General features: G+C 49.2%; 2 protein-coding genes across 3 annotated transcripts; both read right to left on the bottom strand.

Moving 5' to 3' along the window:
• Window positions 1-17,259: 17,259 nt before the first annotated feature.
• On the bottom strand, window positions 17,260-32,353 carry LOC142498096 (uncharacterized). Its single transcript, XM_075606601.1, has 7 exons — window positions 32,321-32,353; window positions 30,237-30,313; window positions 29,430-30,112; window positions 20,431-20,472; window positions 19,004-19,078; window positions 17,670-17,706; window positions 17,260-17,565 (listed from the first exon to the last, which is right to left on the bottom strand). Exons 1-7 carry the CDS (start codon window positions 32,351-32,353, stop codon window positions 17,544-17,546), a joined length of 969 nt encoding a protein of 322 aa, XP_075462716.1. The 3' UTR covers window positions 17,260-17,543.
• A 32,269-nt stretch (window positions 32,354-64,622) lies between these two features.
• FXYD6 (FXYD domain containing ion transport regulator 6) lies at window positions 64,623-120,546 on the bottom strand. Of its 2 annotated transcripts, none has more exons than XM_075604229.1 (8): window positions 120,023-120,546; window positions 75,988-76,040; window positions 69,501-69,542; window positions 68,316-68,390; window positions 67,929-67,968; window positions 67,352-67,401; window positions 67,227-67,268; window positions 64,623-66,564 (listed from the first exon to the last, which is right to left on the bottom strand). In XM_075604229.1, exons 2-7 carry the CDS (start codon window positions 76,034-76,036, stop codon window positions 67,240-67,242), a joined length of 285 nt encoding a protein of 94 aa, XP_075460344.1. In that variant the 5' UTR covers window positions 76,037-76,040; window positions 120,023-120,546; the 3' UTR covers window positions 64,623-66,564; window positions 67,227-67,239. The 2 variants fall into 2 exon arrangements, with proteins under 2 accessions (XP_075460344.1, XP_075460343.1); XM_075604228.1 differs by lacking the exon at window positions 120,023-120,546 and adding an exon at window positions 103,663-104,027.
• Between the last annotated feature and the right edge of the window lie 23,633 nt (window positions 120,547-144,179).

Below are 144,179 nucleotides of genomic sequence, written 5' to 3'. Positions count from 1 at the left end.
TGTATATATCATATGCAGAGCGCTGTATATATATCATATGCAGAGCACTGCGTGTATATGTCATATGCAGAGCGCTGTGTATATATCATATGCAGAGCGCTGTGTGTATATATCATATGCAGAGCACTGCGTGTATATATCATATGCAGAGCACTGCGTGTATATATCATGCAGAGCGCTGTGTATATATCATATGCAGAGCACTGCATGTATATATCATATGCAGAGCGCTGTGTATATATCATATGCAGAGCACTGCGTGTATATATCATATGCAGAGCAGTGCATGTATATATCATATGCAGAGCACTGTATATATCATATGCAGAGCACTGTGTATATATCACATTCAGAGCACTGTGTATATATTACATGCAAAGCACTGTGTATATATCACACGCAATTTACTGTGTATATATCACACGCAGATCACTGTGTATATATATCATACGCAGAGCACTGTCTATATATGATATGCAGAGCACTGTGTTTATATCATATGCAGAGCACGGTGTATACTGTGTATATGTCATATGCAGAGCACTGTGTATATAAGATATGCAGAGCACTGTGTTTATATCATATGCAGAGCACGGTGTATACTGTGTATATGTCATATGCAGAGCACTGTGTTTATCACACGCAGAGCACTGTGTTTATCACACGGAGAGCACTGTGTTTATCACACGCAGAGCACTGTGTTTATATCAAATGCAGATGACTGTTTATATATCACATGCAGAGCAATGTGTATATATATATATATTATATATCACATGCAGAGCACCGTGTGTATATATATCATATGCAGAGCAGTGTGTGTGTAATATATATATATATTTATATATATATATATATATATATATATAATTTGCAGAGCAATGTGTATAGATCATATGCAGAGCAATGTGTATAGATCATATGCAGAGCAATGTGTATAGATCATATGCAGAGCACAGGTCTCCTGTACATTTCCCCTCCCAGGTATTGAAGACGACAAGACGGCACAAGACGTGTCCCACGTGTGCGTGTCCCACGTGTGCAGACACGTGTCTGCTCCCTGCCGAGGGAAAGTAAAAGTCATTATCTGAATATATATATATGGCGGAGGCTGATCATCACGCAGCGGCTCTTGTCACAGCGAGCTCTGCACACTAAGGGCCTCATGCAGAGAGCAGCGCTAAAGTAAATCTCGCCATTTTTTTTAGAAATTCGCGCAGAAAACAGCAGAAAATGGCGAGATACGAAAAACGCGCCATTTTTTTTTTCTATTTCTGAATCTCGCTGCGCGGCTGGCGAGAACCTACATCTCGCCAGTCTGAAAAGTATCCGAATTCAGAAAGGCGCGCTCGCCATCTAGCGGCTGTTTTTGGCGCGATTTTCTTCAATTTTCTCCACCAACTAAATTTGGCAAGAAGCAGGAGCTCGCCGGCTATAGGGGAAAAAAAAAATGCGCGATTTTTTTTCCCCCTTTCAGCTGCGCGCATCTCCTCATTTACAATTGTCCACATGCAGTAATGCTAAAAATAGCGTATTTCGCCCATTTCTGCATATGGAGAATAAAACTCTCCATTAAACCTACTTTTTATTCCCCTCTCCAATTTTAAAAAGCGCTGCTCTCTGCATAGGCCCCTATCTCACTTACATATATAGTTGCAGGGGTGACTGTTTGCGATTGTGGCTCGTGGTTCCGAACACCACATAGACTTATACCCAATCAACTGAGAGGAGCTCGACCTAGCAGGACAACTTACAGAGCCTGCAGCTGATACACTGATTGGATGCATTTGTAACCACTGCCTGATCATGCAAATGGTATGTGGTTCTGGTGCATTATTGATCAAATATCCTGATATTAATCTAGGATTTTTTAAACAGTGTTTAGCCTAAAGTTACCAGGGGTATATTTGGCTTATCTGCTAGAGTAGAATCACCTCGTAATAGTGAAGATTATACCATTAGATAGCACATGATGTGGTTGCTTTTTTCTGCAGCAAACTGACAATTGATTTAACTAATTCAGCTGCAATTAGGAGGAGGGAACAAATCCCTTCAATTTTGACAATAGTCCTCCAAGATTGTAAGAAGGAGGCATTACCTAGTGCTAACATACCACCATATATATACATTATATGGTGGTACAGGTTTGGGTGCTAAGCCTTCTAACTACACAGTTATATAGCACATACCTTACCATACCCTGGTTATAGCAGGCTTATGACTGGGATATACCATCATTTTTATCCTCATTTATGTACACTCCTTTATTTGACATACATACTAATAAAGTTATTTTAACTCTTATCAATTATCACTTCTATTGCCATTCACTTTAGAGTTACAGAGTGCTACTAGCTGAGTCCTTTTTCTTTTGGATATTATATATATATATATATATATATCTTATATACTATATAATTGAAAGCACTGTATGCCTGCCTGCATGCTGGCTGGCTGTTGCCTGGATGTCCGGTGTCCCTAGGGGAAATCTCATTGGTCCCTTGGGCCGCCCCCGCACACCTCTCATTGGCCTGAGGCGGAGTGACGGCCCAAAGGACAGACAGTGTGTCACACACACACACACACACACACACACACACACACACACACACACACACACACACACACACACACACACACACACACACACACACACACACACACACACACACACACACACCCCCTCCCCCAAGCTCACCCCCCCCCCCAAGCTCACCCCTCCCCTCAAGCTCACACCCCCCCCCCAAGCTCACACCCCGGCGCCGCGCGTGACAGGCCGCGTGAGATGGGAGGGGGGATGCCCCTCCGGTCCCGGCTCCCCCCTGTCCCAAGATGTCATCTCCCGCTCTCTTCCCCACCGGTCCCGGAGGCTCCGCCTCTCCCTGTTTCCCGCGCATTCACCCCCCCCCCTCCACGTGCGAGCTGCCGGACGGGTGAGGGAGCTGCCAGACGGGTAAGGGAGCTGCCGGACGGGTGAGGGAGCTGCCAGACGGGTGAGGGAGCTGCCGGACGGGTGAGGGAGCTGCCGGACGGGTGAGTGAGCGGCCTTCACCTCCCCTCACCCCCCTTCACCTCCCCTCACTCACTTCCCCTCAGTGAGTTTACACATGTGCACCCCCTTAACCCCTCTCCCTGCTCACACCAGGGCCCTGTAACCCTTCCACTGCCGGGGAGCTCCGCAGTGCGATCTATATACATCGGCAGGACACATTCTATATATACACAGCAAATTGCATCTGTATGCAGAGAAATAGATCTGTATATAGAGTATGCCTCTGTGTATACAGTATGATGTGCCTGTATACAAAATAGCATATTTTATGTGTTATATACAGGACTTTTTATAGTGCAGAGCTCTGTGTATAGTGCATGTGCACAGCGCTGTGTATAGTGCATGTGCAGAGCGCTGTGTATAGTGCATGTGCAGAGCGCTGTGTATAGTGCATGTGCAGAGCGCTGTGTATAGTGCATGTGTAGTGCGCTGTGTACATCTAAATGTGTATCTTACACGTAGGCAAACTAAAACATCCCGGGCAACGCCGGGTCTCTCAGCTAGTATATATATATATATATATATATATATATATATATATATATATATATATATATATATATATATATATATAACTAAGACATGCAGATGAGCATACAGCTATATTTGCATATATATTTATATATATACATATACAGTGGTCGACAAATCACCAAAAAATCTACTCGCCAAACAAAAAAATCTACTCGCCACCTAGTACCACACGTGTGCTGCTTGAGCCAATAGGAGCTCGCCACGATGTTAAATCCACTCGCCCGGGGCGTGCAAATGTATAGGTTTGTCGAACACTGTATATGTATATATATATATACACACAAACATACACACATATACATATACACACACACACGTACACAAACAAACATAAACACATACACACAAACACACACACAAATATAAACACATACATACACACAAACAAACACATACATACATACATAAATTAAAAAGAAAGAGAAAATTCGCGCCAAAAAAGTTCGCGCCAAAGAACGTCACTGAGGAAGCATTGGCGAAACGCGTCTGACGTTTTTTGGTCCTTCCAAGCCACCGTAGCGAGGAGTTTTCTTTCCCTGTATCCTGGCCCAGCATCTAGCCGTCTGCGCATGCACACGCGCAACGGAGTAACGAAGCTGAAGACTACATCTGTGGAGGAGATAGGCGGCTGGAGGAGAACATAGCCTGTGCACGGGCCTTAAGTATCCATACTGCAGCCAGAATTATCCCCATATACAGATACAAAGACCTTCTGCCAGCAGGGATCAGCCGAGAAGCAACACTGCAACCCAGAGAGGGATATACTGTGGAGCCCGGCGACATCTCCTTTCTATGCTTGAAAATATCGGTCGCTTGTAAGTTTTAAATCTCATGCACCCATTGTCTAATTAAATTGTATTACACTATTTTGTTTTTCCCTTTTATTTTTTGTCAAGGAAGATACCAGAGGGCACTTCCTCATCTACAACCTATGTCATTACATGCTGAGGCGAGAATACCAGCTCATGATATTAGAAATTCCATGTGAGTGTGTCTCTACCCTAAAAGTGTGTTCAATATCATTCTTCCCCTGTTTTCCCATACCACCCCTCCCTTCCCACTCTAAAAATAAGAAGTGTGTATAACTTGGAGTTGTTTTTTATTGTGGCCCTCCCCTTTCTCTTCTATTTTTCACGTAACATACGTCGTGGAGCTGGGAGCAGAGTGACGCGCCCGAGGACATTTCCCCTTTTCTACCCATACATACATACAAATATAAGCAAACACACACACACACACACAAATATAAACACATACATACATACACACAAATATAAACACATACATACACACAAACAAACATATACATACATACAAATATAAATACATACATACATACACACAAATATAAACACATACATACATACACACAAATATAAACACACACATACATACACAAACATAAACACATACATGCATACAATGTTTCTTGTGGGAGAGGGGGTGGGTGAATGGGGTACTTGTCCCAGGGTGGGGGGGTTAGGCCAACTGGATGGGTAGTGGGAGGGCTTAACCCCTTCATTACAATAGCGGTTAACTCCTCCCACAACCTTCCGGTAGGCCCAACCACCCACCCTGGGCCAACTACTGCGTTCACCCACCCCCAAGAAACCAGGTACTCTGATTTAACCCCTTCATTGCCTTCGCTGTTTATTTTTGTAGCAAGGGGTCTCCTGAGCAGCACGGCATTAATTTTAGGTCCGGGGACCCCCTGCTTCCCGAGTTGCAGGCCCCGATATCTCCTGCGCGTTTAAATATCCCGCGTCACGTGACCGGGGCATTTAAACACGTAGGAGATTCTGGCACCCCATACCGGAGCATGTAACTCAGGAAGCAGGGGGTCCCCGGGGCAGAAATCAATGCGGTTCTACTCCGGAGATCCCCTGCTACAATACTCTGTTATTAAAATGTAAATAAAAACAGTGTGATCGCCTGCAAGAGCTGTGCAGGGAGGTACAGCTTCTCTCTGTGCAGGGAGATCGCCTGCAAGAGCTGTGCAGGGAGGTACAGCTTCTCTCTGTGCAGGGAGATCGCCTGCAAGAGCTGTGCAGGGAGGTACAGCTTCTCTCTGTGCAGGGAGATCGCCTGTAAGAGCTGTGCAGGGAGGTACAGCTTCTCTCTGTGCAGGGAGATCGCCTGTAAGAGCTGTGCAGGGAGATGCAGCTTCTCTCTGTGCAGGGAGATCGCCTGTAAGAGCTGTGCAGGGAAATCGCCTGTAAGAGCTGTGCAGGGAGATCGCCTGTAAGAGCTGTGCAGGGAGATGCAGCTCTCTCTGTGCAGGGAGATCGCCTGTAATAGCTGAGCAGGGAGAGATGCAGCTCTCTCTGTGCAGGGAGATCGCCTGTAAGAGCTGTGCAGGGAGATGCAGCTCTCTCTGTGCAGGGAGATGCAGCTCTCTCTGTGCAGGGAGATCGCCTGTAATAGCTGAGCAGGGAGATACAGCTCTCTCTGTGCAGGGAGATCGCCTGTAAGAGCTGTGCAGGGAGATGCGGCTCTCTCTGTGCAGGGAGATCGCCTGTAAGAGCTGTGCAGGGAGATGCGGCTCTCTCTGTGCAGGGAGATCGCCTGTAAGAGCTGAGCAGGGAGATGCGGCTCTCTCTGTGCAGGAAGATCGCCTGTTAGAATTGACCAGTAGGATGTGGTGCTCAGATAGTCCGATGTGGTTTATGTACATACATGAATGAAGTGATAAATGTCCAGATACTCATGCGACGTCCACCAATGATTGTAGTAAATGAGTGAAATGGGTATGCACCTAGCGATGTCCACCTGACAACCACAACCGATGATGCACAAATATGAACCCAGACAGTATAATATGAAGAAGAATGTCCGGTATAGACAGGATAAATAACAGGGCACTATGGCCTATTACCTGTATACCTTGAAGGGACGTCCACTGTATCCGCGGCGTGCATCCATAGATAGGGAATCCGCAGGCGTAGTAGGTGAACAGAGCACAGCCCAATGGCATCCAGGGCAAGAAAAAGATGAGGAAAAATCCCAGGCACACTCCAACATAGACAGGTCCATTTATTTGCAAGCTAATGCCATAACAAGGGCTCCACGGACGCACCTACGCGTTTCGTGCAAAGGACACTTTATCAAGGTGTTCACACATTGGGCTGTGCTCTGTTCACCTACTACGACTGCAGATTGCCTGTTAGGGCTGTAATATACAGCATGCGGCGTGCCTATGCGAACGCGCGTGCACGTGCTGCATGCTTTTCCTGTATATAGCGCCGGGAGCTGCAGGTAATGTATATATGTGTGTGTGTGTGTGTATGTACAGTATGTGTGTGTGTATGGGTTGTGTGAGTGAAAGGAAGTCCTAGATAAGATTTTTTACTTGTGCAATCCTTGACACACACACACATAGCCATACAAACACGCATCCACGCATCCACGCATACATACATACATACATACAAACACACATACATACATACATACATACAAACACACATCCATACATACATACATACATACAAACACACATCCACGCATACATACATACATACATACATACATACATACATACATACATACACACATCCATACATACATACATACAAACACACATCCACGCATACATACATACATACATGCATGCATGCATACATACATACATACATACAAACACACATCCACGCATACATACATACATACATACAAACACACATCCACGCATACATACATACATACATACATACATACATACATACAAACACACATCCACGTACAAACACACAGCCACGCATACATACATACATACAAACACATATCCACGCATACATACATACATGCATACATACATACAAACACACATCCACGCATACATACATACATACATACAAACACACATCCACGCATACATACATACATACATACATACATACAAACACACATCCACGCATACATACATACATACATACAAACACACATCCACGCATACATACATACATACATACATACATGCATACATACATACAAACACACATCCACGCATACATACATACATACATGAATGCATGCATACATACATACATACAAACACACATCCACGCATACATACATACATACAAACACACATCCACGCATACATACATACATACATACAAACACACATCCACGCATACATACATACATACATACATACATGCATACATACATACATACAAACACACATCCACGCATACATACATACATACATGAATGCATGCATACATACATACATACATACATACAAACACACATCCACGCATACATGCATACATACATACATACAAACACATCCACGCATACATGCATACATACATACATACAAGCACACATCCACGCATACATACATACATACATACATACATACATCCACGCATACATACATACATACATACATACAAACACACATCCACGCATACATACATACATACATGCATACATACATACAAACACACATCCACGCATACATACATACATGAATGCATGCATACATACATACATACATACATACAAACACACATCCACGCATACATACATACATACATACATACAAACACACATCCACGCATACATACATACATACATACATACATACAAACACACATCCACGCATACATACATACATACATACATATAAACACACATCCACGCATACATACATACATACATACAAACACACATCCACGCATACATACATACATATATACATACAAACACATATCCACGCATACATACATACATGCATACATACATACAAACACACATCCACGCATACATACATACATACATACATACATACAAACACACATCCACGCATACATACATACATACATACATACAAACACACATCCACGCATACATACATACATACATACAAACACACATCCACGCATACATACATACATACATACATACATGCATACATACAAACACACATCCACGCATACATACATACATACATGAATGCATGCATACATACATACATACAAACACACATCCACGCATACATACTGTACATACATACATACAAACACACATCCACGCATACATACATACATACATACATACAAACACACATCCACGCATACATACATACATACATGCATACATACATACAAACACACATCCACGCATACATACATACATACATACTGTGACAAACGGCTTACTCCGGGGCTCCGTCGTTTGTCCGGGACTGTTTAGAACACGGTCTTTTAGGGTAGGTTAAATGATGAGGCGTCACGTACTGTTCCTTTAAACAGGCTATGCCTGGTTTATTCAGTCCCAGGCACTGAGACTGCCACAGTGCATACAACAGAAAACAGATCAAAACAAAAGCTGCTCACCTGAGCGATAACTTAACTTAGATATCCCTGACTCAGGGTTGGAAGTGGCTTTTCCACTTCCAACATCAAAACATGGTACTTTTGCAGTCTTACACAAATGAACAGAAAGATTGAACCTGTTTGGGGAAGAGGCTTCTCCCCTCTGTAGTTCAGCAGCCTTCCAGCCTCCTGGCTCTTGTGGGGAGACCAGAGCAAACAGGAAATCAGTCTTTCATACCTGATTCCTAATTAGCATGACAGGTGACAGAAATCAGGCAGCAGACAAACTCTGGTTTGGATCTCTCATCCCTCAGTTCCAGCGCTTGCCAAACTGTGGGATGGAGTGTATGTATTATAAGGCTGCACTCCCAGGCCAAACAGGATAGAAACTGTCTAGTATCCTGGGAGCCCTATATACGGAATTTATTACCATCCCCTGGTTTCTGTCACATATCCTCCCCCCCAGCTCAGACCTCGAGGGATGAGCGACCATGGATATTAGGGAGTGCATCCTTGACAACCCGTCAGCATTGCCATGTTTGTGCCCTGACCTGTGTTCCACAGAAAATTTAAAGGGTTGTAGGCTTAGGAACCACCTGGTCACTCTAGCATTCTTTTCCCTGTTTTGACACATCCAGGTAAGGGGTGCATGATCTGTGACCAACCGGAATTTTCTCCCCAACAGGTAGTATTTGAGCGTCTCTACAGCCCACTTTATTGCGAGACACTCTTTCTCTACTATGGAGTAATTTTTCTCCTGGGGATTTAGTTTCCTACTTAAATAAAGGATGGGGTGCTCCTCACCTTGAGACTCCTGGGAGAGTACCGCCCCCAGCCCTACCTCAGATGCGTCGGTTTGGACTACGAACTCTTTGGAGAAGTCAGGTGTGACCAACACTGGTTGGGCACAGAGAGCTTCTTTCAGGCTTCTAAAGGCCTGTTCGGTTTCGGGGGACCACTTTACCATTAGCGGTCCTCTTGCTTTTGTGAGGTCAGTTAGTGGGGTTGCCTTAGTTGCAAAATTGGGAATAAACCTTCTATAGTACCCAATTAAGCCCAAAAAGGTCCTTACTTGTTTTTTTGTAACTGGCCTTGGCCAATTTTGTATCGCCTCCACTTTGAGTGTTTGGGGTTTGAGTAAACCTCTGCCAATAGAATATCCCAGATACTTGGCCTCCTCCAGACCAATAGTGCATTTAGCGGGGTTAGCAGTTAGTCCAGCAGACCGGACTGCGTCAAGCACAGCTTGGACCTTTGGAAGGTGGGATTGCCAATCTTCACTATGGATTACCACATCATCCAGGTAGGCGGCAGCATACCGAGCATGTGGTTTTAAAATTTTATCCATCATTCTTTGGAATGTGGCGGGAGCTCCATGTAAGCCAAAAGGCAGCACCCTATACTGAAAGAGGCCGTCTGGGGTTGAGAAGGCTGTCTTTTCTTTTGCCCTTTCTGTGAGGGGAACCTGCCAGTACCCTTTTGTTAGGTCTAGGGTTGTGAGATATCGGGCTTTGCCCAGTCTCTCTACAAGTTCATCTACCCTGGGCATAGGATAAGTATCAAATTTTGACACCGCGTTTAGTTTCCGGTAGTCATTACAAAACCTTGTTGTACCATCTGGCTTTGGGACTAAGACTATAGGGCTGTTCCACCCACTTTGGGATTCCTCAATTACACCTAGTTTTAGCATTTTTTTAACCTCTAAACTTATAGCCTTTCTTTTGGCCTCTGGGATTCGGTACGGTTTAAGGTTAACTCGGACCCCCGGTTCAGAGACTAAGTCATGTTCAATTACGCTAGTTCTACCTGGCCGTATAGAGAAGATTTCTTTGTTTCTTTTCACTAAATTCTGAACCTCTCGTTTCTGATGAACAGACAGTGTTTCAGCTATGCTAACCTCTGGGTCAGTTTCTTGATTCTCTGACGGACCTGGGGGTACTAGGGTTAACAAGACTTCTCTATCTTTCCAGGGCTTGAGTAGGTTTATATGGTAAATTTGCTCAGGTTTCCTCCTACCTGGCTGTCTTACCTTATAATTTACTTCTCCCACTCTTTCCAAGACCTCATATGGCCCATGCCATTTAGCAAGGAATTTACTCTCCACGGTGGGAACCAGAACTAGTACCCTATCACCTGGAGAAAAAATTCTGACCCTAGCACCCTTATTATATGTATTCCTCTGTGCTTCTTGAGCTTTCTCCATGTGTTCCCTCACTATGGGTAGGACTGCAGCAATGCGGTCCTGCATCTGGGCAACATGCTCTATTACACTTCTGTAAGGGGTAACCTCGTGTTCCCAAGTCTCTTTGGCTATATCCAGTAAGCCCCTTGGGTGTCGGCCATACAATAGTTCAAACGGGGAGAAGCCTGTGGATGATTGGGGAACTTCCCTAATGGCAAATAACAGGTACGGTAACAAACAATCCCAGTTTTTCCCATCTTTATCAACCGCCCGCCGTAACATACTCTTTAAGGTTTTATTGAACCTTTCCACTAAACCATCTGTTTGTGGATGATAGACTGAGGTTCTGAGATGCTTGATTTTTAGGAGTTTACATAGCTCTTTCGTTACTTGGGACATAAATGGTGTTCCCTGGTCAGATAGAATCTCTTTAGGAATCCCGACCCGGGAAAACAGAACTACTAACTCTTTTGCTATGTTTTTAGCTGAGGTGCTACGTAGGGGAACTGCCTCCGGATATCGGGTGGCATAATCTAATATTACCAATATATGCTGATGTCCCCTAGCAGACTTTATTAGGGGTCCTACTAGATCCATAGCAATCCGGTCAAATGGTACCTCTATTATGGGAAGGGGTACCAATGGGCTGCGGTACGCCTTGAACGGGGCGGTGATCTGACATTCTGGGCATGAGGAACAATAATTCGTAATTTCTGCCAGAACCCCAGGCCAATAGAAGCTTCGGAGAACCTTTTCTTTTGTCTTTTCCACCCCTAGGTGTCCCCCCAATGGATGACTATGTGCGAGGTGTAATACTACGTTACGGAATGTCCGTGGTACCAACAATTGTTTAGTTGTAACTGATTTCCTTTTATCAACCCGATATACTAGGTCGTTCTCTACCTCGAAGTAGGGGTAAGCAAGTGACCTATCTGGTTGGCCAGGAGTACTATTCTGGTCCCGTATATTTCCCCTTGCTACCGCTAATGTGGGGTCCTCCCACTGGGCCTTCTTAAAACTCCCAGGACTGACCTCTAGGTCAGCGAGGGTCTTATCCGGTTCTGGGGTGGTAAGTGTCTGCTCAACATCTTGATTTGGGGTATTCCCTACCAAAGTAGTGATGGGGAAGGGAATTTTACAGCACTCCTCCTTTTCCCCCTTCTTATTTGGGCCCTCGTCAACCTCCATTTCTGAAAAAGGGAAAGGATTTGTTTCTTCTAATACTTCGTTATGGTCCGCTATTGAACTCTGGGCGCTATTCTGAGCGGGGGACCACATTTTTAGAAAATGGGGAAAGTCGGTCCCTATTAACACATCATGTGCCAGTTTGGGTACAATACCCACCTTGAAATCTAAAGAACCAAACTCTGTTTCAAAAAAAAGATCAACAGTGGAATATTCATGATTATCCCCATGTATACAACAAATTGCCACTCTTTGTGAACTGTTTCCCTGTTTCTTCTTAATGGGCAAGAGGTATTCGGACACTAGTGTGACCATGCTCCCAGAGTCAAGAAGTGCCCGAACCCTCTTACCATTAACCTTTACAAATGCCCACAGATGGTTATTCAAGGGGTCCTCTGGGCTAGGGCCCATACATTGGGACAACAGCGAATAAGGTTCCACGCTGTTGCATTGCATGGGCTCATAATTTAGTGGGCAGATTTTTGCTGTGTGGCCCCTCTCATGACAATTTACACATTTAGGTACATAGTCTGTGTCCCACTTAGAGCCTTTTCCCGGCTCCCCATGTTGGCTATTGCCCTTAGTGTGCGAACCACTGTTGCTGGTGCTGCGTGAAGGTGGTCGCCGCTCTTCAGCGCCCCTTAACCCCGGTACCCTTTTACCGTCTCTGGAAGAGTCCTGGAACCTCGGGTAGTGGGGTTGCTCCACGACTGTGGGTTGCGGGTGCTCTTCTGCTGCATTGTACCTTTCTACGAGGGCCACAAGCTCATCCGCATTGTGGGGGTCACTCCGACTGACCCAACGGCGTAAGGCAGAGGGAAGTTTCCTCAAGAACTGGTCCATGACCAACCGTTCCACGATGTGGCTGGCTGAGTTGATCTCGGGTTGTAGCCACTTCCGGGCGAGGTGGATGAGGTCATACATCTGGCTTCGGGTGGCTTTATCCATCGTGAAGGACCATGCGTGAAACCTTTGGGCGCGAACAGCCGTGGTTACGCCGAGGCGGGCGAGGATCTCGAACTTCAATTTTGCATAGACGTTAGCTTCGGCTGGCTCTAGATCAAAGTAAGCCTTCTGGGGTTCGCCGCTTAGGAAGGGTGCGATTAGACCAGCCCACTCAGCTTCTGGCCATCCCTCTCTCTGTGCCGTGCGTTCAAACGTGAGAAGATAGGCTTCCACATCATCCGAGGGTCCCATCTTCTGAAGGTAGTGGCTTGCCCTGGTCATTTTCGGAACTGGGGCTGCCGCTGCCAGTGGAAGGTTACTGATAGTCCCCCTCAGGATCTCGAGTTCCTGCTGTAAGCCCTGAGCGAACCGCTGTTGCTCCTCTCTCAGCAAGCGGTTTGTCTCTTGCTGGTTTGCATTCGCGTTTTGCAGGGCTTCATTCGTCTGTTGCTGGTTTGCATTCGCCTGTTGCTGGTTGGCATTCGCCTGTTGCTGGTTGGCATTAATCTCTTGCTGGGCTATTAGCAGCTGTTGATGGGCTGCATTCGTCTGCTGCTGGTTTGCATTAGTTTCTTGCTGGGCTATTAACAGCTGTTGCTGGGTTTCATTCGCGTCTTTCTGGGCAGCGACATTGCGTACCAGCGCACCCACCACGTCTTCCATCTTGTTTGCAGAGGATGAAAAAAACTTTTTTTTTTTTTTTCAAAGTTCTTCAACCCGCAGACCCCCTAGTGCTCTGCCCGCATTCTCCACCATATGTGACAAACGGCTTACTCCGGGGCTCCGTCGTTTGTCCGGGACTGTTTAGAACACGGTCTGTTAGGGTAGGTTAAATGATGAGGCGTCACGTACTGTTCCTTTAAACAGGCTATGCCTGGTTTATTCAGTCCCAGGCACTGAGACTGCCACAGTGCATACAACAGAAAACAGATCAAAACAAAAGCTGCTCACCTGAGCGATAACTTAACTTAGATATCCCTGACTCAGGGTTGGAAGTGGCTTTTCCACTTCCAACATCAAAACATGGTACTTTTGCAGTCTTACACAAATGAACAGAAAGATTGAACCTGTTTGGGGAAGAGGCTTCTCCCCTCTGTAGTTCAGCAGCCTTCCAGCCTCCTGGCTCTTGTGGGGAGACCAGAGCAAACAGGAAATCAGTCTTTCATACCTGATTCCTAATTAGCATGACAGGTGACAGAAATCAGGCAGCAGACAAACTCTGGTTTGGATCTCTCATCCCTCAGTTCCAGCGCTTGCCAAACTGTGGGATGGAGTGTATGTATTATAAGGCTGCACTCCCAGGCCAAACAGGATAGAAACTGTCTAGTATCCTGGGAGCCCTATATACGGAATTTATTACCATCCCCTGGTTTCTGTCACAATACATACAAACACACATCCACGCATACATACATACATACATACAAACACACATCCACGCATACATACATACATACATACATACAAACACATCCACGCATACATGCATACATACATACATACATACAAACACACATCCACGCATACATACATACATACATACAAACACACATCCACGCATACATACATACATACATACATACATACATACATACATACATACAAACACACATCCACGCATACATACATACATACATACATACATACATACATACAAACACACATCCACGCATACATACATACATACATACATACATACATACATACATACATACATACAAACACACATCCACGCATACTGCACCGACACACTTTATTCGAGCAAATACCCAGTATGTACCTGGCAGATACCTGGAATGCGCCGCTCCTCACCTCTGACAAGCCCCGTTGCGTTTGCCTTCCCAGCCTGGGTTCATGCCTGGCTGACGGGCGGCTGATCTGTTAAATGATAATGATTAGGATTTAATAGGCTGCAATGCTTCGCGTGTCTACCAGATGGCATAAATTCATGAATTGTAATGCAGTATATATATATATACTGTGCAGTATTGCAGCCAGCGGGAATAAAATGCTTCAATCCCTGCCTGGAAAATACCTCAATGCACTCGGGCAGAAAACAGTCACAAACCTCAATACACCCGGGTATACCCGAATTCGTGGGACTAGCCGAGCTCGAATAAAGTGTGTCGCCAGTGTACATACATACATACAAACACACATCCACGCATACATACATACATACATACATACATACATACATGCATACATACATACAAACACACATCCACGCATACATACATACATACATGAATGCATGCATACATACATACATACATACATACATACAAACACACATCCACGCATACATACATACATACATACATACAAACACACATCCACGCATACATACATACATGCATACATACATGCATACATACATACAAACACACATCCACGCATACATACATACATACATGAATGCATGCATACATACATACATACATACAAACACACATCCACGCATACATACATACATACATACATACATACATACAAACACACATCCACGCATACATACATACATGCATACATACATGCATACATACATACAAACACACATCCACGCATACATACATACATACATACATACAAACACACATCCACGCATACATACATACATACATACATACATACAAACACATCCACGCATACATGCATACATACATACATACAAACACACATCCACGCATACATACATACATACATACATACATCCACGCATACATACATACATACATACAAACACACATCCACGCATACATACATACATACATACATACATGCATACATACATACAAACACACATCCACGCATACATACATACATGAATGCATGCATACATACATACATACATACATACAAACACACATCCACGCATACATACATACATACATACAAACACACATCCACGCATACATACATACATACATCCACGCATACATACATACATACATACATATAAACACACATCCACGCATACATACATACATACATACATACAAACACACATCCACGCATACATACATACATATATACATACAAACACATATCCACGCATACATACATACATGCATACATACATACAAACACACATCCACGCATACATACATACATACATACATACAAACACACATCCACGCATACATACATACATACATACATACAAACACACATCCACGCATACATACATACATACATACATACATACAAACACACATCCACGCATACATACATACATACATACATACATACATACATACATGCATACATACAAACACACATCCACGCATACATACATACATACATGAATGCATGCATGCATACATACATACATACATACAAACACACATCCACGCATACATACATACATACATACATACAAACACACATCCACGCATACATACATACATACATACATACATACATACATACATGCATACATACATACAAACACACATCCACGCATACATACATACATACATACATACATACATACAAACACACATCCACGCATACATACATACATACATACAAACACACATCCACGCATACATACATACATACATACATACATACAAACACATCCACGCATACATGCATACATACATACATATATACAAACACACATCCACGCATACATACATACATACATACATACAAACACACATCCACGCATACATACATACATACATACATACAAACACACATCCACGCATACATACATACATACATACATACATACATACAAACACACATCCACGCATACATACATGCATACATACATACAAACACACATCCACGCATACATACATACATACATACATACATACATACATACAAACACACATCCACGCATACATACATACATACATACATACAAACACACATCCACGCATACATACATACATGCATACATACATACATACATACATACATACATACATACATGCATACATACATACATACATTTGAGCGCAGGCAGCGGCGCGAAAAGATGAATTTCCTCATCTTCGCCGCTGTCTGTCGGCTCCCCTCTCCCTGCCGTGCGCACGCGCGTCTCTTGTATAGAAAGGCTGACTAACGTCAGCCAACTAAAAATCCGCGCGCACGGCGCAGCACGCGCCCGGCACTATAGAACGTGCCTAAGAGCTGTGCGATAACACAAACGTCAGACCGTGAGGTGGGGTCATGCTAGACTGTTCGATATGGCAGCGATAACATCGAAGCTGCTAGAATAGGCCCCTGAGATGGGATAGAGTGAGCCGGACAAGGGAGAGATATCCTGAAGTTCTCCCAGCTGATGATACTTGCCTATCCATCACATGTCATCGCTGAGAGCTCTGCAGGGAGAGGAGAGAGAGATAAGATTGATGCGGGGGGGGGGGGGTGATATCGTCAGACGTGTGGTGTGTGTACTGCGCTCTGGTATATGCAGAGGACTCACCTCAGCTGCTTTTTCCTCCCGCAGCGGAATCTGCCACCTAGGGACAAGCAGAAACACCCCGAGATTATCGCATGCTGGTGTGGGGGGAGGGGGGTGTGGGAGGAGGGGGGCAGCGATATACAGACAGATATATATGTGTGTAACAGTCAAAGTGTGAGCCAGGGTATCACTTCGTATTATTTACAGACCCAAAGTACTAATACTTATTACTTACAGACCCAGAGTACTAATACTTATTACTTACAGACCCACAGTACTGATACTTATTATTTACAGACCCAGAGTACTGATACTTATTATTTGCAGATCCAGAGTACTGATACTTATTAGACCCAGAGTACTAATACTTATTATTTACAGACCCAGAGTACTAATACTTATTATTTACAGACCCAGAGTACTAATTCTTATTATTTACAGACCCAGAGTACTAATTCTTATCACTTACAGACCCAGAGTACTAATTCTTATCACTTACAGACCCAGAGTACTGATACGTATTACTTACAGACCCAGAGTACTGATACGTATTACTTACAGACCCAGAGTACTGATACTTATTATTTACAAAGAAAGAGGAATGAGGTAGAGAACGAGCGGCACAGACATTTCTAGATACGCAAAAGTATAGAAGCACAGGTGGATGGCCAGACAGGTGTACAGACAGACAGGTGGATGGCCAGACAGGTGTACAGACAGACAGGTGGATGGCCAGACAGGTGTACAGACAGACAGGTGGATGGCCAGACAGGTGGATGGCCAGACAGGTGGATGGCCAGACAGGTGGATGGCCAGACAGGTGGATGGCCAGACAGGTGTACAGACAGACAGGTGGATGGCCAGACAGGTGTATGGCCAGACAGGTGTATGGCCAGACAGGTGTACAGACAGACAGGTGTACAGACAGACAGGGGGATGGCCAGACAGGTGTACAGACAGACAGGTGGATGGCCAGACAGGTGTACAGACAGACAGGTGGATGGCCAGACAGGTGGATGGCCAGACAGGTGGATGGCAAGACAGGTGGATGGCCAGACAGGTGTACAGACAGGCAGGTTGATGGACAGACAGGTGTACAGACAGACAGTTGGACAGACAGACAGACAGACAGACAGACAGGTGAATAGCCAGACAGGTGTACAGACAGACAGGTGGATGGCCAGACAGGTGTGCAGACAGGCAGGTTGATGGACAGACAGGTGTATAGACAGACAGTTGGACAGACAGGTCGATGGACAGACAAACAGGTGGATGGACAGACAGATGGATGGACAGACAGACAGACACATATATGGACAGACGGTTTCACAGATATCGGGTATTTTAATACTCACTGAAAATCACCAGCATCCCGACCACAAAAGCCACAGCCGCAAATATGAGCCCACCCCTCCTGATACTCTCATAGTCTGAGGGAAGGGGGGGAGAGAGTATTATAGAGAGAAGAGTAGAGGATGGAGAGAATGAGAGAGGAAGGAGCGGGTAGAGGAGAGAGAATTAGGGCGGAGAGAGGTTATTTCAGGCACAAAGATTAACTCTCTCACTGCTGGGGACAAAGCATTTAAAGGGCTGTATCCCACCGCTGCCACCACAATGTCACAGTATCTGGTTAAATATCAGGGACCTAGTACTTTGTGTCACATAATATCCTGGGCTCGGAGGTCTCACAGTCAGAGGGGGCCACAGTGCGGTTATTTTATGGCTGCGTCGTCCGACTTGTGTTACTGTTAATGTTTTAACACCAAGCAATCCAATCACACAGGTAGTCACTAACACTGTGTGACACTGTGTGACAATGTATTTCATTGTGTGATATTGTGTGACACTGTATGACATTGTTTGATATTGTGTGACACAATGTGACTTTGTGGCCCTGTGTGACATTGTGTGACACTGTGACATTGTGTGATGTTGTGTGACACTGTGTGATGTTGTGTGACACTGTGTGACTGCGTGACATTATGTGACACTGCGTGACATTGTGTGACACTGTGACTACATGACACTGCGTAATATTGTGTGACTGCATGTCACAGCGTGACATTGTGTGATATTGTGTGACTGCATGACACTGCGTGACATTGTGTGACTGCATGTCACAGCGTAACATTGAGTGATATTGTGTGACTGCATGATACTGCGTGACATTGTGTGATATTGTGTGACATTGTGTGACTGCATGTCACAGCGTGACATTGTATGATATTGTGTGACTACATGACACTGCGTGACATTGTGTGATATTGTGTGACTGCGTGACATTGTGTGATATTGTGTGACACTGTGATATTGTGTGACACTGTGATATTGTGTGATATTGTGTGACTGCATGACACTGCGTGACTTCATGACACTGTGTGACACTGAGTGACTGCATGACACTGTGTGACATTGTGTAATATTGTGTGACTGCATGACATGGTGTGACACTGCGTGACATTGTGTGTCACTGTGTGACTGCATGACACTTCGTGACATTGTGTAATATTGTGTGACTGCATGACACTGTGATATTGTGTGACTGCATGACACTGTGTGACATTGCATGACATTGTGTGATATTGTGTGACACTGCGTGACATTGTGTAATATTGTGTGACTGCATGACACTGTGTGACACTGCGTGACACTGACATACCCCTCCAGAATTGGATTGATTGATATGACACTAAATTCTGTCTCTCGTACAGTAGCTGTATTAATACTTTGTTACCCGGGATGATACTCTGATAAGTACCTCTCTGTTACGCCTGCATCTTACCATAGAAAAACGGCTCCTGCAGCTGCTGCTTCAGATCCTGCGCTGATAAGGGAGAGCAGAGTTAGATGGGAGCATGGCACTGCAGGAGTTACACATCCTAATGTATATGTAGGTATCTGTGTGTGCACCTGTGTGATGGATGGATGTGCTGATCTGTCCCTTAGTTACATGCACACACCAACATATTTTTTTTACATTTGCAATGTAAATGGCATAAGTTATTGAGATGTGCCTGCTGACCAGGGTCAGAAATGTGTATACGTGTGATATTTTTTATTTATTTTTCTTCCAACAGGTATCTCTCTGAGTTGAATTCTTCCATCAATGTAACCCCAATTGCCACAGAACGTATATCTAATTAACGACTCCTTGGTAGTCAAGTGAATGTGTTTAGAGTATTTAAGTCAGACTATCTTGGCTGTGAGCCATATATCTGTGTGTAACATCTTAAAGTGTCACATATAAAGTGTCTGTGGAGTTAGAATTGGAGGTGAAGAATACAGGAAGATCTGGACTCTGCAGCTGTGAGAACTAAATGCTCTGATTATTTGTACTCTTCCCATCCTCCTATACCTGGGACCTATCTCCTCCTGCATCTCACTGCTCCTATACCCGGGACCTATCTCCTCCTGCATCTCTCTACTCCTATACCCGGGACCTCTCTCCTCCTGCATCTCACTGCTCCTATACCTGGGACGTCTCTCCTCCTGCATCTCGCTACTCCTATACCTGGGACCTCTCTCCTCCTGCATCTCACTACTCCTATACCTGGGACCTCTCTCCTCCTGCATCTCACTACTCCTATACCTGGGACCTCTCTCCTCCTGCATCTCACTGCTCCTATACCTGGGACCTCTCTCCTCCTGCATCTCACTACTCCTATACCTGGGACCTCTCTCCTCCTGCATCTCGCTACTCCTGCATCTCGCTACTCCTATACCTGGGACCTCTCTCCTCCTGCATCTCACTACTCCTATACCTGGGACCTCTCTCCTCCTGCATCTCACTACTCCTATACCTGGGACCTCTCTCCTCCTGCATCTCTCTACTCCTATACCCGGGACCTCTCTCCTCCTGCATCTCACTGCTCCTATACCTGGGACCTCTCTCCTCCTGCATCTCGCTACTCGTATACTGTACCTGGGACCTCTCCCCTCCTGCATCTCACTATTCCTATACCTGGGACCTCTCTCCTCCTGCATCTCACTATTCCTATACCTGGGACCTCTCTCCTCCTGCATCTCACTGCTCCTATACCTGGGACCTCTCTCCTCCTGCATCTCGCTACTCCTATACCTGGGACCTCTCTCCTCCTGCATCCCGCTACTCCTATACCTGGGACCTCTCTCCTCCTGCATCTCACTACTCCTATACCTGGGACCTCTCTCCTCCTGCATATCGCTACTCCTATACCCAGGACCTCTCTCCTCCTGCATCTCACTGCTCCTATACCTGGGACCTCTCTCCTCCTGCATCTCACTACTCCTATACCTGGGACCTCTCTCCTCCTGCAGCTCGCTACTCCTATACCTGGGATCTCTCTCCTCCTGCATCTCGCTACTCCTATACCCGGGACCTCTCTCCTCCTGCATCTCACTTCTCCTATACCTGGGACCTCTCTCCTCCTGCATCTCACTACTCCTATACCTGGGACCTCTCCTCCTGCATCTCATTACTCCAATACCTGGGATCTCTCTCCTCCTGCATCTCGCTACTCCTATACCCGGGACCTCCCTCCTCCTGCATCTCACTACTCCTATACCTGGGACCTCTCTCCTCCTGCATCTCACTACTCCTATACCCGGGACCTCTCTCCTCCTGCATCTCGCTACTCCTATACTTGGGACATCTCTCCTCCTGCATCTCGCTACTCCTATACCCGGGACCTCTCTCCTCCTGCATCTCACTACTCCTATACCTGGGACCTCTCTCCTCCTGCATCTCACTACTCCTATACCTGGGACCTCTCTCCTCCTGCATCTCGCTACTCCTATACCTGGGACCTCTCTCCTCCTGCATCTCTCTACTCCTATACCCGGGACCTCTCTCCTCCTGCATCTCACTGCTCCTATACCTGGGACCTCTCTCCTCCTGCATCTCACTGCTCCTATACCTGGGACCTCTCTCCTCCTGCATCTCGCTACTCCTATACCTGGGACCTCTCTCCTCCTGCATCTCACTGCTCCTATACCTGGGACTTCTCTCCTCCTGCATGTCACTGCTCCTATACCTGGGACTTCTCTCCTCCTGCATCTCGCTGCTCCTATACCTGGGACCTCTCTCCTCCTGCATCTCACTGCTCCTATACCTGGGACCTCTCTCCTCCTGCATCTCGCTACTCCTATACCTGGGACCTCTCTCCTCCTGCATCTCACTGCTCCTATACCTGGGACCTCTCTCCTCCTGCATGTCACTGCTCCTATACCTGGGACTTCTCTCCTCCTGCATCTCGCTGCTCCTATACCTGGGACCTCTCTCCTCCTGCATCTCGCTACTCCTATACCCGGGACCTCTCTCCTCCTGCATCTCGCTACTCCTATACCTGGGACCTCTCTCCTCCTGCATCTCACTATTCCTATACCTGGGACTTCTCTCCTCCTGCATCTCACTGCTCCTATACCTGGGACCTCTCTCCTCCCGCATCTCACTACTCCTACACCTGGGACCTCTCTCCTCCTGCATCTCGCTACTCCTATACCTGGGACCTCTCTCCTCCTGCATGTCACTACAACTGTACCTGGGACCTCTCCTCCTGCATCTCACTATTCCTATACCTGGGACTTCTCTCCTCCTGCATCTCACTGCTCCTATACCTGGGACCTCTCTCCTCCTGCATCTCGCTACTCCTATACCTGGGACCTCTCTCCTCCTGCATCTCACTGCTCCTATACCTGGGACCTCTCTCCTCCTGCATCTCACTACTCCTATACCTGGGACCTCTCTCCTCCTGCATCCTGCTACTCCTATACCTGGGACCTCTCTCCTCCTGCATCTCGCTACTCCTATACCTGGGACCTCTCTCCTCCTGCATCTCACTACTATACCTGGGACCTCTCTCCTCCTGCAGCTCGCTACTCCTATACCTGGCACCTCTCTCCTCCTGCATCTCGCTACTCCTATACCCGGGACCTCTCTCCTCCTGCATCTCACTACTCCTATACCTGGCACCTCTCTCCTCCTGCATCTCGCTACTCCTATACCCGGGACCTCTCTCCTCCTGCATCTCACTACTCCTATACCTGGGACTTCTCTCCTCCTGCATCTCACTACTCCTATACCTGGGACCTCTCTCCTCCTGCATCTCACTGCTCCTATACCTGGGACCTATCTCCTCCTGCATCTCACTACTATACCTGGGACCTCTCTCCTCCTGCATCTCACTATTCCTATACCTGGGACCTCTCTCCTCCTGCATCTCACTACTCCTATACCTGGGACCTCTCTCCTCCTGCATCTCGCTATGCCCTCCCTATTGCTTTTTCTGTTTACTCTCTCCTCACTCCTTTGTAAACTTTTCTGTTCCCTCCAACAACTTCCCCACTCCCCTCCTATCCACATCTTTTCCCCTCTCCTTCCCTCCGCATGTGCCTGTGCCCATACACGTCACCTCTCTCCCAATAACTTCTTTACCCCTCAATAAAAAGCACCCACAGATCCTCTATTCACACCCTCTATCTGCTCTTTCTTCCTGCTGCTGGGGATATCTCTCCTAATCCTGCACACAGCCATATACACACCCGCTCTCACCCATGCCTCCCTGCCACCCGCTCTCACCCACGCCTCCTGCCACCTGCTCTCACCCACACCTCCCTGCCACCCGCTCTCACCCATGCCTCCCTGCCACCCGCTCTCACCCACGCCTCCTGCCACCTGCTCTCACCCACACCTCCCTGCCACCCGCTCTCACCCACGCCTCCCTGCCACCCGCTCTCACCCACGCCTCCTGCCACCTGCTCTCACCCACACCTCCCTGCCACCCGCTCTCACCCACGCCTCCCTGCCACCCGCTCTCACCCACGCCTCCTGCCACCTGCTCTCACCCACACCTCCCTGCCACCCGCTCTCACCCACGCCTCCCTGCCACCCGCTCTCACCCACGCCTCCCTGCCACCCACTCTCACACTCGCCTCCCTGCCACCCGCTTTCACACGCCTCCCTGCCACCCGCTCTCACCCACACCTCCCTGCCTCCCGCTCTCACCCACGCCTCCCTGCCACCCGCTCTCACCCACGCCGCCCTGCCACCCACTCTCACACTTGCCTCCCTGCCACCCGCTCTCACACGCCTCCCTGCCACCCGCTCTCTCACACGCCTCCCTGCCACCCGCTCTCACACACGCCTCCCTGCCTCCCGCTCTCACCCACGCCTCCCTGCCACCTGCTCTCACCCACGCCTCCCTGCCACCTGCTCTCACCCACGCCTCCCTGCCACCCGCTCTCACACACGCCTCCCTGCCACCCGCTCTCACACACGCCTCCCTGCCACCTGCTCTCACCCACAGCTCCCTGCCACCCGCTCTCACACACGCCTCCCTGCCACCCGCTCTCACACACGCCTCCCTGCCACCCGCTCTCACACACGCCTCCTTGCCACCCGCTCTCACACACGCCTCCCTGCCACCCACTCTCACACACGCCTCCCTGCCACCCGCTCTCACACACGCCTCCCTGCCACCCGCTCTCACACACGCCTCCCTGCCACCCGCTCTCACCCACGCCTCCCTGCCACCCGCTCTCACACACGCCTCCCTGCCACCCGCTCACACACGCCTCCCTGCCACCCGCTCTCACACACGCCTCCCTGCCACCCGCTTTCACACTCGCTTCCCTGTCACCCGCTCTCACACACGCCTCCCTGCCACCCGCTCTCACACACGCCTCCCTGCCACCCGCTCTCACACACGCCTCCCTGCCACCCGCTCTCACCCACGCCTCCCTGCCACCCGCTCTCACCCACGCCTCCCTGCCACCCGCTCTCACCCACGCCTCCCTGCCACCTCTTCCCCTGCTAATGGTGTTAACCTTCTGATTTAATACTGACTAACCTTAAACTCGCCCCACAAATCAAGCATCCCAACAGCCTGCACTCATGGCCACTGTCCCACACCCACGTCACTCCTACCCACCCACTGTGGCCAAGCACTGCCATCTACAGCACTTATTCCCTCACATGCTGTCTCTGTAACTCTCCCATCATACTGCTTAGATTGTAAGCTCTTCGGGGCAGGGATTTCCTTTCCGATTGTGTGACTTTGCTGCGCTTATTGTATTGTTATAATTCCCTGTACGGTATTCTTTGTGAAGCACTGAGTATACTTTTGGCGCTATATAAATAAAGACATACATACATACGTGACCTGTGTATATATTATGTATGTATGTATGTATGTACGCCAGTCCCGGTGTTGGCGCCTTTGCACACTGCATGTTAATTCCTTGTACAAGAGCTGCCAATCTAATAGCCGTACTTGGAAGATAAAGGACTTTGCCCAGAGGTCAGTCACACAGATGTGGTCACGGGGTTAATTAGTGCTCCCAGCTCATCACAGGCTAACCATGCAGAACATCTCCACTAGCAAATTAACCCCTCACTGTGTCTCATATTACAGGGACCCTCACTCACAGGTTACAGGGAGCCTCACTCACAGGTTACAGGGACCCTCGCTCACAGTGACCCTCACTCACAGGTTACAGGGACCCTCGCTCACAGGTTACAGGGAGCCTCACTCACAGGTTACAGGGAGCCTCACTCACAGGTTACAGGGACCCTCGCTCACAGTGACCCTCACTCACAGGTTACAGGGACCCTCGCTCACAGGTTACAGGGACCCTCACTCACAGGTTACAGGGACCCTCACTCACAGGTTACAGGGACCCTCACTCACAGGTTACAGGGACCCTCACTCACAGGTTACAGGGACACTCACTCACAGGTTACAGGGACCCTCACTCACAGGTTACAGGGACCCTCGCTCATAGGTTACAGGAACCCTCACTCACAGGTTACAGGAACCCTCACTCACAGGTTACAGGGACCCTCGCTCACAGGTTACAGGAACCCTCACTCACAGGTTACAGGGACCCTCACTCACAGGTTACAGGGAGCCTCACTCACAGGTTACAGGGACCCTCGCTCACAGTGACCCTCACTCACAGGTTACAGGGACCCTCGCTCACAGGTTACAGGGAGCCTCACTCACAGGTTACAGGGAGCCTCACTCACAGGTTACAGGGACCCTCGCTCACAGTGACCCTCACTCACAGGTTACAGGGACCCTCGCTCATAGGTTACAGGGACCCTCACTCACAGGTTACAGGGACCCTCACTCACAGGTTACAGGGACCCTCACTCACAGGTTACAGGGACCCTCACTCACAGGTTACAGGGACACTCACTCACAGGTTACAGGGACCCTCACTCACAGGTTACAGGGACCCTCGCTCATAGGTTACAGGAACCCTCACTCACAGGTTACAGGAACCCTCACTCACAGGTTACAGGGACCCTCACTCACAGATTACAGGGACCCTCACTCACAGGTTACAGGGACCCTCGCTCACAGGTTACAGGGACCCTCGCTCACAGGTTACAGGATTATTTATTAATACAGTATATACACAGAGACACACGGGGTGAGCGCAGCTCCGTATAATGGGGTCACTGTACGGGGTGAGCACAGGTCCGGATAATGCAGTCACTGTATGGGGTGAGCGCAGCTCTGGATAATTGGGTCAATGTACAGGGTGAGCGCAAGTCCAGATAACGGGGTCACTGTACGGGGTGAGTACAGGTCCGGATAACGCAGTCACTGTACGGGGTGAGCACAGCTCTGTATAATGGGGTCACTGTACGGGGTGAGCTCAGCTCTGTATAATTGGGTCACTTTACGGGGTGAACACAGCTCCGGATAACGGGGTCACTGTATGGGGTGAGGTCAGCTCAGGATAACGGGGTCACTTTATGGGGTGATTGCAGCTCCGGATAACGGGGTCACTGTACGGGGTGAGACCGCTCCGGATAACGGGGTCACTGTATGGGGTGAGGTTGCACCGGATAACGGGGTCACTACGGGGTGAGTGCAGCTTCGGATAACGGGGTCACTGTATAGGATGAGCGCAGCTCAGGATAACGGGGTCACTGTATGGATTGAGTGCAGCTCCGGATAACGGGGTCACTGTATGGGGTGAGGTTGCACCGGATAACGGGGTCACTACGGGGTGAGCGCAGCTCAGGATAACGGGGTCACTGTATAGGGTGAGTGCAGCTCAGGATAACGGGGTCACTATGGGGTGAGCGCAGCTCAGGATAACGGGGTCACTGTATGGGGTGAGGTTGCACCGGATAACGGGGTCACTACGGGGTGAGTGCAGCTCCGGATAACAGGGTGAGTGCAGCTCAGGATAACGGGGTCATTGTATGGGGTGAGGTTGCACCGGATAACGGGGTCACTACGGGGTGAGTGCAGCTCCGGATAACGGAGTCACTGTATGGGGTGAGGTTGCACCGGATAACAGGGTCACTACGGGGTGAGTGCAGCTCAGGATAACGGGGTCACTGTATGGGGTGAGGTTGCACCAGATAACAGGGTCACTACGGGGTGAGCGCAGCTCAGTATAACGGGGTCACTGTATGGGGTGAGGTTGCACCGGATAACGGGGTCACTACGGGGTGAGTGCAGCTCCGGATAACAGGGTGAGTGCAGCTCCGGATAACGGGGTCACTACGGGGTGAGCGCAGCTCAGGATAACGGGGTCACTGTATAGGGTGAGTGCAGCTCAGGATAACGGGGTCACTATGGGGTGAGCGCAGCTCAGGATAACGGGGTCACTGTATGGGGTGAGGTTGCACCGGATAACGGGGTCACTACGGGGTGAGTGCAGCTCCGGATAACAGGGTGAGTGCAGCTCAGGATAACGGGGTCATTGTATGGGGTGAGGTTGCACCGGATAACGGGGTCACTACGGGGTGAGTGCAGCTCCGGATAACGGAGTCACTGTATGGGGTGAGGTTGCACCGGATAACAGGGTCACTACGGGGTGAGTGCAGCTCAGGATAACGGGGTCACTGTATGGGGTGAGGTTGCACCAGATAACAGGGTCACTACGGGGTGAGCGCAGCTCAGTATAACGGGGTCACTGTATGGGGTGAGGTTGCACCGGATAACGGGGTCACTACGGGGTGAGTGCAGCTCCGGATAACAGGGTGAGTGCAGCTCCGGATAACGGGGTCACTACGGGGTGAGTGCAGCTGCGGATAACGGGGTCACTACGGGGTGAGTGCAGCTGCGGATAACGGGGTCACTTTACGGGCTGAGCGCAGGTCCAGATAACGGAGTCACTGTCACACCCCGCTGCTTATGGTTTTACAAGTTAATAAGGGGGTTATAAAATGCGGGTGTTAGACATACATAATAAAGGATTACAGCCAGAAACCCGCAGGGTCGGAACATTTTGTAGCCAGACGTAAAACTGGGATCATATCAGGGGTAAAAATACCACTACTTTTTTATTTACAAACCTGGAGTAACATTACTATCTCTCCCCCCTCATCTCTCCATCCTCTCTCCCTCCCCCCTCTCCATCCCCAGCCTCACTCCCTCCCCCCTCTCCATCCATTCTCTCTCCCTCTCTCCTTCCCCACTCTCTCCCCCCATCTCTATCTCTCCCCCCTCACTCCCTCACTGCATTTCTCTCTCCCTCTCTCACCTTTCTTTCCCTCTCTCCCTCCTCCTCTCTCCTCTCTCCTTTTCTCTCCCTCCTCTCTCTTTTTCTTTCCCTCCTCCTATCTCTTTTTCTTTCCCTTCCCTCTCTTTTTCTCTCCCTCCCTCCCCACCTCTCTCTTTTTCTCCCCCTCCCTACCTATCTCCCCTTCACTCATTTTGGGGAATAAACCGGCAGAGCCTGGAAGACCAAATGAAGTATTCGGTCCTTCCCACACGGTGAGTAAGCCAAGTCATGTAATAAAGTGAATAGTTCTTATCTACAACTCCATCCTCTTACCATCAGCCATCACTTCAATACGACTGCTCCTCTTCTCAACACGACTGCTGCTCTTCTCGTCCTGCTTCTCTCCTTCTCCTGCTCTGATTGTGCTGCTCCTGCTCTGAGTGTGCTGCTCCTCTCCTTGTCCTGCTCTGAGTGTGCTGCTCCTCTCCTTGCCCTGCTCTGAGTGTGCTGCTCCTCTCCTTGTCCTGCTCTGAGTGTGCTGCTCCTCTCCTTGCCCTGCTCTGAGTGTGCTGCTCCTGCTCTGAGTGTGCTGCTCCTCTCCTTGTCCTGCTCTGAGTGTGCTGCTCCTCTCCTTGCCCTGCTCTGAGTGTGCTGCTCCTGCTCTGAGTGTGCTGCTCCTCTCCTTGTCCTGCTCTGAGTGTGCTGCTCCTCTCCTTGCCCTGCTCTGAGTGTGCTGCTCCTCTCCTTGCCCTGCTCTGAGTGTGCTGCTCCTCTCCTTGCCCTGCTCTGAGTGTGCTGCTCCTGCTCTGAGTGTGCTGCTCCTCTCCTTGTCCTGCTCTGAGTGTGCTGCTCCTCTCCTTGCCCTGCTCTGAGTGTGCTTCTCCTCTCCTTGCCCTGCTCTGAGTGTGCTGCTCCTCTTCTTGCCCTGCTCTGGGTGTGCTGCTCCTCTCCTTGTCCTACTCTGAGTGTTCTCTGCTCGCGCCCGCTCGGATAGGACACGGTTTTCGGAGACAGCCCTGGTTACACATTAACCGACCCTGGGGTAATATTTCTCCCAGTCACGAGGGACGCAGGTTTCAGGTGGAGGGGGTCTGGGAAGAAAGGAGCCACTGCCCAAATATCCCAAACTCCTTCACGCACCACAACACGTCTTTGTGGGGACATAGCGCTGCGTTAACCCATTCCTGATCTCTGCGCAACTCCTCGTCATTAAAAACCTTCCCGGAGAAACCGTCAGATTCTGTGTAAATATTCACGTAAAAACACGGGCGGGGGGAGGGGGGTCCAGGGCCGCTTACAAATGATAATCACCTTTATATTTATCAGTAGGGCGAAGGCACAAAATTCCCGCCCCGCAGAACTTGCAATCTAACACAACCGGATGCCTGAGGGTCAAGTGACTTGCGCAAGGTCACACGGAGCGGTCGCCCACTTCAAAGGCCAGTATGTTACATGCAGAGTTGTGACACGAGGACGCCCCAGGATGTCCGCGGGTTACAGAATTCTGGCGCGATCTTCGTGCGGTTTAATCACAGATCCCGCGGTCTCTCGCGCTTCCGTCTGTGAAACCGACGGCGTTTCTTTTATTTTCTTTCGCTCATTCGCCGAAAGTTTCACAGACCATCACTTTTCTCCGGCGAACGCACAAAGTCGTCGCAGACACAATATTTGTGCAGAAGTCTACAACTTTCTCCAAAATAACCCAAAATGCCCCCTTCAGGGAACCTCGGGCCTGGCTGGTAGACGTTGTAGATTTTTCTGTTGATTTTCTAATGCGCATCGATAATAATTTGCCGCTGTCCGGGCGAACTGCGACGTCGCAAAATGACGCCGAAAATCCCAAAATTGTCAGTTTTGCCCACCTGTTTAAACAAGAACGCGCAGAACCGACAAGTCTCCTTAAACATCACAAGATCCTGTAATCCGTTCAAAAAGGGATCCTCAAGACCCCCCAACAGGTCAGGTTTTCAGGATATCCCTGCTTCAGCAAAGTTGGCTCAGTCTTTGACTGGACTTGAGAACCCCTAAGTTAAACTGCACACAAACGGCCCAAATACGCAGACACCTGTGAGCACAGTTACCCGCGGAGATGGCAGCGCGGGAAAACATCTCTGCAAACATTTCCATTCTCGTGACTTTTTTTTCCTTCTCAAGTCGTGAATGTGAAGAATTCCCCAGTCTCACTAATATTTAACAATGTTCCTCTCGCCTCCTGTTACAGCTCAGTCCTCGCCGCCGTGTTTAACCCTTGCTGCACTGGCGCTGTGCTCATACCGCGGGTTTGGCGAGCGGTCTCATCGTTGCTGCTGATCATGATTCTGAGATTTAAGGGGTTTGAATTTTGAAATTACATTTGTAATGTCACTATAGCCACGGTTATAACGGTGGCGAAGCTGTGCAGCGATACATGTTCGCATCGTATTTTTCTCCTGCAGGTAACTTACTCTCACCCCAAACCTATGAAATCTGCCAGCGCTAACACCACCCTAACTCCTGTTACTAGATTTAAATATCTGGGCATATGGTTTGACTCCCACTTAACATTCGGGATGCACATTGATACCCTGACATTTAAAACCTATGCCAAACTAGGTGCACTTTATAGCAGGGGTGCGCAAACTGTGGGGGCACTCTCCCACCTTAAACCTTTCTCACTGACTGCCCCACACCTCTGGAATGCCTTCCCCTCAATACCCGACTAGCACCCTCTCTATCCACCTTTAAGTCCCACCTTAATACACACTTGGTTAAAGAAGCTTACTGTATGAGTAGCACCGCGGCTAATATTATACACCTGATACATGAAGCTTGGCCCCCTGCAGATGCACTTACCAGAACTCCCTCCTACTGTCTCCGTTTGTTCTCCCTACCAATTAGATTGTAAGCTCTTTGGAGCAGGGACTCTTCTTCCTTAATGTTACTTTTATGTCTGATGCACTTATTCCCATTATGTGTTATCTGTATTATTTGTTATTTATGATTGTCACAAGTATTACACCTGTGACGCGCTTTGTACATTAACAGCGCTATAAAAATAATGACACACATACATACATAAATGGGCACCCTACTATCCACCCCCTCTAACCCCAACAACCCCCTCCCCCCCAACTCATACAGTACAGTAATGGGCAAAACCCTCTTATCTAGATCTGGATAATAGCTCATTTTCCCATCGAAAATAAAACATTAATCAGCATAAAACAATTTAAAGTTGTACTTACCCCTGGCAGGATGAAAGCCGCCCTCATCCTCATCTCAATCCTCCTCGTCTTCCTCATCTCCGTCCTCCTCATCTCTGTCCTCCTCCTCATCTCCATCCTCCTTGTCTTCCTCATCTCCGTCCTTCTCATCCTCATCTCCGTCCTCTTCGTCTTCCTCTTCCCTGTCGTCCTCATTCTCATCTCCATCCTCCTCGTCTTCCTCCATCTCATCTCCATCCTCATCCTCCTCTCTGTCCTCCTCGTCATCTCTGTCCTCCTCATCTCCTTCCTCCTTGTCTTCCTCATCTCTGTCCTCTTCGTCTAACTGATCTCTGTCCTCCTCGTCATCCTCATCTCTGTCCTCCTCTTCATCCTCATCTCCATCCTCCTCGTCTTCCTCATCTCCATCCTCCTCATCCTCATCTCCGTCCTCCTCATCCTCATCTCCGTCCTCCTCGTCTTCCTCATCCTCATCTCCGTCCTCCTCGTCTTCCTCATCCTCATCTCCGTCCTCCTTGTCTTCCCCATCTCTGTCCTCTTCGTCTACCTCATCCTCATCTCCGTCCTCCTTGTCTTCCTCATCTCCGTCCTCCTTGTCTTCCTCATCTCCATCCTCCTCATCTTCATCTCCGTCCTCCTCATCTTCCTCATCCTCAACTCCGTCCTCCTTGTCTTCCTCATCCTCATCTCTGTCTTCCTCATCCTCATCTCTGTCCTCTTCTTCTACCTCATCTCCATCCTTCTCATCCTCATCTCTGTCCTTCTCATCCTCATCTCTGTCCTCCTCATCTTCATCTCCGTCCTCCTCGTCATCCTCATCCTCATCTCCGTCCTCCTCCGTGGGCACAACATTAAAATAAAAAAACTAACTACTAGCCACTAACCCCATAATTACCGTAGCACTTAATAACCACTAAAGTAATTAAGGGGTTAACCCCCCCCCCCCCCCGATACTCGCCCAGGACGCCTAACTACCCTCTCTGAGGCAACTACCCCATCACCACACATACAAATGAACAAAGTGTAAGGCTCGGGGAGCCACGCCGCCCTCGGCGCGCTCCCCAGTCACCTGTGTCGGCTCCCTGCACTGCCTCCATCCCCGCTCCTGTCTCTGCGGGTCCCGTCGCTTCCCCTGGCACTCGGCACGCCTCTCGCTTGCGCCCGTGCACCCGCTCCAGCCTCTTAAAGGCACAAAGTCCCGGACGGCGGGCACGCACAAATCAGGTGCGCACAGGCGCTAACTCTGCCCTCAAACTCCACCCCTGGGAGCTCACCTGGAATCTGCCTCCTATAACAACCTCACGCTGATACACACCTCCACACTGCTGCTCTGCTATTGGACCCTTGCACCTACATATGCTCAGCTGTGCCACTGGCACCTTGGCTGAGCATAGAACCTGTTGCTGTTCTCATCACTCTCTGCCTCCCTAGTCCTGTCTTGTCTTTCAGTCCTGGCCCTGTGTACCAAACCGGCTTCCTCCTCGACTACTCCGAACCTCTGGCATCCGATCTTGGCTTACGGCAATACGACTACTCCGCTCTCTCCGCACCCGACCTTGGCTTACGGTAATACGACTACGTTCTTCTCTCTAACCCCGGACTTGGCTAACAGTACCTTCTACTACCCGTACCTCTCCTGCCCCGGCCCGGATATCCAGACTATTCTACACTCAAGACGTACCCTCGTGGCTGTGGGTGGCGTAATATTCATTCCCACCGCAGCACCATGGTCCCGTCTCGTTTGGGGTGAGCACAGCGTGACATTATGCTCAGCCCCACAAACATGGACCCCGCTGAGGTGAAGCGGACCTTGACCTCGCATACCAATCTTTTCTCCAGGCTTGAAACTTATCTGGAGCAATGTGACAGGGTGAATGAACGTCACCAGCCATATACCTGGCAAACCTATGCTTAGGCTTGCAGTCCAGCAGTGACGAGGTTAAGTTTCAGTTGAGAAGGGCTGCTTAATTAGTCTGACCCCAGCTGCATAATGAAGGTGTTTTAAAACCCCCAGGCTGTACACACATGCAAGCTAGCTGGTCAGGAGACAGGACTGAAATACTGAAGAGATTACTGCTATAAGGTCTGTTTTTCAAAGTACATGTGTGATAACTGTCTGTGTCCTGCATGTTGAAGAGAAGCTGCCTTGTTTTCTATGCTGATGGGAAGCTGCCTTGGTTTCGTCTGCTGAAGAGAAGCTATTTTGTTTTTGTATGCTGAAGAGAAGCTATTTTGTTTTGTGTGCTGTATGTTTTTAAGGCTCAATAAATAAGCCTTATCAAGAGAACCCGCTTGTGTGGTTGCATGTACCCTGCAACAAGCAAAACGATAGGTGGATGGATCTGCTTCAGCAGAGTCTTCACTCCCTTACTGTCCAAGCCCGGGCTTCCACGCCAGAACCCTCGCCAACGGCCTCTGCTCCTTCGGCGTCAGTCCTCACATCCCCTCTGTCTACAGTGGAACCCCAAATTCTGACCCCCAACCGCTACGCTGGGGACCCTTTAGGATGTAGGGGCTTCCTTAACCAATGTTTTATTCAATTTGAGCTCTCACCGTCTCGTTTTGTCTCTTCAAGGTCCAGGTTCGCTTATATCTTTGCTCTCCCGCCTTGGGCATTCCCCCAATACATATAAAAAATACCCCCACTCCCCCAATACATATAAAAAACACCCCCAATACATATAAAAAATACCCCTACCCCCAATACATATAAAAAATACCCCTACCCCCAATACATATAAAAAACACCCCCAATACATATAAAAAATACCCCTACCCCCAATACATATAAAAAATACCCCTACCCCCCAATACATATAAAAAAATACCCCCACTCCCCCAATACATATAAAAAACACCCCCACCTCAATACATACATATATATATAGACTTACTGTGTGGATGGTGAGGCCGGGGCCCGGTGTCGGCGGGGGGGCCCGGCCGGTGCTGGAAGTTGTGCCCAACCTCTGGCCAGGCCCAGCTGCGGTCGGACCCGGCTCTCCCTGCGGACCTCTTCCTCACTCTGACCCATGTGCTTCCAACGTTAGCGTGCGCTGGTCCTCCCTTTCTTGCCGGCGTGCGGGAAGCTGAGCCAAGCTTACTTCCGGCGCACTGATGTCACAGAGGCCCATCGCGCGCCAGCATTGGAAGCTCGGCGTGGGACAGAGTGAGGAAGAGGCCTGCAGCTGAGGGAGAGCCGGGCAGCTGGGCCTGGCCAGGGGTCAGGTATAACTTGCAGTGCCGGCCGGGCCCCCGCAGGCACCTGCTCCAGCTGCCCCCCCGTGTCGGCGGCCCTGTCTCATAGTCGATAATTGGCATTAGCATCTGCTGTGCGATACGCTTTCTGACCAGGAGACTTAGGGAGGATTTGTTCCTGTAAAGTACACCTCGTTTGGCATAGGTCTTGGTTGTCAGGGTATCAATGTGCATCCCGAATGTTAAATGGGAGTCAAACCATAACCCCAGGTATTTAAAACTAGTGACAGGAGTTAGGGTGGTGTTAGCGCTGGTTCTGATCTGGAGCTCCGTCATTGGAAGCTTTTAGCCTTTGTCCCAAATACCATTGTTACTGTCTTGTCAGGGTTTATAAACAGTTTGTTTTGTGTAATCCAATTTGTACGTTTCAAAGTCAGACTGAAGTATGTGTTGAAGGTCGGAGAGGCTATGGCTGTGTGCATATAGGATTGTGTCATCTGCATACATGTGTATTGAGGCTTCCTTACAAGCGGTGGGAAGATCATTGATGAACACTGAGAAGAGTAGGGGCCCCAGAACAGAGTAACAAAAAAAAAAACAAAGCGCACAACACTCATCGTGAAAAATGTAATAAACTATGTTTATATATAAGGTGTTTCAAGGTTATGCGTACATCAAGGTAGATTAATCAAGCATAGAGCCACAGAGTGGCAGTTACCAGCGTCTGCAACCAGGAACCACCAGAGCTTCACTCTCCTTTCCACCTACAGGTAGGTGAAATGCCAGATAATTGATGACTCTGCCACAGTCTCAATGTCCTGTAAATAGCGTCAATGCGCTTAGTGGATCCTGGGGAGTGGTTGTCCTTTGCTCGCAAGTAGTACACAGGTTCCTCTGCAGACCTCACTGTGTTTCCCGATCAGTCAGGCAGCGTGACGGCGTGGTCCCGCGGGCCCTTCTGTAATGTCAGAGCGCCCGCTCTGCTTTGAGTAACAGCGTCTGCCAGTAATGATTCAGACCTCACTTGGCAGGCAACAGCGCGGCACATGCGCAGAAGAGGAAATCAACTCGGTGTTCAGCAAACCGTTTGACAACAATAAAATACACCTTGGAATATGAATAATAAAAGTATATAGGTTGAATGGTATCTCTCCTATATAGGATGAATGGTATCTCTCCCTTATATAGGTTGAATGGTATCTCACCATTATATAGGTTGAATGGTATCTCTCCTATTTACAGGACATTGAGACTGTGGCAGAGTCATCAATTATCTGGCATTTCACCTACCTGTAGGTGGAAAGGAGAGTGAAGCTCTGGTGGTTCCTGGTTGCAGATGCTGGTAACTGCCACTCTGTGGCTCTATGCTTGATTAATCTACCTTGATGTACGCATAACCTTGAAACACCTTTTATATAAACATAGTTTATTACATTTTTCACGATGAGTGTTGTGCGCTTTGTTTGTTTTTTTTGTTACTAGATTCTAGGGTCTTGGGCTACCCTTTACACAGCAGCAGACACTCATCTACATTGGTATTTATTTATTTACCTTTTCCACATGGTGGGGTGTGTTTTTTTGATTTAAATTGACATCACAATTAACACTTTGTATTAAGTATATATTTTAGTGCGCACTTATTTGTTTTTTCTATTTGCCCCAGAACAGAGCCTTGCGGGACACCACAGGTGATATCCAGGGGGTTGGAGTTAGAGCCTGAGATGGACACATGTTGGGATCTACCTGATAGGTAGGACTGAAACCAGTTTAAAGCATGTTTCCCTATTCCAGAGCTCTGGAGTTTGTTAAGCAGGATAACATGATCAACAGTGTCAAAAGCCTTTGCAAAATCTAGGAATATTGCACCGGTGAGTTGTCCCTGTTCCATTCCACACTGCGGAAGGAGGTAGTGGGGCCACCTGCTGTACAGACCAAAGTTTCTGAATGTGTCTCCGCTATATCACCCTGGACGGCCCTCCGCCGACTTAAACTCAACATGGCAAAAACAGAGCTCCTCATCCTTCCTCCCAAACATGAGGAGCTCTGTTTTTGCCATGTTGAGTAAGGCGGCGGAGGGCCGTCCAGGATGATATAGAGGAGACACATTCAGAAACATTGGTCTGTACAGCAGGTGTAAGGTTCATTGCTACTGTGGTTATCTTTGCTCCCACTGAGGGCATAGGTAACCACACTGGTAATGAATGGGTGTATTGGCTAGTATTGGTGTTTGTATTGTATTTTAATGTTTATTGGGGGAAGATCTTAAACCGTAATTCTTTCTAATACCGTGAGAACACAAAGGTCAGACCGTGAGGTGGGGTCATGCCAAGCCGTTATATATGGCAGTGATAACATCGCAGCTACCTGAATAGGCCCCATTGTGTTTCACACACAATGTTCTGCCCGGCCGGTGTAGGTGACACAGGTATTTTCCTCTGTGTGTCTCTTACATTACACACTGAGCTTGTGATTGAGGTTCCTGAGCTTTTAAGCTGTTCCTTGTAATCATTTTTCCTTTGTTCTCAATAAATTGTGTTCTTATTTTTTGGCAACCAGAGAGCTGGTGTTGGGATTCATTTTCTCTTTTTGTCTCCTATCCTATCATACTGTACATGCACACATACATACATACATACCGGCATACATACAGGCACACATACATACAGGAATACATACATGCACACATACATACAGGCACACATGCACACATACATACATGCACACATACATGCACACATACATACATACAGGCACACATACATACAGGAATACATACATGCACACATACATACAGGCACACATACATACAGGCATACATGCACACATACATACATAGAGGCACCCATACATACATGCACACCTACATACAGGCACACATACATACAGGAATACATACAGGCACACATACATACAGGCACACATACATACATACAGGCACCCATACATACATGCACACCTACATACATGCATACATACAGGCACACATACATACAGGTACCCCTTGATAAAGTCTACTGAGACGAAACGCGTAGGGCTATGGTAGTCCTGTTGTTGAATTTTATTAACCTACTCCTGCTGCAAGCTGCAAGCCTTTATTAAGGCAACTAGAACTGTTGGTAACATCTGCCACTCCGATTACACCGAAGGGGGTACTTCTGGACATCCACGTCACGATCCGGTAATACCGTACCAACCATCGCGAGATTCGAAGGAGGGAGTCTGAAGCACAAGCACAAGCACACTTGTGTCCATCAGTTTGCGCCGCTGCTTATCCCTGCGTGTGTTTCTATACACTTGTGTCCATCAGTTTGCGCCGCTGCTTATCCCTGCGTGTGTTTCTATACACTTGTGTACATCAGTTTGCGCCGCTGCTTATCCCTGCGTGTGTTTCTATACACTTGTGTCCATCAGTTTGCGCCGCTGCTTATCCCTGCGTGTGTTTCTATACACGTGTGTACATCAGTTTGCGCCGCTGCTTATCCCTGCGTGTGTTTCTATACACTTGTGTACATCAGTTTGTGCCGCTGCTTATCCCTGCGTGTGTTTCTATACACTTGTGTACATCAGTTTGCGCCGCTGCTTATCCCTGCGTGTGTTTCTATACACGTGTGTACATCAGTTTGCGCCGCTGCTTATCCCTGCATGTGTTTCTATACACTTGTGTACATCAGTTTGCGCCGCTGCTTATCCCTGCGTGTGTTTCTATACACTTGTGTACATCAGTTTGCGCCGCTGCTTATCCCTGCGTGTGTTTCTATACACGTGTGTACATCAGTTTGCGCCGCTGCTTATCCCTGCGTGTGTTTCTATACACTTGTGTCCATCAGTTTGTGCCGCTGCTTATCCCTGCGTGTGTTTCTATACACTTGTGTACATCAGTTTGCGCCGCTGCTTATCCCTGCGTGTGTTTCTATACACTTGTGTACATCAGTTTGCGCCGCTGCTTATCCCTGCGTGTGTTTCTATACACTTGTGTCCATCAGTTTGCGCCGCTGCTTATCCCTGCGTGTGTTTCTATACACTTGTGTACATCAGTTTGCGCCGCTGCTTATCCCTGCGTGTGTTTCTATACACTTGTGTACATCAGTTTGCGCCGCTGCTTATCCCTGCGTGTGTTTCTATACACTTGTGTACATCAGTTAGCGCCGCTGCTTATCCCTGCGTGTGTTTCTATACACTTGTGTACATCAGTTTGCGCCGCTGCTTATCCCTGCGTGTGTTTCTATACACTTGTGTACATCAGTTTGCGCCGCCGCTTATCCCTGCGTGTGTTTCTATACACTTGTGTCCATCAGTTTGCGCCGCTGCTTATCCCTGCGTGTGTTTCTATACACTTGTGTACATCAGTTTGCGCCGCTGCTTATCCCTGCGTGTGTTTCTATACACTTGTGTACATCAGTTAGCGCCGCTGCTTATCCCTGCGTGTGTTTCTATACACTTGTGTCCATCAGTTAGCGCCGCTGCTTATCCCTGCGTGTGTTTCTATACACTTGTGTACATCAGTTAGCGCCGCTGCTTATCCCTGCGTGTGTTTCTATACACTTGTGTACATCAGTTTGCGCCGCTGCTTATCCCTGCGTGTGTTTCTATACACTTGTGTACATCAGTTTGCGCCGTGCTTATCCCTGCATGTGTTTCTATACACTTGTGTACATCAGTTTGCGCCGTGCTTATCCCTGCGTGTGTTTCTATACACTTGTGTACATCAGTTTGCGCCGCCGCTTATCCCTGCGTGTGTTTCTATACACTTGTGTACATCAGTTAGCGCCGCTGCTTATCCCTGCGTGTGTTTCTATACACTTGTGTACATCAGTTTGCGCCGCTGCTTATCCCTGCGTGTGTTTCTATACACTTGTGTACATCAGTTTGCGCCGCTGCTTATCCCTGCGTGTGTTTCTATACACTTGTGTCCATTAGTTTGCGCCGCTGCTTATCCCTGCGTGTGTTTCTATACACTTGTGTACATCAGTTTGCGCCGCTGCTTATCCCTGCGTGTGTTTCTATACACTTGTGTACATCAGTTTGCGCCGCTGCTTATCCCTGCGTGTGTTTCTATACACTTGTGTACATCAGTTTGCGCCGCTGCTTATCCCTGCGTGTGTTTCTATACACTTGTGTCCATTAGTTTGCGCCGCTGCTTATCCCTGCGTGTGTTTCTATACACTTGTGTACATCAGTTTGCGCCGCTGCTTATCCCTGCGTGTGTTTCTATACACGTGTGTACATCAGTTTGCGCCGCTGCTTATCCCTGCGTGTGTTTCTATACACTTGTGTCCATCAGTTTGCGCCGCTGCTTATCCCTGCGTGTGTTTCTATACACTTGTGTACATCAGTTTGCGCCGCCGCTTATCCCTGCGTGTGTTTCTATACACTTGTGTACATCAGTTTGCGCCGCTGCTTATCCCTGCGTGTGTTTCTATACACTTGTGTACATCAGTTAGCGCCGCTGCTTATCCCTGCGTGTGTTTCTATACACTTGTGTCCATCAGTTTGCGCCGCTGCTTATCCCTGCGTGTGTTTCTATACACTTGTGTCCATCAGTTTGCGCCGCTGCTTATCCCTGCGTGTGTTTCTATACACTTGTGTCCATCAGTTTGCGCCGCTGCTTATCCCTGCGTGTGTTTCTATACACGTGTGTACATCAGTTTGCGCCGCTGCTTATTCCTGCGTGTGTTTCTATACACTTGTGTCCATCAGTTTGCGCCGCTGCTTATCCCTGCGTGTGTTTCTATACACTTGTGTACATCAGTTTGCGCCGCTGCTTATCCCTGCGTGTGTTTCTATACACGTGTGTACATCAGTTTGCGCCGCTGCTTATTCCTGCGTGTGTTTCTATACACTTGTGTCCATCAGTTTGCGCCGCTGCTTATCCCTGCGTGTGTTTCTATACACTTGTGTCCATCAGTTTGCGCCGCTGCTTATCCCTGCGTGTGTTTCTATACACTTGTGTCCATCAGTTTGCGCCGCTGCTTATCCCTGCGTGTGTTTCTATACACTTGTGTACATCAGTTAGCGCCGCTGCTTATCCCTGCGTGTGTTTCTATACACTTGTGTACATCAGTTAGCGCCGCTGCTTATCCCTGCGTGTGTTTCTATACACTTGTGTCCATCAGTTTGCGCCGCTGCTTATCCCTGCGTGTGTTTCTATACACTTGTGTCCATCAGTTTGCGCCGCTGCTTATCCCTGCATGTGTTTCTATACACTTGTGTCCATCAGTTTGCGCCGCTGCTTATCCCTGCGTGTGTTTCTATACACTTGTGTCCATCAGTTTGCGCCGTGCTTATCCCTGCGTGTGTTTCTATACACTTGTGTACATCAGTTTGCGCCGCTGCTTATCCCTGCGTGTGTTTCTATACACTTGTGTACATCAGTTTGCGCCGCTGCTTATCCCTGCGTGTGTTTCTATACACTTGTGTCCATCAGTTTGCGCCGCTGCTTATCCCTGCGTGTGTTTCTATACACTTGTGTCCATCAGTTTGCGCCGTGCTTATCCCTGCGTGTGTTTCTATACACTTGTGTACATCAGTTTGCGCCGCTGCTTATCCCTGCGTGTGTTTCTATACACTTGTGTACATCAGTTTGCGCCGCTGCTTATCCCTGCGTGTGTTTCTATACACTTGTGTACATCAGTTTGCGCCGCTGCTTATCCCTGCGTGTGTTTCTATACACTTGTGTACATCAGTTAGCGCCGCCGCTTATCCCTGCGTGTGTTTCTATACACTTGTGTACATCAGTTTGCGCCGCTGCTTATCCCTGCGTGTGTTTCTATACACTTGTGTACATCAGTTTGTGCCGCTGCTTATCCCTGCGTGTGTTTCTATACACTTGTGTACATCAGTTTGCGCCGCTGCTTATCCCTGCGTGTGTTTCTATACACTTGTGTCCATCAGTTTGCGCCGCTGCTTATCCCTGCGTGTGTTTCTATACACGTGTGTACATTAGTTTGCGCCGCTGCTTATCCCTGCGTGTGTTTCTATACACTTGTGTCCATCAGTTTGCGCCGCTGCTTATCCCTGCGTGTGTTTCTATACACTTGTGTCCATCAGTTTGCGCCGCTGCTTATCCCTGCGTGTGTTTCTATACACTTGTGTACATCAGTTTGCGCCGCTGCTTATCCCTGCGTGTGTTTCTATACACTTGTGTCCATCAGTTTGCGCCGCTGCTTATCCCTGCGTGTGTTTCTATACACTTGTGTACATCAGTTAGCGCCGCTGCTTATCCCTGCGTGTGTTTCTATACACTTGTGTCCATCAGTTTGCGCCGCTGCTTATCCCTGCGTGTGTTTCTATACACGTGTGTACATCAGTTTGCGCCGCTGCTTATCCCTGCGTGTGTTTCTATACACTTGTGTCCATCAGTTTGCGCCGCTGCTTATCCCTGCGTGTGTTTCTATACACTTGTGTACATCAGTTTGCGCCGCTGCTTATCCCTGCGTGTGTTTCTATACACGTGTGTACATCAGTTTGCGCCGCTGCTTATCCCTGCGTGTGTTTCTATACACTTGTGTCCATCAGTTTGCGCCGCTGCTTATCCCTGCGTGTGTTTCTATACACTTGTGTCCATCAGTTTGCGCCGCTGCTTATCCCTGCGTGTGTTTCTATACACTTGTGTACATCAGTTTGTGCCGCTGCTTATCCCTGCGTGTGTTTCTATACACTTGTGTCCATCAGTTTGCGCCGCTGCTTATCCCTGCGTGTGTTTCTATACACTTGTGTCCATCAGTTTGCGCCGCTGCTTATCCCTGCGTGTGTTTCTATACACTTGTGTACATCAGTTAGCGCCGCTGCTTATCCCTGCGTGTGTTTCTATACACTTGTGTACATCAGTTTGCGCCGCTGCTTATCCCTGCGTGTGTTTCTATACACTTGTGTACATCAGTTTGCGCCGCTGCTTATCCCTGCGTGTGTTTCTATACACTTGTGTACATCAGTTAGCGCCGCTGCTTATCCCTGCGTGTGTTTCTATACACTTGTGTACATCAGTTTGCGCCGCTGCTTATCCCTGCGTGTGTTTCTATACACTTGTGTACATCAGTTTGCGCCGCTGCTTATCCCTGCGTGTGTTTCTATACACTTGTGTACATCAGTTAGCGCCGCTGCTTATCCCTGCGTGTGTTTCTATACACTTGTGTACATCAGTTTGCGCCGCTGCTTATCCCTGCGTGTGTTTCTATACACTTGTGTACATCAGTTTGCGCCGCTGCTTATCCCTGCGTGTGTTTCTATACACTTGTGTACATCAGTTTGCGCCGCTGCTTATCCCTGCGTGTGTTTCTATACACTTGTGTACATCAGTTAGCGCCGCTGCTTATCCCTGCGTGTGTTTCTATACACTTGTGTACATCAGTTTGCGCCGCTGCTTATCCCTGCGTGTGTTTCTATACACTTGTGTACATCAGTTTGCGCCGCTGCTTATCCCTGCGTGTGTTTCTATACACTTGTGTACATCAGTTTGCGCCGCTGCTTATCCCTGCGTGTGTTTCTATACACTTGTGTACATCAGTTTTGCGCCCTTATTTTTTTCTCCTTCTATATATCTGGTGTTGTGTACTGTACACACTGTGGCAGCATTCATTGATTGTATTTATATTGTTTGAATATACATCAGCGCACCTCATCATCTCTCGCACACATACATACGTGCACACATACATACGTGCACACATACATACGTGCACACATACATACGTGCACACATACATACGTGCACACAGACATACGTGCACACAGATACACACGTGCATACTGGCACACATACATGCATACATGCGCACACAAACATACATGCATACAGGCACACATGCATACATGCTTGCACACAGGCATACATACTCAGGCACACATACATACAGGCAAACATACATACATGCATACAGGCATACACATGCATACTGGCACACATACATGCATACATGCAGGAACACATACATGCATACATGCAGGAACACATACATGCACACACATACATGCACACAGGCATGCATACATACATGCACATACATACATGCATGCATACAGGCACACATACATACAGGCGCACACACCTGTGACCTTCAGGATCTGCTCACAATGTCAGGTAACAGATTAAGCTTTGTTATGTTTTCTAATAACTAACTAACTTACAATTAAACAGTTTCATAATTCTAAAAGTAAACTCCGCAGCTGTCCCCGGTGTGTGCCTCAGGGTGTGAAAAGCATGTTCTAGGTTTGGGGAGAGGTGAGAGGAGCAGTTACCTACAGTAGCCTGTTATACTGTCTGATCCTGTCCCTGATACTCTACATTACATATACACCCAGGACTGTGTGAGCCTGTCCCTGATACTCTGCAGTCAGGTCACCCTACATTACATATACACCCAGGACTGTGTGAGCCTGTCCCTGATACTCTGTAGTCAGGAGGTCACGCTACATTACATATACACCCAGGACTGTGTGAGCCTGTCCCTGATACTCTGCAGTCAGGTCACTCTACATTACATATACACCCAGGACTGTGTGATCCTGTCCATGATACTCTGCAGTCAGGTCACCCTACATTACATATACACCCAGGACTGTGTGAGCCTGTCCCTGATACTCTGTAGTCAGGAGGTCACGCTACATTACATATACACCCAGGACTGTGTGATCCTGTCCATGATACTCTGCAGTCAGGGGTCACCCTACATTATATATACACCCAGGACTCTGTGAGCCTGTCCCTGATACTCTGGAGATAGGGGGTCACCGTTTATGTTACTCTGACAGTGAGAGTGTTAATAAGTGCAGCATAGTGTTACTTACCCTGTGTGATGATTAAGGGGTAACAACGCTTCCTGCTCACCCAACTGCTTCCTCTGCTGAGGTTAGCTGTCCTTACCATGAGGTCTGATCACCTAGTCCCTCTTATACCCCCTTCACCTCCTCCTGCTATAAGAATGTGTACCTGCAGGGGCTACCTGTCTTAGGAATGTGAGGGTCAGTGATGCATGGAGGTTCTTAAGGTGGGAATGGCAGCAGCAGAGTTTGATACCTGCAGTGGGTTTGATACCTGGTTTAATACCTGCAGTATGTTTGATACCTGCAGTATGTTTGATACCTGCAGTAGGTTTGATACCTGGTTTGATACCTGCAGTAGGTTTGATACCTGGTTTGATACCTGCAGTAGGTTTGATACCTGGTTTGATACCTGCAGTAAACTAGGACCAAGAAGTGGCCGTGAGCCTGTGGCAGGCGTGTCATGGGGGGAGGACCACGGATTTCTAGCACTGCTCACACTAAGGGTTTCACACCCTGCAATCCGCCCGCGCGTGAGCCTGTGGCAGGCGTGTCATGGGGGGAGGACCACGGATTTCTATCACGGCTCACACTAAGGGTTTCTCTCCCTGCAATCTGTCCGCCCACGTGTGAGCCTAATTCAAGCCCTATAAACCCACAGCCACTTCCAACTGGATTCTACTGGTTCAGGTGACACGTGACACGCCCGCTGCTGCATGGGGGGGGGGGTGTGTCCCACCCTTCTCCTGCACCTGGCTCAGCAACCGGTGTAACCCCGTCACTGCCAGACGGGCGGCAACGCAGTGAGATAACACAGAGCCACGCAGAGCGTATTTTAGCTAAAGGAAAAAGTAGACATTCACGTTTTGATGATATTGTGTTTAATTGTTTCCAGGAACACGCCAAGTCCTACTGTTTATAGGGTTTAGGGAGGGGTTATATGGGGTAATAGGAGCAGTTATAGGGAGCAGGTATATGGGGTAGTAGGAGTTATAGGGAGCGGTTATATGGGGTAATGGGAGGAGTTATAGGGAGAGGGTATATGGGGTAATAGGATGAGTTATAGGGAGTGGTTATATGGGGTAATGGAGGAGTTATAGGGAGCGGGTATATGGGGTAATGGAGGAGTTGTAGGGAGCGGTTATATGGGGTAATGGAGGAGTTATAGGGAGCGGGTATATGGGGTAATGGAGGAGTTGTAGGGAGCGGTTATATGGGGTAATAAGATGAGTTATAGGGAGTGGTTATATGGGGTAAGAGGAGGAGTTATAGGGAGCGGGTATATGGGGTAATGGGAGGAGTTATAGGGAGCAGGTATATGGGGTAATGGGAGGAGTTATAGGGAGAGGTTATATGGGGTAATAGGATGAGTTATAGGGAGCGGTTATATGGGGTAAGAGGAGGAGTTATAGGGAGCGGGTATATGGGGTAATGGGAGGAGTTATAGGGAGAGGGTATATGGGGTAATAGGATGAGTTATAGGGAGCGGTTATATGGGGCAATAGGAGGATTTATAGGAAGTGGTTATATGGGGTAATGGGAGGAGTTATAGGGAGCGGGTATATGGGGTAATAGGAGGAGTTATAGGGAGCGGTTATATGGGGTAATAGGAGGAGTTATAGGGAGAGGTTATACGGGGTAATAGAAGGAGTTATAGGGAGGGGTTATATGGGTAAATATGGGGTAATAGGAGGAGTTATAGGGAGGGGTTATATGGGGTAATAGGAGGAGTTATACAAAGAGGTTATATGGGGTAATAGGAGGAGTTATAGTGAGGGGTTATATGGGGCTATAGGGGGGTTATATGGGTAAATATGGGGTAATAGGAGGAGTTATAGGGAGAGGTTATATGGGATAATAGGAGGAACTCTTTTTATTGAAAAAAAATTCCAACATTACATTTCACAAATCACTTTACAAACCAAAAACTGCACAATATGGACGGACTTACATTATACAAATATTAACCCAGCATTTGTTCCAAACTTTCTTTTCTAAAAGCAATTTCTCATTTTCCTTAACTCTTCTTACAGCTTTTATAATGTCCTCAAAAACTTTATCCTCAGAAAAGTACACATTCTTGATTGAAACCTGGCACCAGCCATCCACAAATTATACTTAACAATTGCTATTATCAGGAAAATTGTACCTTCATTATACTTATGTTTATTCTTAAATATTCCATAGATACATTCTGAATATGTAAGTTTCCCCAAAATTGGCGTCTTAAAAAAACAAGCCGTTCTTTCCCAAATCGCTTTGCTAAAGGGACACTGTAACACAAAATGATCCATTGTTTCTACCTCATTATTACATGAATTTCTAGGACACATTCTGTCTGATACATTCCTATGTTTAATATTACTTCGTACATATAATTTGCCATGAAAGGCCAACCAGGTAATATCCTTATATTTTGGTGGAATTCTCATGCTATTGAAATTTTTTAATGCTTTACTCAAATCTTCCCCCGCACAATCTCTCAGGATTAATGGGGAAGAAAAGCATTTCTCAATAATGTTCTCATAAATGTGTTTCCTAGAACACATTTCTATCTCCCTACTGCTTATTTTCCACCTTCTTAAAAGTCTGACACTTTGGGCCACATACTCCGGGGTATAGCCAGATTTCACTCCCATAGTTTTAACTTGTCTCCCACACTCCCACGCCAATACATAAGGACTAACCCATTTCCAAAAGCACATTGGCCAGACCAGGTCATTTTTCTGCATAATATGGACAAAATTATATTTCAGAAAAATAACATTAAAAAACACCACAGGGTTTAACATTTTTAAACCTCCCTTCTTCTGATCTAAGTATGTTGTATTCCTTTTGATCAAATTTAGTCGATTTCCCCATAACATCTGGAAAAACAGACTAAAAATTCTAGTATTCAGATTTTCTGGTATTGGAAAAATATAACTGATATAAACAAAAATTGGTACTAAGAAAGTTTTAATTATTGCCAGTCTTTCCCCTAAAGACAGCTTCCAATTCTTCCATTTCTTAATTTTCTCCTCACCTATTTCTATCTTCTCTTTCCAATTTAGCCTTTCTGACTGTTCCTTCCCAAACTTTACACCCAGAATTTTTATTGGACCGTCACTTATTGGAATCGTTCCTGGAAGTGTAAAACCCGGTGTTTCCTGACTTAGCCAAATCGCGCTACTCTTTTCTACGTTAACTTTAGAATTGGAAGTACTTGAAAAATCTCTAATATTTTTAAAAGTCTCTTCCGCAGCTTCTTTTCCCGACACGACAATGGAAATATCATCTGCATAAGCAATACATTTCAGGTTCCGATTTTTTGCTATTTCAACCCCATCAATAAGATTATTTGATTCCAATTTCCTTAAAAATGGATCTACTGCATAAACGTACAGAAGAGGACTCAAAGGACATCCTTGACGTACCCCTGACTTAACGCTAAATTCTTTCCCTATCCAGCCATTTATTTGTGGACATCCCACTGCATCTTTATATAACAAGGATATCCATCCTATGAAGGAATTGGGAATACCATACGTGGATAAGACTTCCCAGAGATACACGTGGTTTACTCTGTCAAATGCCTTAGTTTGATCTAAGCACAAAACATATTTCTCTAATTTATGAGCTTTACAAACCTCAAAAATCTCTCTTACGTGTATGACTGCGTTTGTGATATTACGCCCTTTAATGCCACAATACTGAGCCTTACAGATGAGTTTCCCAGATACCTCTCTCAATCTATTAAACAAAATTCTGGCTAAGATTTTCCTATCTGTGTTCAATAAAGAAATTGGTCTCCAGTTCTTTATATCTGCTGGATCATTCTTTTTATGTAACAGAATCAGAAGAGACTTGCACATGGACCCGGGTATCTTACCTTCCTGCAACATTATGTTAAAGACTTTAGTCAAATCAGGAACTAACAAATCACTAAACAATTAAAAAAATTCTGCTGTTAAGCCGTCTGTCCCTGGGGTTTTATTCTTCTGTAACCCATTTATTACATCCCTGACCTCACTATCTAGGACTTCCATTGTCAGGTTTGTTTCTTCTACCTTTGTTAATTTAGGAATAACCAATGTATTAATATAACTATCAATTTCCTTTTTCTCCCTATTGCTGTCCTTAAATAAATCTGCATAGAAATTACTAACTATATCCAAAATGTCCTTACTCTTGGTTCTATAATTACCACAAGAGTCATAAAGCCCATAGATTACTTTTTTTCCCACCGCTCCTTTACAGCTAAGAAAGGGATCTGGTGAAATATAAGATTTCTGTGAGCCAAAATCTCGCTCCTTTATTAGTGATACATATCTATCATATTGAAGTTGTTTCATTTTATCTTTAACAACCTTTATGTCTCCCTGATCTATTAATTTACCCTCATTCAACTGCGAATAAAGCCGGCATAATTTACCTCTTAAGAGTTGATATTTTTTATAATTATTTTGACTTTTCCTGTTTGCTAGTTTCCTTACAAACGAGACTATATTCCGTTGTGTTCCCTCCCACCAATCTGCCAAATCTTCATAAAGTCCTTGTAATGACCTCTGGTCCTCATAAAATATTCTAAATAGGTCTTGTGTCTCACTATGTTCAAAAGTAGAGATGTTTAATTTCCAACTGCCCTTACCCATCCTCAAGGTATCATTGATATTCAGGGTGAATGATAACATTAAATGGTCTGAAAATTCAACCGGAATTAAATTAATTCCTGAAGATACCATATTTTTTTTAATATATACACGGTCAATTCTGTTCTTACTTTGGCCCTTATGCTTCAGTATTATGTTTAATATGAATATCTTCTAAATCCGCTTGCCTGCACAGGTTATTTAGGAAATTACTATCATAATTTAGACTATCATAGATTTTACCTCGATCTTTCAGTCTGGAGATATTATTAAAATCACCACAAAAAATGACCATTTTGGAAGTAAACAGAAATGGTCTTATCTTGCTAAATAATTCCTTACGGTCCTTCATTGTTTGTGGTCCATAGATGTTAATCAAACGGAAGTCTGGGGGACTTCCGGTGACGTCACCCGGTATGGACGGGTAGAAGAGGAGCTCCATAGACCCGCGCATTAAAAAACGCAAAAACCCTCATTCTTCCCCAAAATTGCCGGATAACATTTACACCCCCAGATAGCTAAACAGTTGGGCGATGTCAAAAGCCAAAAAAAGAGCAATCAAGGAGTTGCCAGATACTTTTCTCCGCCGCAACGGACCAAAGACAGCACGATGGAGCTCCAAGATGGCGGCGGACCGCATGGTGCCACGGCGCAATCAGGGAAAAAAACCCAGACAAGAGATCGCCCCCCAGCAAGCCCTGAGCAACCCATCACCAGGGCATACTTAGAAGAACTGCTAGCGGGGATATCAACTACGCTCCAATCCTCCTTTCAAACTGAGCTCAGAACCGCAGTGAGCGACATAAGGAGGGAGATTTCAGGGCTGACAGAGAAAACAGCTACCCTGGAGAAAAAACTCACCGAGTCCCAACAAAGACAGAACGAAGCCGACGAGGAGATAGGCCGTCTAGGAGAGGAGATAACCCTCCTTAAAGAAAATATGGAAGAGCAAGAAAATCGTGACCGGCGCCAAAACATCCGCGTCCGGAACGTGCCGGAGTCGGTCACACAAGATCAACTCCGACCATACCTCATGGAGCTATTTAACTCGGTATGTAGAGAGCTGGAGGAGAAAGAGCTCGAAATGGATAGGGCTCATCGTGCCCTTGGACCTAAATCAGATGACCCGAGGCGGCGTAGGGATATCATAATAAAGATGCATAAATATACATCAAAAGAAAAAATAATTGCGGCCTGCCGGGACATGGGTGAAATAACTTTCCAGAATGAAACCCTCCAAGTCTATAACGACTTGTCAAAAGCAACGAGAGACCGCAGACGCGAATTAAAACCCCTAACTAATCTTCTCCGCGAGAAAGGAATCCAATACAGATGGGGATTCCCTTTCAGGCTTACAGTCAACAGGAATGGGAAATTCCTGTTCATGAAATACCCTGTGGACATGGCCCCCTTCGCAAAAGCGCTAGGTCTAACCCCACCGCAAGCGTGGCTGGAGACCAACTCAGCCGCTGAAGATACACCAGGAGACCCTCCCCGAACATCGGAGAGGATTGCGGCCCAGCACCCTAAAGAAAAATGACAATCGCCGCGGCATTCAGATGGACCCCCCCGGACAAGACCCGGGGGGGTGGGGGCGCCCCCGTTTACCTTGTCGGTCCGGAGCCACACTGGGGGGCGGGCCGCGGACCTGCCTGGTGGGCCGTCACCAGCCACCACTCCCGATGTGAGGTCGCGGGGCGCCTGCTCCCGCGTGGCTCTGGGGGGACCTGGGGGGGGGGGCGCCTCTACTCACCTGTAAATACATCCCACCGGACCGGAACCGTTCCAAGAAGTGAACCGCCAACCTCCACGGTGAGCTGACACAGAACACCGCCCTTCACATCGGATCGCGAGCCGTCTACTCCCGCGATGACTCCGGAGAGGATCTCATCCGCCGCTAAGAAGACCAGGAAACCGACCGACCCAACGAGGAGCAACGGGATCGCTGATCTTCTAACTCCGGAGCATGTGGGGAATTTGGATCACGTTTTTGCTCCCACCAGCCTCAATCCCCAGCTTTTCGGTCCCGCTTTAAGCGTGACCTCCCTCACCCCCTCTTTTTGCCGGCCTTCCCAGCCCCGTAGAGCGGAGCTCCGGATCCGGGGGGGGGGGGAGGGGTCGCTGTCGGCGTCCAGCCCTTCCGCCAACGAGACACGGACCCCGGGACCGTAGAGGACCCCTCAATCTGCGAGACCAGGGGCGATTAGGGCGCCGGGAAGACGGACCACCCAGACTGAGCCCAAAAACTTAAATCTATAAGTTAATAGTGATGTTCTGGAGGCCGTGAGTAGATTGATATAATATAACTGCTATATCTCACTTAATACCTTGCCTCCCCCCCCCTCCCCTTACCCCCTCCCCCCCTCTTCCTTTTTCCCCTTCCCCCCCATCCCCCTCCCTCACGCATATCCCCACACCCCATCCCCCACACATACTTTTTCCTCCCTCCCCCCCCCCCGACCCTACCTCGCATTCCCCCACCTCCCACGGGTTAGGACCAGAGCGCAAGAAATTGACATGGCAGCGCCCTCTGATCCTGAACTATATAAAAGCCTAGATGGGCGAAAGTGCCTGAGATAGGACCGGGTCTCCCTCTTAAAGTCGTATTTAACGCATCTAGTCCCAAAACTGTTTACAATATAGTTGCTGCACAGAGGTGAAACATAGCTGTGATATAAAAAATGTGAAATGTCTGAAATGTTTGAAATGTTTGAATTGCGCCTAGGCCCCCCCCTCCTTCCGCCTTCCCCCTCTCTCCCCCCCCCGACAACCGCCCCCCCTTTCCCACAACTGTCCCCCCCCTCCCTCCCCCCCCTCCCCACCTCCCCCCACCCTTGTTAGCAAACCTACTAAATACTTCGCCTAAATGTAAAGGTAATTGAAGGAGAAAAACACTAAAGGAAAACAAACATGCTGCGCAGAGTTGCATAATAGTTGTGTCAAACAAAAAGTGTGAAGTGAAATGTTGGAAATGTTTGAACTGCACCTGGACCCTCTCCCCCCCCCTCCCCCTCCCCCCCCCCTCCCCTCCCCTCCCCTCCCCCCCCTCCCCCCTCCCCCTCCCCCCCCCTCCTCCCCCCCCCTCCCCCTCCCCTCCCCCTCCCCTCCCCCCTCCTCCCCCTCCCCCCTCCCCCTCCCCCCCTCCCCCTCCCCCCCCTCCTCCCCCCCCCTCCCCCTCCCCTCCCCCTCCCCTCCCCCCTCCTCCCCCCATTCCCCCCCCTCCCCTCCCCCCATTCCTCCCCCTCCCCTCCCCCCATTCCCACCCCCTCCCCCCATTCCCACCCCCTCCCCCCATTCCCACCCCCTCCCCTCCCCCCATTCCCACCCCCTCCTCTCCCCCCCCTCCTCTCCCCCCCCCTCCCCTCCCCCCTCTCCCCCTCCCCCCTCCCGCCTTATGGTACTATCCAAAAAAGAACCCAAATGGCTAACCAAACCACAATTAAATTAACCTCACTCAACGTAAAAGGCCTCCAAAATAATCGAAAAAGGAGATTAGCACTCCAAGATATGAAAAGATCTGGGGGAGACATCATATTCCTACAGGAGACCCACTTCACATCACAAGACCCCCCAAATTTATTCAAAAAAGTGTTCCCAATGTGTTTTTTCGCATCATTTACTAGTAAAAAAAGAGGTGTAGCTGTCCTGATCAGACAGGGCACCCCATTCAATCATATCAAAACAACTGTGGACCCAGAGGGTAGATTTCTAGTGGTATATGGCTCCCTAGCGGGCTCAGCGATCGCTCTGATCAATGTATATGCCCCGAACGAGAACCAAGCAGAATTTTTAAAGAATGTCCTCGAGGGCATAGACCCGGGATATCTGTCATCGATGATAGTGGGAGGAGACCTAAACATGGTCCTTAACCCTACCGAGGACAGATCAACCACAATGGGTCCCCCCCGTACAACCCCCTCCCAGATCATAGGGAAAAGGTTTAGGGGAATCCTGAGCGAGTTCTCATTGGTGGACATATGGAGGGCCCAACATCAGGGCCAGAGAGACTATACCTTTTTCTCAGCACCTCACCAGACCTACTCTCGAATAGACCACTTCCTGGCCACAAAAAATGTGGTGGCGGCAGCATCCGACTCCGACATAGGACCAATCACATGGTCTGATCATGCCCCGATTACCCTAACCCTGACAACCCCTTTTGAAAAAACAATAAATTACTCATGGAGACTAAATGACTCATTACTCAATCATCCTGAGATAGAAAGAGAGATTAGAGCCGCTATTCAAGACTACTTTTTTTTTAACTCAGGATCCGTCTCCTCGCCAGCAATCCTGTGGGAAGCCCATAAGGCAACCATTAGAGGAAAATTCATTTCTATCGCATCCCACAGGAAAAAAGCCCGCCAAAAATTAATAAAGGAGCTTACGGATAATATCAAAATAATAGAACAATCTCATAAAGCCAACCCCTCAAAAAAAATATATAAAACATTGACAACAGCCAGAGTAAAACTTAGACAAATCCAGCTGGAGGATGTTGAGAAGGCCCTCAAATGGACTAACCAACAATATTATGACAAAGGAAACAAGGCAGACAGACTTTTAGCGACAAAATTAAGAGGGGTGCATAAACGGTCCCAAATTACGGCGATCAAGAGCAGGTCTGGTGAGATACAACATAGTGATAGAAAAATAGCAGCCGAATTTACAAAATTCTACACTGAACTGTATAATCTAAGATCAAAAAATGGCCGCCCTGAACCAATAGCATCTGAATTAATAGCGCAATACTTAGATAAATGTAAGCTCCCCACACTAACGGAGGAGGAAAATACAGTCCTCAACGCTGAGATCTCAAAAGAGGAACTGGAAGAGGCGGTCAAATCACTAAAGATTACAAAGTCTCCTGGCCCCGACGGGTTCACTAATGTCTACTATAAGAGATTCTTGCCAGTACTATCCACGCATCTGTTAACAATATTTAACGACTTCATGGAAGGAAATCAAATCCCCACGTCAATGTCCCTGGCCACCCTGGCCATAATACATAAAGAAGGCAGGGACCCGATGCAATGTGGAAGCTATCGTCCAATCTCCCTGCTTAACTGTGATCTCAAACTATATAGCAAAATACTCGCAAATAGATTGAACCCAATCTTACCGAGATTAATAGACAACGATCAAGTAGGATTTGTAGCAGGTAGACAGGCCTCAGACAATACTCGGAAGATAATAGATATTATTGAACATGTCCATCTCACAGAGACCAAAGCACTACTCCTAAGCCTCGATGCAGAGAAGGCGTTCGATAGAATAGACTGGCTATTCATGGACCAAGTTATGCGTAAATTCGGATTTAAAGACGCATACCTAGAAGGAGTCCGTAGATTGTATCAAAACCCATCTGCAACAGTAAAACTACCAGGGGGCAGTAACCAGAGATTTGAGATCACTAATGGAACTCGACAGGGATGCCCCCTATCTCCTCTCCTCTTTGCATTAACCATAGAACCTCTAGCATCGGCAATAAGAGCCAATAGAGACATCAAAGGAATAGAAATTGGACACAGGCAGCACAAAATATCACTATTCGCAGATGATGTCATCCTAACCCTTACACAACCTCAAATATCCCTACCTAACCTCCAAAAAGAGTTACGGGACTTTGGAGACATATCAGGCTATAAAATCAATAATGACAAATCGGAAGTACTAAATTTAAGCCTGCCAAAGCCAGAGGTGAAACTCCTCAAATTAAACTTTAACTATCATTGGAGCTCCTCGAGTATCAAATATCTGGGAGTTAAGATAGCGAGGAACTACCAATCCCTATATCAACAAAATTACCCGGCCCTGTTCCGGAAAATCAAACAGGATCTAGAAAAATGGGGAGGATATCAGATATCATGGATCGGGAGGATGATATCAGTTAAAATGAACATATTCCCTAGATTATTATATTACTTCCAGACTCTTCCGGTCCACATCCCTGGCTCAGAATTAAAGAACATTCAAAAACTAATCTTCCACTTTATTTGGCAGGGTAAGAAACCCAGAATCACCAGGACAGTTCTTCTGGCATCAAGGGGGAGAGGAGGACTTGGTGTTCCAGACATCACAAAATACTACCAAGCCGCCCAATTGCGACAGGCAGTAGTCTGGAATGCCAACCCAAATCAATACTGTTGGTTAGATATAGAATCATATTACGCCGGGACGCCTTCACTGCCGGCTTGCCTCTGGTCCCTGAGTAGGGAAGACATGCAGAATAGTAAATTCAAGTTAGGCCCAATGAGACACACATGGGAGACTTGGACGAAATGCAAATTTAAATTTAAGCTCACCACACCCCAATCTCAATTTATACCAATTCATAAAAATCCGAAATTCCCTCCTGGCTGTGAGCCCAGACAATTGGACCAATTCAAAGCAAAAAATATTAGAGCGGTCGCTGACCTCCTGAGTATTGGAGAGTTCCTGAGTTATCAAAACCTACAAACCAAATATGAAATAGTAAGGTTGGATGTGTTCAAGTATCTACAAATTCGACACTTTATTCGAACCTTATCCCCAACGTTGAAATTTCCCCCTCTCACAGTTTTTGAGCGGCTCTGTAGAGAAACAGGCCACCAGAAAGGTCTTATAACACAAATTTACGCAGTATTGGAAAGGGCTATAGAAGCCCCCACACACGACTATATGCTGCATTGGGCAGCAGAATTGGGAATAGTTATAGACCGAGAGGACTGGGAAAGAATTTGGGAGAATGCCTCAGGAACTTCCATATGTACCACAATCAAAGAAAACATATATAAAATACTGTTTCGCTGGTATCTTACCCCAGTTAGAATAAATCAAATTTACCCCCAGGCGTCCGATTTATGCTGGAGAGGTTGCGGTCAGAAGGGGGACATGGCCCATATTTGGTGGACATGTCCGGAAATTCAAAAATATTGGGGAACAATACAAAAATTCATAGAGGAGGTCACAGACCTCAAAATCCCTATTGACCCGTTGACCTACCTGTTGGCCAGGCCCTTAGAAAATTTGGACCGACCAACAAGTAAATTAATCTCCTTCATTCTTACAGCGGCTAGATGTGCGGTGGCGGCCGGCTGGAAGAAGGTGTCTCCCCCCTCAAAACAAACGGTAAAAAATAGGGTGCAAGAAGTGATGAATATGGAGAAACTATCTGCCTTTCTGAAAAGGTCCACTGACTCTTTCAACAAAACAAGGGATCCGTGGCTAACCCATATGGCACCCCCACGCCACTAAACCAGATATGAAAAGTAAAAAAGGGGAAGGAAAACCAGATCAGGGGTTTCAAAGAAAATAGACTGAGGACACGGGAAGCAATGGGTATCCCTCCACCCCCCCCCCCCCTCCCCACCCACCCTCCTCTCCCTTTTCCCACTCTTACTCTCTGTTTCCATCCTCGCGCTCCCCACCTAGCCCCTGGAGGGTTAGGGGAGCGGTGAGCTTTCCTCTTTCTATCCGGTTTCTTTAACCAACAAAAGGAGAAAAATTGTATTAGGCTGCATTATTGTTTATTTTCTGTATAATGTGAAATATTTAAATGCCTAATAAAAAAGTTTTGGAAAAAAAAAAATCAAACGGAAGTCTAATTTATTCACAGTAAACATCTAGAAGTAAGCATTGCCCTTCCTGAATTTCTAACAGTTTATGGCATCTCATCTCAACCTCTTTAAATAAAATCGCTACGCCTTCATAAGGTGTAACTCCCATGGACCAAAATGATAGCCCTGCCTGCCAGTCTTGCTTGGCTTTGTAAATATCATTTTTTGTATTTAATCTTGTTTCCTGTAAGAAAATGATATTTGCATCACAATGTTTTAATACGTTGTAAGCTAAAGTTCGGGCTTTCCATGATTTTATACTTGCCACATTAACAGTTATTACCTTTAAGGGATCACTTATGGAAACATATATTTTTTACCAAAAAAAAAAGGTGCAACATGACTTTTTTTTTCTTTTTTTTCTTTTTCCCCACATTATCCCCCATTGACCCAAACCTCTTAATGGTCACTGAAGGTGGGGTCATGCCCGAGTCTGTCTCTCTGGAAACGTCCATATTATGTTCCTCTTCTGATAAGGAAAGTTCCTGTACATCGTTAGAGTCCTCAGCTCTTGACCCCCAATCCTTCCGAAGAGCAGAAAAACGGTTCTTTGTAGTTACCTGAGGAACTTTACCAGTGGGACCTGCAGAATGTCGAAGAGTCCCTCCAAGTCTTTTTACCGTGCTCTTCTTCATTTTCTTTTTTTCATGTGCCCTCACTTGGGTTTCCATCATAGTAGAATCCTCTGATTCCCCAGATTGTTCCCCTGCTGGGTGTAAATTTGAGGAGGTTCCCTCTAAGGGTTCTTCTGGCATTCCTTGGGTCCCGTTTACACTCTCAATAATTGTTCCTTCTGTAAGTGTATCTGGGCAAACTGCATCCACAGGCGGTTCAGGACAAGCTCTGTCCCCAGGAGGATCAAGGCAGGCGCCATCCCTAGGCCGAACCGGAACAACCCCGTCTGCAGGAGGATCTGAACACATTCTGTTTGCAACTTTCAAGGCACGGTCATAAAGTTCTTCATTATCTTCAAAGTCCACTTCCTGCTCCCATACTTTTGAAATATTATGCCATGCTTCTGTGTAATTTGTATAGGAATGTCCAAATTTATCGCATAAGTTACATTTGATCATTGTACAGCTTGCCCTCTCGTGGCCCAAGGACTGGCACAAGTTACATTTTAGAACATCACAAGACATGCTTAGATGTCTGTTTGAACCACATCTATGGCACAAGGTTGGCTGACCAAAGTAAAAGCAGTTTCCTCTCTCTCTCCCAATAAAGAAAGAATTGGGCAGATGCCTTGTGACATTGCCATGTCGCCAAAGTCTGACTTGTATCTTCCAACCTCCAATCCAAATTTCTTCTGCGTCCATAATTCTTGTACACTGGCGACACACTTTATTCGAGCTCGGCTAGTCCCACGAATTCGGGTATACCCGGGTGTATTGAGGTTTGTGACTGTTTTCTGCCCGAGTGCATTGGGTTATTTTTCAGGAAGGGATTGAAGCATTTTATTCCCACTGGCTGCAATACTGCACAGTATATCTATATATACTGCATTACAATTCATGAATTTATGCCATCTGGTAGACACGCGAAGCATTGCAGCCTATTAAATCCTAATCATTATCATTTAACAGATCAGCCGCCCGTCAGCCAGGCATGAACCCAGGCTGGGAAGGCAAACACAACGGGGCTTGTCAGAGGTGAGGAGCGGCGCATTCCAGGTATCTGCCAGGTACATACTGGGTATTTGCTCGAATAAAGTGTATCGGTGCAGTAGGTGGAGCCAGTATGTCACATTGTCTGCCAAGCCATACCAGAATATCTGATATTGGGACTGATTCATGTCTGAAGAGAATTGTTACAGACTTTGTTTCCGGTTTAGTCACAGGAATGGCCGCAAAGGGCTTCCACAATTCCGTGTCTTTAAGACTCTCATATCTTATCCAGAAATTATCCAAAGCCTGATGTCTCTTAAAACTAACATCGTACTCACGGGAACCAGGAATATGGATAAGTGCATAAATTTCTTCTGCATGGAAGCCCAAGGATTCTTTTAATAGGTGTCTCCCTACAAAAATCCTGTCAGGCTTCATCTCCTCTGCGCCCTTATATCTCAACATGACCACATTCCTCCTTTTCAAAGGTTGTGCATTTCTGGTCACAGCGCTCGCAAAGGATCTCCCACTCCAGGCTGAAGGGGGTGCTGTGTGAACTGGGGTTACCTTAATGCCATTCCTTTGCATTACCCCATCTTCCGTTTGGGCCACTCTATCAGGAACTGTTTGAATAGGAGCAGCACTTTCAGTCTCCACAACCTTAATTTCACTCCCAGGCACTACAGGGTTAATGCTGTCTCCATTGCTGCTAATTACCACCTGCTGTTCTCCCTTCTCAGAGTTCTGAATCCCAGGACCAGCTAATAAGCAGGGGGATGGTTCTGTAAGTCCAGATGAGCATGGGTTCTCTGGCTCACTGCTCTCAGCAGCAGCAAACTCCATTTCCAGCTGCTCCTGATCACCACTCAGGCATTCAAGGTTTTTACTTTGCTGGTCTCCATTCCCTGTAATCTCTGCAACTTCTCTCAGGGTGGGAGTCTGAGGTAACCTAACCTCACAGGTGTCTGCTGCTTTCTTTCCATGTAATGGACTTTTTACCACATCTTCTGTTGCTTCTGCCATTAACCCCTGGGATGCTGGAAGCTCTAGAACAGATCCATGCTCACAGCCTGATACACCCTGAGGTGAGTCCCCTTCTCTGAACCCTGTTTCAGGGCTGTTACCTTCACCTGTAGAAAGCTCTGCACCCTGCTCTGCGCCTTGCTCTGCGCCCTGCTCAGCACTGTGGGTTAGCATTTCAATTATCTTTGAAAGGGAACGTTTCTGTTTGACTGAAACCCCTGCAATTTTAGCAATCTCACCCCCCAGTTGGGTTACTTCAACATGCAGACGCAGTATTTGCTTCTTGTGCACATCTCTCTCAGAACCACGACATTTCCTTAACGCAATGTTTTCTTCCTCTAACTCAGCCTTCTTACTGTTATACCTCTGCAATAAAGCTTGGTTCTTTTCTTTCTTAAGCAGGTTCTGTTCTGCTCTTTTCCTTTTCTCCAAACTCTCCTGTACCTTGCAATCAGCCTCACCAAGGCCTACACCACTGCTGCAGCCTGCGGCCTCTCCTACTTCCATCTCCAACACACAGCCACCAACCCCTGGGTCTAAGGCCATCCTGGCTCCCCTGCAGGAGCTCACCTGCAGCCCATCCTGGAGGAGTTATAGGGAGGGGGTATATGGGGCCATAAGAGGAGTTATAGGGAGAGGTTATATAGGGTAATAGAAGTTATAATCAGCGGTTAAATGGGGTAATAGGAGGAGTTATAGGGAGGGGTATTATGGGGTAATAGGAGGAGTTATGGGGAGTTTTATATGGGGTAATAGGAGTTATAGGGAGCAATTATATGGGGTAATAGGAGGAACTCTTTTTTTATGGAATTTTTTTTCCCAGCGTTACATTTCATAGAACAATTTACAAACAAACTGCACATTATGTACGAACTCACATTATACAAATATTAGCCCAGCATTTGTTCCAACCTTTCTCCTCTAAAAAGCCATTTCACATTTCCATTATACACATTTTGAGTTGAAACCAAATAAGAGCCCCAACTGCCAGTCCTTGCCACATTAATAAGTATATTCATGCGCGGTGCTATAGACTGTTAACAGAACAATATGTGTGGATAATGAAGATTATTCCTGTGTGATGCCTGGATTATATATCTTGAAGTGAGGTAGGGTACTGGGTGTGATATCCTGGTTGCTAAACCAGCAGAAGCGGCACTCAATAAGTCCAGGAACCAAAATGCTGTATGTCACCCCAATTGAGTACCCACATTCCTTATAATAACAATAAACGTGTAGCAAGCAAAAACTCACTGGTCTGCTGCAGCACCCATGTTGATCCAAGCTCCAGGCGATCTTGGTGTGACTCCGTCCGTGTAGATAGAGATGCAAATAGGGGGAAAAAAAAGTGGCAGAGCACAACTGGAAATGTCCAAAAAATTAGGAGGAAAGTGCGTTATCCATAAAAAGACTTAATGGTCATGGTTAGAAAAATGGCAAGGCATTACCCTGCCACCATGTTTCGTGCTGCACAGAGCACTTTATCAAGGCCTACACATCCCATCACCACCAACATATTTATAAGAGGGTAATGAATTAACTTACCAATCATACAGCGTAACTGGGATCCTCCCCATGTCATACTGATCAGGTGTGGGGCTGGTGCGCGCACCACGACTGCAAGCCCCGCCCCCTACACGCAATCCTGGGCCGACAGAGTAGACGCCAGACTGACACACTCTCGCGCAGTGTCAACTGTTGGCAACGCCGCCATGGAAGCCGTGGAGCGTGCCAGTAGAGCGGGGGGGGGGGGGTCGTGCCGCACATGCGCGCGTCTGTGCATATCGTTGGTGCAAGCGCGTGTCACTCTGGCGTCTACTCTATGTCAGCCCAGGATTTCGTGTAGGGGGCGGGGCTTGCGGTCATGGTGCGTGCACCAGCCCCACACCTGATCAGTATGACGCGGGGAGGATCCCAGTTACGCTGTATGATTGGTAAGCTAATTCATTACCCTCTTATAAATATGTTGGTGGTGATGGGATGTGTAGGCCTTGATAAAGTGCTCAGTGCAGCACGAAACATGGTGGCAGGGTAATGCCTTGCCAGTTTTCTAACCATGACCATTAAGTCTTTTTATGGATAACGCACTTTCCTCCTAATTTTTTGGATATTTCCGGTTGTGCTCTGCCACTTCTTCTTCTTCTTACATGCCACATTAATAGCTGCTACCTATAAAGGGTCACTTATTATTCTGGAAGCCAGAGGGTCACGTGGTGATGACTTAGCTCAGATAGTGTCAACTCGCCCTCTTTTCCAAGCACGACAAGGTCTGTTTCTTTTCTTACTTTATTTTGGGGAAAGCAGGTAAATACAGTTGCTTGTGTAGAGGTGTAGGTCTAAATCTCTGTGTGTGCTCAGTAGTAAAGGGAGGCGAAAAGATAATCCTGCAGCACCATTACAGGGGTTACAGAGAGGTACTCACGAGTCCAGAGCAATGGTAGAAAAGGAAAAAGCAATGTATGCTGGGCAGTAAGATAGTCTGGGGACAGACCATCTGTGGGCAGAACAGAGGGGGAGAAAGCAGACTAGCCCATTAGAGAGAAAGGCTGGGGCTGCCATGACAACTCACAGGAGTGTCTGGGGGATCTACAACATGTATCAATAATGTTGCATCTTAAATACAGCAAGCTGCTGGGTGAGGGGAAATGGCACTGTATTTGTGTGCAGAGCCAAACACATACAGCTGGCACTAAAAAGCTGACAAGTAGGGCTGCGAGGAAACAGGGGGGGGGTGAAACAGAAGTGTAGATAGGGGTATACCTGTTCCATGACACTTATAGAAACAAACGTTTTTAGCCACACAAAAAAGCAATATTACTTCTTTTTCCCCCCATTATCCTCCAATGATCCAAACCTCTTAGTGGCCACCGAAGGTGGAATCATGTCCAAGTCAGTCACTATGGAAACGTCCATATTATGCTCCTCTTCGAGTAAGGAAAGTTCCTCTACGTCATCAGGGTCTTCAGCTCTTGAACCCCAATCCTTCCTAAGAGCAGAAAAATGGTTCTTTACAGGCACCTGAAGAACCTTAGAAGCACGACCTGGTGGAAGATGAAGAGTCCCTCTAAGTCTTTTTACCGTAACATTCTTCCTTCTTTTAGGCTGTATCCAATTCTGCCTTGTTCTTTATTTCCCACCAGGATTACAGTCTTGGTAAGTTCAACCATTGTTTTCCCAGACTGTTCTCCTTCTGGAAGTGAGTTTGAGGAGGCTCCCTCTAAGGGATCTTCTAATATTCCTTGGGCCATGTCTACGCAATCTGTAAATTCTTCGTCCACCAGTAGATCTGGGCAAACTTCGTCCGCAGGTTGATCTGGGCAAACTTCGTCCGCAGGTGGATCTGGGCAAACTCCTTTCCCAGGCTGATCTGGACAAATTCTGTCAGCAACTTTCAAGGCACGATCATAAAGTGCTTCATTTTCTTCAAAATCCACTTCCTGTTCCCATATTCCTGAAATATTGTGCCATGCTTCTGCACAACTCCGATAGGAATGTCCAAATTGACCACATAAATTTAATTTAATCTTTGTACAACTTGCCCTCTCATGGTCCACAGACTGGCACAAGTTGCATTTTAGAACATCACAGGAAATACTTAAGTGCCTGGTTGAACCACATCTATGGCACAAGGTTGGCTGACCATAGTAAAAACAGTTTCCTTTTTCTCTTCCAATGAATAAAGAGTGGGGCAGATGTTTTGTAACATTGCCATGTCGCCAAAGTCTGACTTGTACTTTCCAGCCTCCTATCCAGATGTCCTCTTCATCCATAATTCTCGTAGGTGGAGCCAGTACTTCACATTGTCTGCCAAGCCATATCAGAATATCTGATATTGGGACTGACTCGTGTCTGAAGAGAATTGTTACAGACTTTATTTCCGGTTTAGACACAGGAATAGCTACAAAGGACTTCCATAATTCAGTGTTTTTACTACGCTCATATCTTGTCCAGAAATAGTTCAAAGCTTGAGGTCTCGAAAAGCTGTCATCATACTCACAAGAGCGCGGAACATGGATAAGTAAATACATTTAATCTGCTCTGAAGCAGATGAAATGTATGCATGTTATCTATGTTCCAGGCTCCTGTGAGTATGTACTAGGAGGAGTTATAGGGAGCGGTTATATGGGATAATAGGAGGAGTTATAGAGAGATTATATGGGGTAATAGGTGGCGTTATATGGGGTAATAGGAGGATACTGACATTTGGTTTCCAGTTCTCCCACTTCAGCGGCTATGAGTTACACCAGGCATGCGCAAAGTTTTTTGCAGCACCCCCCTCCCCCCCCCCGTGTGTGCCGGTCCCAGCGCTCGCGCCCCCCTCTCCAGTGTTCCGGCGTCAAATGATGCTTAGGGTCACGTGACGTCATGACGACGCGACGACGTGACCAGAAGCCGGCTGAACCCCGGTAAGTTGAGGTTTCAGAGGCTTCGCGCGGCCCCCCAGTTTGCGCACCTCTGAGTTACAGTATAACCGCAGCTCCTGCGAGACATCGAACAGAACGTACAGAGCAGACGGTGAGGTTAGAAATACGAGTTTATTTTACGCTGGTTAGACGTCACTATATATATTATATATATATATATATATACACACACGCAGACAATAAAAAAACATCAGCTGTCACGTTAGATGAGTAAAGTCGTGCGGCCGGACGCCCGGCTGGTCACAGCGAGATCGGTATATACTCCGGAGCTGGGGTTCCTACGGGGTCTGGGTACATGTGTGTGTCCAAGTAAGAACATGCCACGTCTGTACAGGGGACAAACTGACAGAACACGGACAGGGGGGGGGGGGGGGGACACGCAGCTTCCTGGACAAAAAACAGCACCAGGATTATCCAAGAACATCTTTATTATGGGATTCGCTGTGTCCCGAGTCTGGACCCTACTGACAGGCTTGTGCATGCGGGACACGCGTTAACAAACCCTGCAAATGAACCTGCTGCACTGTATAGCAGTGAGGAGTATTTCACTATATATTTCCAAACCTTCTTCTCCTTAACGAAAACAGAAGTTAACGCCAAAAACCAACTGTGGGGCCGTTACCTCAGCGATAGACACAGATAACGGTGTGTGAGTGTGTGTGTATATATATATATATATATATACACACACACACACACACACACACACATAACCTTATTTATGCACCAGCATTGAAGGGGTTATAAACAGAAGATTTAAAAGGGACAAACACAATAATTTTTTATATAACCCAAACATAAAAGCAACGTATTGGAACCAAGCGAAACCTCCTAAAATATAGAAATAAACACTATTTTCCACCCCCCTGAAAGCCCAGAATGGACCCCGAGGGTTACAGTATTAAGAAGGAAATAATAACTGTAGAAAGCATTCAAATGATCTGATGGACTCCGTGATCTCAGTACTCAGTACTGCTTTACAATGCAGCATGTTCAATTGCTGAGAAAGGTGCCCGACTCCTGACGAGACATCCCCCCCCCCCCCCATATAAGTGCTAACACTGAACGAGTGAACAGGATTCACACGACGGCCACAGGACACAGGACCTAGTACTACGACAATGACAGTATCACGCGTGGCAGGGACACGGGAGGTGGGAGGTAGGAGTGGGGACATGTGGGGCGGGGATACGTGAGGCAGGGGGCGGGGACACGTTAGCCAGGGACGGGGACATGTGAGGCAGGGGCGAGGACACGTGAGGCAGGGGCGAGGACACGTGAGGCAAGGGGTGAGGACACGTGAGGCAGGGGCGAGGACACGTGAGGCAGGGGCGAGGACACGTGAGGCAAGGGGTGAGGACACGTGAGGCAGGGGCGAGGACACGTGAGGCAGAAGCGGTGACACATGAGGCAGGGGCGGGGACAGGTGAGGCAGGGGCGGGGACACGAGGGGCGGGGGTGGGGACACGTGGGGCAGGGGTGGGGACACGTGGGGCAGGGGCGGGGACACGTGGGGCAGGGGCGGGGAAACGTGGGCCGGGGACACGTGGGGCAGGGGTGGGGAAACGTGGGGCGGGGGCGGGGACACGTGGGGCAGGGGCGGGGACACGTGGGGCAGGGGCGGGGACACGTGGGGCAGGAGCGGGGAAATGTGGGGCAGGGGCAGGGGCGGGGACACGTGAGGCAGGGGTCAGGAACACGGGAGGCTGGGGCAGGGACACAGAGTCAGGGGCACGTAGGGCAGTCGCGGGGACATGGGAGGCGGGGACACGCGGGGCAGGGGCGGGACACATGGGGCAAGTACATGGGTGGTGGGGCATGGGCGAGACACGGAAGGCGGAACACGTGGGGCGGGACGCATGAGCCGGGGACACGGGAGGCGGGGCAGGGATGGGACACGTGGAGTGGGGACACGTGAAGTTAGAGGTGAGGGGCGTGTACACACAGGGTGGGGTCTGTCCCAGATAAACGAGGGAAGATACAGGTGACGGGCTACTTCTTTTTTTGCGCAGTTTGTTCTCTGTCCCCGAGAGTCTGAGAGAGAAGAGAATCCGTCACATAACCTCCCTATAACACCTCCTATTACCCCATATAACACATCCTACTACCCAAAAAAAACCTCCCTATAACACATCCTACTACCCCATATAACCTCCCTATAACACATCCTATTACCCCATATACCCCCTCTCTATAACTCCATATACCCCCTCCCTATAACTCCAAATACCCCCTCCCTATAACTCCTCCTATTACCCCATATAACCGCTCCCTATAACTCCTCCTATTACCCCATATACCCCCTCCCTATAACTCCTCCAATTACCCCATATAACCCCTCCCTATAACACCTCCTAATACCCCATATAACCCCTCCCTATAACGCCTCCTAATACCCCATATACCTCCTCCCTATAACACATCCTATTACCCCATATACCTCCTCCCTATAACTCCTCCAATTACCCCATATACCTGCTCCCTATAACTCCTCCTATTACCCCATATAACCCCTCCCTATAACTCCTCCTATTACCCCATATTCCTGCTCCCGATAACTCCTCCTATTACCCCATATAACCACTCCCTATAACTCCTCCTATTACCCCATATAACCCCTCCCTATAACTCCTATTACCCCATATAACCCCCCCCTGCCTTTAAACACTCCATATTGCTTGATATTACGCACTCACCAGTTTTGTCTCCTCAGTTCTCTGCTTTCTGAGCCCCTGGAGCTAAGGACAGAAGGACAGATTGTGAGTGTGAGTGTTAGAAATGAGTGGGTCGCTCACTGCTCTTTGCCTCGCAGAAAAGTCACCTTTTGAGGCGATGAGGTTTTCCGCCTGAGCTTCCTCCTCACCCGGAGCTCTGCGGGGACACACAAAAATGCAGGGGTGTCACCTCACTAACAGGGATCAAGCACACTCACTCACTGGGGAGGGGGCAGTCTCATAGTGGGGGCTCACTAGGAGGGCATTCTCACTCATAGTCTTACTCACTGGGGGAGGGGAAGCAGTCTCACTCAATGGGGGAGCGGGCAATCTCACTCACTGGGGGAGGGGGTGGAAGTCTCACTCACTGGGGGGCTGGAAGTCTCACTCACTGGGGGGGTGGAAGTCTCACTCACTGGGGGGGTGGAAGTCTCACTCACTTGGGGGTGGAAGTCTCACTCACTGGGGGGGGAAGTTCCACACACTGGGGGGGGGCTGGAAGTCTCACTCTCTGGGTAGGGGGGGGGAAGTCTCACTCACTGGGGGAGGGCTGGAAGTCTCACTCACTGGGGAAGGGGTGGAAGTTCCACTCACTGGGGGAGGGGTGGAAGTCTCACTCACTGGGGGAGGGGGTGGCAGTCTCACTCACAGGGGGAGGGGGTTGACCTCCGGTATCTCGCTTACCTTGGCTTCTGGTTCCTGCTATTGCATCTGCATCTCCGGCCTGAGAGAAGAAAGTTACAGACTGTTACAGGGGTCCGGGGGTCTCAGCACTGTCACTGCATGGGCAGTGGACATGCAGGAGTTGCGTTACCAGCAGTCACGATCACCCTAGGAGGGTGTATGTTACCTGTGCCGTGTGGTGCATTGTGGGAGCAGAATAGGGTCATTTACTGGTCCCTTGGAGACCAGGCCTACCTTTTTGTCCCTGTTTTGCTGCTCTCACGGACACCTCTGTAATAAAACTTTTCCATCTATCTTGCATTCAGACGTATGAATGCCAAGCGCTCTCCCTTTGGGATAGATCAGAGCCTGGAGGCACGGCAGCACTCACCCACACAACACACTTACTCAGAATCAGGAGGATCCCCATGGTGAAGAGAACCACTGCAAAGGCCAGTCCTCCGATTCGCAAGCTCTTGTAATCTGTGCAAAAGAGACACGCCTTCATTTCTGGGGGAATTTCAACCTGTTTTAGGGCTTTTTAAAACTCGCCCGACGACTAATTTCAGTGCGCATCCCTAATATTAACAGGCGCGGTGTGCATCCCTAATATTAACAGGCGCGGTGCGCATCCCTAATATTAACAGGCGCAGTGCGCATCCCTAATATTAACAGGCACGGTGCGCATCCCTAATATTAACAGGCGCGGTGCGCATCACTAATATTAACAGGCGCGGTGCGCATCACTAATATTAACAGGAGCGGCGCGCATCCCTAATATTAACAGGCGCGGTGCGCATCACTAATATTAACAGGCGCGGTGCGCATCACTAATATTAACAGGAGCGGCGCGCATCCCTAATATTAACAGGCGCGGTGCGCATCACTAATATTAACAGGCGCGGTGCGCATCACTAATATTAACAGGCGCGGTGCGCATTACTAATATTAACAGGAGCGGCGCGCATCCCTAATATTAACAGGCGCGGTGCGCATCCCTAATATTAACAGGCGCGGTGCGCATCACTAATATTAACAGGCGCGGTGCGCATCACTAATATTAACAGGAGCGGCGCGCATCCCTAATATTAACAGGCGCGGTGCGCATCCCTAATATTAACAGGCGCGGTGCGCATCCCTAATATTAACAGGCGCGTGCGCATCACTAATATTAACAGGCGCGGTGCGCATCCCTAATATTAACAGGCGCGGTGCGCATCACTAATATTAACAGGCGCGGTGCGCATACCTAATATTAACAGGCACGGTGCGCATCCCTAATATTAACAGGCACGGTGCGCATCCCTAATATTAACAGGCGCGGTGCGCATCCCTAATATTAACAGGCGCGCATCCCTAATATTAACGTGAGCGGTGCGTATCCCTAATATTAACAGGCGCGGTGCGCATCCCTAATATTAACGGGCGCGGTGCGTATCCCTAATATTAACGGGCTCGGCGCGCATCCCTAATATTAACGGGCACGGCGCACATCCCTAATATTAACGTGAGCGGTGCGTATCCCTAATATTAACGGGCGACATTAATGGTAAAACGGGCTGAAACATTCCCATATAGTTCCACGTCTCTCACCGTAATAGAACGGGTTGGAGTCTTTCCTCTCGTCACTGGCCGCTGCAGAGAAAACACAGAGACGCCCGGTAACACTGTGACACTTCTCTAACATGTTATTAACGTGTTAGGGGCAGGAAGGTGGAGGGGGAGCTGTGTTCCTTCCATGTAGTGAAGAAAGAAAGGAGGGTGAAAGAGCGGGTAGTGACACCTTTTATTGAACCAACAGATAAAAAGAACCCTGACCAACGGTTGATGGGTAGCTTGACCCTTGGCCTGAGAGACTCTGGAGGCAGAGGAGGGAAGGGTCGAGCGCCTCACGGAATCGGACATTTGGTCTCACTGCGACCAAATCTCCGCTGGCGTTCAGTCGCAGAGGCACCATCGCCTCAGGACGCTCAGCCTCAGGCCGTGGGATGCTCAGCTTCGGGCCGCAGGACGCTCAGCCTCCGGCCGTGGGATGCTCAGCTTCGGGCCGCAGGACGCTCAGCCTCCGGCCGTGGGATGCTCAGCTTCGGGCCGCAGGATGCTCAGCCTCAGGCCGTGGGATGCTCAGCTTCGGGCCGCAGGATGCTCAGCCTCCGGCCGCAGGATGCTCAGCCTCAGGACACAGCCTCCAGCCGCGGAATGCTCAGCCTCCGCGTCGGGACGCTCTGCCTCGGGACGCTCAGCCTCGGGCCGCAGGACGCTCAGCCTCAGGACGCTCAGCCTCAGGACACTCTGCCTCGGGCCCCGGGACGCTCAGCCTCTGTCCACACGACACTCAGCATCCAGCAGCAGGACACGGCCGAGGGACGTTCAGCCTCGGGACGCTCGGCCTCGGTCCCCGGGACACTCGGCCTCGGCCCCCAGGATGCTCAGCCTCGGGCCGTGGGGTGCTCAGTCTCGGGCACCATTACGCTCGGCCTCGGGCCCCGGAACGCTCGGCCTCGGCACCCGGAAAGCCTCGGCCCCCGGGACGCTCGGCCTCGGCCCCCGGGACGCTCGGCCTCGGCCCCCGGGACACTCGGCCTCGGCCCCCAGGATGCTCAGCCTCGGGCCGTGGGGTGCTCAGTCTCGGGCCCAGAGACGTAAAAAGCATCTGAAGCATGGCGAAACGCGTCATAACATACGTCGAGTCTGACGTCATAGGAGGCGACATCTCAACCTCGTGGAATACGGCCAGTATACGGGTGCTAAACTATTTTACCCCCCACTTTTTACTTCACGGCAATACTGTGATCTCTATATAATCTATTGCAGATAAACATTACACAGATTACCTTGTTTCCAACTTAGGTCCGCCGTGGCCGAGTGTAAAGTGGATGCTGCAAAATGACTCTGTTTGATTATTGTACAGTACCCTCAGGTCCGCCGAGACCATGTGTGTTTTCTGTTTGGATGTATTCATACAATCCCACGTATGAATTGTAAGTGGCTTACTGCCAGACACACACAGCCCTGATTATGCTACTACAGACAGCACTGTTGTTTCTTTGTCATCTGGCATATATGATCAGCACCTTAGAGTAAACAATTTACCTCTGTTACCCTATACCAACTCAGGTTATATATAGATACACTTTCTAATAGGGACACCTGCATATATCATAGCGTCAACACTTTGCGTCTTTATGATAGTTTCCACTACCACTGGTTAATTCTGGAAATTATCTATCTATATGTGGAATGAACCATCTATATGCCAGTTAGATACTATGTGATACAACTTCAAGAAAAGATGCAACTATATGACCAATATGCCTAATGCTTCCAAAGTGTACTATACCATAGTAACATAGGGCAAAAAGAGGGATTTTGCAACACAGGGTAACTCACCCATAGTGAACTGTGCCTAAATATAACATATATATATATATATATATATATATATATATATATATATATATATATATATATATATATATATATACACTGTTTTCACTTACCTGTACCATTGAAAACTTGAGTGAGATGTCGAAGTGGACTTAAATAAATACAGATACACATATTAATGTGATTACTAATCTGTAAATTATAAATATAGAGTCTCAAGTCCACTCTACCCCTATAAGTGGATTTTTAACAAATTACACTGTAAATAATTCACCGAATCACAACCTTATTTTTTGATGTAATAAAATTTTATTGTTTTTGTTTTTAACAGAGTTTACTGATCCACAGGCCATAATAGGCTTTATTAACACATTGTCTTGTTAGGACAATTTTGTTCTAAATCTAAAAATAATAATATTAAGCGTATACTCTAGATAGGAGCAAATAGGAGGAATCTTTTGTATCTTCTTAGATATTTTTGTGCTTCCATTATTTATCCTCATGCACCTTATTATTTTATTGCAAAAATAATTATTCATTAAAAAGGATGAGAGGTTACACAACTATCTAACAACTATATAAAGTAACAGTAATTTCCGCAGGGGGAGGAAATACAAAACTTAAATACACAAAAATACAATAGGTATCAAAAAGATCTTAATCATTTTAACTTTTTCTCTAAAAGAGAATTTCCACTTCTTCCACCGTTCTACCTTTACCTTACAGATGTTCAGTTTCTCCTTCCAGGTGTGAACGCCGGAATTCTCTTTTCCAAAAGAAATCCCTAAAACTTTAAAAGAGGCATTGTCTATCTGAATATCCTCAGGTAGAATAAAGGGGGTTTCCTCATTTCCTAACCAGCAGGCCACAGACGTATCCTGATTCACCAGGGAGTTGGAAACATTTGAGTATTTATTTCCCGGCTTATATCCTCAAATGAGCTTTTTGGGGCAACATAAATACAAACGTCGCCTGCATACGCCTGGCACTTAACTCGCCCCTCGTGTTGGGAACCCTCACAGGGTACGGCTTGGATGTGACTATTCTGTTCCAGGTGTCTTAAAAAGGGGTCTATGGAGAAGATGTATAATAGGGGGCTCAGCGGGCAGCCCTGTCTAACACCGGACTTTATGGGAAAAGATTCCCCTACCCAGCCATTAATGACCGGTCTTCCATAAGCTCCTTCATACAGCAGAGCCAGTTTCTCCACAAAGGTATCTGGGAAACCATATATTTCCACAGTTTTAAAAAGATAGTCATGACCCACCCTATTGGAGGCTTTGGCGTGGTCAAGATTTAACAGGTACCCCGATATAGACCTCCATTCCTGCCCATCTCAAACATCTCCCTGATGTTAATTAAGTTATTAGCGATGTTCCTTCCCTTAATGGCACAGGATTGGGAACTCGTTATCACCTTCTCTGCGATGTTACTCATCCGATTTATAAGGATCTTCACTAAGATTTTATAATCATTATTTATTAGGGCTATTGGTCGCCAACTTTTTAAATCTTTCGGATCCCCTTTCTTATATAATAAGGTTAACAGGGATTCACGCTGAGAGTGAGAGAGACCTATCCCTCCCAGAGAAGCATTATAAACGTTTGCCAATATTTCAGCTAAAACCTCACGGAAAACTTTATAAAATTCAGCAGTGATTCCATCTGCCCCGGGGGTTTTATTACCTGAGAGGGTCTTAATTGCGTTAGACACGTCCCTTGCTGTGATTGGGGAGTCTAAGCCTATCAGGTATCCTCAGAAACTGATGGGACGTTAATAGATCCCAGATAATTGCCCATTTCTACAGGATCAATAGGTTTTTTGCTAAAAAAAAGTCTGCATAGTATTCAGAGACAACGTTAAGCATCTCATCTTTACTAGTTACACACACACCCTGTGCATCTTTTAGGCCACATATAACCTTCTTTTTAGTTCTGGTTTTACAATTTTCAAAGGGATCTGGAGAATAAATCCCACAGCCACCAAAATCTCTCTCATTTGTTAAAGAGGATAACCGTTCATATTGTAATAACCTCATACTTTCCTTAACACACCTATACTGCTCAGAATTCACTTCTTGGCCATTCTGCATTCTCGTATATAGTTGCAGCAATTTAGAACGGAGGGCCAAATATTTCTTGCACCTCACCTGGTTTGTTAGACCTGAGGTTTTCTTAAAAAGTCTTTTTATGTCTTTTTTAGTGACCTCCCACCAATGCACTATATTGGGATACAGAACTTGTGTGGATACACAGTCCTTGAAGAACTGTAGGAAACTTTCTCTTACAGTCTCCTCCTGTAACATGGTAATTTTTTTTAAGTCTTGGACAAGCTCAACTGCACGAGGGTTGTCCTTACTTGCTGTGGGAATTTTCTTCCGGGACTTCTGTACCTCCCATGTGGATCCTCCTGCTTCCCCATCATCAGCCTCTGATTCTAGATGTTCTGGAGCAGGGAGAGCTTTCTGGCTTTGTTCTTTTGTGCTTTCAAGGGGCATCTCCATCTCACGCTTCTCCTGGTCTACTGGTCCCTCTTGGGAGTCTTTGTTCTGTGGGGTCTGAGAAGAGAGGGGATTACTTCTGGTGTCCTCTCTTTCTACTGTGATTTGACTGCGGATTTCCTTTAAAAACTCCTCAATCGGGTGCAAGCCCATGGAGTCCCTCCTCTCTGCAGCTGGCCTCTGTGCCTCGGAGTGCAGGTCTTTATCCACCTCTATTGTAGGGTGCTGCAGAACATACTCTTGTGCTTGATTGTGTTGGGCATGGGGACACACATTGTATGAATGCCCACTTCTTGAGCATAAATTAAACAAAATGTTGTTCTTACATTCATTTCGGTGGTGCCCCAAATCTTTGCATAGGCTGCATCTGATCTTGTTACACCCTGATGAAAAGTGTGATCTTGATCCACAATTAAAGCAACATTTGGGCTGCCCACGGTAGAAACACCTTCCTCTTTCATTTCCAATGTATAGGAAGTTTGGTAAGTGTGTCACGGTGTCGTCTGCACACACCAGTTTCACCTCAAACTGATATCCTCCGTTCCAGTATTCACCATTGTAGAGCTTCCTTGGTCCTTTGTGTATGTCACACTGGCGCTTTAGCCAGTACTCAATGTCAGCCACTGGGATAGATTCGTGGTCAAAGATAATGTTCACCATCACAGTCTCAGGCTTAGATATCGCTGTGGCCTCAAAAAACTTCCCCTCAGGGCTGCTACTCACTGCTTTGTATCTATCCCAGAATTTCTCAAGGTGGGTGGAGGTCTTATAACTGATATCATAGTATGGTGAATAAGGGCCATGCAGGAGGCGTAAATATCCTCTGGGTCAAAGCGCAAAGATTTCTTTATTAGTGTATTCCCCACATAATCAAAACCTGGATCTTTCTCTCTTGGTCCCAGAAATGTCAGTCTCACCACATTCCTTCTTCTTAAAGGGTTTCTTATGGGAATAGTGGGAAAGAATCTCAAACCTTTCAGTGATTTCCATGCGTTTTGCTCTGAATCGCTGGGTTTTGCTGGTTCTGTATTTTCCTGGCAGTCTGAGCCCTCAGCAGCTGAAACTGACCCAGACTATCAGTGCTGATTGCAGGCACCAGGTACAGCTGATTTTCCTCTCTCAGTGAGGTTTCCCCTCTCTGGCAATCTGACTCCCCTGCAGCCTCTGTGCGTCTCCCTGCAGCCTCTGTGCGTCTCCCTGCAGCTGAGAGCTGTTCCAGGTTAGCAGTGCTGGTTTCAGGTACCTGTGTAATCTGTGTATCTGTCAGGGCGTTAACCCCTTCTGGCTCACAGTTTAGCTCCATTGCCTCTTCAGAGTTTATTGCAATGGTCTCTGAGTGAGAAGAAAGTTTCCCTGGGTCTCTTTCCATTGTTTCTGCCTCCGCTGCTGTCTGCAATGTACCTGTGTTTGCCTCCTGACTGACTCCTGCTGCAATCCCCTCATATAGGAGGCTACCAGCCTCAGTTTCCATGTGCTGAGGACGCTCAGCCTCTCTTCCCTTAGCACATTCAGCCTCTGCACTGTGTTTAGGCACTTTGCTATAAGGCTTGATTGTCCGCCTGCGCTCTCTTGCCGCCCGCCTGCGCTCTCTTGCCGCCCGCCTGCGCTCTCTTGCCGCCCACCTGCGCTCTCTTGCCGCCCGCCTCCTCTTTTCCAGCTCAGCCTCCCTTCCTTTTCTTCTTGCCCTCTGTTATAACATTACTTTGCTGCTGGGATTTACTGCTCTGGGTTTGTATGTTACTTTCCCCGGACAGAACCAGCACCTCACCCGTTCCCTGTGTCTCTTCCTCCATTCCTTCCTGCTCAGCAATCTCTTTCTCTCTCGTCTTTTCTCTCTGAATTCTCCTCAATTCTCTTTCCGTTTGCAGAAGATCCTCAGTGTCAGTAACATCCAGGCCACAGCCCCTGGGGTTCCCAGGTTCACCTGCCCCAGCACCACCACCCCCTCCTGGGTCTGAGGCCACGCTGAGCCCCTAGTGGGAGCTCAACAGGACACAGCCTCTCTCTGCAAGGGTGACCTCCTGACTGCAGAGTATCAGGGACAGGATCACACAGTCCTGGGTGTATATGTAATGTAGAGTGACCTGACTGCAGAGTATCAGGGACAGGATCACACAGTCCTGGGTGTATATGTAATGTAGGGTGACCTGACTGCAGAGTATCAGGGACAGGCTCACACAGTCCTGTACTTACCTAGCACTGGAACCAGAGCAGAACACAGGAAAACCAGTGCAGCCTCCATGAGCCTGAAAAGCAGAGAACATTAGATACGGTGAGAATTAGGGACAAAGCTGTACACACGTTCTGTTACAGAGTCCTTATTCTGTATGGGCAGATCAGGTTGACACCAGGTGTTGGTGTATATAGGGAGGGGTATAACAGGACAATGAGGGGGCAGCAATGTGTGGGGTGTATAGGAGGGGTATAACATTGGAGTGAGGGGGCAGCAGGGTGTGGGGTGTATAGGGAGGGGTATAATGACAGCAAGGGGGCAGTAGGGTGTTGGGTGTATTGGTCGGGGTATAATGACAGCAAGGGGGCAGCAGGGTGTTGGGTGTATAGGGAAGGGTATAACAGGGAAGGGTATAACAGGGAAGGGTATAACGGAAGTGATGGGGCAGCAGTGTGTTGGGTGTATAGGGAGGGGTATAATGACAGCGAGGGGGCAGCAGGGTGTTGGGTGTATAGGGAAGGGTGTAACAGGGCAGTGAGGGGGCAGCAGGATGTTGGGTGTATAGGGAGGGGTATAATGACAGTGAGGAGGGCGTCTGGGTGTATAGGGAGGGGTATAACAGGGCAGTGATGAGGGTAGCGAGGTGTTGGGGTGTATAGGGAGGGGTATGAGGGGGCAGCAGGATGTTGGGGTGTATAGGGAAGGGTATAGCAGGGAAGTGAGGGGGCAGCAGGGTGTGGGGTGTATAGGGAGGGGTATAATGACACCGAGGGGGCAGCAGGATGTTGGGTGTATAGGGAAGGGTATAACAGGGCAGTGAGGAGGCAGCAGGAGGTTGGGTGTATAGGGAGGGGCAGCAGGATGTTGGGGTGTATAGGGAGGGGCAGCAGGATGTTGGGGTGTATAGGGAGGGGCAGCAGGAGGTTGGGGTGTATAGGGAGGGGCTGCAGGAGGTTGGGGTGTATAGGGAGGGGCAGCAGGAGGTTGGGGTGTATAGGGAGGGGCTGCAGGAAGTTGGGGTGTATAGGGAGGGGCAGCAGGATGTTGGGGTGTATAGGGAGGGGCAGCAGGATGTTGGGGTGTATAGGGAGGGGCAACAGGATGTTGAGGTGTGTACATTCATGATGTGTTTTGAACATGGAATAAGCCCCTTATGCTATTAGAGGTCATACTCCATGTGTCTGCATTAATGGCTCAGCCTGACTGTAACTGCAGCATCCTTCCGCTCCTATCACGTGGAGTGCTGCAGGGGATGGGGGCTCGTTATCTTATCCCTGAGTCAGGATAAATTACAGGGATGTGCAGAGGAACAGCACAGAGGACAGATGCAGTGACACCTGCAACACAGAGGTAAGTGCTGGGAGCCCTATACATCAATCTCTGCCCTGAAGTCCCCTCTTTCCCTCACGCTATATATACTGTTATATAGATACACACAGCCCCACACCTGTATATATACTGTTATATAGATACACACAGACCCACACATGTATATATACTGTTAAATAGACACACACAGACCCACACATGTATATATACTGTTATATAGATACACACAGACCCACACATGTATATATACTGTTATATAGATACACACAGACCCACACACATATATATATACTGTTATATAGATACACACACAGACCCACACCTGTATATATACTGTTATATAGATACACACACAGACCCACACCTGTATATATACTGTTATATAGATACACACACTGACCCACACTTGTGTGTGTGTGTGTGTGTGTGTGTGTGTGTGTGTGTATATATATATATATATATATATATATATATATATATGTAGAGGTATCAGTACCGTGTTAGCCGAGCTTCAATAATCAAAAAATAAATAGATGATACCGTTCTGTGGCTAACGAAATGCTTTTATTTGTGCGAGCTTTCGAGATTTTATATATATATATATATATATATATATATATATATATATATATACACTGTTATATAGATACACACAGACCCACACGTGTATATATACTGCTGTATACATACACACAGCCCCCCCACCCCCCGTTGTATGCTATTTATGACCTGAGGTGTGTATGTGTGTAAATCTTAATTGATAAAGCGCCCACAGTATGTACAGCACTTTACATATATACTGTGTGAGTGCGAGAGAGGGAGTCGAGGGAGTTGGATTGAGTGGAGAGAGGGGGTGAGAGAGAGGTAATGGTGTTGAGTAAGAGAGCGGGAAAGCAAGGGGGAGAGGGTGCGTGAGAGCCGAGGGAAGGAGCAGGTTTGAATGGGAATGGAGGAGGGATGAGTGAGAGGGAAGGGGATTGAATGTGAGTGAGAGGGATGGGGGATTGATTAAGAGCAACGGGTTGAGTGAGAGGAGGGGAGTGAGTGGGAGATTGAGTGAAAGAAAGGGGGGGTGATAGGGAGGGCGCGGTGAGTGAGAGGGTGGGGCATTGAGTGAGAGAGAGGGGGGTTAAAGTAGCTGGGGATTGAGGGAGGGGGTGAGTGAGAGGGAGGCAGTGAGTGAGAGGATGGAGGGAGTGGAGGTGAGTGAGAGGGAGGCGGTGAGTGAGAGGAAGGGTGAGTGAGTGAGGGGTAAGTGAGTGGGAGGGGGTAAGTGAATGAGAGGGGTGAGGGAGGGGGTAAGTGAGTGAATGTAAAAGTGTATTTATAGATACATTAGCATGTTTAATTGTGTGTATGTATGTACGTGTGTATGTATGTCTTTATATAGCGCCATTAATGTACATAGCGTGTCACAGCAGTAATACACGTGACAATCATATAAATAACACATAAAAAGGAGAAGTGCTTCAGACATAAAAGTAACATTTAGGAAAAGGAGTCCCTGCTCCAAAGAGCTTACAATCTAATTGGTAGGTATGTAGGAGAACGTACAGAGACAATAGGAGGGCGTTCTGGTAAGTGCGTCTGCAGGGGGCCAAGCTTTATGTATCAGGTGTATAGTATTATCCAAGCTGCTACTCATATGCTTCTTTAAGCTGGTGTGTCTTAAGGTGGGTCTTAAAGGTGGATAGAGAGGGTGCTAGTCGGGTATTGGTGGGCAAGGGCATTCCAGAGGTGCAGGGCAGTCAGTGAAAAAGGTTTAAGGTGGGAGAGGGCTTTAGATACAAAGGGGGTAGAGAGAAGACATCCTTGAGAAGAACGCAAGAGTCGGGATGGTGCATAGCGAGAAATTAGTGCTGAGATGTAAGGAGGGGCAGAAGAGTGTAAAGCTTTAAAAGTGAGGAGGGGAATTGAGTGTGAGATGTGGGATTTGATCGGAAGCCAGGACAGGGATTTCAGGAGGGGAGATGCTGAGACAGATCTAGGAAAGAGTAGAGTGATTCTGGCAGCAGCATTTAGGATAGATTGTAGGGGAGACAGGTGAGAGGCAGGAAGGCCGGACAGCAGGAGGTTACAGTAATCGAGACGGGAGAGAATGAGGGCCTGAGTCAGAGTTTTAGCAGTCGTGCAACAGAGGAAAGGGCATATCTTTGTGATACTGCGGAGGAAAAAGCAACAGGTTTTAGCTACCTTTTTAATGTGAGAGTGGCGTCGAGTGTGACCCCTAGGAAGCGTGTTTCTGCAACTGGGTGAATGATAGTACTTCCAACAGTAATGTGGAAGGAGGTAGTAGGGCCAGGTTTGGGAGGAAGTATGATGAGCTCTGTTTTTGCCATGTTAAGTTTGAGTCGGCAGAAGGCCATCCAGGATGATATCGCAGAGAGACATTCAGAAACTTTAATCTGTACAGCAGGTGTAAAGTCTGAGGTTGAAAAGTAAATGTGTGTGTCGTCAGCATAGAGATGATATTTGAATGCAATAGATGTGATTAGGTCACCTAGAGAGAGTGTGAAAAGAGAAGAGGTCCCAGGACCGAGCCCTGGGTTCCCCCACAGAGATCGATAGAGGTGTTAGCAGAAGAGACACTGAAAGTACGATGGTGTAAGGAATCCACTACTGGCTTTGACTATAGCCTTGCAGACCTATGCAGTTACAAGCTTCCTCTGGCACTCTATGGCACATGTGCTGCTTCTCATTGCAGCTTCTGCCCTGTGCTTCAGCATTGGAGGAATACTCACACACCCTCCTCCTGTGATTGGATCTCCGCCCTTTATATCCTGGGCGTTGGCACTGAACCAGTGCCGAGCATAACTCCTACCTGGGACGTTACTGTCTCTGCCACAAACCGCCCCAGGCCTCTCTCCTAGCGTTCTTACCTTCCAACTTCCTGAGTATCCAGAGGCCTGTTCCTGTCTCCTGTGCTGAAGCGTTGTTGCCAGCACTGGTACCTGCTGCATTCACTCCTAGCAGTGGTTACCCCTATTTCCTGGTACCTGCTGCATTCACTCCTAGCAGTGGTTACCCCTATTTCCTGGTACTTGCTGCATTCACTCCTAGCAGTGGCTACCCCTAGTTTCCTGCGGCCTGCTGCTATCTCTATGCAGTGGCCTGCCTTGGACTTCTGCGCTGAAGCGTTGGTTTCCCCGACGCTGCCCTGCGGTATACATTCGGCCAGCCTGCTGTCTCCCCCTGCTGAGTCCGGCGTCATGGGCCGAGGCCGCTCCTCGCACAGAGGCCTCTCCCGTGCTCACGCTCCTAAGCTGAAGCAGGGAACTCCTGTCTGCCTGATGCCGATTCCTTGCTACGACTACGACCACCCGGATGTCTGCTATCCTGACCCTGCTTCGGCCATCGATTGTCCTGTCTTCTCCTACCCCGACTTTCGCTTCAATAACGACGATGCTGCCTTCTCCAATCCTGACCCTGCGATGTACGACTACGAACTGCGCACTCCGGATCAGTCTGCGCGGACTAAGGTCGGTGATTATATAACCCCACCTCAGCCCCGCGGTCCGGTCCCGGTTTGTGGCGAGCATCGGCGTAACAGATGGGAGAGGTAGGATGAGACCCAGTATAGAGCTTTGTTCCGAATACCAAGAGTATGGAGAATGTGAAGGAGAAGAGGGTGGTCCACGGTGTCAAATGCTGCAGAGAGGTCAAGTAATATGAGCAGAGTGTAATGGCCTTTGTCTTTGGCAGCATGGAGGTCATTAGTTATTTTAGTGAGGGCTGTTTCAGTGGAGTGAGCAGTGTGGAAGCCAGATTGCAGAGGGTCTAGGAGAGAATAGGAGTTGAGAAAATTGAGCAAGCAAGAGAATCCAAGACATTCAAGGAGTTTAGAGGCAAAAGGCAGGAGGGAGATAGGCTGATCGTTAGAAAGACAGGTAGGGTCAAGCTTGCGGTTTTTGAGTAATGGTATAACTGTTGCATGTTTGAAGGAGGGAAAGGTACCTGAGTAGTCGGTTGAGTTAAAAATGTGTGTGAGCGTAGGGGTTACAGTAGGAGCAGTTGGTAAAGGGAAAAGAGGCAATCAACAATGACACATCCTCCTCTGTGACAGCGGAAAAAGAGTCCAAGGAAGGCAGGAGGAGAGTTAGGAAGAGGTGTAGGATGGGTGGAGGAAACAGAGAGGATGTTCTGACGTATGGATTCCACCTTTTCCTTGAAATAGTCGGCAAAGTCCTGAGGTGAGATGGAGGAGGAAAAAGAGGCAGCAGAGGGTGGTCTGAGTAGGGAGTCACAGACAGAGAAGAGTCTGCGTGGGTTGTATTTGTGCGTGTTGATTTGGGAGAAAGTAGATTTGTTTAGCCTGAGAGAGCAGAGTTGAAACAGGATAACATAAATGTGTAGTGAAGTAAGTCTGCGAGAGTATGAGATTTCCTCCAGAGGCGTTCGGAGGAACGAGTGGAGGAACGCAGCATGCGCGTGTGGGATTTAGCCAGGCTCTGGGGTTAGAAGGGCGAGGACGGCAGAGAGAGAGCGGGGCATGTAGATCAGGAGGAGGAGGAGGACAGGGCAGAGTTGTAGTTCCTGAGCAGGTTGTCAGGGTCTGGAGCAGAGCAGAGAGAGGAGAGGGAGGAGCGTAAAGTGGAATCAAAGGCTGGTAGGTTAATAGAGCGCAGGTTTCTGCAGAAGCGAGGGGTAGATGGAGATGGAGAAGGGGAAAAGTGAGAGAGAGAAAATGCGATCAGATGATGGCCAGAGAGAGGAAAAGGGGGAAATGGAGAAATCAGAGAGAGAAGTTTTTAGTGAAAACCAGGTCTAGGTATTGGCCATCCTTGTGGGTGCTGGCTGCAATCCACTGTTGAAGGCCAAAAGAAGAGTGTGACGTTAGGGGATAACCAGGCTACATTATAAAGGTTAAGCCCCCTGAAACCGTGGAGTCCCTGGTAGCTACATAAGCAGCAGGGACCAGGGATAATACTTGTAGAAAATAAAGTGGCCCCGGCTTTTCCTGTTTGCACGTTCCCTTGGCCCTAAAACTGTGACATTTCTTGTGTGTCATTTTTAGGGGGGATATTTGGGTAGAAATGCAATTATTTTGTTTGCAGGAGTTCGGGGGCCGAAGTTACCGGTATTCCTTTAATTCTCCCCGGCGAGCAGCCATGATTTGCCGTTACGCGGGGTGAATTACACCGGGGCAACCCAGTGTCCCCAGACGCCTGAATTTCGAGCCCAAATATCCGAAAACCATTTCCCTTATAAGTATAATGTTCCCCAACGTGTATACTTTAATAAAGTGGACTTTATAATGTTTTAGACATTTACTATAAGGCTCTATACAGTCAGCCAGGGCATCAGCATAGACGCCGGCATGTCTGTATAGGGTCCGTAGTTCAAAGAGGAGAGGATGTCCAGAGGTGAGAAGACCGTTTGATGGGCGAGGAAGGGCAAATTACCAGGTCCGGAGAACAAAGGGCACCCTGTGGGGACACCTTTTACACCTGCCAGTCTTGGTGGAGCCTGACCAGCGGGTGGCAAAGAGTTAGCTGGGGGAGATACAGCTGGTAGGCGCTTATCCCATTGGCTAAATCATATTTCCTGCTCACCCGGCTTTTTGAGCCGGCTTGGCACGCCCCCTCCTCTGACGTCAGCCCAGAGACGAGCCCCTGTTTCTATTGGCTGGCGGGGAGGAATTCCCACGCTCTGATTGGTCGCTCATCCTTCCTCCGTGCTGAACGTAGCTCAGCGGAGGGTAAGTAAGGAGAAGCCCCAGTCGGAGAACCAGACGATCTTGTGGCTTGAGTCGGTGACGCGCTGGCGGCTTTTCATAGTTGCTTTGTCCCAAATAGCTGAGCTACCGGCTTCGTTTAGGAGCTAGGAGAGTCTGCCCTGCAGATACTAAGTCAGACATGAGGACCAAGTTCCCATATGAAAACGTAGCGGCTGTGGTCAGGAGTTCCTGCCGAAAACAGTTCCAGGAGTATCGGGACTAGGTGCCGGTCAGTATTTTCTGCTGAATGGCGGTTCAAGACGTCCGGTACAAAGTCCCGATCGGGGTAAGCCCTTGCAAGCGGGCGCCCTGCACCTAGGGAAGGCTAGATCTCATACCCCAGACCCCAGCAAGTGCGTATGTTTCTGTATTTTGTGTTTTGTTGTATTTCCGAGGTTTGTATGCTGCTTGCCCCTGCATTCATTCAGCTGTAGTAGTAACCGGGCCCCCAGTGTGATTGTAGTTTTTGCTGGTTCTCTTACAGCAGAAGGTCCCACAATCTGCCCAGGACATTCATTGGCAATGCATTGCAGTCCGCTCTGGCAGCTGAGAGGTTAAGTTATATGCTGCACACTGATTGGGCTCTGTGTAATTCTCAGAGCAGGCGCATTACTGCATTGTACCTGCAGGTGTCCTCAGTGAGCTGTCTCATTGCTGCTATTATTCCTATGGGGGAGACAGTGTACCCTGCTCACTGGAACTTTGGAATCGCTGCCACGTATCCTGACTAGTTACCCCTCCACAGACATATGAGCCCCGAGTATATTTAGTGTACCAGAATAACCTCCCAGCCACTGATAATGACCGCGCCACGCTGTATAATGATGCTGAGTATCTATACGCTGATAATGAACACGCCGCTCTGTATAATGACGATGAGTATCTCTATACACTGATAATGACCATGCTGCCTTGTATAATGATGTTGAGTATCTATACACTAATAATGAACATGCTGCGCTGTATAATTGTCAGGATCGCGCCTCCGCCGTCCGCGCTCCCCCGCTTACCGGCAGCTACTGACCTCCAGGGCGGTCCGCACGGCCGCATCCTCCGCTCCTCCTCCGGTTCACGTCCTCACGGCACACCGCCCCCACCTCCTGGAGACCCGCGGCTGGTCCCGGCCGCGCGCACATCTCGGCGCGTCGCACCTGCGCACGTCTTAAAGGGACAAGCGCCTACAATAATGCCTGGATTGATCTCAGGTGGGCTACACCCTGCCTCAGCCTATCACCGGTCCACCTACGTTTGAAGCACTCCTCCCTTCTCTCCCTGATTGGTGCTCCCCTGTATTTAATCTCACTCTGCCCTCGGGTCATTGCTGAGCATAGACCTTCTATGCACCGTGCTCACTTGCAGCCGGATACCTGTCCACGTTATTCCGAATACCTGTTGTGACCCTGCTTGTACCTGACCTGTCTCTTCCTGTTCCCCTGAACCTTATCTTGGCTAACGGACTTCTACGCTCTCTACTCCACGAACTCGGCTTACGGACATTTACTACGGCTCACGGATCTCGATCATTCTACGCTCTCCAATCCTGGAGCATAGGCAAGTACCCGCTACCCTCTCCACTCTCCTACCCTGAACCATAGGCAAGTACCCGCTACCCTCTCCACTCTCCTACCCTGAACCATAGGCAAGTACCCGTTACCCTCTCCACTCCTACCCTGAACCATAGGCAAAGTACCCGCTACCCTCTCCACTCTCCTACCCTGAACCATAGGCAAGTACCCGCTACCCTCTCCACTCTCCTACCCTGAACCATAGGCAAGTACCCGCTACCCTCTCCACTCTCCTACCCTGAACCATAGGCAAAGTACCCGCTACCCTCTCCACTCTCCTACCCTGAACCATAGGCAAGTACCCGCTACCCTCTCCACTCTCCTACCCTGAACCATAGCCAAGTACTCGCTACCCTCTCCACTCTCCTACCCTGAACCATAGGCAAGTACCCGCTACCCTCTCCACTCTCCCACCCTGAACCATAGGCAAAGTACCCGCTACCCTCTCCACTCTCCTACCCTGAACCATAGGCAAGTACCCGTTACCCTCTCCACTCCTACCCTGAACCATAGGCAAAGTACCCGCTACCCTCTCCACTCTCCTACCCTGAACCATAGGCAAGTACCCGCTACCCTCTCCACTCTCCTACCCTGAACCATAGGCAAGTACCCGCTACCCTCTCCAGTCTCCTACCCTGAACCATAGGCAAAGTACCCGCTACCCTCTCCACTCTCCTACCCTGAACCATAGGCAAAGTACCTGCTACCCTCTCCACTCTCCTATCCTGAACCATAGGCAAAGTACCCGCTACCCTCTCCACTCTCCTACCCTGAACCATAGGCAAGTACCCGCTACCCTCTCCACTCTCCTACCCTGAACCATAGGCAAGTACCCGCTACCCTCTCCACTCTCCTACCCTGAACCATAGGCAAGTACCCGCTACCCTCTCCACTCTCCTACCCTGAACCATAGGCAAGTACCCGCTACCCACTCCACTCTCCTACCCTGAACCATAGGCAAGTACCCGCTACCCTCTCCACTCTCCTACCCTGAACCATAGGCAAGTACCCGCTACCCTCTCCTACCCTGAACCATAGGCAAAGTACCCGCTACCCTCTCCACTCTCCTACCCTGAACCATAGGCAAGTACCCGCTACCCTCTCCACTCTCCTACCCTGAACCATAGGCAAAGTACCCGCTACCCTCTCCACTCTCCTACCCTGAACCATAGGCAAGTACCCGCTACCCTCTCCTACCCTGAACCATAGGCAAAGTACCCGCTACCCTCTCCACTCTCCTACCCTGAACCATAGGCAAGTACCCGCTACCCTCTCCACTCTCCTACCCTGAACCATAGGCAAGTACCCGCTACCCTCTCCACTCTCCTACCCTGAACCATAGGCAAGTACCCGCTACCCTCTCCACTCTCCTACCCTGAACCATAGGCAAGTACCCGCTACCCTCTCCACTCTCCTACCCTGAACCATAGGCAAAGTACCCGCTACCCTCTCCACTCTCCTACCCTGTACCATAGGCAAGTACCCGCTACCCTCTCCACTCTCCTACCCTGAACCATAGGCAAGTACCCGCTACCCTCTCCACTCTCCTACCCTGAACCATGGGCAAAGTACCCGCTACCCTCTCCACTCTCCTACCCTGAACCATAGGCAAGTACCCGCTACCCTCTCCACTCTCCTACCCTGAACCATAGGCAAGTACCCGCTACCCACTCCACTCTCCTACCCTGAACCATAGGCAAGTACCCGCTACCCTCTCCACTCTCCTACCCTGAACCATAGGCAAGTACCCGCTACCCTCTCCTACCCTGAACCATAGGCAAAGTACCCGCTACCCTCTCCACTCTCCTACCCTGAACCATAGGCAAGTACCCGCTACCCTCTCCACTCTCCTACCCTGAACCATAGGCAAAGTACCCGCTACCCTCTCCACTCTCCTACCCTGAACCATAGGCAAGTACCCGCTACCCTCTCCTACCCTGAACCATAGGCAAAGTACCCGCTACCCTCTCCACTCTCCTACCCTGAACCATAGGCAAGTACCCGCTACCCTCTCCACTCTCCTACCCTGAACCATAGGCAAGTACCCGCTACCCTCTCCACTCTCCTACCCTGAACCATAGGCAAGTACCCGCTACCCTCTCCACTCTCCTACCCTGAACCATAGGCAAGTACCCGCTACCCTCTCCACTCTCCTACCCTGAACCATAGGCAAAGTACCCGCTACCCTCTCCACTCTCCTACCCTGAACCATAGGCAAGTACCCGCTACCCTCTCCACTCTCCTACCCTGAACCATAGGCAAGTACCCGCTACCCTCTCCACTCTCCTACCCTGAACCATGGGCAAAGTACCCGCTACCCTCTCCACTCTCCTACCCTGAACCATAGGCAAGTACCCGCTACCCTCTCCACTCTCCCACCCTGAACCATAGGCAAAGTACCCGCTACCCTCTCCACTCTCCTACCCTGAACCATAGGCAAGTACCCGTTACCCTCTCCACTCCTACCCTGAACCATAGGCAAAGTACCCGCTACCCTCTCCACTCTCCTACCCTGAACCATAGGCAAGTACCCGCTACCCTCTCCACTCTCCTACCCTGAACCATAGGCAAGTACCCGCTACCCTCTCCAGTCTCCTACCCTGAACCATAGGCAAAGTACCCGCTACCCTCTCCACTCTCCTACCCTGAACCATAGGCAAAGTACCTGCTACCCTCTCCACTCTCCTATCCTGAACCATAGGCAAAGTACCCGCTACCCTCTCCACTCTCCTACCCTGAACCATAGGCAAGTACCCGCTACCCTCTCCACTCTCCTACCCTGAACCATAGGCAAGTACCCGCTACCCTCTCCACTCTCCTACCCTGAACCATAGGCAAGTACCCGCTACCCTCTCCACTCTCCTACCCTGAACCATAGGCAAGTACCCGCTACCCACTCCACTCTCCTACCCTGAACCATAGGCAAGTACCCGCTACCCTCTCCACTCTCCTACCCTGAACCATAGGCAAGTACCCGCTACCCTCTCCTACCCTGAACCATAGGCAAAGTACCCGCTACCCTCTCCACTCTCCTACCCTGAACCATAGGCAAGTACCCGCTACCCTCTCCACTCTCCTACCCTGAACCATAGGCAAAGTACCCGCTACCCTCTCCACTCTCCTACCCTGAACCATAGGCAAGTACCCGCTACCCTCTCCTACCCTGAACCATAGGCAAAGTACCCGCTACCCTCTCCACTCTCCTACCCTGAACCATAGGCAAGTACCCGCTACCCTCTCCACTCTCCTACCCTGAACCATAGGCAAGTACCCGCTACCCTCTCCACTCTCCTACCCTGAACCATAGGCAAAGTACCCGCTACCCTCTCCACTCTCCTACCCTGAACCATAGGCAAGTACCCGCTACCCTCTCCACTCTCCTACCCTGAACCATAGGCAAGTACCCGCTACCCTCTCCACTCTCCTACCCTGAACCATGGGCAAAGTACCCGCTACCCTCTCCACTCTCCTACCCTGAACCATAGGCAAGTACCCGCTACCCTCTCCACTCTCCTACCCTGAACCATAGGCAAGTACCCGCTACCCTCTCCACTCTCCAATCCCGGAGCATAGGCAAGTACCCGCTACCCTCTCCACTCTCCAATCCCGGAGCATAGGCAAGTACCCGCTACCCTCTCCACTCTCCTACCCTGAACCATAGGCAAGTACCCGCTACCCTCTCCACTCTCCTACCCTGAACCATAGGCAAAGTACCCGCTACCCTCTCCACTCTCCTACCCTGAACCATAGGCAAGTACCCGCTACCCTCTCCAGTCTCCTACCCTGAACCATAGGCAAAGTACCCGCTACCCTCTCCACTCTCCTACCCTGAACCATAGGCAAGTACCCGCTACCCTCTCCACTCTCCTACCCTGAACCATAGGCAAGTACCCGCTACCCTCTCCACTCTCCTACCCTGAACCATAGGCAAAGTACCCGCTACCCTCTCCACTCTCCTACCCTGAACCATAGGCAAGTACCCGCTACCCTCTCCACTCTCCTACCCTGAACCATAGGCAAGTACCCGCTACCCTCTCCACTCTCCAATCCCGGAGCATAGGCAAGTACCCGCTACCCTCTCCACTCTCCAATCCCGGAGCATAGGCAAGTACCCGCTACCCTCTCCACTCTCCAATCCCGGAGCATAGGCAAGTACCCGCTACCCTCTCCACTCTCCTACCCTGAACCATAGGCAAAGTACCCGCTACCCTCTCCACTCTCCTACCCTGAACCATAGGCAAGTACCCGCTACCCTCTCCACTCTCCTACCCTGAACCATAGGCAAAGTACCCGCTACCCTCTCCACTCTCCTACCCTGAACCATAGGCAAGTACCCGCTACCCTCTCCACTCTCCTACCCTGAACCATAGGCAAAGTACCCGCTACCCTCTCCACTCTCCTACCCTGAACCATAGGCAAGTACCCGCTACCCTCTCCACTCTCCTACCCTGAACCATAGGCAAGTACCCGCTACCCTCTCCACTCTCCAATCCCGGAGCATAGGCAAGTACCCGCTACCCTCTCCACTCTCCAATCCCGGAGCATAGGCAAGTACCCGCTACCCTCTCCACTCTCCTACCCTGAACCATAGGCAAGTACCCGCTACCCTCTCCACTCTCCTACCCTGAACCATAGGCAAAGTACCCGCTACCCTCTCCACTCTCCTACCCTGAACCATAGGCAAGTACCCGCTACCCTCTCCGCTCTCCTACCCTGAACCATAGGCAAAGTACCCGCTACCCTCTCCACTCTCCTACCCTGAACCATAGGCAAGTACCCGCTACCCTCTCCAGTCTCCTACCCTGAACCATAGGCAAAGTACCCGCTACCCTCTCCACTCTCCTACCCTGAACCATAGGCAAGTACCCGCTACCCTCTCCACTCTCCTACCCTGAACCATAGGCAAGTACCCGCTACCCTCTCCACTCTCCTACCCTGAACCATAGGCAAAGTACCCGCTACCCTCTCCACTCTCCTACCCTGAACCATAGGCAAGTACCCGCTACCCTCTCCACTCTCCTACCCTGAACCATAGGCATGTACCCGCTACCCTCTCCACTCTCCAATCCCGGAGCATAGGCAAGTACCCGCTACCCTCTCCACTCTCCAATCCCAGAGCATAGGCAAGTACCCGCTACCCTCTCCACTCTCCTACCCTGAACCATAGGCAAGTACCCGCTACCCTCTCCACTCTCCTACCCTGAACCATAGGCAAAGTACCCGCTACCCTCTCCACTCTCCTACCCTGAACCATAGGCATGTACCCGCTACCCTCTCCACTCTCCAATCCCGGAGCATAGGCAAGTACCCGCTACCCTCTCCACTCTCCAATCCCGGAGCATAGGCAAGTACCCGCTACCCTCTCCACTCTCCAATCCCGGAGCATAGGCAAGTACCCGCTACCCTCTCCACTCTCCTACCCTGAACCATAGGCAAGTACCCGCTACCCTCTCCTACCCTGAACCATAGGCAAAGTACCCGCTACCCTCTCCACTCTCCTACCCTGAACCATAGGCAAGTACCCGCTACCCTCTCCACTCTCCTACCCTGAACCATAGGCAAGTACCCGCTACCCTCTCCACTCTCCTACCCTGAACCATAGGCATGTACCCGCTACCCTCTCCACTCTCCAATCCCGGAGCATAGGCAAGTACCCGCTACCCTCTCCACTCTCCAATCCCAGAGCATAGGCAAGTACCCGCTACCCTCTCCACTCTCCTACCCTGAACCATAGGCAAGTACCCGCTACCCTCTCCACTCTCCTACCCTGAACCATAGGCAAAGTACCCGCTACCCTCTCCACTCTCCTACCCTGAACCATAGGCATGTACCCGCTACCCTCTCCACTCTCCAATCCCGGAGCATAGGCAAGTACCCGCTACCCTCTCCACTCTCCAATCCCGGAGCATAGGCAAGTACCTGCTACCCTCTCCACTCTCCAATCCCGGAGCATAGGCAAGTACCCGCTACCCTCTCCACTCTCCTACCCTGAACCATAGGCAAGTACCCGCTACCCTCTCCACTCTCCTACCCTGAACCATAGGCAAGTACCCGCTACCCTCTCCACTCTCCTACCCTGAACCATAGGCAAAGTACCCACTACTTTCTCCACTCTCCTACCCTGAACCATAGGCAAGTACCCGCTACCCTCTCCACTCTCCTACCCTGAACCATAGGCAAAGTACCCGCTACCCTCTCCACTCTCCTACCCTGAACCATAGGCAAGTACCCGCTACCCTCTCCACTCTCCTACCCTGAACCATAGGCAAAGTACCCGCTACCCTCTCCACTCTCCTACCCTGAACCATAGGCAAGTACCCGCTACCCTCTCCACTCTCCTACCCTGAACCATAGGCAAGTACCCGCTACCCTCTCCACTCTCCAATCCCGGAGCATAGGCAAGTACCCGCTACCCTCTCCACTCTCCAATCCCGGAGCATAGGCAAGTACCCGCTACCCTCTCCACTCTCCTACCCTGAACCATAGGCAAGTACCCGCTACCCTCTCCACTCTCCTACCCTGAACCATAGGCAAAGTACCCGCTACCCTCTCCACTCTCCTACCCTGAACCATAGGCAAGTACCCGCTACCCTCTCCACTCTCCTACCCTGAACCATAGGCAAAGTACCCGCTACCCTCTCCACTCTCCTACCCTGAACCATAGGCAAGTACCCGCTACCCTCTCCACTCTCCTACCCTGAACCATAGGCAAGTACCCGCTACCCTCTCCACTCTCCTACCCTGAACCATAGGCAAGTACCCGCTACCCTCTCCACTCTCCTACCCTGAACCATAGGCAAAGTACCCGCTACCCTCTTCACTCTCCTACCCTGAACCATAGGCAAAGTACCCGCTACCCTCTCCACTCTCCTACCCTGAACCATAGGCAAGTACCCGCTACCCTCTCCACTCTCCTACCCTGAACCATAGGCAAGTACCCGCTACCCTCTCCACTCTCCTACCCTGAACCATAGGCAAGTACCCGCTACCCTCTCCACTCTCCTACCCTGAACCATAGGCAAGTACCCGCTACCCTCTCCACTCTCCTACCCTGAACCATAGGCAAAGTACCCGCTACCCTCTCCACTCTCCAATCCCGGAGCATAGGCAAGTACCCGCTACCCTCTCCACTCTCCTACCCTGAACCATAGGCAAGTACCCGCTACCCTCTCCACTCTCCTACCCTGAACCATAGGCAAAGTACCCGCTACCCTCTCCACTCTCCTACCCTGAACCATAGGCAAGTACCCGCTACCCTCTCCACTCTCCTACCCTGAACCATAGGCAAAGTACCCGCTACCCTCTCCACTCTCCTACCCTGAACCATAGGCAAGTACCCGCTACCCTCTCCACTCTCCTACCCTGAACCATAGGCAAGTACCCGCTACCCTCTCCACTCTCCTACCCTGAACCATAGGCAAGTACCCGCTACCCTCTCCACTCTCCTACCCTGAACCATAGGCAAAGTACCCGCTACCCTCTCCTACCCTGAACCATAGGCAAAGTACCCGCTACCCTCTCCACTCTCCTACCCTGAACCATAGGCAAGTACCCGCTACCCTCTCCACTCTCCTACCCTGAACCATAGGCAAGTACCCGCTACCCTCTCCACTCTCCTACCCTGAACCATAGGCAAGTACCCGCTACCCTCTCCACTCTCCTACCCTGAACCATAGGCAAAGTACCCGCTACCCTCTCCACTCTCCTACCCTGAACCATAGGCAAGTACCCGCTACCCTCTCCACTCTCCTACCCTGAACCATAGGCAAGTACCCGCTACCCTCTCCACTCTCCTACCCTGAACCATAGGCAAGTACCCGCTACCCTCTCCACTCTCCTACCCTGAACCATAGGCAAGTACCCGCTACCCTCTCCACTCCTACCCTGAACCATAGGCAAGTACCCGCTTCCCTCTCTACTCTTTTACCCTGAACCATAGGCAAGTACCCGCTACCCTCTCCACTCTCCTACCCTGAACCATAGGCAAGTACCCGCTACCCTCTCCACTCTCCTACCCTGAACCATAGGCAAGTACCCGCTACCCTCTCCACTCTCCTACCCTGAACCATAGGCAAGTACCCGCTACCCTCTCCACTCTCCTACCCTGAACCATAGGCAAAGTACCCGCTACCCTCTCCACTCTCCTACCCTGAACCATAGGCAAGTACCCGCTACCCTCTCCACTCTCCTACCCTGACCCGGCTACGTTCACGACCCTGCAATCCGGACCCACTCCCGTGGCTTAGGGCGGTGGTTATATATATTCCCCACCTCAGCCCCGCGGTCCAGTCCAGGTTGCAGTGAGCATCCGTGACAATAATGATGCAGAGTATCTATACACTGACAATGATCACGCCGCGCTGTATAATGATGCAGAGTATCTATACACTGACAATGATCACGCCGTGCTGTATAATGATGCAGAGTATCTATACACTGATAATGATCACGCTGCGCTGTATAATGATGCAGAGTATCTCTCTTCATGCATTGCTCTATATTACTTCTGAATATCTCCCTACACTTCCACCCCGATAATAAATATGCTGCTCTGTATAATGGTGCAGAGTATTTCTATACACTTCCAGCCCGTGATTATCCATCTTCATGCAAATTCAGGGCACAATACAACAGGAGTTGGGTTACCCTGAAATAATGTCACACTCGGTGTCCCTGTAGTCTGTTATAGGAGGGTAACCTGTATTCCTGTGTGACATGTGAGAAGTGGTCCTTGCAGATTTCGTCTCCATGGCAACACAGGGAGGAGAGGTTACCATGGCAACTGCAGGAGGCGGGTCACAGGGAGAAAACAAACAAAAGATATGTCTCTGGCTCCGATTAACCGCGTCAGCGCCCGAGAGGTCGGCAATGCACTGCAGAGAAATATACCTCCCTGTGATGCAGAGCAATGTGTAACTATACCATGCAGAGCAGTATGTGTAACTATACCATGCAGAGCAGTATGTGTAACTATACCATGCAGAGCAGTATGTCTAAAACACCCCGTTACTGCAGTAACCATCTCCTGGGTGCCTTACTGCCCCTAGCAGGGACCTGTAATAACGTCTCGCAGTAACCCATCTCCTGAGTGCCTTACTGCCCCTAGCAGGGACCTGTAATAACGTCTCGCAGTAACCCATCTCCTGAGTGCCTTACTGCCCCTAGCAGGGACCTGTAATAACGTCTCGCAGTAACCCATCTCCTGAGTGCCTTACTGCCCCTAGCAGGGACCTGTAATAACGTCTCACAGTAACCCATCTCCTGAGTGCCTTACTGCCCCTAGCAGGGACCTGTTATAACGTCTCACAGTAACCCATCTCCTGAGTGCCTTACTGCCCCTAGCAGGGACCTGTAATAACGTCTCGCAGTAACCCATCTCCTAAATGCCTTACTGCCCCTAGCAGGGACCTGTAATAACGTCTCGCAGTAACCCATCTCCTGGGTGCCTTACTGCCCCTAGCAGGGACCTGGTAATAACGTCTCGCAGTAACCCATCTCCTGAGTGCCTTACTGCCCCTAGCAGGGACCTGTAATAACGTCTCGCAGTAACCCATCTCCTGAGTGCCTTACTGCCCCTAGCAGGGACCTGGTAATAACGTCTCGCAGTAACCCATCTCCTGAGTGCCTTACTGCCCCTAGCAGGGACCTGTAATAACGCCTCGCAGTAACCCATCTCCTGAGTGCCTTACTGCCCCTAGCAGGGACCTGGTAATAACGTCTCGCAGTAACCCATCTCCTGAGTGCCTTACTGCCCCTAGCAGGGACCTGTAATAACGTCTCGCAGTAACCCATCTCCTGAGTGCCTTACTGCCCCTAGCAGGGACCTGTAATAACGTCTCACAGTAACCCATCTCCTAAATGCCTTACTGCCCCTAGCAGGGACCTGTTATAACGTCTCACAGTAACCCATCTCCTGAGTGCCTTACTGCCCCTAGCAGGGATCTGTAATAACGTCTCACAGTAACCCATCTCCTGGGTGCCTTACTGCCCCTAGCAGGGACCTGTAATAACGTCTCGCAGTAACCCATCTCCTGAGTGCCTTACTGCCCCTAGCAGGGACCTGGTAATATCGCCTTGTAGTAACCCATCTCCTGAGTGCCTTACTGCCCCTAGCAGGGACCTGTAATAACGTCTCACAGTAACCCATCTCCTGAGTGCCTTACTGCCCCTAGCAGGGACCTGTAATAACGTCTCGCAGTAACCCATCTCCTGAGTGCCTTACTGCCCCTAGCAGGGACCTGGTAATATCGCCTTGTAGTAACCCATCTCCTGAGTGCCTTACTGCCCCTAGCAGGGACCTGTAATAACGTCTCACAGTAACCCATCTCCTGAGTGCCTTACTGCCCCTAGCAGGGACCTGGTAATAACGTCTCGCAGTAACCCATCTCCTGAGTGCCTTACTGCCCCTAGCAGGGACCTGTAATAACGTCTCGCAGTAACCCATCTCCTGAGTGCCTTACTGCCCCTAGCAGGGACCTGTAATAACGTCTCACAGTAACCCATCTCCTGAGTGCCTTACTGCCCCTAGCAGGGACCTGTAATAACGTCTCACAGTAACCCATCTCCTGAGTGCCTTACTGCCCCTAGCAGGGACCTGTAATAACGTCTCGCAGTAACCCATCTCCTGAGTGCCTTACTGCCCCTAGCAGGGACCTGTAATAACGTCTCGCAGTAACCCATCTCCTGAGTGCCTTACTGCCCCTAGCAGGGACCTGTAATAACGTCTCGCAGTAACCCATCTCCTGAGTGCCTTACTGCCCCTAGCAGGGACCTGTAATAACGTCTCGCAGTAACCCATCTCCTGAGTGCCTTACTGCCCCTAGCAGGGACCTGTAATAACGTCTCACAGTAACCCATCTCCTGAGTGCCTTACTGCCCCTAGCAGGGACCTGGTAATAACGTCTCGCAGTAACCCATCTCCTGAGTGCCTTACTGCCCCTAGCAGGGACCTGTAATAACGTCTCGCAGTAACCCATCTCCTGAGTGCCTTACTGCCCCTAGCAGGGACCTGTAATAACATCTCGCAGTAACCCATCTCCTGAGTGCCTTACTGCCCCTAGCAGGGACCTGTAATAACGTCTCACAGTAACCCATCTCCTGAGTGCCTTACTGCCCCTAGCAGGGACCTGTAATAACGTCTCACAGTAACCCATCTCCTAAATGCCTTACTGCCCCTAGCAGGGACCTGTAATAACGTCTCGCAGTAACCCATCTCCTGAGTGCCTTACTGCCCCTAGCAGGGACCTGTAATAACGTCTCGCAGTAACCCATCTCCTGAGTGCCTTACTGCCCCTAGCAGGGACCTGTAATAACGTCTCGCAGTAACCCATCTCCTGAGTGCCTTACTGCCCCTAGCAGGGACCTGTAATAACGTCTCGCAGTAACCCATCTCCTGAGTGCCTTACTGCCCCTAGCAGGGACCTGTAATAACGTCTCGCAGTAACCCATCTCCTGAGTGCCTTACTGCCCCTAGCAGGGACCTGTAATAACGTCTCGCAGTAACCCATCTCCTGAGTGCCTTACTGCCCCTAGCAGGGACCTGTAATAACGTCTCACAGTAACCCATCACCTGGGTGCCTTACTGCCCCTAGCAGGGACCTGGTAATAACGCCTCGCAGTAACCCATCTCCTGAGTGCCTTACTGCCCCTAGCAGGGACCTGAAATAACGCCTCGCAGTAACCCATCTCCTGAGTGCCTTACTGCCCCTAGCAGGGACCTGGTAATAACGCCTTGTAGTAACCCATCTCCTGAGTGCCTTACTGCCCCTAGCAGGGACCTGGTAATAACGCCTCGCAGTAACCCATCTCCAGAGTGCCTTACTGCCCCTAGCAGGGACCTGTAATAACGTCTCACAGTAACCCATCTCCTGAGTGCCTTACTGCCCCTAGCAGGGACCTGGTAATAACGTCTCGCAGTAACCCATCTCCTGAGTGCCTTACTGCCCCTAGCAGGGACCTGTAATAACGTCTCACAGTAACCCATCTCCTGAGTGCCTTACTGCCCCTAGCAGGGACCTGTAATAACGTCTCACAGTAACCCATCTCCTGAGTGCCTTACTGCCCCTAGCAGGGACCTGTAATAACGTCTCACAGTAACCCATCTCCTGAGTGCCTTACTGCCCCTAGCAGGGACCTGTAATAACGTCTCGCAGTAACCCATCTCCTAAATGCCTTACTGCCCCTAGCAGGGACCTGTAATAACGTCTCGCAGTAACCCATCTCCTAAATGCCTTACTGCCCCTAGCAGGGACCTGTAATAACGTCTCACAGTAACCCATCTCCTGAGTGCCTTACTGCCCCTAGCAGGGACCTGTAATAACGTCTCACAGTAACCCATCTCCTGAGTGCCTTACTGCCCCTAGCAGGGACCTGTAATAACGTCTCGCAGTAACCCATCTCCTAAATGCCTTACTGCCCCTAGCAGGGACCTGTAATAACGTCTCACAGTAACCCATCTCCTGAGTGCCTTACTGCCCCTAGCAGGGACCTGTAATAACGTCTCACAGTAACCCATCTCCTGAGTGCCTTATTGCTCTGACACTTTATTAAGTTTAAATGACAGATCAAGAGCTCCATTTCGCCGTCTTAATGGGAATCTGGGAGTTTTAAATATGGCACCTGTTGCAGTGTCTGGGAAAGCGCTGTCTGTTTGGGATCGATCCCTCTCACAGACGCACAGCGCTGGGTGTGACCTGTAATCCCAGAGACAAAGGGAGAGGGGGAGAGAGGGGGCAGGCGTCTGTTAAACAACAAAACAGGGATGTCAGAGTCCCACAGGGGGGAGCGAATAACACAGGAAGGGGGGGGGAGGGAGCCGTCCAGACACTGGCCAGGGACACATCATTCACTGGAGCAGGAATGCAGTGACAGACCCCTCGTGTGCCAGCCTTAGCCCCCCTCTTTTGCCAGCCTTAGCCTCCCTCCTGTGCCAGCCTTAGCCTCCCTCCTGTGCCAGCCTTAGCCTCCCTCCTGTGCCAGCCTTAGCCTCCCTCCTGTGCCAGCCTTAGCCTCCCTCCTGTGCCAGCCTTAGCCTCCCTCATGTGCCAGCCTTAGCCTCCCTCATGTGCCAGCCTTAGCCTCCCTCTTGTGCCAGCCTTAGCCTCCCTCATGTGCCAGCCTTAGCCTCCCTCCTGTGCCAGCCTTAGCCTCCCTCCTGTGCCAGCCTTAGCCTCCCTCCTGTGCCAGCCTTAGCCTCCCTCTTGTGCCAGCCTTAGCCTCCCTCCTGTGCCAGCCTTAGCCTCCCTCTTGTGCCAGCCTTAGCCTCCCTCATGTGCCAGCCTTAGCCTCCCTCTTGTGCCAGCCTTCGCTTCCCTCATGTGCCAGCCTTAGCCTCCCTCTTGTGCCAGCCTTCGCTCCCCTCATGTGCCAGCCTTCGCTCCCCTCATGTGCCAGCCTTAGCCTCCCTCCTGTGCCAGCCTTAGCCTCCCTCCTGTGCCAGCCTTAGCCTCCCTCCTGTGCCAGCCTTAGCCTCCCTCCTGTGCCAGCCTTAGCCTCCCTCCTGTGCCAGCCTTAGCCTCCCTCCTGTGCCAGCCTTAGCCCTGCTTGGCACTGTTCAGTATTGGTTAAACATCTCTGCTGATTTAGCACAAACAAATACCCAGCGCGTTCCGCTTCACGCTTCATGCAGAGGCCACGTAACAGCCCACAATCCACAGATGCACTGATCACAGCAAAGTAATGTGTGTGTATATATATAGCTGTGACATTGTGTTGGCGTAACATCCTTAGCTGTGACATTGTGTTGGAGTAATATCCTTAGCTGTGACATTGTGTTTGAGTAGTATCCTTAGCTGTGACATTGTGTTGGAGTAGCATCCTTAGCTGTGACATTGTGTTGGAGTAGTATCCTTAGCTGTGACATTGTGTTGGAGTAGCATCCTTAGCTGTGACATTGTGTTGGAGTAGAGCGCTGTACCTTGCGTGCGGCGCGCGCAGCCACCGGGGACAAATATGTGATAGATATATCACACCCCCAACACCTTCAGCGCCTATTTTGGGGTGTTTCAGAACTGAGGACATGTCTAAGGCTTTGTCCCCGGTGGCTGCGCGCGCCGCATGCAAGGTACAGCGCTCTACTCCAACACAATGTCACAGCTAAGGATGCTACTCCAACACAATGTCACAGCTAAGGATGCTACTCCAACACAATGTCACAGCTAAGGATACTACTCCAACACAATGTCACAGCTAAGGATGCTACTCCAACACAATGTCACAGCTAAGGATGCTACGCCAACACAATGTCACAGCTAAGGATGCTACTCCAACACAATGTCACAGCTAAGGATGCTACGCCAACACAATGTCACAGCTAAGGATGCTGCGCCAACACAATGTCACAGCTAAGGATGCTACGCCAACACAATGTCACAGCTAAGGATGCTACTCCAACACAATGTCACAGCTAAGGATGCTACTCCAACACAATGTCACAGCTAAGGATGCTACACCAACACAATGTCACAGCTAAGGATTCACACAGAAGCGTGAGGAGGAGAGTATAGGCCAGGGGGCGGGCAACACCAGCCCTCAAGGATCACCCACAGATATCCCTGCTTCAGCACAGGTGGCTCAATCAGTGGCTCAGTCTTCGACTGCACCACCTGTGCTAAAGCAGGGATATCCTGAAAACCTGACCTGCTGGGGGTCTGGAGGACTTGAGTTATCCACCCCTGGATTAGAAAGTCAGAACAAGACACAGAAAAATGGTGGTGATGGGGAGATTCCACGTTCGGAACTTGGATTAAATCCAGGATAAACACCACATGATGGTAACCCAGCTCCTTGGCGCCTTGTTTAAATTGATATATATATATATAGCACGAGTTATTCAGTTAACTCCTTTGCTGCCAGCAATCAGTATTAGTCACATTTTCTGCATTATAGTGAGGAAGTTAAAATTCTGCCCATCCTATGTTATCTATCTTTCTTTTAAATGCCTCCCCCCCCCCCGCGTACGTGGATTCTTCAGCAAATTATCTGTAATTAAACTGCATCAGGATTATTCCAAGATGAAAGGAAATGTTGACCCTTTGGAATTTAAGGTAGAGCTTCATTTCCACCCACAGTTCCACCCCTAACTCCAACTCCCAAACCCTCATCCCTAACCCCCCAACCCCTAATCCCCATCTCTTCCTCTCATCTCCAAAACCCCATTCCTGAGCCCCCAATCCCAAAACCCTTTTCTAATCCCCATCCTTAACCCCATTCCCTAACTCCCATACCTAAACCCCATCCCCGAGCCCGAACCCTGAGCTCCATCCATAACCCCTTCCCCTAAACCCATACCTAACTCCCATTCCCAAAACGCTGTCCCCTAAACGCCATCCACAAAACCATAAACGCCATCCCCTAAACGCTCGCTACCAGTCATGAATAACAATGTTGGAAGTGTGCTGAAAACCCCCTGTCTATCGGCTCCTTACAAGATCCCTGGGAACACACCCCGCCGCCCTTTTCATGGGTTACATGTGAAGGAGACACCTGTGTGATAGATACACGGTCATCTTCATATCAACGGACTAAGACAAAGGCTTCTATCTGAAAGCCTCTGCGATCAATGCATGTCTATACCATGTCCCTGTCCTCAATGCATGTCTATACCATGTCCCTGTCCTCAATGCATGTCTATACCATGTCACTGTCCTCAATGCATGTCTATACCATGTCCCTGTCCTCAATGCATGTCTATACCATGTCCCTGTCCTCAATGCATGTCTATACCATGTCACTGTCCTCAATGCATGTCTATACCATGTCACTGTCCTCAATGCATGTCTATACCATGTCACTGTCCTCAATGCATGTCTATACCATGTCACTGTCCTCAATGCATGTCTATACCATGTCCCTGTCCTCAATGCATGTCTATACCATGTCCCTGTCCTCAATGCATGTCTATACCATGTCACTGTCCTCAATGCATTTCTATACCATGTCACTGTCCTCAATGCATGTCTATACCATGTCCCTGTCCTCAATGCATGTCTATACCATGTCACTGTCCTCAATGCATGTCTATACCATGTCACTGTCCTCAATGCATGTCTATACCATGTCACTGTCCTCAATGCATGTCTATACCATGTCACTGTCCTCAATGCATGTCTATACCATGTCCCTGTCCTCAATGCATGTCTATACCATGTCACTGTCCTCAATGCATGTCTATACCATGTCACTGTCCTCAATGCATGTCTATACCATGTCACTGTCCTCAATGCATGTCTATACCATGTCCCTGTCCTCAATGCATGTCTATACCATGTCCCTGTCCTCAATGCATTTCTATACCATATCACTGTCCTCAATGCATGTCTATACCATGTCCCTGTCCTCAATGCATTTCTATACCATGTCACTGTCCTCAATGCATGTCTATACCATGTCCCTGTCCTCAATGCATGTCTATACCATGTCACTGTCCTCAATGCATGTCTATACCATGTCACTATCCTCAATGCATGTCTATACCATGTCACTGTCCTCAATGCATGTCTATACCATGTCCCTGTCCTCAATGCATGTCTATACCATGTCACTGTCCTCAATGCATGTCTATACCATGTCACTGTCCTCAATGCATGTCTATACCATGTCACTGTCCTCAATGCATGTCTATACCATGTCCCTGTCCTCAATGCATGTCTATACCATGTCCCTGTCCTCAATGCATGTCTATACCATGTCACTGTCCTCAATGCATTTCTATACCATGTCACTGTCCTCAATGCATGTCTATACCATGTCCCTGTCCTCAATGCATGTCTATACCATGTCACTGTCCTCAATGCATGTCTATACCATGTCACTGTCCTCAATGCATGTCTATACCATGTCACTGTCCTCAATGCATGTCTATACCATGTCCCTGTCCTCAATGCATGTCTATACCATGTCCCTGTCCTCAATGCATGTCTATACCATGTCACTGTCCTCAATGCATTTCTATACCATGTCACTGTCCTCAATGCATGTCTATACCATGTCACTGTCCTCAATGCATGTCTATACCATGTCACTGTCCTCAATGCATGTCTATACCATGTCACTGTCCTCAGTGCATGTCTATACCATGTCACTGTCCTCAATGCATGTCTATACCATGTCACTGTCCTCAGTGCATTTCTATACCATGTCACTGTCCTCAATGCATGTCTATACCATGTCACTGTCCTCCATGCATTTCTATACCATGTCACTGTCCTCAATGCATTTCTATACCATGTCACTGTCCTCCATGCATTTCTATACCATGTCACTGTCCTCAATGCATTTCTATACCATGTCACTGTCCTCCATGCATTTCTATACCATGTCACTGTCCTCAGTGCATGTCTATACCATATCACTGTCCTCAATGCATTTCTATACAATGTCACTGTCCTCCATGCATTTATATACCATGTCACTGTCCTCAATGCATTTCTATACCATATCACTGTCCTCAATGCATTTCTATTCCATGTCACTGTCCTCAGTGCATGTCTATACCATGTCACTGTCCTCAATGCATGTCTATACCATGTCACTGTCCTCAATGTATTTCTATACCATGTCACTGTCCTCAGTGCATGTCTATACCATGTCACTATCCTCAATGCATGTCTATACCATGTCACTGTCCTCAGTGCATGTCTATACCATGTCACTGTCCTCAATGCATGTCTATACCATGTCACTGTCCTCAATGCATGTCTATACCATGTCACTGTCCTCAATGCATTTCTATACCATGTCACTGTCCTCAATGCATGTCTATACCATGTCACTGTCCTCAATGCATGTCTATACCATGTCACTGTCCTCAATGCATTTCTATACCATGTCACTGTCCTCAATGCATTTCTATACCATGTCACTGTCCTCCATGCATTTCTATACCATATCACTGTCCTCAATGCATTTCTATACCATGTCACTGTCCTCAGTGCATGTCTATACCATGTCACTGTCCTCAGTGCATGTCTATACCATGTCACTGTCCTCAATGCATGTCTATACCATGTCACTGTCCTCAATGCATGTCTATACCATGTCACTGTCCTCAATGCATGTCTATACCATGCCACTGTCCTCAATGCATTTCTATACCATGTCACTGTCCTCAATGCATTTCTATACCATGTCACTGTCCTCAATGCATTTCTATACCATGTCACTGTCCTCAATGCATTTCTATACCATGTCACTGTCCTCAATGCATGTCTATACCATGTCACTGTCCTCAATGCATGTCTATACCATGTCATTGTCCTCAGTGCATGTCTATACCATGTCACTGTCCTCAGTGCATGTCTATACCATATCACTGTCCTCAGTGCATTTCTATACCATGTCCCTGTCCTCAATGCATGTCTATACCATGTCAGTGTCCTCAATGCATTTCTATACCATGTCCCTGTCCTCAATGCATGTCTATACCATGTCAGTGTCCTCAATGCATTTCTATACCATGTCCCTGTCCTCTGTGTAGAAGATGTATTTACCACTTAGGCATTTCTGGGAATATTGATGTGTTATTACATTCACGTGTTTGGAGCGGTTCGACCAGTAGACGCGTTGCCAGAAATGTCAGGTTTAATGATAACAGTAAACACAATAACATCCACAGGACATCGTGTGACATTGATGCAGTGACACTGACGTCTGTGTATCTATCCTTATATTGATCCATTAACACAGTGGCTTTAACAGAACCTACCCCATGATCCCACTAACAATATGGGATTCACACGAACCCAAACCTTACATTTCATCTTCCCTATTAATGTCCCGCCCTTTCTCCCTCTTCCTCCTCATCTTCACTCTCCCAGCTCATCATCAGTCAGGCAGCTGTTTCCCCCAAACATTCTCCACTCCACTACCCTCCCCCTCCACTTCACCCCACTACCCTCCTCCACCCTCACCCTCCACTCCACCCCACAACCCTCCACCACCCTCCCCCTCCACTCCACCCCACTACCCTCCACCCCTCCCCAGTCCCCTCAACCCCAACCCCCTCCACCCAGACCCCACAGTTCTTCATCAACAAGCTGTGGGTTAATACCAGGACATATTTCCCCTAATGCTTTGAGCATCATTACCTTGTTCTTGTGGTGTATCCGCCCGAGTATTATCCAGTTATTCCGTTGGAAGATTCTGTGTCTGTGTGTGTATGTGTGCCTGTCTGTGTGTGTGTGTGTGCCTGTCTGTGTCTGTGTCTGTGTGTGCGTGTGCTAAATTCAGGCAGACGGTCTGGTCCAAACACACATTCTGTATGAGAGGGAGATGCTGCCTTTGGACCAGTGATGGGTGTGTGTGTATGTCTGTGTGTGTGTGTGTATGTCTGTGTGCCTGTGCCTGTGCGTGTGCTCACTCTTGCATGACAAGAAGCGAAGCCCTAAAGGAGCAGAGCGAGGATCAGCTCTCAGCTGTTGCGTTTCTTCAGTCTCAATGAAGATGCAGAGACCGGGGGGCGGGAGCAAAGGATGTAGGGGGGGGGGGGCGGGAGGATATGAGGGGAGGGAGGATAGTGGTGTATGGGGGGAGGGAGGATAGTACGGGGGGGGTAGTCTCCGGTTATCTATACAGCACGTTGAGGGGGGGAGGGGGATAATCCCCGGTTATACAGACACTCAGCACGGTGAGAGGGAGGGGTGTAAGAGATGTGTGCAGAGGTACATATAATGGAGACCGATTTGGGTGAAATTATATCTTGGCTTTATTGAGCCTGTGTGCAAAACATACAAAAACAACAAAATAACAAACCCCTTTGTAAGGGATAAGTTACTTCCCCAGACCCTATCTTCTGGACTGGAGGGATATCCCATTACCGGCCTATCACCCCAAAGTCTCAGGAAGTACCTTAAGCAGGTGCCCTCCATGTCAGTCTCTGGCAGGTTCCTGGGTCCTCTGTGTCCAGGAAATATAGGTGTCTGGGTGTCTTGATCTCAGCACAGCCTTTGTGCTCAAGACCGTGTCTGTGCGCAGGCTTCTCTGCTCTCCTTCTGTCAGCCCAAATGTGAGCTATGGAATCTCTCTCCTGTTTCCAACAGGGGGCTTTTCTTACAGACTTAATTGGCCAGGTGGAGTCTGGTTAATCGCCTGCTGCACTTAACCAGATCCCTGCTGGATTTTAGAGATAGTTTCTTCAAAAGGGATAAGTCCCTGTTACATACCTCCCCTGTTTGTGAGAAGCTCGGGCTTACCATGGCTGAAGTCCATCCTTCCACTCTCACTCGAGATATCTCTGCAGCTTGAATGAGAGTGGATGGAGGAAAGGAACCCTTAGTCCCGCTGGGATTGGAGTCCTTTCTTCAGGTCAGTGTAATGGGGGCTCACCACAAACAGGACGGGACCGCAAGGCTGAGGTGGGGATGTTTGAATACACCGACCAGCAACCACGCAACCGTGTCCGGATTGCATAGTCGTAGTCGTGTAGCCGGGTCAGGGTAGGAGAGGTTATGATGGTCGTGATACTCGCCATGGTCTGGGGTTGGAGAAGTCGGATGGTCGTAGTGCGTAGCCAGGGTCCACGAATATAGAAGGTCGGAGTCCAAATACAGCCTAGGTCAAGGGTCAGAGAAGGCAGATGTCAAGGAACAAGCAAAGGTCAGGTACAGCGAAAATAAGCAGGCAGGAAACAAGGTAAACAGCAGGTTGCTTGAGACAAGTACGAGTCACAAACTATGGTTATGCTCAGCTACTGAAACTTGGAGACAAGCTGGCTGAGCATATAAGGGAGTGACAGCCAATAGCAGGACTGCACCAGGCTGTGAGGGATGAATAATCAGACATATGGAAAACCGGTCGACCACCACCAGAATGGTATTCCTGCCTTTGGATACGGGTAATTCCATGGAAAGATGCTTCCATGGGCGTTCCAGAATCGGGAGGGGTTGCAGTAACCCTGATGGCCTGTTACAGAGAGTCTGGTTTTTGGCACATGTCGGACATGCGGTGACAAATTCCTTTATGTTCTTACGTATCCCGGGCCACCAAAAGGTCCATTCCAGGAGGTCGATGTTCTCCTTGTACCTGGGTGTCCGGAGCTTTTAGATGAGTGACCCCATTCCAGCACCTTTTTGCGACATGCTAGTGCGGTGTAGAGGCGTCCATCTGGAACCTCGAGACCCTCCGGAATATCAGACTGGCCTTGCGTGATGTCTTCTAAAGCGTCAAAAGTGTTGGCGGAGATTATACAAGGTGGGGCAAGTATGGTTTCTTCTCGGACCTCAGCCTTGTCTTCCACGAGAAATTGACGAGAGAGTGTCTGCCTTCACGTTTTTTTTTTTTACCCTTGTACTGTAAATATGAAATAATGAAATTGAAGCAAGGGGAAAAAAAAGTGACCATCGGGCTTGTCGCGACCCTAGGTGACGTGCACCTTCAATGTATAGAAGATTCTTATGGTCCGTCAGAATAGTAACAGGATTTTCAGTGCCCTCGAGCAAATGTCTCTATTCCGCCAAGGCCATTTTGATGGCCAATATTTCCCTGTTTCCAATGTCATCGTTCTGTTCGGCGGGCGAGAACTTCTTGGAAAAGAAGGCACATGGGTGTAGTTTGGCTTGTGGAGTCCTCCTTTGGGACAGCACTGCTCCGACATCAGAAGCAAGGGTAGAGGGTAACCCTGGATCAGGATGCACGATGCATCGTGTTAACCCCATGTGTGTCCCTGGCAACACGGCGCTAGTGCGTAGGTGCATGAGGGAGCTTCTCCGTGGCGTCACGGGGGCGGGGCCTAAGCCCGATCCATGTGGTGAATTCATGCCTGGGCGCAACCTCAGTCCGAGGCGCATCACCTGTCTCGTCACGGAGCGCATCATGGGTGCGGGACCGAAGCCCAATCCTTACAGTCAGTAAAGTCTCCTCAAGAAGGTGCTTGAGGTCAGCTCTCTTCAGTCACTCGAGGAGGACTTTTAACAAGTACAGTCTTTCTACTGACCGCATGGTCATGAGATTTCCCCTACGTCGGGCGATCCACCCTTTGTAGGCAGACTGTATGGCAGCAGTCGCAGAGCGTTTACGCAAATAGCTTTCTCTCGCCATCTTTTCTATGGACTCCAATTTAGCACTAAATGCCCATTCCTTGTAACCCTTGCTCAGGTCTTGCAAAGCCTCTGCCAGCTTACTTTTGAATTTGGTCTGATGTCCAGAATCTATTTCTACTATCCTAGACTAGTGCCATTTCATGGTATCACTTAAAGAGTATTCAAGAATAGCTATTTGAGTTTTCAGCTCTTGAAGCTGTCCTTCTGCACTTCTTTTTCCACTCAATGCAGTTGCCAGTTCAGCTTATTTGGAATTGAGTTGCAATTCCACATCTCCCAGTTAACTCAGAGCAAGGCTTAAATCTGTTTCCTTTTCTCTATTTCTGATCTGCAGCAGCCGGTGCTCCTCCCGGACGTTGTCCAGCTCCAGCTGGAGCCGGGCCCTCTCATTGTCCAGCAATTTGCGTTCATCGGCCATCTTGGTCTCAAAGCGCAGTGTCAGGCGGGCCACTTGACGAACGGACACCTGTTCATACTCTTCCTTTTTGGTGAGCTGTAGCTTGAGCTCAGCAATCTGTGTCGGCAGAGTTGTAAGTTGCTGGGATGTGTGTTTAGCTGCCAGCTTTAGCTCTTCCACTTCTAGACATTGCTGCAAGTTCAACTCATCAGCGAGAGATCCCTGTTTCTTGAGTGCATCCTGCAATTCTCCTCTCATGGCCTTCATCTCTTTACTGTGCTCGCTCTGAGCTTGCTTCCACACATCCTTCATATTTTGGAGCTCTGCAGATTTCATCACCAGGGTCGCCGCTGCTTGCGATTTCCACACCTCTTTCTCCTGGGTGTACTGTCTTTTGGGGATGGAGCAGCTGCTTCTCCATCTCTTGCTCTAGTTTCTGGACCTTCTCATGCTCCCTCTCATACAGAGTCACCTGGCGCTAAGCTTGGCCTCCAGCAATGCTCTGGTGATGCTCAGTATAGCCTTCAGTTCCTCATGCTATTCTGCAATGACATACTTGGTTCTTACACGTTCCTGCAGCACTTGTACTTCTTTAGCAGCCTGCATATTTTCTTCCTGCAGAGATCGCTGCTTCTCCTCCGCATTCTAGAGGTGCGTACGCAGACCTTGCAATTGGTTCTGCAGTAGGTGCTCTGCTTGTGTGCGTGGCTCCAATGCTTCAAACTTTTCATTTTCAAATAGTTTCATCATTTTTTCTAGCTCATGAAGCTTTTCCTTCTTTTCATTGACGTGGTCTGTCAAATCAGAATTTTCTTCTTTCAGCCGTGTATTTTCTCTTTTTGCAGTCTCTGTAATATTCAGGGCCTCCTTGTAGTCCTCCTTCCATTTACGCACTTCTGAGTTGAGACTCCCGGTCTCCTCGCGTGAGACATCTATCTCTAGGTTGAGGATCTGAAGTTCCTTCTGAGAGACTTTAAGATCCATATTAAGACTGTAAGCTTTTTGAGAGATGTCCAGCTCCTCAGCGAGGCTGTGAAGTTCCTTTTTAGAGACTTCCAGTTCAGTGCGGCAATTGCTGACCTCCTGGTGTGAGGCATCCAGTTCTATGCAGAGAGTGTGAACCTCATTCTGCGATATGTCCACCTCTGTCCAGATACTGTTGACCTCCTGGTGTGAGGTACTCAGTTCTATGCAGAGAGTGTGAACCTCGTTCTTGGAGACTTCCACCTCTCTATGGCAATTGCGAACCTCTTGCTGAGGGACTTTAATCTCTTTCAGTGCCTCCTCATACTTCTGTTTCAGATTAGCAATCATTCGGTCAGACTTTCTCTGCTTTTCATCCATGGCGGTAATAGTAGTGTTCGCAGTATCTCGATCCGTCCTTAGATCCTCCAATTCGGTCTTGGCCGCAGAATAAATTGCGAGCACACTTCTGTAGCTCAGCATTATTTTCTCTCTCCAGTTTCACTTCTTCACGGAGCAGATCACAGTTATGCCTGGCAGCTTGCAGTGCATCTTCAGGGCTGGTCAGGGGATCGTCACTCACTGGTTCTGGCTCCGCTTCCCTGGCATGGTTGGTTATGGGTTCCTCACTGTAAGCACCGGACAGACACTTTTTGGGGGTACACGACTTCTGCCTTGGGCGCTCTGGATATTCGGTCATCCGCGGGACGAATTCTCAATTTTCTCTAGGCTGCAGGGCATCTCGGACCCCCTTTTTCTCCGTGGGGTCTGCGGACTGGTCTGTTCTTTCCACGGTAAGTGAAGAACCGTTTTTCTTTTTCCGCCTTTTTGTTTTGGACGACCCGTCCCATCAGGAATACTGGGGTCTCCGTCTTTATTTGAAACTTCAGTAGCTTCACTGTATCTGCCAAGCTGTATACCCCCCCCCCCTCACTGTACTGTGTGTTCTCCCCCCACCCTCCCTCACCACATTGAGTGTCTGTATAACCGGGGAATATCCCCCCTCACTGTTCTGAGAGTCTGTATAACCGGAATTATCCCCCCTCACCGTGCTGTGTGTGTGTATATAACCGGGGATATCCCCCCTCACTATCTGAGTGTCTGTATAACCGGGGATTATCCCCCCCTCACCGTGCTGATTGTATAACCGGGGATTATCCCCCCTCACCGTGCTGATTGTATAACCGGGGATTATCCCCCCTCACCGTGCTGATTGTATAACCGGGGATATCCCCCCTCACTATCTGAGTGTCTGTATAACCGGAATTATCCCCCCTCACCGTGCTGATTGTATAACCAGGGATTATCCCCCCTCACCGTGTTGATTGTATAACCGGGGATTATCCCCCCTCACTATCTGAGTGTCTGTATAACCGGAATTATCCCCACTCACCGTGCTGATTGTATAACCGGGGATTATCCCCCCCTCACTGTGTTGATTGTATAACCGGGGATTATCCCCCCTCACTATCTGAATGTCTGTATAACCGGGGATTATTCCCCCTCACCGTGCTGTGTTTTCTTGCAGTGCTGCAACCCGCTCTGCACATAGTTACACAACCCGCTCTGCACAATGTTACACAACCCGCTCTGCCCATTGTTACTCGCACTCTGCACATTGTTACTCACCGTGCTGTGTTTTCTTGCAGTGCTGCAACGCGCTCTGCACATTGTTACACAACCCGCTCTGCCCATTGTTACTCGCGCTCTGCACATTATTACTCATGTTCTGCACATTGTTACTCGGTGCTCTGCACATTGTTACTCAGCGCTCTGCACATTGTTACACAACCCGCTCTGCACATTGTTACTCACCGTGCTGTGTTTTCTTGCAGTGCTGCAACGTGCTCTGCACATTGTTATACAACCCGCTCTGCCCATTGTTACTCGCGCTCTGCACATTGTTACTCGCGCTCTGCACATTGTTGCTACACGCTCTGCACATTGTTGCTACACGCTCTGCACATTGTTGCGCAGCGCTCTGCACATTGTTACGCAGCGCTCTGCACATTGTTACGCAGCGCTCTGCACATTGTTACACAGGACTCTGCACATTGTTACTCAGGACTCTGCACATTGTGGCTCAGCGCTCTGCACATTGTGGCTCAGCGCTCTGCACATTGTGGCTCAGCGCTCTGCACATTGTGGCTCAGCGCTCTGCACATTGTGGCTCAGCGCTCTGCACATTGTGGCTCAGCGCTCTGCACATTGTTACTCAGCGCTCTGCACATTGTTACTCAGCGCTCTGCACATTTGTTACTCGGCGCTCTGCACATTGTTACTCAGCGCTCTGCACATTGTGGCTCAGCGCTCTGCACATTGTGGCTCAGCGCTCTGCACATTGTGGCTCGGCGCTCTGCACATTGTGGCTCAGCGCTCTGCACATTGTGGCTCGGCGCTCTGCACATTGTGGCTCAGCGCTCTGCACATTGTGGCTCGGCGCTCTGCACATTGTGGCTCAGCGCTCTGCACATTGTGGCTCAGCGCTCTGCACATTGTGGCTCAGCGCTCTGCACATTGTTGCTCAGCGCTCTGCACATTGTTACTCAGCGCTCTGCACATTGTGGCTCAGCGCTCTGCACATTGTGGCTCGGCGCTCTGCACATTGTTACTCAGCGCTCTGCACATTGTGGCTCAGCGCTCTGCAAATTGTTACTCAGCGCTCTGCACATTGTGGCTCGGCGCTCTGCACATTGTGGCTCGGCGCTCTGCACATTGTTACTCAGCGCTCTGCACATTGTTACTCAGCGCTCTGCACATTGTTACTCAGCGCTCTGCACATTGTGGCTCAGCGCTCTGCACATTGTTACTCAGCGCTCTGCACATTGTGGCTCAGCGCTCTGCACATTGTTACTCAGCGCTCTGCACATTGTTACTCAGCGCTCTGCACATTGTGGCTCAGCGCTCTGCACATTGTGGCTCAGCGCTCTGCACATTGTGGCTCAGCGCTCTGCACATTGTGGCTCAGCGCTCTGCACATTGTGGCTCGGCGCTCTGCACATTGTGGCTCAGCGCTCTGCACATTGTGGCTCGGCGCTCTGCACATTGTTACTCAGCGCTCTGCACATTGTGGCTCAGCGCTCTGCACATTGTTACTCAGCGCTCTGCACATTGTGGCTCAGCGCTCTGCACATTGTGGCTCAGCGCTCTGCACATTGTGGCTCAGCGCTCTGCACATTGTGGCTCAGCGCTCTGCACATTGTGGCTCGGCGCTCTGCACATTGTTACTCAGCGCTCTGCACATTGTGGCTCAGCGCTCTGCACATTGTTACTCAGCGCTCTGCACATTGTGGCTCAGCGCTCTGCACATTGTGGCTCAGCGCTCTGCACATTGTGGCTCAGCGCTCTGCACATTGTGGCTCAGCGCTCTGCACATTGTGGCTCGGCGCTCTGCACATTGTTACTCGCGCTCTGCACATTATTACTCATGTTCTGCACATTGTTACTCGGCGCTCTGCACATTGTTACTCAGCGCTCTGCACATTGTGGCTCGGCGCTCTGCACATTGTTACTCGCGCTCTGCACATTATTACTCATGTTCTGCACATTGTTACTCGGCGCTCTGCACATTGTTACTCAGCGCTCTGCACATTGTGGCTCAGCGCTCTGCACATTGTGGCTCAGCGCTCTGCACATTGTTACTCGCGCTCTGCACATTATTACTCATGTTCTGCACATTGTTACTCGGCGCTCTGCACATTGTTACTCAGCGCTCTGCACATTGTGGCTCAGCGCTCTGCACATTGTTACTCAGCGCTCTGCACATTGTGGCTCAGCGCTCTGCACATTGTGGCTCAGCGCTCCTCACATTGTTACTCAGCGCTCTGCACATTGTGGCTCAGCGCTCTGCACATTGTTACTCAGCGCTCTGCACATTGTGGCTCGGCGCTCTGCACATTGTTACTCAGCGCTCTGCACATTGTTACTCAGCGCTCTGCACATTGTTACTCAGCGCTCTGCACATTGTGGCTCAGCGCTCTGCACATTGTGGCTCAGCGCTCTGCACATTGTGGCTCAGCGCTCTGCACATTGTGGCTCAGCGCTCTGCACATTGTTACTCAGCGCTCTGCACATTGTGGCTCAGCGCTCTGCACATTGTTACTCAGCGCTCTGCACATTGTGGCTCAGCGCTCTGCACATTGTGGCTCAGCGCTCTGCACATTGTGGCTCAGCGCTCTGCACATTGTTACTCAGCGCTCTGCACATTGTGGCTCAGCGCTCTGCACATTGTGGCTCGGCGCTCTGCACATTGTTACTCAGCGCTCTGCACATTGTGGCTCAGCGCTCTGCACATTGTTACTCAGCGCTCTGCACATTGTGGCTCAGCGCTCTGCACATTGTGGCTCAGCGCTCTGCACATTGTTACTCAGCGCTCTGCACATTGTTGCTCGGCGCTCTGCACATTGTTACTCGCGCTCTGCACATTATTACTCATGTTCTGCACATTGTTACTCGGCGCTCTGCACATTGTTACTCAGCGCTCTGCACATTGTGGCTCAGCGCTCTGCACATTGTGGCTCAGCGCTCTGCACATTGTGGCTCAGCGCTCTGCACATTGTTACTCAGCGCTCTGCACATTGTGGCTCAGCGCTCTGCACATTGTTACTCAGCGCTCTGCACATTGTTACTCAGCGCTCTGCACATTGTTACTCAGCGCTCTGCACATTGTTACTCAGCGCTCTGCACATTGTTACTCAGCGCTCTGCACATTGTTGCTCAGCGCTCTGCACATTGTGGCTCAGCGCTCTGCACATTGTGGCTCAGCGCTCTGCACATTGTGGCTCAGCGCTCTGCACATTGTGGCTCAGCGCTCTGCAAATTGTTACTCAGCGCTCTGCACATTGTTGCTCAGCGCTCTGCACATTGTGGCTCGGCGCTCTGCACATTTGTTACTCGGCGCTCTGCACATTGTGGCTCGGCGCTCTGCACATTGTTACTCAGCGCTCTGCACATTGTGGCTCAGCGCTCTGCACATTGTGGCTCAGCGCTCTGCACATTGTTGCTCAGCGCTCTGCACATTGTTACTCAGCGCTCTGCACATTGTGGCTCGGCGCTCTGCACATTGTTACTCAGCGCTCTGCACATTGTGGCTCAGCGCTCTGCAAATTGTTACTCAGCGCTCTGCACATTGTGGCTCGGCGCTCTGCACATTGTTACTCAGCGCTCTGCACATTGTTACTCAGCGCTCTGCACATTGTTACTCAGCGCTCTGCACATTGTTACTCAGCGCTCTGCACATTGTGGCTCAGCGCTCTGCACATTGTTACTCAGCGCTCTGCACATTGTTACTCAGCGCTCTGCACATTGTGGCTCAGCGCTCTGCACATTGTGGCTCAGCGCTCTGCACGTTGTTGCTCAGCGCTCTGCACATTGTTACTCAGCGCTCTGCACATTGTGGCTCGGCGCTCTGCACATTGTGGCTCGGCGCTCTGCACATTGTTACTCAGCGCTCTGCACATTGTGGCTCAGCGCTCTGCAAATTGTTACTCAGCGCTCTGCACATTGTGGCTCGGCGCTCTGCACATTGTTACTCAGCGCTCTGCACATTGTTACTCAGCGCTCTGCACATTGTTACTCAGCGCTCTGCACATTGTTACTCAGCGCTCTGCACATTGTGGCTCAGCGCTCTGCACATTGTTACTCAGCGCTCTGCACATTGTTACTCAGCGCTCTGCACATTGTGGCTCAGCGCTCTGCACATTGTGGCTCAGCGCTCTGCACATTGTGGCTCAGCGCTCTGCACATTGTTACTCAGCGCTCTGCACATTGTGGCTCAGCGCTCTGCACATTGTTACTCAGCGCTCTGCACATTGTGGCTCAGCGCTCTGCACATTGTGACTCAGCGCTCTGCACATTGTTACTCAGCGCTCTGCACATTGTGGCTCGGCGCTCTGCACATTGTTACTCGCGCTCTGCACATTATTACTCATGTTCTGCACATTGTTACTCGGCGCTCTGCACATTGTTACTCAGCGCTCTGCACATTGTGGCTCAGCGCTCTGCACATTGTGGCTCAGCGCTCTGCACATTGTTACTCAGCGCTCTGCACATTGTTGCTCAGCGCTCTGCACATTGTGGCTCAGCGCTCTGCACATTGTTACTCAGCGCTCTGCACATTGTGGCTCGGCGCTCTGCACATTGTTACTCGCGCTCTGCACATTATTACTCATGTTCTGCACATTGTTACTCGGCGCTCTGCACATTGTTACTCAGCGCTCTGCACATTGTTACTCAGCGCTCTGCACATTGTGGCTCAGCGCTCTGCACATTGTGGCTCGGCGCTCTGCACATTTGTTACTCGGCGCTCTGCACATTGTGGCTCGGCGCTCTGCACATTTGTTACTCGGCGCTCTGCACATTGTGGCTCGGCGCTCTGCACATTTGTTACTCGGCGCTCTGCACATTTGTTACTCGGCGCTCTGCACATTGTTACTCAGCGCTCTGCACATTGTGGCTCGGCGCTCTGCACATTGTGGCTCAGCGCTCTGCACATTGTGGCTCAGCGCTCTGCACATTTGTTACTCGGCGCTCTGCACATTGTTACTCAGCGCTCGGCAGAAACATGCCTAATACTCCTGCGATGCTCGGCTCTGTCATGGAAAATACGAGTCACGTTTCCTAGCAGCCGTGCTATAAATAGGGGGGTGTTACACCGGGAGGGGGGGGGAAGCACGTATACTGCGTGTGCTGTCCTACCCACACATGCAGGATCTGCTCCTCCTGCGTGTCACTGCGCAGGCGTACAGGGGGAGACAGGGACAGATAAGAGACAGGCGGGACAGTAACAGAGACCTGAGGGGACCACCTGCGGACCCCCAGACACCCGCAGGGACCACCTGGAGGCCCCCGGACACCTGCGGGAACCACCCGAGGACCCCCTGTCTGGCCTCTGGTATCAATCCTGTGCAGAAAAAATAAAACGTGATTTTATGGTGGGTGGGTGGGTTGTGTATTGGTTGGTAGTACATATTGTAATGTTTATAGGGGGCAGAGGGAGTGAGTGAAGGGCCAAGTACCCCCTTCCGTCACCCCCCTATGCCCCCAATAAACCTGCTACGGTGCCTTAACCCCTTCATTGCCTTAGTGGCTAGCTGCTAAGGTAATGAAGCTGCTTACATTTTATTTTTTATATAGTGTGCGGGAGCAGGGGGTCTCCTGAGCTGAACAAAGTTGATTTCTGCCTTGGGGACCCCCTACTTCCCGAGTTACAGGCCCCGGTATGGGGTGCCAGCATCCCCGCCGTGTTAAAATCCACGTGGGATCTAAACAAAGCAGAGCGATACCGGCACCCCACACCGGGACTTGTATCTAAGGTAATGATCTTTATTTGGGGGGGGGGGGGGGGGGTTGTTTGATTCTAATGTGCAGGAGCAGGGAGTCTTCTGAGCTGAACAGAGAGGTAATACCAGTATACACACACCCAGAGAGGTAATACCGGTATACACATACACTCCCAGAGAGGTAATACCGGTATACACATACACGCCCAGAGAGGTAATACCGGTATACACATACACACCCAGAGAGGTAATACCGGTATACACATACACGCCCAGAGATGTAATACAGGTATACACGTACACGCCCAGAGAGGTAATACCGGTATACATGTACACGCCCAGAGAGGTAATACCGGTATATACATACACGCCCAGAGAGGTAATACCGGTATACACATACACGCCCAGAGAGGTAATACCGGTATACACATACACACCCAGAGAGGTAATACCGGTATACACGTACACGCCCAGAGAGGTAATAACGGTATACACATACACACCCAGAGAGGTAATACCGGTATACACATACACACCCAGAGAGGTAATACCGGTATACACACACACACACCCAGAGAGGTAATACCGGTATACACATACACTCCCAGAGAGGTAATACCGGTATACACATACACGCCCAGAGAGGTAATATCGGTATACACATACACGCCCAGAGAGGTAATACCGGTATACACGCACACACCCAGAGAGGTAATACCGGTATACACACACACGCCCAGAGAGGTAATACCGGTATACACGTACACGCCCAGAGAGGTAATAACGGTATACACGTACACACCCAGAGAGGTAATACCGGTATACACATACACACCCAGAGAGGTAATACCGGTATACACACACACACCCAGAGAGGTAATACCGGTATACACATACACTCCCAGAGAGGTAATACCGGTATACACATACACGCCCAGAGAGGTAATACCGGTATACACATACACGCCCAGAGAGGTAATACCGGTATACACGCACACACCCAGAGAGGTAATACCGGTATACACACACACACCCAGAGAGGTAATACCGGTATACATATACACGCCCAGAGAGGTAATACCGGTATACACATACACGCCCAGAGAGGTAATACCGGTATACACATACATGCCCAGAGAGGTAATACCGGTATACACATACACGCCCAGAGAGGTAATACCTGTAAATACGTACACGCCCAGAGAGGTAATACCGGTATACACATATACACCCAGAGAGGTAATACCGGTATACACACACACCCAGAGAGGTAATACCGGTATACATATACACGCCCAGAGAGGTAATACCGGTATACACATACACATACACGCCCAGAGAAGTAATACCGGTATACATACACGCCCAGAGAGGTAATACCGGTATACACATACACGCCCAGAGAGGTAATACCAGTATATACGTACACGCCCAGAGAGGTAATACCGGTATACACATACACGCCCAGAGAGGTAATAATACACACACATGACAAGAGAGGTAATACCGGTATACACATACACGCGCAGAGAGGTAATACAGGTATACACATACACGCCCAGAGAGGTAATACCGGTATACACATAAACGCGCAGAGAGGTAATACCGCTATATACATACACGCTCAGAGAGGTAATACCGGTATACAAATACACGCCAAGAGAGGTAATACCGGTATACACATACACGCCCAGAGAGGTAATCCCGGCGTACAAATACACGCCCAGTGAGGTAATACCGGTTGTCAAGAGAGAGGGGATTTGGCTCGGGATTAAAGGGGTTACACCCCATTGGGCCACCCTCTACTCTCACCTGGGAAGCAAGGGGTTAACTAGACTGGGGTCCAGTAATGTGTTTTTGCCTTGCTTCAGCCATCCAACTGTTTATTCCCCTGTATAAATGTATTGTTTCTGGGCCAGTGTCTGCACCACACACACACTGGGGCTTAAGGGGTTAATGAGCTGCAGTTTAGGAAAATACATTAGGATGCGTGGTGTCTTTTCAGAAATATCTGGGCTTCAAAAGGCTTGATTGAAGTGGGTGTGAAAAGTACAGAGGGGGTTTGGTCTATGTTAACACATCTGGCTGGTAGACAGCTAGGACCCAGGCTGGGGCATTGGGTGTGAAATATAGCACCGGTGACAAATGTTCACTACACAGGAGTCCCTGCTTCAAAGGATTTCTTGATGGGGGCCAGGGGTGCGGTTACGCAAGGAGATCTCAGAATGAGTGACCTTATTAAATATAAGAATATTATGAGATGTCCTCGGCTGAACGGGCTAAAAGCTACATATGTGTATTCGTGGGACTGATTCGCACATAACGATTACAGACACATGATGTGTAGCAGGTCCTAAGCGACAGATATTAATATCTCTCTTAATTTTAGTATTATACGGTAATATTTAGTCTTATTGGGAGCGTCATGCGTGCCGGAATGTATTAAAGTTCGCGTGCCAGCAAGTACTACTGAACTGAAGTTATGAAGTTATTTAGATAGGAAAAGCAGTTTTTAAACGTCCTTGGGTGGGAGGAGTTTTACTCTGAGGGAAACTGTCAACCTCACCACTGATTTATGAGAGAGGCTGGGTTTTGGTTGTGTTCAATGGGAAATAATTGTATCAGAACTAGGCTCAGCCTATGGCTATTGTCCTTCATGTCTTTCATGTCTTGGTGATTTTGAAGATTGCTGTATGAACTGCTAGTCAAGATTTCTGACTATTTCATCATTCCATCTTAAGTAAGTGTCTATATTTTGTCTGTTATTTGTATAATCTCGTGTGTTCACCTTTTTCAAGGAATAAATATTTTATCACATCTAAGTCTCGTTCAGTTCAACCCAGTTATATTTGGTGTGTATTATTAATAGCCTGTCTCAAAGCTACCGTCACACCGGTATACAAATACACGCCCAGAGAGTTAATACCGGTATACACATACACGCCCAGAGAGGTAATACCGGTATACCAGGCCTGCACAACTCCAGTCCTCGAGGGCCGCAAACAGGCCAGGTTTTCAGGATATCCTTACTTTAGCACAGCTGGCTCAATAAGTGGGTCTAATTGACTGAGCCACTAATTGAGCCAGCTGTGCTGATTTAGGGATATCCTGAAAACCTGGCCTGTTTGCGGCCCTCGAGGACTGGAGTTGTGCAGGCCTGCGGTATACACATACACGCCCAGAGAGATAATACCGGTATACACATACACGCCCAAAGAGGTAATACTGGTATACACATACATGCCCAGAGAGGTAATACCAGTATACACGCACACACCCAGAGAGGTAATACCGGTATACACGTACACACCCAGAGAGGTAATACCGGTATACACACACCCAGAGAGGTAATACCGGTATACACGTACACGCCCAGAGAGGTAATACCGGTATACACGTACACGCCCAGAGAGGTAATACCGGTATACACATACAGGCCCAGAGAGGTAATACCGGTATATATGTACATGCCCAGAGAGGTAATACAGGTATACACATACACGCCCAGAGAGGTAATACCGGTATACACATACACACCCAGAGAGGTAATACCGGTATACACATACACACCCAGAGAGGTAATACCGCTATACACATACACGCCCAGAGAGGTAATACCGGTATACACATACACGCCCAGAGAGGTAATACCGGTATACACATACACGCCCAGAGAGGTAATACCGGTATATATGTACATGCCCAGAGAGGTAATACAGGTATACACATACACGCCCAGAGAGGTAATACCGGTATACACATACACGCACAGAGAGGTAATAATAGACACACATGACAAGAGAGGTAATACCGGTATACACATATACGCGCAGAGTGGTAATACAGGTATACACATACACGCGCAGAGAGGTAATACCGATATACACATACACGCCCAGAGAGGTAATACCGGTATACACATACACGCCCAGAGAGGTAATACCGGTATACACATACACGCCCAGAGAGGTAATACCGGTATACACATACATGCCCAGAGTGGTAATACCGGTATACACATACACACCCAGAGAGGTAATACCGGTATACACACACACGCCCAGAGAGGTAATACCGGTATATATGTACATGCCCAGAGAGGTAATACTGGTATATACATACACACCCAGAGAGGTAATACCGGTATACACATCCACGCCCAGAGAGGTAATACCGGTATATATGTACATGCCCAGAGAGGTAATACCGGTATACACATACACGCCCAGAGAGGTAATACTGGTATACAGATACACGCACAGAGAGGTAATACCGGTATACACATACACGCCCAGAGAGGTAATACCGGTATACACATACACGCCCAGAGAGGTAATACCGGTATACACATACACACCCAGAGAGGTAATACCGGTATACACATACACGCCCAGAGCGGTAATACCGGTATACACATACACGCCCAGAGAGGTAATACCGGTATACACATACACGCCCAGAGACGTAATACCGATATACACATACACGCCCAGAGAGGTAATACCGGTATACACATACACGAACAGTGTGTGTGTATGTGTAGAGCTGTGTGTGTGTGTGTGTGTGCGGAGCAGTGTGTGTGTGCGGAGCAGTATGTGTGTGCGGAGCAGTGTGTGTGTGCTGAGCAGTGTGTGTGTGTGTGCGGAGCAGTTTGTGTGTGCAGAGCAGTGTGTGTGTGCAGAGTAGTGTGTGTGTGTCTGTGCGGAGCAGTGTGTGTGTGTGCAGAGCAGTGTGTGCCTGATAGTAAACATATAAGTAAGGAGATATTTACCTGGATTTCGGGTCCGGCCGCAGAGAATGAAATGTAATAAGTGGAGTCGCTTTGCAGAGTAAATAGCGGAGATTAAATATAGAAATGTTGCTCTCCTTAACACGTGTTCTCTCTCTTTGCTAAACACGTTTCTCTTTCCTTCTTCCTGATGTATCACCGCGCTCTCTTCTCCTTTATTCCCGCTCTTCCTCACACTCCTCTGGTCCTCTCTTGCTCACTTTTCCACACTCCTCTCTCTGTCTCTCTCCCTGTCGCCTCCTTTCTCTCTCTCTCCCTCTCTGTCTCTCTCTCTCTTTCTGTTTCTCTCTCTGTCTCTCTGTCTCCGTCTCTCCCCCTGTCTCCCTCGCTCTCTTTTTTTTTTTCCTCTGTCGCTTTTTCTCTTTTTCTCTCTCTCAGCTGTTCTGGTATGTCTGACACAGCTGCTAGTTTCACAAGCTCTGTCTAACTGAAGCTGCTGCAGTTTCCCACCCAGACTTGGGCCTCCGAGAGACTGGAATCCCGGGACGGAAGGTGGGGGGGGAGGGCCTGGAAAGGCTTCTCAGTGTAATGAGCTGCAATCTCTCCCTCAGTTACTAGGAACCTCCTGGAAGTTCAGGCCTCTCAGGGCCAGTGTGGCAGGGATGGAACAGACATTGTGGAGTGTCACCATGAGAAAGCATGGCCCCAGCTCTCAGGCGTGTGGGCCCATTTGCTGTCTCTTGTTGTTGGGCGTCGGGAAGTTTTGGGGTTAATGGGGTGACTGGGAGGGGACGGGGGTTTGCTTAAGGGAGGAACAGGCGATCCACCGGAGCTGCTGAGCTAAGCTCACCATCAAGCAGCCCACCTAGGCGGAGGGCAGCCACGACCGGGGGCAAGGCACTCCCTCACCTCCAGGGCTCCCTGTCCGCTCCCCATCCCGCAGGCGCGAGCGGGGGATGACGCGGCCGGGGGGCGGGATGGGGAAGAGCCAGGGGGGGATTTAAATCACAGCCGGGACCAAGCACGCTCTTTCTGCTCCTTGCTGAGACGTTTCCCACCGTCCGTCCCTTGTTGATGAGAAGTGGTAGCATGTAATCAGTGTTTGGCCTCTTGTTTTGGTCAACGAGTAGAGGTAGCGGTCACCACTGTTCGCTACTAAGTACATTGCCTGTGAGTATTGTTAACTTGTATAGCCCAGGTCCCCCTCTGGGCTCCCCTTTGCTTCTCCCTTACCTCTGCTGCGGTCGGAGGGATTGCGGTGTGTGCCGGCGCCGCCGGAGTCTGTGGCGGCCCCCGGCGGTTAGGCAGGAAGGTGGGGGCAGTATGCAGAGCGCTCCGGTGGCTCCGCGGTGCACCCGGCTAGCGGGGGCTGCCATGTTGGGACTGGAAGAGACGCAGGAGAAGAGGACGCATGGACAACATGCAGGAAACAGTGGCAGCCATTGCCAAATAAGCCCCGCACGGGAACCACAGTTCCCAGCAGCCCCCCGGGCTGTGGATCACCTGTTGTACTACATCCAATAGGGCTCATGGATTCTCCAACTCTGAGTTTGTACATTTCGCGCGCTGAGGCCATGCCAGTCAGTCGGAGCTGGGACACCAGAAGGGTGGGGTATGCGTGTGCAGGGTGTCTGTGACCCCTGCACTAGGCCAGAGCTCCCCTTAGGCCCCAGCTAGGCCCCGACTCACCTCAGCTTGTGGTTGCTGCCGGGACTGGCCCGTCAGTTAGGGACACTGCCCCTGGAGTGACAGTGTGAGGGACACAGCCAGGACGCGGCTGCATCCTGGCCTACGGTGATCTGGGACCAGACCATCCAGATACTCTCTTCAGTGTGGGACCCTCCCGCTGGATACCACCCAACGCAGAGGCGGACACATCGCTGACCACAACCGTCACTGGATCAGTGGATCCTAAACTTATGTAGTGGCGTTACCGAATGTGGGATCACCCGGCAGGTACCTCACCTCGACAAGTGCACCAACTGTACACACACAGGTGGGGCAGCGCTGTCTCACACACTGGGTTGGGTGGCTACTTGTGGACACTAGGGTGGTTGGGTGCCCAAGGGCCCCTAGATATTTTGGGGCCTGTCTATCAGGTTTGGACAGTGTGTTGGAGGGTGCGGCCGTGCGTGGCCTCGTTGGTGGGACCGGTACCATTGTTATTTTATGCATGCAGTAAACGGTTACTTTTACCGGTGTGTGTTTTATTGCATGGGGTCCTGGGACGGGGTTATCCCACATAGTAGGATCCTGTACAGGTGGAGGCGCTGTCACCCGATTGATCAGGTACACCCCAGGCTCCAGCGGCGGAGGGCCAGGCCTCCTGTGAGCCTCAGGTAACGCACCACACACACGTTAGCCGCCATATCTCCCGGGGGGTGGGGAGGTGGGGTGTTATTTTACAGTGTGAAGCTGAAGTACTTTTGCAAAGAAACGGGAAGGACTGACGTTCCTGCAGGAGGGGTCAGTTTGACCAGGTGGCCTCTGTCTCGGCGGCAGTGGGGGGTAAGTGCTTGTCCTTGCATGAAGGGGCTGATAAAACCTGGGGGGAGTGGCGAGTGGGCGGGGTTATTTGGACGTGACTTCCGGGAGCCCACTTGCAACAACTGCCGGATCACGTGGGCCTGGCTACAGGATTTACGGGGTCAGCGGTTCAAGACCGTCTGACCCTTCACCTAGAAAGCGAGCGCTCTGGCGGGGACTGGCAGTTACTCAAATTATTAAACAAAACCGCAGCCTTTTATACCTCCAGACCGTGTCTTTTGTATGTGTTTATGTGGCTACCGGGTAACCAGGGAAGGGGGAGCTCCCTCGCAGCCTTCCTGGTCAAGTCCACACCGAGGTAAGCACGTGGCAGCCTTTCGACCTCCCTGGATACTGGGCCTGGTGAGCAGGAGAAGTTCCCCTGGTTGAGGATGCAGGTCAGAGGGGCGCAGCGTGGCTGAGAGCAGCTCCATACCCAATTCCTGCTCTCGACAACACTGCTGAAGGCCACGGTGCACGGTCGGCCACAGAGCGCGGTCGACCACGGTGTGCAATCGGCCACCTCTACAGGGGATTCTGCATTTCATGGCAGTTTCCACCCTGGAACACCTCTCCCTTCCGTGAGACCAACTTCCCTCGTGCCCGATGTGGCCAAGACTCCAGCTTCTCATTATCATATAGTGCGCATCGGGAGCGCGTACGCATCGGGAGCAGGCGCATCAGGAGCAGGCCCACATAGGGAGCAGGCAAGCATCGGAAACGCGCAAGCATCAGGAGCGCAGGCCCACATTGGGAGCACCCGCATCAGGAGCAGACGTGCATCGGGTGCAGGCCCACATAGGGAGCAGCCGCGCATGGGGAGCAGGCGCGCATCGGAAACGTGCAAGCATCGGGAGTGCAGGCCCACATCGGGAGCAGGCGCGCATGGGTTGTAGGTGCGCATCGGAAACGCGCACGCATCGGGAGCGCAGGCGCGCATCGGGAGCAGGCCCGCATAGGGAGCAGGCATGCACGCATCGGGATCGCAGACGCATCGGGAGAAAACATGCATTGGGAATGCGCACGCATCAGGACCGCGCATGCATCGGGAGCACACACACATCGGAAGCCAGCATGCATCGGGAGCTGTGGTTGAGCTACGGCGAGCGATCCTCTTCCATGCGTCCTTGCATAAGTGCACCGGTGCCTCCTTGCATGCGGCAGAGATACGTGGTAGCGCCAACTCACATATAGCAGATGGAGATCACTTATATCAAAGAAATACAGTACATAAATATAACTAAATAGCTGAAATATCAGCCGGGAGTGAAATGAAACCGTGAATGGTGCTACAAGTACCGAAATATGTGGAGTATTGGTAATAAATAACCAGAGGATAAAGCTCAGAGATCAGTGGCTATAATACTAAAATATGTGCTTAAAGTGGCAGTGAGCACAAGCAACATCTTCCACCGAGAGTCAAGTGGCTGGAACTATTACTGAGCGTTCTCCTGCTCTTCCAACTCATGGATCTACCGTATAGGAATAATGAAAAGAAGAAGCGCACACAACCACCCCTACAATGTAACCGTCCCTGAAACCGTGCTCAGAAATACCCCCCCCCCAACAATGTAACCGTCCCTGAGACCGTGCTCAGAAATACCCCCCCCCCCCCCCAACAATGTAACCGTCCCTGAGACCGTGCTCAGAAATACCCCCCCCCAACAATGTAACCGTCCCTGAGACCGTGCTCAGAAATACCCCCCCCCCCCCAACAATGTAACCGTCCCTGAGACCGTGCTCAGAAATACCCCCCCACCCCAACAATGTAACCGTTCCTGAGACCATGCTCAGAAATACCCCCCCCCCCCCCCCAACAATGTAACCGTTCCTGAGACCGTGCTCAGAAATGACCCCTGTGATGGTAGGGGTAAATGTGACTGATTTGAATAAAGGTCAAGCCTTCCAATGCCCCTACCTGTACGTGTATATGTATTCTGTATCCTGGTTCCAGCAGTTCAGGGACCAGGGGTTTATTTTTGTTTTCAAGTGGAAATGTTGTAAAGTGGCTGTGATCTTCCCAAGTAACTGTGTTTGTTGTTGCACTCCCCCTCCCCCCCCCCCCACCCCCCAATCAGTGGCGGGATCATATTGCAAACACCTAGCTAGATGAGATGAGACCAGCTCTTTGTTAGCTGTGAAGTCAGAGTGTTTTAATCTTGAACAGATTTCGTTTGGAAGAAGCAGCTTGGGAAGAAGCTGTGTGCAACTGGGAGAAACTGCATATAACATTGCAGGAAGAAAGAGCAGAAAAATCTCTCTAGGGTGGTCTCTGCACCTATGTTTATAGGGTAACCCCAGTTTCCCAGTTGTGTGTTGTTTTGCTGTAAAAAGTTGTGGTTATTTCTTTTTCCAATAAATGAATTTTATAAACTCTGTGTTTCTGTCTGGCAAATTGATCCCTGGTGTGTTAGTCCTGGTCTCCCGTGACAGGCTATTTTCTGGTGCAGAGTTGGATTACCAGGCTCAGCACCAATATTCTTCCGGGATTATCTGTCGGACAGGTTCTGTCCTGAGTAGAGTAAAGTCTCAATTTTTCAGACCACAGAACTCAGTGTTACAACTATTCCAGTACTCGGACACATACCCCTTACCATTCCCTGCTTAGTCGACGTACAAGGATGTCGACCAAGTATTGGTCCTGAACCAAGGACCGGATCGCACTCTGGTGGGAGGAGTATGGAGTACCTACCGGGAACCGAGACAAGAAGCAACTGGTCCCTGACCTGGGAGCATATAGGGACTGCAGGCGGATCAGGCTGGCAGCGAGGCGATCCCGTGCGGGAGCACACAGGCCGGACGGCGAGCTGAACACTGCAGGGGGCTGATCGGAGAGGAGGCAGCTGAACAACTGCAGAGAGGAGACCGAACACCCATATTTGTGCTTATATAGGGGCACATTGCACCACACCCAGGCAGTAATAAGTCCCTGCAGCACCACTAGACATCCTAAGGGTGAGTCCCCGGTGGTCACGGCGGCACACGCTGCGGTGTGCACACCCCACAGCACAGCCCTCCATGGGGCAGGCCCCTATGGCTGTCTGTGGTTGGGCGCGCAAAGCGCTGTGACGCGTGCGCTGGCAGGGATGACAAGAATTTTGTCTTCCCGTGCCGCAACGCAGTCAGTGGCGACACGCAGCCAATGGCAGGTCAGATATCCCCCATAATTGCTGCGCCCCCTGTCATGGCCCCGCACTCCCCCTAGATCTCCCTTGCAGACCGCGGCTGTAGTCTCTGTGGCGGCGAGTGTGCAGCAGGGGGGACAGGGGCCATAGCCTAAGGGTTAATTCACCCACAGTATCTCTAATGGAGTATCTATTTTAGCTTAGACTAAGGGCAATTAGCACCCAACCACTCTGGCGAGCATTTAAACCTACTTGTACTCTCATATATAACATAAACACAGGAACAGGCCTGCTGCTGAGCAGTTTGTAACAAGCTGGTGGCTATATATAAAATCTCCTACATGAACATCTAGCTAGTCTGATGCTGCCAATTATGTAGCCACGTTGTATGTATGTGATTCCCTGAAATTCAGGTTATACTCCATTGTAAGAGATGTGTGCAGAGGTATGCAAATGGAGACTGTTTTAGGTTGAAATTAATATAAGGCTTTATTGCCTGTTCCTTTAAACAATGTGAACACAAAACATCAAAGAAAACCCTGCTCCACTTTGGAGAATAACTAGACAGTATATGCCCTAACTATCTGTGGCTGGCCGGATGAGCCAGTTCCCTGTCCCAAAAACATATACCATATTTCTCAGGGAACAAATGTATACGAAAGTCTTATCTTGTTCTCCAGCTGTAGGCTTTTGCAGTCAAACCGCTCCCAGGAATAACAGTCGGATCCTTCCTCTGTCAGCATAGTTGTATGCTCAGGAAAAACTCTTGTCAGTCCTCCTTCTCCTTATGTCAGCCCAAATGTGAGCTAAGGAATCTCTCCTGTGTCTCACATGAGGCTTTTTTCAGAGCTCTCATTAGTACAGGTGGAGACTAGTTAATTGACTGGCTGCAATCAACTATCTCTCTGCTGGATTCTCAGAGCTCTGAGACTGTCTTATTTAACCCTGTTACATACCTCCCCTGTTTCTGGGAGGCTCGGGCTTGCCACAGCTAAAGTCCATCCTTCCACTCTCGCTCAAGATATCTCAGTTTGAATGAGAGTGGATGGAGGAAGAGAACCCTTAGTCCCGCTGGGATTGGACCCCTTTCTCCAGTAATATCTCCTCAAGAAGGTGCTTGATCTCAGCACTCTTCAGTCGCTCGAGGAGGACTTTTACCAAGCACAATCTACTGACCGCTTGGTCACGTATTTTCTCCTGCGTCGGGCGATCCTTTCTTCCCTGAGTTTAGGATGAACACCTGTATCGGGTTCTGTAGCCATATTCATGGGAGTTTTATCCATACCGATTGACTCGCGTGTCGTCTCAGTATGGTAGTTACCTATTGTACCTGTAGAGGTGGGAACACCAAAACAGTTCTGCGTCAATCTAGCCAAATATATCTCTCCAAATCCCAGGGGAGCGATGATAGAAGCCATAAAAAAGAAAAAATCTACATAGTGCAATAATGCTATACACAGTGAAATAAAGTAAATAATGAGGGAGTTCCACAATTCCTACTCACAATTGAGTAGAAATATAGAGCAATAATCCAGCCAGTGGTAGTAGTTCCTGGATGGTGTATGGTAGAAGGATCAGCAGTCTCGGACAGAGAGAAACAATACCATAGTGCAGGTCATACAAAATATTTATAAAATATAGAAAAACTCACAAATGGAGGCTTACCATAAAGAGAGGTAATGGGCAGGATATAGATATAGAGATATATATATATATATATATATATATATATATATATATATATATATATATATATACACTGGCGACACACTTTATTCGAGCTTGGCTAGTCCCACGAATTCGGGTATACCCGGGTGTATTGAGGTTTGTGACTGTTTTCTGCCCGAGTGCATTGAGTTATTTTCCAAGCAGGGATTGAAGCATTTTATTCCCGCTGGCTGCAATACTGCACAGTATATATATATATACTGCATTACAATTCATGAATTTATGCCATCTGGTAGACACGCGAAGCATTGCAGCCTATTAAATCCTAATCATTATCATTTAACAGATCAGCCGCCCATCAGCCAGGCATGAACCCAGGCTGGGAAGGCAAATGCAACGGGGCTTGTCAGAGGTGAGGAGTGGCGCATTCCAGGTATCTGCCAGGTACATACCGGGTATTTGCTCGAATAAAGTGTGTCGGTGCAGTATATATATATATACACATATATACATATATATATATATATATATATATATATATATATATATATATATATATATATATATATGTATATATATATATATATATATATATATATATACACATATATACACACACAGTGGTCGACGAATCACCAAAAAATCTACTCGCCACCTAGTTCCACACGTGTGCTGCTTGGGCCAATAGGAGCTTGCCATGATGTTAAATCCACTCGCCCGGGGTGTGCAAATGTATAGGTTTGTCGGACACTGTATATATATATATATATATATATATATATATATATATATATATATATATATACATATATATATATATACACACACATATATATATATATATATATATATATATAGTGCAATAGCATTATTGCACTATGTAGATTTTTTTTCCTTTTTTTATGGCTTCTATCATCGCTCCCCTGGGGTTTGGAGAGATACGTGTCAAGACTTTTGAAACAGTCTATGCTAAGGGTTGAGTGAAGTCGGTTTGCCCTTTATTTACGTACTTTATTCTCACTGATTGTTGGTGTGTGATCGTGCAACCATTTTGCACTTGATTATATATATGTTTCACTTTATATCTAATCTCATATACCTATCACATTAATATATATGTTTGTTTTTCTGCACTGAGCACGTATTGGGAGTGTTAGAGCGCCATCCAGTGTTTTTTGTTATATCAATCTAGCCAAAGACTGTATCTTTCTAACGGCTATCTTCATTGTGAGGAATATGGCTTGGGCCCTGGGGCCACAGTAGCATGACTGTATTGGTATTGCACTTCTCAGTCGTAATTCGGGTCTTCTTTCCTGATGTGTGTAAAGCTGATCGTAGTACTGAGATGGCATTGCGAGTGCGCTTATAGCAACGCACAGCTTGCTTGGTTGTGATGTAGAACCTATATCTGGCTTGCTGCATCACACCAGCAGCTTCCTTAATATTTGTGTAGTATCTTTGCTGCAGACACTCCCTAACATTTGACTGGATAAGATTACACACTGCTTCAAATATTCATAATTCTTCCTTTGACGTTGCATTCTCCATATGGATTGGAGAAGGCAGGCTGCTTTATTCTGGCTATTTAGCCGGCGAGGTTTCATTCCTCTGTAGGCAGCCTGTATGGTCAGCGCTGCAGAGCGTTTGCGCAGATACATTTCTCTTTCCAACCTTGCCTGGACAAGAGCTTTGTAGTACTTCTGAATTACTCTGCTGCTTTTCTCCCTTTTTAAGACGTTTAGCTCATCAGCGAGAGAATCCTGTTTCTGGAGCTTGCTCTGAGTGCGCATCAACGCATTCTTCATTATATTTTGGAGCTCGGCGGATTTCTTTGTGCGGGCCGCAGCAGCTTGCCTCAGTTTCTGGACCTTCTTGTGCTCCCTCTTGTACCGAGTCACCTGACCCTAAGCTTGGCCTCTAGCCATGCTCTGGTGATGCTCAGGGTAGCCTTCAGTTTCTCATGCTGTTCTGCTGGGTAATCAGATGTTCCTGCAGCACTTGTACTTCTTTAGCAGCCTGCATATTTTCTTCCTGCAGAGATCGCTGCTTCCCCTCGGCTTTCTGGAGGTGCATACGCAGACCTTGCAGTTGGTTCTGCAGTAGGTGCTCTGCTTGTGTGCGTTGCTCCAACACTTCTACCTTTTTCATATTCAAATAGTTTCATCATTTTTTCTAGCTCATGAAGCTTTTCCTTCTTTTCATAGACATGGTCAGTCAAATCACAATTTTCTTCTTTCAGCCGTGTATTTTCTCTTTTTACAGCTCTAATATTCAGGGCCTCCTTGTAGTCCTCCTTCCATTTACGCACTTCTGAGTTGAGACTCCCGGTCTCCTGGCGTGAGACATCTATCTCTAGGTTGAGGGTCTGAAGCTCCTTCTGAGAGACTTTAAGATTCATACTAAGACTGTAGACAGCTTTTTGAGCGATGTCCAGCTCCTCAGCTGTGAAGTTCCTTTTTTGAGACTTCCAGTTCAGTGCGGCAACTGATGTGAAGCATCCAGTTCTATGCAGAGAGTATGAACCTCATTCAGCAATATGTCCACCTCTGTCCGGGCACTGTTGACCTCCTGGTGTGAGGTATTCAGTTCTATGCGGAGAATGTGAACCTCATTCTGAGAGATTTCCACCTCTCTATGGCAATTGCGAACCTCTTGCTGAGGGACTTTAATCTCTTTCAGTGCCTCCTCATACTTCTGTTTCAGATTAGCAATCATTCGGTCAGACTTTCTCTGCTTTTCATCCATGGCGATAATAGTAGTGTTCGCAGTATCTTGATCTGTCCTTAGATCCTCCAATTCGGTCTTGGCCGCAGAGTAAATTGCGAACACGGTCTTCTGTAGCTCAGCGTTATTTTCTCTCTCCAGTTTCACTTCTTCACGGAGCAGATCACAGTTATGCCTGGCAGCTTGCAGTGCATCTTCAGGGCTGGTTAGGGGATCGTCACTCACTGGCAGGGCCGCCAACAGAAATCATGGGGCTCGGGACAAATGAAAGGAGCAGGGCCCCCCCAAACCCATAGCGCAACTACCACGAAAAAATATCTTTTAGCGCGCAACTTTTACTTAACTGTTTTCTTATTGTGACACAGAAAAAAAACATTACAATGCAACCTGTTTATTTTTATATTTTCAACAAAAGATATGTGACTTCCTGCCTGGCTGAGTGGGTGGGTGAATGACAGTGACTGGGTGGGTGAATGACAGTGACTGGGTGGGTGAATGACAGTGATTGGGTGGGTGAATGACAGTAGAATGACAGTTGGGTGAATGGGTGAATGACAGTGGGTGGGTGAATGAATGAATGAATGACAGGTGGGTGAATGACAGTGGGTGGGTGGGTGAATGAATGACAGTGGGTGGTTGGATGAATGAGGGTGGGTGGGTGAATGAATGACAGTGGGTGGGCGGGTGGGCGAATGAATGACAGTGGGTGGGTGGGTGAATGAATGATTGGGTGAATGACGGTGGGTGGGTGAATGAATGACGGTAGGGTGAATGAATGACGATGGGTGGGTGAATGAATAACGGTGGGTGGGTGAATGAATGACGGTGGGTGGGTGAATGGGTGGGTGAATGAATTACGGTGGGTGGGTGAATGGGTGGGTGGGAGACAGTGACTGGTTGGGTGGGAGACAGTCAGTGACTGGGTGGGTGACGGTGACAGTGGGTGACAGTGGGTGACAGTGGGTGACAGTGACTGGGTGGGGTGACTTACCTTGACCAGGTGGGTGCAGCTTACCGCCGGATGCTTCCCCCTCCTGCCCCCGATATCCCTGCGGCAGCTGCCCGGGACGGGAGGTGGGCTTGAGGAGGGGGCACGGGAGGTGGGCTCGGGGGGCGCGCGGCAGGTGAACTCGGGGGGCGTGCGGGAAGCAGGCCACAGGAGGAGCAGGTACTTCCCCCTCCGTCCCACGTGGGGAGCGGGCCCTGCGCGTTGGGAGCAGGGGGGGGGTGAGGGGGCCCTGCTTGCCCTGCGCATGCGCGCCGGGACCGCGGGGGAATCGCCGCCATTTTTTTAACTTTTTTTTACATTTATTTAAATAACTGGCGCCCGGACGGCCGGGCCTACCCTTACCCACTGGGCCCGGGACACCAGTGCCCTTTGTCCCCCACTGTTGGCGGCCCTGATCCCTGCTTCCGGCTCCGCTTCCCTGGTATGGTTGGTTATGGGCTCCTCACTGTTAACACTGGACAGAAACTTCTTTGGGGCACATGACTTCTGTCTTGGGACCTCTGGATATTTTGTCATCCGTGGGACGAATCCTCCATTTTCTCTAGGCTGCAGGGCAACGCGGACCCCCTTTTTCTCCGGGATGTGCGGACGTGTCTGTTCCTTCCACGGTAAGTGAAGAACCACTTTTCTTTTGACTTTTTCGCCTTTTTGTTTTGGATGACACCGTCCCATCAGGAATACTGGGGTCTCTTTCTTTATTTGAAACTTCAGCAGCTTCCCTGTATCCGCCAGGCTTTTCTTGCAGTTGCGTTAGCCGGCAGGAATATTCGGCGATCTGCTGCTCCCGCTCTCTGCTGCCGATCACATGCGTCATCATAGAGAGCGATCTTTTCGGTACGTACCGACACCAGGCACCCACACCGTTCTTGGCGTGTTTTTTGGGTGTGACTCGGTTCGGGTTCCCCATAAGAGATGTCTTTATCTTTATCCTCATAGGACCGGAAGGGCAACTCTGTAGGGTCGGGTTCATTACAGGAACGCCACATCTTGTGCTCCATTTTGGGGCTATCAGGTGTATTTTTCTTCCTGACCTCGGGAGGCGCTATTGCAGCTGTTTTCCCTGTATTCGCTAGAACCCCAGTTGGTAGTCCTACAGGTGGGAAGACTTTGCGTGCAGAGTTCTTAGCTCTCAAGACTTTTTCTTTTTCTCCGTACTTTGGTAGGTTCTGAAACATCAGCGGTACTGTGCACACATTCTTTCTCATCAGTGATACTGAATGTGCCCGTGCCAAGAAAAACTTCTGTACCTTCCTTGTGACCACAGCGCATTGATTGATGCTGCAGTTCCTTGGTTTGTTGAAATAAATATTCCTCTGGCTGCTGCCCTTTTTCTGGGGCCACATAGGGATAATCCTCATCGTCCGAATAAGGCCTGAAGGGACACTGCTTCGTGTGGCCGGGCTCTTTACAAAAGGACCATATTTTCTTCCCCATTCTTGCAGAGTCTGTATTTGACTTCAGCTGGGTGGCCATTTTAAAATCCCATGGGCTTTTTTTTCTTATACGAGTGGTGGGGTAGACTCTGGTCACAGCATCGGTACCTTGTGTGGGTCACCGCCTGTCGCAGTCCTCCCAGTCAAACTGTGGCATTGTGGTTTTCTCCAGTGCAGAGTAGCTTTCCTGCCTTGATGTGTAACCCTTTAATTCTGGTCACTTCTGCAGCACGTGATTCTTTGTTTTGTTGCTCAGGCTGTTTGCAGGAACTATATGCAGGCAAAAGCACAACAAATTCCCAGGCAGGGTCCGGGGCCCCTTTGAACTTCAAGGGCCACCTCTCATCGCAACTTCTCACACCATTTGTAAGAGATGTGTGCAGAGGTATGCAAATGGAGACTGTTTTAGGGTGAAATTAATATACAAAAACAAAAGTAGGAGCGCAGAGAGGGCGGGACGTTAGGAAAATGTTCCACATTTATTAGTACACTTGTAACATAGAAACTTACAATTAATTATGGCTGCACGATTTGTTTTAAATATGTACACATGTTTTCAACAATGGGGTCAATGAGAGATGTTTGCCTGTATATAAGGGACACATCCCGACATGCCCCATCGTCTCCTGATGAAGTGCTAATTTGCGCGAAACGCGTAGAGGATTGCTGCAGTGTCCACAACCTTGACATACATCTGTTGTGAGACCAAGTCCGGAATTGGATCCTTCTTTAAGATGTTTTTTCATTGAGAGTGCATTCCTAGCTAAGCTGCACACTCTCGCGAGACAGCCCACCTGACTTGACAACAACTCACCGGGTTCACTTCCGGTTTGCTATCCGGCGGTGATCCGAGGGGTGTCGAGGAGAGAGGCTAACGTGGAACTCGCAGTGTTCACGTCGGAATTGTGAGGGGTCCATACTGTTCGTGCAGCCGTAATTAATTGTAAGTTTCTATGTTACAAAAGTATTAATAAATGTGGAACATTTTCCTAACGTCCTGCCCTCTCTGCGCTCCTACTTTTGTTTTTGATTTATCTCCCGGTTGATGACCGGAGAGCCTTGGAGCTGCGGGAGGAAGAGGACCTGGAATAAAGTGTGACGTCGACGAACGAGCGCAGTCTCATACATCTGTGAAATTAATATACGGCTTTATTGTCTGTTCCTTTAAACACAAAACATAAAAGAAAAACCTACTCCACTTTGGACAATAACTAGACAGTATATGCCCTTACTATCTGTGGCTGGCTGGATAAGCCAGTTCCCAGTCCCAACAACATATTCCATATTTCTCAGGGAACAAATGTATAAGAAAATCTTATCTGGTTCTCCAGCTGTAGGCTTTTGCAGTCATACCACTCCCAGGAATAACAGTCTGGTCCTTCCTCTGTCAGCATAGTGGTATGCTCAGGAACAACTCTTGCCAGTCCTCCTTCTGTCAGCCCATATGTGAGCTAAGGAATTTCTCTCCTGTGTCTCACATGAGGCTTTTTACAGAGCTCCCATTAGTCCAGGTGGAGACTAGTTAATTGAGTGGCTGCAATTAACTATCTCTCTGCTGGATTCTCAGAGCTCTGTGGCTGCTTTAGTTAAACAGGGATAAGTCCCTGTTACATCTATATTGATCACCAAGGTCACATTTGTTACGGCACGTCACACAGCATTAGGTCATGTTTCCTGCTTTCAGCATACACCCGGCTAGGACAGTCAGAGAGCTCAATTATCAGCCACTCCCTTCCCCTAAGGGTTTAACAGCCAAGATTGAACTGGATTACTGATTTATTTGATACTATACTCTAACAATATAGCCTCACCAGTGACCCTCGTGTTTATAATTTTATTTGCATTGGTTCATTTATCAATATTATTAAAATACCCCCCTTTTAATAACTCACTAATTGTTTCACTGATAAGACCCACCTTAATACACACCAGCTTAAAGAAGCATATGAATAGCACTGTGGCTAATACTATACACATGATACATAAAGCTTGGCCCCCTGCAGACGCACTTACCAGAACGCCCTCCTACTGTCTCTGTACGTTCTCCCTACCCATTAGACTGTAAGCTCCTCGGAGCAGGGACTCCTCTTCCACAATGTTACTTTAATGTCTGAAGCGCTTATTCTCATGATCTGTTATTTGTATTATTTGTTATTTATATGATTGTCACGTGTTTTACTACTGTGACGCGCTATGTACATTAATGGCGCTATATAAATAAAGACATACATACATATGTAATAGGGTATGTTTTTTTTGCCTATCACACACACACATACCCTGTTATGTAAATCCTGCTAGCTGCAGGCTGTAAGGGGTTAATCTGTGGACTTGTGACCCCTACCCATGCTCCTCTATGATGGACAGCAGTAAGGTGGTGACTCATGGCCTATGTAAGCTTATCGGGATAGGTATAGACCATGGGCCCGGCCCTTCTATCCTAATTAGGGGACATCCAAATTTAGAGTTAGTCCTGCTCCTGCTCTGGAAGACAGAGGAAGTCCTGTTCCTGCTCTGGAAGAGAGAGGAAGCAGAGAGCTGCCAGTCTCTCCTATGGCAGAATGAGCATGCTCACCCTCAGTCTTTGGACTGAGGGGACATCAGATTCAGCCACAGAGGCCCTGTAAGACCAGGAGCCCTCACCATCCAGAGGTCTGGGACCTTTGAGACTCTGCATCGCTGCATGGAGATCTGCAGTGAATGTCTGCCATACAATAAAGACCCTTGTTATGACAGTCCTGACTATAGTCCTTGGGCAGGAGGGAGAGAATGCAGGGGCTGACTTCTGTACACTCTGGAACCCACTACAGCTGGAGGCGCCGAACACCAAGAGAATGAACCTAAGCCTGTCCTGATGTCCACTACATCACAGATCAGACTCGGCTCTCCTGACCCTAACAGGTATTGCACCACACACTAGGTAGCCTGGGCTGTGTATCTCCTCCCAGAGGGGGGGGGGAGGAAGGCGGGGGAGACAGTGCTACACACACACATACATACTATATAATGTAATGTATCCATTTTCTGTGTACGGTTGTCTGGTGCTTTATGTTCATCTATGTACAGTTTGCTTTTGCATACTCGGGGGAGATTATTCGAGTAGAGGATTACTTAGGTGTGCACCTCTCCAAAAGGATTATTTCTCCCCTCTCCCTATTTCCTGCCCTTATTTTCAACCTTTTGCTTCCTCTCGGGAGTGGGAGGTTCGGGGCAAGTGAAGCTTGGATAGCGCCCGCCTCTATCTGGATGACCCAAGTTCTGGGTCATCATTGTGTGGGAGGCTGCTACATTGTGTTGGCTGTGTGGCGCGAGGTGTTCCCGGCCCTGCGGCTAGGAATAAAGGGAGGTTCCCTCGGTGACATTGTCTCCTCGGGGTGGGACACTGTGGGAATGATGTTTCTCTCGCCTCGGAGGAAGCGGAGTGAATTGAGGGTGTTGGTGGATGTGGTTTTGTGACTCGTCCCTCTGGAAGTTGCAAGCTGTGGTTGGACATTTGGGTGTTCCCGTGCTTTGTTGTGTAAATAGTGGCAGGGTCTCCTTCTGTTTGCATTGTATATAATAATAATAATAATAACAACTTTATTTCATATAGCGCTTTTCTCCCGACGGGACACAAAGCGCGTCACAATGACAGTACAGCGCGGTACGCAGTACGTAGGAATGTGACAGACACAAGTCCCTGCCCCGTGGAGCTTACAATCAATGGTTTTGGTGCCTGAGGCACAGGGAGATAAAGTGTCTGCCAAAGGTCACAAGGAGCCGACACCGGGAATTGAACCAGGATCCCAAGATTCAGACTCATTGTTTACAGAGTCTGTGTCTTTACTCGTTGAGTATCTCCTTCAGTCTTTACTCGCCGAGTCTCTCCTTCAGCCTTTACTCGCCGAGTCTCTCCTTCAGCCTTTACTCGCCGAGTCTCTCCTTCAGCCTTTACTCGCTGAGTCTCTCCTTCAGTCTTTACTCGCCGAGTCTCTCCTTCAGCCTTTACTCGCCGAGTCTCTCCTTCAGCCTTTACTCGCCGAGTCTCTCCTTCAGCCTTTACTCGCCAAGTCTCTCCTTCAGCCTTTACTCGCCGAGTCTCTCCTTCAGCCTTTACTCGCCGAGTCTCTCCTTCAGCCTTTACTCACTGAGCCGCTCCTTCAGCCTTTACTCGCTGAGCCGCTCCTTCAGGCCCAGGACATAGTGAACTCAGCGTCGCTGAGCTGGGCTGAGCCGCACTGAAAAGATGCACAAAGCCCCTGCATCTGTTATCAGCGCGGCTACAGTTTCTCCCTCCGCATGCGTGCTGATGCGTGCGGAGGCTGAGAAACTTCCCCGAGACAGGCAAGTTTGAAATTTGCCGCTCGGGGAAACGGAGAAGCGGTCACGTGACCGCTTTCATCCAATGGGGCAGCAGCCGGTCCGGCATTGTAACTACAGAGCCACCAGACCAGCAGAGGTGTATGTGTGTGTGTGTGTGTGTGTGTATGTGTGTGTGTGATGTATGTGTGTGAATATATTTATCAAAGTTGCACAATGTTAATAAATAATTTATTCTCACAACATGTCTTTTTTTTTAATTTTTAAAATATTATATAATACACACACACACACACACACACACACACACACACACACACACACACACACACACACACACACACACACACACACACACACACACACACACACGTTCCCCGGTGACACACAAACACACTGACAGCTACCAAGTGACACACACAGTGATACCCGCCTCCCAAGCGCGCTTGCTGTCTCCTCTGCCAGGACAGCTGGAAGAGCGAGCGGCAGCAAGCATCAGCGAGCAGCAGCACCAAAGTGTTTACTATGTCCCAGGCCTCAGTCTTTACTCGCCGAGTCTCTCCTTCAGCCTTTACTCGCTGAGTCTCTCCTTCAGCCTTTACTCGCTGAGTCTCTCCTTCAGCCTTTACTCGCTGAGTCTCTCCTTCAGCCTTTACTCGCTGAGTCTCTCCTTCAGCCTTTACTCGCTGAGTCTCTCCTTCAGCCTTGACTCGCTGAGCCTCTCCTTCAGCCTTGACTCACTGAGCCTCTCCTTCAGCCTTGACTCACTGAGTATCTCCTTCAGCCTTTACTCACTGAGCCTCTCCTTCAGCCTTTACTCGCTGAGTCTCTCCTTCAGCCTTTACTCGCTGAGCCTCTCCTTCAGCCTTGACTCGCTGAGCCTCTCCTTCAGCCTTGACTCACTGAGCCTCTCCTTCAGCCTTGACTCGTTGAGCCTCTCCTTCAGCCTTTACTAACTGAGCCTCTCCTTCAGCCTTTACTCGTTGAGCCTCTCCTTCAGCCTTTACTCGCTGAGTCTCTCCTTCAGCCTTTACTCGCTGAGTCTCTCCTTCAGCCTTTACTCGCTGAGTCTCTCCTTCAGCCTTTACTCACTGAGCCGCTCCTTCAGCCTTTACTCACTGAGTCTCTCCTTCAGCCTTTACTCACTGAGCCTCCTTCAGCCTTTACTCACTGAGTATCTCCTTCAGCCTTTACTAGCTGAGCCGCTCCTTCAGTCTTTACTCTGAGTCTCTCCTTCAGCCTTTACTCACTGAGCCTCTCCAATCTTTACTCATTGCACCGCTCCTTCAGCCCTAACTCACTGAGCCTCTCCTTCAGCCTTTACCCACTGAGCCTCTTTCTGCCTTTATTCACTGAGCCTCTCCTTCAGCCTTTACTCACTGAGTCTCCTTCAGCCTTTACTCACTGAGTCTCTCCTTCAGCCTTTACTCGCTGAGTCTCTCCTTCAGCCTTTACTCGCTGAGTCTCTCCTTCAGCCTTTACTCGCTGAGTCTCTCCTTCAGCCTTTACTCACTGAGCCGCTCCTTCAGCCTTTACTCACTGAGTCTCTCCTTCAGCCTTTACTCACTGAGCCTCCTTCAGCCTTTACTCACTGAGTATCTCCTTCAGCCTTTACTAGCTGAGCCGCTCCTTCAGTCTTTACTCTGAGTCTCTCCTTCAGCCTTTACTCACTGAGCCTCTCCAATCTTTACTCATTGCACCGCTCCTTCAGCCCTAACTCACTGAGCCTCTCCTTCAGCCTTTACCCACTGAGCCTCTTTCTGCCTTTATTCACTGAGCCTCTCCTTCAGCCTTTACTCACTGAGTCTCCTTCAGCCTTTACTCACTGAGTCTCTCCTTCAGTCTTTACTCACTGAGTCTCTTTTTCAGTCTTTACTCACTGAGCCTCTCCTTCAGCCTTTACTCGCTGAGCCTCTCCTTCAGTCTTTACTCACTGAGTCTCTCCTTCAGCCTTTACTCGCTGAGCCTCTCCAGCCTTTACTCACTGAGCCTCTCCTTCAGTCTTTACTCACTGCACCGCTCCTGCAGCCCTAAGTCACTGAGCCTCTCCTTCAGCCTTTACTCGCTGAGCCTCTCCTTCAGCCTTTACTCACTGAGCTGCTCCTTCAGCCTTTACTCACCGAGTCTCTCCTTCAGCCTTTACTCGCTGAGTCTCTCCTTCAGCCTTTACTCGCTGAGTCTCTCCTTCAGCCTTTACTCGCTGAGTCTCTCCTTCAGCCTTGACTCGCTGAGCCTCTCCTTCAGCCTTGACTCACTGAGCCTCTCCTTCAGCCTTGACTCACTGAGTATCTCCTTCAGCCTTTACTCACTGAGCCTCTCCTTCAGCCTTTACTCGCTGAGTCTCTCCTTCAGCCTTTACTCGCTGAGCCTCTCCTTCAGCCTTGACTCGCTGAGCCTCTCCTTCAGCCTTGACTCACTGAGCCTCTCCTTCAGCCTTGACTCGTTGAGCCTCTCCTTCAGCCTTTACTAACTGAGCCTCTCCTTCAGCCTTTACTCGTTGAGCCTCTCCTTCAGCCTTTACTCGCTGAGTCTCTCCTTCAGCCTTTACTCGCTGAGTCTCTCCTTCAGCCTTTACTCACTGAGCCGCTCCTTCAGCCTTTACTCACTGAGTCTCTCCTTCAGCCTTTACTCACTGAGCCTCCTTCAGCCTTTACTCACTGAGTATCTCCTTCAGCCTTTACTAGCTGAGCCGCTCCTTCAGTCTTTACTCGCTGAGCCTCTCCTTCAGTCTTTACTCACTGAGTCTCTCCTTCAGCCTTTACTCGCTGAGCCTCTCCAGCCTTTACTCACTGAGTCTCTCCTTCAGTCTTTACTCACTGCACCGCTCCTGCAGCCCTAAGTCACTGAGCCTCTCCTTCAGCCTTTACTCGCTGAGCCTCTCCTTCAGCCTTTACTCACTGAGCTGCTCCTTCAGCCTTTACTCACCGAGTCTCTCCTTCAGCCTTTACTCGCTGAGTCTCTCCTTCAGCCTTTACTCGCTGAGTCTCTCCTTCAGCCTTTACTCGCTGAGTCTCTCCTTCAGCCTTGACTCGCTGAGCCTCTCCTTCAGCCTTGACTCACTGAGCCTCTCCTTCAGCCTTGACTCACTGAGTATCTCCTTCAGCCTTTACTCACTGAGCCTCTCCTTCAGCCTTTACTCGCTGAGTCTCTCCTTCAGCCTTTACTCGCTGAGCCTCTCCTTCAGCCTTGACTCGCTGAGCCTCTCCTTCAGCCTTGACTCACTGAGCCTCTCCTTCAGCCTTGACTCGTTGAGCCTCTCCTTCAGCCTTTACTAACTGAGCCTCTCCTTCAGCCTTTACTCGTTGAGCCTCTCCTTCAGCCTTTACTCGCTGAGTCTCTCCTTCAGCCTTTACTCGCTGAGTCTCTCCTTCAGCCTTTACTCACTGAGCCGCTCCTTCAGCCTTTACTCACTGAGTCTCTCCTTCAGCCTTTACTCACTGAGCCTCCTTCAGCCTTTACTCACTGAGTATCTCCTTCAGCCTTTACTAGCTGAGCCGCTCCTTCAGTCTTTACTCTGAGTCTCTCCTTCAGCCTTTACTCACTGAGCCTCTCCAATCTTTACTCATTGCACCGCTCCTTCAGCCCTAACTCACTGAGCCTCTCCTTCAGCCTTTACCCACTGAGCCTCTTTCTGCCTTTATTCACTGAGCCTCTCCTTCAGCCTTTACTCACTGAGTCTCCTTCAGCCTTTACTCACTGAGTCTCTCCTTCAGCCTTTACTCGCTGAGTCTCTCCTTCAGCCTTTACTCGCTGAGTCTCTCCTTCAGCCTTTACTCGCTGAGTCTCTCCTTCAGCCTTTACTCACTGAGCCGCTCCTTCAGCCTTTACTCACTGAGTCTCTCCTTCAGCCTTTACTCACTGAGCCTCCTTCAGCCTTTACTCACTGAGTATCTCCTTCAGCCTTTACTAGCTGAGCCGCTCCTTCAGTCTTTACTCACTGAGTCTCTTTTTCAGTCTTTACTCACTGAGCCTCTCCTTCAGCCTTTACTCGCTGAGCCTCTCCTTCAGTCTTTACTCACTGAGTCTCTCCTTCAGCCTTTACTCACTGAGTCTCTCCTTCAGTCTTTACTCACTGAGTCTCTTTTTCAGTCTTTACTCACTGAGCCTCTCCTTCAGCCTTTACTCGCTGAGCCTCTCCTTCAGTCTTTACTCACTGAGTCTCTCCTTCAGCCTTTACTCGCTGAGCCTCTCCTTCAGCCTTTACTCACTGAGCCTCTCCTTCAGTCTTTACTCACTGCACCGCTCCTGCAGCCCTAAGTCACTGAGCCTCTCCTTCAGCCTTTACTCGCTGAGCCTCTCCTTCAGCCTTTACTCACTGAGCTGCTCCTTCAGCCTTTACTCACCGAGTCTCTCCTTCAGCCTTTACTCACTGAGCCTCTCCTTCAGCCTTTACTCGCTGAGCCTCTCCTTCAGCCTTTACTCACTGCACCGCTCCTTCTGCCCTAAGTCACTGAGCCTCTCCTTCAGCCTTTACTCGCTGAGCCTCTCCTTCAGCCTTTACTCACTGAGTTGCTCCTTCAGCCTTTACTCACTGAGCTGCTCCTTCAGCCTTTACTCACTGAGTCTCTCCTTCAGCCTTTACTCACTGAGCCTCTCCTTCAGCCTTTACTCGCTGAGCCTCTCCTTCAGCCTTTACTCACTGCACCGCTCCTTCAGCCTTTACTCACTGAGCCTCTCCTTCAGCCCTAAGTCACTGAGCCTCTCCTTCAGCCTTTACTCGCTGAGCCTCTCCTTCAGTCTTTACTCACTGAGTCGCTCCTTCAGCCTTTACTCACTGAGCCTCTCCTTCAGCCTTTACTCGCTGAGCCTCTCCTTCAGCCTTTACTCACTGCACCGCTCCTTCTGCCCTAAGTCACTGAGCCTCTCCTTCAGCCTTTACTCGCTGAGCCTCTCCTTCAGCCTTTACTCGCTGAGCCTCTCTTTCAGCCTTTACTCACTGACCCGCTCCTTCAGCCTTTACTCTGAGCCTCTCCTTCAGCCCTAAGTCACTGAGCCTCTCCTTCAGCCTTTACTCACTGAGCCTCTCCTTCAGCCTTTACTCACTGAGCCTCTCCTTCAGCCTTTACTCGCTGAGTATCTCCTTCAGCCTTTACTCACTGCACTGCTCCTTCAGCCCTAAGTCACTGAGCCTCTCCTTCAGCCTTTACTCGCTGAGCCTCTCTTTCAGCCTTTACTCACTGACCCGCTCCTTCAGCCTTTACTCTGAGCCTCTCCTTCAGCCCTAAGTCACTGAGCCTCTCCTTCAGCCTTTACTCACTGAGCCTCTCCTTCAGCCTTTACTCACTGAGCCTCTCCTTCAGCCTTTACTCGCTGAGCATCTCCTTCAGTCTTTACTCTCTGAGCCTCTCCTTCAGCCCTAAGTCACTGAGCCTCTCCTTCAGCCTTTACTCACTGAGCCTCTCCTTCAGCCTTTACTCACTGAGCCTCTCCTTCAGCCTTTACTCGCTGAGTCTCTCCTTCAGCCTTTACTCACTGAGCCTCTCCTTCAGCGTTTACTCGCTGAGCCTCTCCTTCAGCCTTTACTCACTGAGCCTCTCCTTCAGCCCTAAGTCACTGAGCCTCTCCTTCAGCCTTTACTCGCTGAGCCTCTCCTTCAGTCTTTACTCACTGAGTCGCTCCTTCAGCCTTTACTCGCTGAGCCTCTCCTTCAGCCTTTACTCACTGCACCGCTCCTTCTGCCCTAAGTCACTGAGCCTCTCCTTCAGCCTTTACTCGCTGAGTCGCTCCTTCTGCCTTTACTCGCTGAGCCTCTCCTTCAGCCTTTACTCGCTGAGCCTCTCCTTCAGCCTTTACTCACTGCACTGCTCCTTCAGCCCTAAGTCACTGAGCCTCTCCTTCAGCCTTTACTCGCTGAGCCTCTCTTTCAGCCTTTACTCACTGACCCGCTCCTTCAGCCTTTACTCTGAGCCTCTCCTTCAGCCCTAAGTCACTGAGCCTCTCCTTCAGCCTTTACTCACTGAGCCTCTCCTTCAGCCTTTACTCACTGAGCCTCTCCTTCAGCCTTTACTCGCTGAGCCTCTCCTTCAGCCTTTACTCGCTGAGCCTCTCCTTCAGTCTTTACTCTCTGAGCCTCTCCTTCAGCCCTAAGTCACTGAGCCTCTCCTTCAGCCTTTACTCACTGAGCCTCTCCTTCAGCCTTTACTCACTGAGCCTCTCCTTCAGCCTTTACTCGCTGAGCCTCTCCTTCAGTCTTTACTCACTGCGCCGCTCCTTCAGCCTTTACTCATTGAGCCGCTCCTTCAGCCTTACGCCTTTATCGTTATCGTATGTTCTGCTCTTGGCCAAAAACAATCACTTTTTGTTCTCCCAACTGCCACTATAAAGACTAGGAGAGTTTCCTTGGCTACAGCAGGACCTGGCATCTAGTCTGATTAGGCGTCCCCGAGTCCCAATGTCATTTTGTACAGTATGTATTGTGTGGTTTGCTGTTCGTTTCGGCTCAATAAACTCGTTAGACCTCTGTGTTCTATCAGGAGATCTAAAGATCCCTGGTGGTCTGACCAACCGTGACCCCAACAGACATTTTGTGTCCTATTTGTTTATCTGAACAGCTTAAGGATGACGTGGGGGCTTGGAAAGTCTCTTTGCAGGAATACAATAGGAGGTTGTTGTGGCTGCAGGACGCAGTGTCCAGGTGAGACACTGAATGGGACACAGCCGCTGTGGCTGCGGTGTGTTCTGGTGCATACAGTACTTTGCCGGTTGTAGTTGAGCAGAAAAGTGGCTAGAGGACCTGCAGTGTTTTGCAGGAACTCGCTTCTGATTGAGCTGTTCCCATTAGCGGTGGCGATGGGGTAGTAGGCTGGCAGAACAGGACGTACCAATATCATGGGTGTGGTGGCTGCGGTGAAGAACATGTAATCTCTGTTTGTTATCCACTTGAGACATAATATTTTGTTTCGGGCTGGTCACATTCCAGGTGCCAGTTACCTAACTGCGGATGCCCGTTCTGGTTTTAAGTTTTCCTTGACCCTCGCACCTGATCGTGGACACGGTGGGATGGAGGTTCCCTCCAGATTCATGGCAGATCGCCGAGGATGGGTGATGGACGTGGTGTTGAGTTTGTTAGCCAACAGTACCTAGAACACATACACGAGCGGTGCCACGTCCGGCAGTCGGCAGGATCGGACGCAGTTTGTGATGTTGTTACTCTTGGGCAGTGCGCCTTTTTTTAGCAGGCTTGTCTTCTTGACCGTGGCCGCTTGCAGAGATGTCACTAAAACCTTTGTCGCTCAGAAATTGGTCAAAGGTTGAACGGCTTAAAGCAGGGATGACCTCTTCCGTCACCTTATGCCAGCCTTTGCGATCCGTCTTCGGAGTTTGCAGGTCTGAGTTTGGGGCTCGCTTGTTTAATATGGAGTTCCTTGTCATTTTTTCGTGACTTTAGTGTAAGCGAGTGAATGGCTCCTGCATGC

Source organism: Ascaphus truei, chromosome 6 (genome assembly GCF_040206685.1).
Source record: "Ascaphus truei isolate aAscTru1 chromosome 6, aAscTru1.hap1, whole genome shotgun sequence".
In the NCBI taxonomy this organism is placed as follows: domain Eukaryota; kingdom Metazoa; phylum Chordata; class Amphibia; order Anura; family Ascaphidae; genus Ascaphus; species Ascaphus truei.
Note: the sequence above shows the minus strand (reverse complement) of the source record. Positions and strands in the feature narration are given on the sequence as shown.

What these genes read in the sequence shown, in the direction of transcription:
- FXYD6 (XM_075604229.1), bottom strand. Translation starts at nt 76,036, where the DNA reads ATGGAGGCTGCACTGGTTTTCCTGTGTTCTGCTCTGGTTCCAGTGCTA. An exon ending in CTCCAACCCGTTCTATTACG is followed by an intron (nt 68,391 to 69,500) that starts GTGAGAGACGTG and finishes TCTTTTGCACAG; the next exon opens with ATTACAAGAGCTTGCGAATC. An exon ending in AAACCTCATCGCCTCAAAAG is followed by an intron (nt 67,269 to 67,351) that starts GTGACTTTTCTG and finishes TTCTGTCCTTAG; the next exon opens with CTCCAGGGGCTCAGAAAGCA.
- LOC142498096 (XM_075606601.1), bottom strand. Translation starts at nt 32,353, where the DNA reads ATGAGGATGAGGGCGGCTTTCATCCTGCCAGGG. An exon ending in CGGCTTTCATCCTGCCAGGG is followed by an intron (nt 30,314 to 32,320) that starts GTAAGTACAACT and finishes TTCTCCGGGAAG; the next exon opens with GTTTTTAATGACGAGGAGTT. An exon ending in TATTGAAGTGATGGCTGATG is followed by an intron (nt 20,473 to 29,429) that starts GTAAGAGGATGG and finishes CTCCCTTATCAG; the next exon opens with CGCAGGATCTGAAGCAGCAG.